Raw genomic sequence first — 144179 nt, 5'->3', positions numbered from 1 at the left:
GTCACTGTGGAGTATCCGTGAGGCTGAGATCTTCGTGGATAGCACGTTTAATGAGGTGGTCACACCGCAAGTAAGAGTGCACAGGCAGATAGGGAATGGGTGACCACCAGACAGAGTAAAAGAACTAGGAAGGTCGTGCAGGAGTCCCCTGGGTCCATCTCCCTCTCCAACAGACTTTCCATTTTGGATACTGCTGGGGGAGATGGTTTCTCAGGGGAATGCAGCAAGAGCCAAGTCCGTGGCACTACAAGTGGCTCAGCTGCACAGGAGGGGAGGTAAAAGAGTGGGAGTGCAATAGTGATAGGGGATTCTATCGTAAGGGGAACAGATAGACATTTCTGTGGCCACAGACGTGACTCCAGGATGGTATGGTGCCAGGGTCAAGGATATCACTGAGTGGCTGCAGGACATTCTGAAGGGGGAGGGTGAACAGCCAGAGGTCGTGGTCCATATTTGTACCAATGACATAGGTAGAAAGAGGGACAAGGTCCTGCAAGCAGAATATAGGGAACTATGAAATAAATTAAAAAGCAGGACCTCAAAGGTAGTAATCTCAGGATTACTCCCAGTGCCACGTGCCAGCGAGAGCAGAAATAGGAGAATAGACCAGATAAATGCGTAGCTGGAGAGATGGTGTAGGAGGGAGGGATTTAAATTCCTGAGGCATTGGGACCGATTCTGGGGAAGGTGGGACCTGTACAAGCTGGACGGATTACACCTCAGCAGAACTGGGACCAATATCCTTGCAGGGGGGTTGCTAGTGCTGTTGGGAAGGATATAAACTAGTTAGTCAGGGGACTGGGAACTTAAGTGTGTGCCCAGAACGAAGAGAAACAAAGCTGGAAGTGCAAGTTAGAAAAGTAGTCAGCAAAACTAGTAGGGAGCAGAAACAAAGGCCAACAGTAAAGAGGGTCAAAGTGCAGGAAAATATTAAACAGGCAAAGTTGAAGGCACTTTATCTAAATGCATGTAGCATTCGCAACAAGGTGGATGAATTAATGGCACTAATAGAGGTAAATGGGTATGATGTAATTGCCATTACAGAGACATGGTTGCAGGTTAACCAAAGCTGGGAACTGAATGTTCCAGGGTACTCAACATTTAGGAAGGACAGACAAAAAGGAAAAGGAGGTGGCGTAGCGCTGCTAATAAGGGATGAGGTCGGTACGGTAGAGATAAAAGATTTTGGCTTGAAAGATCATGATGTAGAACTGGAATCAGCTTGGGTGGAGCTAAGAAAGAGCAAAGGGCAGAAAACATTGGTGGGAGTTGTGTATAGGCCACCAGCAGTAGTGGTAATGTAGGGCACAGTATCAATCAAGAAATTAGAAGTGCATGTAACAAGAGCAATATGGTAATCATGGGGGACTTAAATCTACATACTGACTGGGCAAATCAAATTACCACTAATGGTGTGGAGGACAAATTCTTGGAATGCATGCGAGATGGTTTCCTGGATCAGTATGTGGAGGAACCAACCAGGGAACAGGCTATTCTGGATCTGCTACTGTGTAATGAGAAAGAGCTAATCAATAATCTTGTGGTAAAGGGGCCTTTAGGGACAAGTGACCATAATATGATTGAATTTTACATTAAGTTTGAGAGTGATGTAGTCCAATCTGAAACTAAGGTCTTCAATCTGAACAGAAGAAACTACAAGGGTATGAGAGACAAGTTGGCCATGGTAGATTGGGAGACTACACTAAAAGGTATGAAGGTGGACATACAATGGCTAACATTCAAGGAAATAATGCATAATAAAAACCCAAAAGGAAAAGTGATCCAACCATGGCTAACAAAAGAAATTACAGCTAGTATTAAGTCAAAGGAGGAATCTTCTAAAGTTGCCGAAAAAGCAGTCAGCCTGAGGATTGGGATCTTTTTAGAAATCAGCAAAGGGGGACCAAGAAATTGATAAAGAAAGGGAAAATGGAATATGAGCACAAACTAGCAAAAAATATAAAAATGGATTGTAAAAGCTTCTATAGGTATGTGAAAAGGAAATGACTGGTGAAGGTAAATGTAGGTCCTTTTACAGTCAGACAAGAGAATTTATAACGGGGAATGAGGAAATGGCAGAGAAATTAAATAAATACTTTGTTTCTGTCTTCACGGGGGAAGACACAAAAAATCTCCCAGAAATTTGAGAAAACCAAGGGTGTGGCGAGAATGAAGAACTTAAAGAAATTATTATTAGTAAAGAAACAGTACTAGCAAAATTAATGGGACTAAAAGTCAATAAATCTCAAGGACCTACATCCTAAGGTTTTGAAAGAGGTGGCCATTGGGATAGTGTCATCTTCCAAAATTCTATAGATTCTGGAACGGTTCCTGCAGATTGGAGGATAGCAAATGTAACCCTGCTATTTAAGAAAGGAGGGAGAGAGAAAATAGGGAACTACGGAACTGTTAGCCTCATATCAGTAGTTGGGAAAATGCTGGAATCTATTATAAAGGATGCAATAACTGGGCACTTAGAAGCTAATAGTAAGATTGGGCAGAGTCATCATGGATTTATGAAAGGGAAATCCTGTTTGACAAACCTATTGGAGTTCTTTGAGGATGTAACTAGTGGAGTAGACAAAGGGGAACTGATAGATGTGGTGTATTTGGATTTTCAGAAGCCCTTCGATAAGGTCCCACACAAGAGGTTGGTGAACAAAATTAGGGCACATGGAATTGGGGGTAATATACTAGCATGGATTGAGAATTAGTTAACAGACAAAACAAAGAGCAGGGATAAACGAGTCTTTTTCAGGATGGCAGGCTGTGGCTAGTGGAGTACCGCAAGGATCGGTGCTTGGGCCCCAGCTATTCACAATCTATATCAATGATTTGGATGAGGGGACTAAATGTAACATTTCCAAATTTGCTGACGACACAAAGCTAGGTGGCAGTGTCAGTTGTGAAGAGGCTTCAAGGGGATCTCGACAGGCTCAGTGAGTGGGCGAGAACATGGGAGATGGAATATAATGTGGATAAATGTGAAGTTATCCACTTTGGTAGAAAAAACAGAAAGGCAGAGTATTTCCTAAATGGTGAAAGATTGGGGAATGCAGATGCTCAAAGGGACCTGGGTGTCCTGGTACATGAGTCACTGAAAGTGAATGTGCAGGTGCAGCAAGCCATTAGGAAGGCAAATGGTATGCTGGCCTTCATTACAGGAGGATTTGAGTACAGGAGTAAAGAAGTCTTACTCCAATTATAAAGGGCCTTGGTGAGAGCACACCTGGAGTACTGCGTACAATTTTGGTCTCCTTACCTAAGGAAGGATATACTTGCCATAGAGGGAGTGCAATGAAGGTTCACGAGATTGATTCCTGGGATGGCGAGACTGTCATATGAGAAGAGATTGAGTAAACCAGGCCTGTATTCTCTTGAATTCAGAAGAATGAGAGGGGATCTCATTGAAGCATACAAAATTACTACAGGGCTTGATAGGGTGGATGCTGGGAGAATGTTTCCCTTGGCTGAGGAGTCTAGAACCAGGGGCCACAGGATACAGGGTAGGCCATTCAGGACTGAGATGAGAAGAAATTTCTTCACACAGAGGGTGGTGATTCTTTGGAATTCTCTACCCCAGAGGGTTGTGGAGGCTCAGTCATTGGATATATTCAAAAAGGAAGTCGATAGATTTCTGACTAGTAAGGGCATCAAGGTATATGGCGAAAGGGCCGGTGAATGGAGTTGAGGCAGAAGCTCAGCCATGATCTCAATGAATGGCAGAGCAGGCTCGAAGGGCCGAATGGCCTACAACCTGCTCCTATTTCTGTAATGATCAGTAACCTGTCATTCTAGAATGGTACACTAGGTGGAGCTGTATGTTACTGTATGTTTAGCTGTATATATGAGTGGGTTACCCACGATGCACTAGGCTACCCACAAGGCAGTAGTCAAGATGGATGCTGTACAAGTCCACATGGCATGAATAAAGTGACTAGCTAGAAGCTAGCTGTTCATAATGAAAACGACTAGTTATTAATGAACATAACATGGTACCAGGATTGGTAAAATCTGCTGAATATTGTGAAACACGACATGGAGAATTTGAAGCCACCGGCGGGTTTGAAACTCACGGGAAATGTCGACTGCAATTGGCGGACTTTCAAACAACAATTCAAACTCTACATTGCTGCCATCGGATTCGGTACGATGCCAGACGCAAGGAAAATAGCGTTGCTGCTCATGGTTGCAGGCCGCAGGTGATATAGGTATTTAATACATTTGTATTTGATCAAGAGGAGGACAGAGAAAAAATTGACGATGTGCTAAAGAAGTTTGATACACATTGTTCTCCCAAAACGAACGAAACCTATGAGAGGTACGTGTTCCGTTCACGGACACAGCAGCAAAATGGGACTTTTGATAGCTTTGTGACCGATCTGAAACTGAAAGCACAGACATGTAATTTCTCTGAACTGAAATCATCCATGATTTGTGACCAGATTGTGTTTGGTATTCATGATAAAAAGGTCAGGGAACGTCTGAGAGAAACCGAACTAACATTGGAAAATGCTGTGAAAATATGCCAAGCCAGTGAGCTAGCTCAAAAGCACACGAAGACTTTCAGTGAAAATAATAATAATGCGATTGTAGTAAGTGATAGTGCTGCTGTCAGTGCTGTGTCCTACAAAGGAAAAACGTGGGCAGAACAGAAATGAAAACCAATCGGATAAAGGAATTTTTAATTGTAAACGCTATGGTTACAAACACCAGTCACGACAATGCCCAGTGTTTGGAAAAATATGCACAAAATGTTATGGAAAGAATCACTTTGCCAAACAATGCTTTTCAAAAGTAAAAACTAAAAGGGCAACGAGTCAATGTGATTGAGGACACTGATTTAAGTGAGACACTTTTTGTAGGAATGGTGTCATGTGACAATATCAAAGGATACAGAAAATGTGCAGCCCTCAGGAATGGACAATGCTGAACATAAAGTTAATGCAGTAAAAGAGGACAAATGGATGATGCCACTGCAGGTAAATGGAGCATTAGTTACATTGACACTAGACACTGGGGCAAAAGCAAACTTAATCAGTATGAGTGACATTAAAAATATGAAAGAAAAGCCCAAAATACAAAAAAAGTAAGTACGACTGAAGAACTATAATGGACAGAAAATAGATAGCTTAGGTGTATGCAGACTTAAAGTGACAGTCAAAGACAAAGTGCATCATCTCATGTTTTCTGTTGTGGCTGGAGGACTTGATTCACTACTAGGTGACAAAGCTTGTGAGGACTTAGAACTGGTTAAGAGAGTCTACCGTATAAACTGTGCCATAAGCAGACCAGATGACTTGGTGGATTCTGTAGTGAGTAATTTCCAGGATGTGTTCAAAGGATTTGGAGTTCTACCATTCACTTACAAGATCCAGCTAAAGGAAGATGCTCAGCCAGCGGTACATGCTCCACGAAGAGTTCCAGCACCCCTGCGTGACCGGCTCAAGAAAGAACTGGACAGAATGACCACACTAGGAGTCATCAGGAAAGTCGAAGAGCCAACAGACTGGGTTAACTCCATGGTATATGTAAAGAAAAAGAACAATGATCTAAGAATAGGCATGGATCCAAAGGACTTAAATGCAAACATAAAACGTGAACACTACCAGATTCCCAAGCGAGAAGAAATCACCAGTGAAATGTCAGGTGCCAGATACTTCACAAAGCTCGATGCCTCACAAGGATTTTGGCAACTAAAACTGGATGAAGAGAGCACCAAATACTGTACCTTCAACACACCATTTGGCAGGTCTTGTTTCCTCAGAATGCCTTTAGGGATAATATCTGCTTCTGAAATCTTTCATAGAGCGATGGAACACATAATTGAAGGTCTGGAAGGAGTTCGGGTCTATGTTGATGACATCATCATCTGGGGCTCCACACTGAAAGAACACAATGAGACTGACTAAAGTGCTACAGAGCATACGCCAGAATGGACTGAAGCTCAACGAAGCCAAGTGTCAGTTTGGCGTCCAGGAAGTCACTTTCCTAGGAGATAATCTATCTGGTAAAGGAATAGAGCCAGATATGGAAAAAGTAAACGCCATACTCAACATGCCCCAACCCACTGACAAAAAAAAAGTGCTACGCATCATGGGGATGATAAACTTCATTGGAAATTTCATTCCTAACTTGTCAGCCAAGACAGCCTGTCTGCGAGACCTGCTACGTAAAACAAATGAGTTCGCATGGACAGATAGACATGAACAAGAGTGGATGAACCTCAAAACATTGCTGACAACCACACCTGTACTCACCTTCTTTGACCCAACAAAGAGAATCAAAGTGTCAACGGATGCATCAAAAGATGGCCTAGGCGCGGTCTTGCTACAAGCAGAGGGTGAAGATTGGAAGCCTGTTGCCTATGCCTCCAGGTCTATGACTGATTCTGAGTGTCGATACGCCCAGATTGAAAAGGAATGTCTAGGCTTGGTAGTTGGACTAGAAAAGTTCCATGGCTACATATATGGACTTCCCACCTTCACAGTTGAGACAGACCACAGCCCAGTGGTTGCCATCATAAAAAAAAACCTGAATGAGATGTCTCCAAGGATTCAACGACTCATGATGAAGCTGCAAAGATATGACTTTGAACTGATCTACACACCAGGCAAACACATAGTGTTAGCAGATGCACTATCCCGAGCACCCACAATGAGTCATGTGAGCTCTACTGAAGAAGACGTGGATGTTCACGTGAGTATGGTTACTGCTGCGCTGCCCATGTCAGACACAAAATCAAAGCAAATAGCAGAAGAAACAGTAAAAGATAGTGTTACAAACAGTAATAGAGAACATTCATCATGGTTGGCCAAAAGGTTCCTGTCCAAAATATTATCAGGTCAGAGTTGAGTGTCGCAAGTGGACTATTACTAAAACAGAACAGAATAGCCATTCCACAGGCTCTACGTCAAGACATGCTCAAAAGGATTCATGAGGGACACCTCGGAATTGAAAAGTGCAAAAGGAGAGCAAGAGACACTGTTTATTGGCCTGGCATAAATAAGGACATTGAGAACATGATAGGCATATGTGAGACATGTCAGAAATACCAAAACAAACAAACAAAGGAACCAATGATAGTAGCTGACTTACCAATAGCACCATGGCAAAAGGTTGGTATGGACCTTTTTCATTTGAATGATTAAGAATATCTAATAGTGATTGACTACTATTCTAACTATCCTGAGATGGCGCTGCTCTCAAGACATGGAATTCCCAGGATTGCCGTTAGCGACAATGGTCCGTGCTTCAACTGTAAGGAGTGGCAACAGTTTGCAGCACAGTATGACTTTCAGCACATCACATCCAGTCCTTTGTATGCTCAGTCGAATGGTAAGGCAGAGAAAGGTGTTCAAGTTCTCAAACAGCTACTGAAGAAAACAACAGAAAGCAAGTCTGATCCTTATCTCGCCCTGCTGAGCTACCGAGCCTCACCTTTAGGCTCTGGTTCTTCACCTGCTGAACTCCTAATGGGTCGCAAGTTGCGCACCATGCTACCCTGCTGTGCAAGAGAAAAGCAGAGAAAGGAACCGAGACAGAGACTTCAACTGTTAAAGCTGAAACAGAAATCATACTATGACAAGTCATCCAAAACTCTGAAACCATTGACAAGGGATGATGTTGTCAGGATTGAGGATCCAGATGCATGGAACAGGAAAGCTACAGTTCTTGAGGAAGTAGGACCAAGGTCTTACACTGTTAGAACTGAGGAAGGACAGATTCTCAGGAGGAACCGCCATTCCCTCCTAAAAACACAAGAGACTATCGAAGAGCAAATCGATGACCATGCCGCAACTGAATCTTGTCACTCTCCACCAGAACAATCTAACACAAACACACATACAGGCTCTCATGAAAACACATCAGACTTACCTGTGCTGAGAAGATCCACACGTGAAGTAAAAAAGCCTGATAGACTTAATCTTTGAGTACAAAGAAAACTATATTGAAAATATATTGACTGTTATGAAGATGTTTATGTCGTTCTGAATGATTGTTATTGATTTTGTTTAACCTCAAAGAAAGGGGGATGTAATGATCAGTAACCTGTCATTCTAGAATGGTACACTAGGTGGAGCTGTATGTTGCTGCATGTTTAGCTGTATATATAAGAGTGGGCTACCCACGATGCACTAGGCTACCCACAAGGCAGTAGTCAAGATGGATGCTGTACAAGTCCACATAGCATGAATAAAGTGACTAGCTAGAAGCTAGCTGTTCATAATGAAAACGACTAGATATTAATGAACATAACAATTTCTTATGTAGACCCTACCCCGGCACCGGACCCTACCCCGGCAATGGACATTACCCCAGTAACAGACCCTACCCCAGTAATCCCAAACTGGGAGAGGATATAGCAGAAGGGCTTGCCATAATTTTCTAATCTTCCCTAGATGCGGGGGAGGTGCCTGAGGATTGGAAAGTGGCAAATGTGACACCATTGTTCAAGAAAGGGTATAAGGACAATCCTAGTAACTACAGGCTGGTCAGCTTATCAGTTGTGGGTAAAGTTTTAGAAACAATAATCAAGGAAAAAATTAACAGGCACTTGGAGAGGTTTAAACTAATTAACGAAAGCCAACATGGATTTGTAAAAGGCAGATCATGTTTGACTAATTTAATTGAATTTTTTGATGAAGTAACAGGGAGGATTGATGAAGGGAATGCAATGGATGTTGTCTACATGGATTTTAGGAAAGCATTTGAAAAGTACCACATAGAAGGCTCATTAACAAAATTGAGGCTCATGGAATAGGTGGGTCAGTGGCAGCTTGGATAAGGAATTGGCTTAAGGACAGAAAACAGCGAGTTTTGGTAAATGGCTGTTTTTCAGACTGGAGGATGGTCGACAGTGGTGTTCCCCAAGGGTCAGTGCTGGGGCCACTGCTTTTTGATATATATAAATGACCCGGATATTGGAATAGAGTAGAATTTCAAAATTTGCCGATGACACCAAACTTGGGGGTGTGGCAAACGGTGAGGATGATACCAATCGACTGCAACGGGACATAGAAAGGCTAGCAGAATGGGCAGACAAGTGCCAGATGAAATTTAATACAGAGAAGTGTGAGGTGATGCATTTTGGCAGAAGGAACAGGGAGAGGCAATATACACTTAATGGCACAGTTTTAATGACTGTGCAGGGACAGAGGGAGTTAATGTGCTTAGGTCCCTGAAGGTGGCAGGACATATTGAGAGAGTGGTTAACAAAGTATATGGGATCTTGGGCTTCATAAATAGAGGTATTGAGTACAAAAGTAGAGAAGTTATGCTGAACCTTTATAAAGCACTGGTTAGGCCACAACTGGAGTATTGCATCCAATTCTGGTCACCACACTTTAGGAAAGATGTGAAGACCCTTGAGAGGGTGCAGAGGAGATTTACCAGACTGGTTCTGGGGATGGGGGATCTTAACTACAAGGACAGGTTGAAGAAGCTGGATTTGTTTTCACTAGAGCAAAGAAGGTTGAGGGGTGATTTGATAGAGGTGTACAAGATTATGATGGTTTTGGATAGGCTAGACGAGGAAAGGCTGTTCCCACTAGTTGATGGTACAAGGACCAGGGGACACAGATTTAAGGTTTTGGGCAAGAGATAGAGGGGGGATGTGAGGAAAAACTTTTTTATGCAGCAAGTGGTGAGGACCTGGAATTCGCTGCCAAATGAAGTGGTGGAAGTGGAGACACTCAATGTTTTCAAGGGGAGACTGGATAGGCACTTGAGGGAAATAACATTGCAGAGCTATGGGGATAGAGCGGGGGAAAGGGATTGACTGGATTGCTCTATGGCCTAGTAATTCGGTATAGCCGTGTTTGGGGCGCTAGTCCTGGCGATGCGCAAAGTTTAGCGCCAGGCACAATTTAGCGCCACCTAGCGCGATATTGGGTTGCAGCGCCCCTAAAGGTGATTGCGGCGCTAAATCAGGCGCTGTACGCTACTCTTAAGGCGCTAACCCGGCAGCGTAACCCAATTTCGCGGCGGCGGGGCACAGCGAGGGTGCTGTCAATAATCACTTTCCCTGAGACACACTGGCGCCGGCCAGCTCTTAAAGGGGCAGGTCAATTGGCATCACCAGACACACTCACTGCCTTGTAGGCCTTCAAAGCGGTGGGAGCCTACCTGTGGCGCACCAGCCTAGCAAGACATGGAAAGGGTGAGGCAGAGGGCAGAACGCCCCACTGATGGGGCATTGGATGCTTTGCTTGGCGCAGTGGAATCAAGGCCAAGGAAGATGGTCGGAATGTGATTTATGTTTTGGACAGTCTCCCGGGTGTGAGGCAGTTATGTGTCAGTGTATTAGTTTTGCTTTCTGTTGCCATAGCTTTCTCATGTTTGAAGGAACCACATTTTGTGTAATGAAACACTTTCTTCATTTACAATGGCCATGCCTTCTATTTACATGCAGCTTGCCCTTCACAGGCTTGGGGGTATCAGACCGGTTCCATTCCTGTTCTTGGAATGGCAGCAAGCATTCCGTGAGAGGGGCCTAGAAGCTACTTCTGATCAGCCTCTGACGCGCAGCCTGAGAAGAGCCGCTCGCGTAGAAGTTCATGCCAGCAGGCATCTTCTCAGCCACCGACAGATGTCCTGCACCTTATCTGAGGCTGCAGATCTGGCTGAAGCAGCTGGCACAGCTCAGTCACCACCTCCTTTCTAAATCGCAGCCTTCTTACACACTGCTCCTCGGGCATGTTCATGTAGGAAAACTGCTGTCGGAAAACCCTGCCAGCGTAAGGTCTGCTGTGGCGACGTCTGTTGGCCCTCCTCCGTCTGGCCATGCCCGCCCCCCTCTCCCAGCGTCTCAGTGCCCTTTCCAGATGATTCAGCAGCAGGATGTTCCCCTCCAATGCAGCCCCCATAATAAGTGCCCACAGGAAGGTTCCCCGTTGTCAAGGCTCACCAACAGCAAGGTGATGGTCAGAAGGCTGAAGATCGTCTGCCTGCACTGGCTCAGTGGTCAAATGGCTCTCAGTGTGCAGCTCAGCAACTCTTTGTAGCTCTCGAGGAAGTTGTGCTCCAAAAATGGCTGCCGCATTTAAACCACACCAGTCCCCTTTAAATAACGCTCCTCCAGCCCGAGAGCGACTTGGTAAGGCCCAGGTAAGCTGTCACTATTAGCGCCAGGCGCTACGGAGGGGGGCGCCACTGAATTTCCGGTCCGGGGCACCCAAAAGGCGTTGCACACAAATGACATCATAATTAGCCTGCGCCCATGAGCGGGCGCTAAGATTTAGCGCCGGTGCTAAATGCATGCTAAATATGGGGCTAGGCGCCTTGCGCCCACCCGGAAATTGGCTACCGCCCCACTTCTCGGCCTCTTTAGGCGTTAATCAGTGGCGCTAACAACCGAATTTCTCCCCCTATGACTATTCCCACTGCCCCACTCTCTCCCCATAACCCTGTATCAATCCCAAACTAATCCCACTGCCCTGCTCTCTCCCCATAGCTCTGTATCAATCCCAAACTAATCCCACTGCCCCCTCTATCCCCATAGCCCTGTATCAATCCCAAACTAATCCCACTCTCTCCCCATAGCCCTGTATTAATCCCACTGTTCCACTCTCTCCCCATAGCCCTGTATCAATCCCAAACTAACCCCACTGTCCCACTCTCTCCCCATAGCACTGTATCAATCCCACTGCCCCACTCTCTCCCCATAGCCCTGTATCAATCCCAAACTAATCCCACTGCCCCACTCTCTCCCCATAGCCCTGTATCAATCCCAAACTAATCCCACTGCCCCGCTCTCTCCCCATAGCCCTGTATCAATCCCAAACTAATCCCACTGCCCCACTCTCTCCCCATAGCACTGTATCAATCCCACTTACCCACTCTCTCCCCATAGCCCTGTATCAATCCCAAACTAATCCCACTGTCCCATTCTCTCCCCAAAGCCCTGTATCAATCCCAAACTAATCCCACTGCCCCACTCTCTCCCCATAGCCCTGTATGAATCCCAAACTAATCCCACTGTCCCATTCTCTCCCCAAAGCCCTGTATTTCCCAAACTAATTCCACTGCCCCACTCTCTCTCCCTATAGCCCTGTATCAATCCCACTGCCCCATTCTCTCCCCATAGCCCTGTATCAATCCCAAACTAATCCCACTGCCCCACTCTCTCCCCAAAGCCCTGTATCAATCCCAAACTAATCCCACTGCCCTGCTCCCTTCCCATAGCCCTGTATCAATTCCACTTCTCCAGGCTTTCCCCATAGCCCTGTATCAATCTCAAACTAATCCCACTTTCCCACTCTCTCCTCCTTAGCCCTGTATCAATCCTAAATCTAATTCCACTGCCCCGCTCTCTCCCTATAGCCCTGTATCAATCCTAAATCTAATCCCACTTTCCCACTCTCTCCCCATAGCCCTGTATCAATCCTAAATCTAATCCCACTTTCCCACTCTCTCTCCATAGCCCTGTATCAATCCTAAATCTAATCCCACTTTCCCACTCTCTCCCCATAGCCCTGTATCAATCCCGCTGCTGCACTCTCCCCGTAGCCCTGCATCAATCGCAAACTAATCCCACTGCCCCACCCTCTCCCCATAGCCCTGTATCAATCCCACTGCCCCGCTCTCTCCCCGTAGCCCTGTATCAATCCCAAACTAATCCCACTGCCCTGCTCTCTTCCAATAGCCCTGTATCAATTCCACTTCTCCAGGCTTTCCCCATAGCCCTGTATCAATCTCAAACTAATCCTGCTTTCCCACTCTCTCCTCCTTTAGCCCTGTATCAATCCTAAATCTAATCCCACTGCCCCGCTCTCTCCCCATAGCCCTGTATCAATCCTAAATCTAATTCCACTGCCCCGCTCTCTCCCCATAGCCTTGTATCAATCCTAAATCTAATCCCACTTTCCCACTCTCTCTCTCTCCATAGCCCTGTATCAATCCTAAATCTAATCCCACTGCCCCACTCTCTCCCCATAGCCCTGTATCAATCCCAAACCAAACCTAAACCCTGCTCAACCATTCCCTGTGGCAAAGCTTTTCATGCTCCCGACAACCAACCTCTCCTCACTCTCAGTGATAATTTTAAATTGATGACCTCTTTTCACTGACTCCCCAACCAGAGGGAATAGCCTTTCACTATTCACTATCAAAACTTTTCATATTTCTAAAGACCTCTATGAAATCTTCTCTTGGCTTTCTCTGCTCCAGTGGAAACAGTCCCATTTTCTCGAGTCTCTGCTCATAATTAAAGTCTCCTATCCCCAATATTTGGCAAGTTGCTGATTGGATTTTTTTTGGGGCAGGGGTGGTTTGTTCCAGCATCAGCTGTGAAACTGATTCCACAAATCTGAGGGACTGGGCTGTTCAGTGGGTTAAAATCTGGGACCAATCCAGCTGGGTCTGCTGGCTGTATGAATCCAAAGAGAAATGAGTTTAGATAATCCCAACCCAGGTCCCATTGGGCAACGGACCTCGACATAAACCTGCCCCAATTCTCCAACATCACTCAGACATGGTAGAACTGTGTATTGCGGGAAATGGAACTGACATGGAGGTACTGACCAAAGGCTGTCTCTGGCAGCCAGCGGGACTGACGAAGACTGGGCACAGTATCAAGGAACTTTATTCTGCATCCAACCTGTGCTCTACCTGACTGGGGGCAGCCGAGACTGAATCTGGGACTGAGGAGTGTTCCAATCCTGGTACCATCAGGTCCTACCCGAACCTAAATATACAAACATACACATCAATATGTCAACTTAATCAAAGCCGAGATCTAATCAGGGAGCTCTGGTGACATTTGAGACTCTATTGGAATGCGGAGGCTAGTTTCGACTCGCTCTCTGCTACCCTCTGAATAGGGCACAGTGCAGGGCTCTCCAGTTAATACCCAGAGTGAGCTGAGAGACCCAAGAAAGCACTGATAGTAACATTACTGTTCCCACGACACGTCCCTACATGAACTGTACTTCAAGATAACTCCCGGTCATGTTTCAGGAGGTTTACAGCACCCGGTACTTCTTATCAAACGTTGATTTATTACTGGGTTCAATTCATAACACAAGGTACATGTGCCCTCACGATTGTGTCAGTAATGACCAGGAAATTCCTCGAGTTCCTGCTCCCGCTCCAACGACATTACTTCGCCAGATATGCGGTGGGAATGATGTTTACCTGCGTAATCGAGGTGTCCATCGCATTCTCAGCAAAGTGACGCCAGCAGAATGGGCACCGAGGAAATCCCTGAATGAGTAAAAAGTGGTTGGCCAGAATCCCAGCCATAGAGAGAGGGAGGGACTGTACAACCCGGGTCACTGGGAACAGCAAACGACATCAGGGCAAACACACCTGTACCTTTTTCCATCAACTTCCTTCCAACTCCCTCAACCCCACCGACACACCTCCCTCAACCCCACCGACACACCTCCCTCAACCCCACCCACCCACCTCCCTCAAACCCACCGAACTCAACACCACCGAACCCAACTCCCTCAACCCCACCGACACACCTCCCTCAACCCCACCGACACACCTCCCTCAACCCCACCGAACTCAACACCACCGAACCCAACTCCCTCAACCCCACCGACACACCTCCCTCAACCCAACCCACCCACCTCCCTCAACCCCACCGAACCCAACTCCCTCAACCCCACCGACACACCTCCCTCAACCCCACCCACCCACCTCCCTCAACCCCACCGAACCCAACTCCCTCAACCCCACCGACACATCCCTCCCACCGACCCGCCTCCTTCAACCCCACCGACCCACCTCCCTCAACCCCACCGACCCACCCCCCTCCCTCAACCCCACCGAACCCAACTCCCTCAACCCCACCGACACACATTCCTGCCTCAATCCCACCGACCCAACTCCCTCAACCCCACCGACCCACCCAATTCCCTCAACCCCACCGACCCAACCCCACCCACCCACCCAATTCCCTCAACCCCACCAACCCACCTCCCTCAACTGCACTGACACACCTCTCTCAACCCCACCGACCCAACTCCCTCAACCCCACCAACCCACCTCCCTCAACCGCACCCACCCTACTCCCTCAACCCCACCGACACACCTCCCTCAACCCCACCCACCCACCTCCCTCAACCGCACCAACACACCTCCCTCAACCCCACCGACACACCTCCCTCCCTCAACCCCACCGACCCAACTCCCTCAACCCCACCCACCCAATTCCCTCAACCCCACCCACCCACCTCCTTCAACCCCACTAACCCAACAACTCAACTCCACCATCCCAACTCCCCAAGCTCCCTCAACCCCACTGACGCATTTGCTCCATCGGCCAATCGCATTAGCACATCTCTCAATCCCACCTAACTATCTTCCCCCACCCCCAATGACTCACTGAATCACTGTCTGCCTCAACAGCGGGAGGGTTCTCAGTGCAGTGAAATTACATCATTCACTGATCAGAGACTGGGCTATCAATTCAGACTGTGAGAAACTAACAGCTTTTATGGTTACGATAGCAAAATACTGCAGATGCTGGAAATCCGAAATAACAACAGAAAATGCTGGAAAATCTCAGCACGTCAGGCAACATCCGTGGACAGAAATTAGAGTCGACGTTTCGGGTCAAAACCCTTTATGGCTGAGTCAGTCACTGGTTTGCTGTGATGAGAAAGGCATTGCACTCTTTCAATCTGCCTCTAACTATCAGTGATATGTTAGTGCTGGCTGAAGATCGGCAGCTGGCTGATATCATCACGTGTGAAGTGAGCTACATCCACAGCTTGCAAGAGCACTGATCTCTGAGTATATCAGGGACAGCTTCAGGGACAGCTTGCACTGAGTACCACCCAGTCTAAACCACCGCTCCTGCTCACACTCCATGCCCATTAATGTCCCACCCAGTCTAATCCCTCTCTCCTGCTCACTCCCCATGCCCATTAATGTCCCACCCAGTCTAATCCCACTCTTCTGCTCACTCCCCGTACCCATTAATGTCCCACCCAGTCTAATCCCTCTCTCCTGCTCACTCCCCGTACCCATTAATTTCCCACCCAGTCTAAGCCCTCTCTCCTGCTCACTCCCCGTACCCATTAATTTCACACCCAATCTAATCCCTCTCTCCTGCTCACTCCCCGTAGCCATTAATGTCCCACCCAGTCTAATAGCTCTCTCCTGCTCACTCCCCGTACCCTTTAATATCCCACCCAGTCTAATCCCACTCTCCTGCTCACTCTCCCTACCCTTTAATTGTCACCCAGTCTAACCCCTCTCTCCTGCTCACACTCCATGCCATTTAATATCCCACCCAGTCTAATCCCTCTCTCCTGCTCACTCCCCGTACCCTTTAATATCCCACCCAGTCTAATCCCTCTCTCCTGCTCACTCACCATGCACATTAAGGTCCCACCCAGTCTAATCCCGCTCTCCTGCTCACTCCCCATGCCCATTAAAGTCCTACCCAGTCTAATCCCTCTCTTCTGCTCACTCCCCATGCCAATTAATGTCCCACCCAGTCGAATCCCTCTCTCCTGCTCACACCCCGTACCCATTAATGTCCCACCCAGTCTAATTCCTCTCTCCTGCTCACTCCCCATACCCTTTAATATCCCACCCTGTCTAATCCCACTGTCCTGCTCACTCCCCGCACACTTTATTATCCCACCCTGTCTAATCCCACTCTCCTGCTCACTCCCCGCACCCTTTAATATCCCACTCTGTCTAATCCCACTCTCCTGCTCACTCCCCGCACCCTTTAATATCACACCCAGTCTAATGCCTCTCTCCTGTTCACTCCCCGCAGAATTTAATATCCCACCCAGTCTAATCCCACTCTCCTGCTCACGCCCCGTACCCTTTAATATCTCACCCAGTCTAATCCCACTCTCCCCTCTCTCCCCGTACCCATTAATATCCCACGCAGTCTAATCCCTCTCTCCCGCTCACTCCCCGTACCCTTTACTATCCCACCCAATCTAATCCCTCTCTCCTGCTCACTCCCTGTACCCTTAAATATCCCACCCAGTCTAATCCCACTCTCCTGCTCACTCACCCTACACTTTATTTGTCACCCAGTCTAACCCCTCTCTCCTGCTCACTCCCCATGCCATTTAATATCCCACCCAGTCTAATCCCTCTCTCCTGCTCACTACCTGTACCCTTTAATAATATCCCACCCAGTCTAATCCTTCTCTCCTGCTCACTTCCTGTACCCTTTAATATCCCACCCAGTCTAATCCCTCTCTCCTGCTCACTCACCATTCCCATTAATGTCCCACCCAGTCTAATCCCTCTCTCCTGCTCACTCCCCATACCCATTAATGTCCCACCCAGTCTAACCCACTCTCCTGCTCACTCCCCGTACTCATTAATATCCCACCCTGCTAATCCCTCTCTCCTGCTCACTCCCTGTACCTATTAATGTCCCACCCAGACTAATCCCTCTCTCCTGCTCACTCCCCGTACCCATTAATATCCCACCCAGTCTAATCCCTCTCTCCTGCTCACTCCCCATACCATTTAATATCCAACCCTGTCTAATCCCACTCTTCTGCTCACTCCCCGGACCCTGTAATATCCCACCCTCTCTAATCCCACTCTCCTGCTCACTCCCCGCACCCTTCAATATCCCACTCTGTCTAATCCCACTCTCCTGCTCACTCCCCGCACCCTTCAATATCCCACTCTGTCTAATCCCACTCTCCTGCTCACTCCCCGCACCCTTTAATATCACACCCAGTCTAATGCCGCTCTTCTGCTCACTCCCCGCATAATTTAATATCCCACCCAGTCCAATCCCACTCTCCTGCTCACTCCCCGTACCCTTTAATATCTCACCCAGTCTAATCCCACTCTCCCCCTCACTCCCCGTGCCCATTAATATCCCACCCTGTCTAATCCCACTCTCCTGCGCACTCCCCGCACCCTTCAATATCCCACTCTGTCTAATCCCACTCTCCTGCTCACTCCCCGCACCCTTTAATATCACACCCAGTCTAATGCCTCTCTCCTGCTCACTCCCCGTACTGTTTAATATCTCACCCAGTCTAATCCCACTGTCCCCCTCACTCCCCATGCCCATTAATGTCCCACCCAGTCTAATCCCTCTCTCCTGCTCACTCCCCATGCCCATTAATATCCCACCCAGTCTAATCCCACTCTCCTGCTCACTCCCCATTCCCATTAATGTCCCACCCAGTCTAATCCCACTCTCCTGCTCACTCCCCGCACCCTTTAATATCCCACCCAGTCTGATCCCTCTCTCCTGCTCACTCCCCGCAGCCTTTAATATCCCACCCAGTCTGATCCCTCTCTCCTGCTCACTCCCCGTACCCATTAATGTCCCACCCAGTCTAATCCCTCTCTTCTGCTCACTCCCCATGCCCATTAATGTCCCACCCAGTCTAATCCCTCTCTCCTGCTCACTCCCCGTACCATTAACGTCCCACCCAGTCTAATCCCTCTCTCCTGCTCACACCCAGTACCCATTAATGTCCCACCCAGTCTAATCCTACTGTCCTGCTCACTCCCCATACCCTTTAATATCCCACCCTGTCTAATCCCACTGTCCTGCTCACTCCCTGCACGCTTTAATATCCCACGCTGTCTAATCGCACTCTCCTGCTCACTCCCCACACATTTAATATCCCACTCTGTCTAATCCCACTCTCCTGCTCACTCCCCGCACCCTTTAATATCACACCCAGTCTAATGCCTCTCTCCTGCTCACTCCCCGTATTGTTTAATATCTCACCCAGTCTAATCCCACTGTCCCCCTCACTCCCCAAGCCCATTAATGTCCCACCCAGTCTAATCCCTCTCTCCTGCTCACTCCCCATGCCCATTAATATCCCACCCAGTCTAATCCCACTCTCCTGCTCACTCCCCGTTCCCATTAATGTCCCACCCAGTCTAATCCCACTCTCCTGCTCACTCCCCGCACCCTTCAATATCCCACCCAATCTAATCCGACTCTCCCCCTCACTCCCCGTACCCATTAATTTCCCACCCAGTCTAATCCCTCTCACCTGCTCACTCACGATGCCCATTAATATCCCACCCAGTCCAGTCCCTCTCTGCTGCTCACTCCCCGTACCCATTAATGTCCCACCCAGTCTAATCCCACTCTCCTGCTCACTCCCCGTACCCATTAATGTCCCACCCAGTCCAATCCCACTCTCCTGCTCACTCCCCGTATCCATTAATATCCCACCCAGTCTAACCCCACTCTGCTGCTCACTCCCCGCACCCTTTAATATCCCACTCTGTCTAATCCCACTCTCCTGCTCACTCCCCGCACCCTTTAATATCACACCCAGTCTTATGCCTCTCTCCTGCTCACTCCCCGCATAATTTAATATCCGACCCAGTCTAATCCCACTCTCCTGCTCACGCCTCGTACCCTTTAATATCTCACCCAGTCTAATCCCACTCTCCCACTCACTCCCCGTACCCTTGAATATCCCACCCAGTCTAATCCCTCTCTCCTGCTCACTCCCTGTACCCTTTAATATCCCACCCAGTCTAATCCCACTCTCCTGCTCACGCCTCGTACCCTTTAATATCTCATCCAGTCTAATCCCACTCTCCTGCTCACTCCCCATGCCATTTAATACCCCACCCAGTCTAATCCCTCTCTCCTGCTCACTCCCCGTATCCATTATTGTCCCACCCAATCTAATCCCTCTCTCCTGCTCACTCCCCATGCCCATTGATGTCCTACCCAGTCTAATCCCACTCTCCTGCTCACTCCCCATACCCTTTAATATCCCACCCTGTCTAATCCCACTCTCCTGCTCACTCCCCGCACCCTTTAATATCCTACCCTGTCTAATCCCACTCTCCTGCTCACTCCCCGCACCCTTCAATATCACACTCTGTCTAATCCGACACTCCTGCTCACTCCCCGCACCCATTAATTTCCCACCCAGTCTAATCCCTCTCTCCTGCTCACTCCCCGTACCCATTAATGTCCCACCCAGTCAAATCCCTCTCTCCTGCTCACTCCCCGTACCCATTAATGTCCCACCCAGTCTAATCCCTCTCTCCTGCTCACTCCCCATACCCATTAATGTCCCACCCAGTCTAATCCCTCTCTCCTGCTCACACCCCGTACCCATTAATGTCCCACCCAATCTAATCCCACTGCCCTGCTCACTCCCCATACCCTTTAATATCCCACCCTGTCTAATCCCACTGTCCTGCTCACTCCCCGCACCCTTTAATATCCCACCCTGTCTAATCCCACTCTCCTGTTCACTCCCCGCACCCTTTAATATCCCACCCAGTCTAATCCCTCTCTCCTGCTCACTACCTGTACCCTTTAATAATATCCCACCCAGTCTAATCCCTCTCTCCTGCTCACTCACCATGCCCTTTAATGTCCCACCCAGTCTAATCCCGCTCTCCTGCTCACTCCCCATGCCCATTGATGTCCCACCCAGTCTAATCCCTCTCTCCTGCTCGCTCCCCGTACCCATTAATGTCCCACCAAGTCTAATCCCTCTCTTCTGCTCACTCCCCATGCCAATTAATGTCCCACCCAGTCTAATCCCTCTCTCCTGCACACACCCCGTACCCATTAATGTCCCACCCAGTCTAATCCCTCTCTCCTGCTCACTCTCTATGCCTATTAATGTCCCACCCAGTCTAATCCCTCTCTCCTGCTCACTTCCCATACCCTTTAATATCCCACCCTGTCTAATCCCACTGTCCTGCTCACTCTCCGCACCCTTTAATATCCCACCCTGTCTAATCCCACACTCATGCTCACTCCCCGCAACCTTTAATATCCCACTCTCCTGCTCACTCCCCGCACCCTTTAATATCAGACCCAGTCTTATGCCTCTCTCCTGCTCACTCCCCGCATAATGTAATATCCCACCCAGTCTAATCCCACTCTCCTGCTTACGCCTCGTACCCTTTAATATCTTACCCAGTCTAATCCCACTCTCCCGCTCACTCCCCGTACCCGTTAATATCCCACCCAGTCTAATCCCTCTCTCCCGCTCACCCCCTCTACCCTTTATTTGTCACCCAGTCTAACCCCTCTCTCCTGCTCACTCCCCATGCCATTTAATACCCCACCCAGTCTAATCCCTCTCTCCTGCTCACTCCCCGTACCCATTAATGTACCACCAAGTCTAATCCCTCTCTCCTGCTCACTCCCCGTATCCATTATTGTCCCACCCAGTCAAATCCCTCTCTCCTGCTCACTCCCCGTGCCCATTAATGTCCCACCCAGTCTAATCCCTCTCTCCTGCTCACTCCCCGAATCCATTATTGCCCCACCCAGTCTAATCCGTCTCTCCTGCTCACTCCCCGTACCCATGGATGTCCCACCCAGTCTAATCCCTCTCTCCTGCTCACTCCCCATATCCATTAATATCCCACCCAGTCTTATCCCTCTCTCCTGCTCACTCCCCATACCCTTTAATATCACACTCTGTCTAATCCCACACTCCTGCTCACTCCCCGCACCCTTTAATATCCCACCCATTCTAATCCCACACTCCTGCTCACTCCCCGTACCCTTTAATATCTCACCCAGTCTAATCCCACTCTCCCCCTCACTCCCCGTACCCATTAATTTCCCACCCAGTCTAATCCCTCTCACCTGCTCACTCACGATGCCCATTAATATCCCACCCAGTCTAATCCCTCTCTCCTGCTCACTCCCCGTACCCATTAATGTCCCACCCAGTCTAATCCCACTCTCCTGATCACTCCCCGTACCCATTAAGGACCCACCCAGTCTAATCCCACTCTCCTGCTCACTCCCCATGCCCATTAATGTCCCACCCAGTCTAATCCCACTCTCCTGCTCACTCCCTATGCCCATTGATGTCCCACCCAGTCTAATCCCTCTCTCCTGCTCATTCCCCGTATCCATTAATATCCCACCCATTCTAATCCCACTCTACCGCTCACTCCCTGTACCCATTAATGTCCCACCCAGTCTAATCCCTCTCTCCTGCTCACTCCCCGTACCCATTAATGTCCCACCCAGTCTAATCCCACTGTCCTGCTCACTCCCCATACCCTTTAATATCCCACCCTGTCTAATCCCACTGTCCTGCTCACTCCCCGTACCCTTAAATACCCCACCCTGTCTAATCCCACTCTCCTGCTCACTCCCCGCACCCTTTAATATCCCACTCTCTCTAATCCCACTCTCCTGCTCACTCCCCGCACCATTTAATATCACACCCAGTCTTATGACTCCCTCCTGCTCACTCCCCGCATAATTTAATATCCCACCCAGTCTAATCCATCTCTCCCGCTCACTCCCCGTACCCTTTAATATCCCACCCTGTCTAATCCCTCTCTCCTGCTCACTCCCCATACCCTTTAATATCCCACCCTGTCTAATCCCACTCTCCTGCTCACTCCCCGCACCCTTCAATATCCCACTCTGTCTAATCCCACTCTCCTGCTTACTCCCCGCACCCTTCAATATCCCACCCAGTCTAATCCCTCTCTCCTGCTCACTCACGATGCCCATTAATATCCCACCCAGTCTAATCCCTCTCTCCTGCTCACTACCCATGCCCATTGATGTCCCACCCAGTCTAATCCCTCTCTCCTGCTCACTCCCCATATCCATTAATATCCCACCCATTCTAATCCCACTCTACCGCTCATTCCCCGTACCCATTAATGTCCCACCCAGTCTAATCCCTCTCTTCTGCTCACTCCCCATGCCCATTGATGTCCCACCCAGTCTAATCCCACTCTCCTGCTCACTCCCCATACCCTTTAATATCCCACCCTGTCTAATCCCACTCTCCTGCTCACTCCCCGCACCCTTTAATATCCTACCCTGTCTAATCCCACTCTCCTGCTCACTCCCCGCACCCTTCAATATCACACTCTGTCTAATCCGACACTCCTGCTCACTCCCTGCACCCATTAATTTCCCACCCAGTCTAATCCCTCTCTCCTGCTCACTCCCCGTATGCATTAATGTACCACCCAGTCTAATCCCTCTCTCATGCTCACTCCCCATACCCTTTAATATCCCACCCTGTCTAATCCCACACTCCTGCTCACACCCCGTACCCATTAATGTCCCACCCAATCTAATCCCACTGCCCTGCTCACTCCCAATACCCTTTAATATCCCACCCTGTCTAATCCCACTGTCCAGCTCACTCCCCGCACCCTTTAATATCCCACCCTGTCTAATCCCACTCTCCTGCTCACTCCCTGCACCCTTTAATATCCCACCCAGTCTAATCCCTCTCTCCTGCTCACTACCTGTTCCCTTTAATAATATCCCACCCAGTCTAATCCCTCTCTCCTGCTCCCTCACCATGCCTTTTAATGTCCCACCCAGTCTAATCCCGCTCTCCTGCTCACTCCCCATGCCCATTGATGTCCCACCCAGTCTAATCCCTCTCTCCTGCTCACTCCCCATACCCATTAATGTCCCACCAAGTCTAATCCCTCTCTTCTGCTCACACCCCATGCCAATTAATGTCCCACCCAGTCTAATCACTCTCTCCTGCTCACTTCCCATACCCTTTAATATCCCACCCTGTCTAATCCCACTGTCCTGCTCACTCTCCGCACCCTTTAATATCCCACCCTGTCTAATCCCACACTCATGCTCACTCCCCGCAACCTTTAATATCCCACTCTCCTGCTCACTCCCCGCACCCTTTAATATCACACCCAGTCTTATGCCTCTCTCCTGCTCACTCCCCGCATAATTTAATATCCCACCCAGTCTAATCCCACTCTCCTGCTTACGCCTCGTACCCTTTAATATCTCACCCAGTCTAATCCCACTCTCCCGCTCACTCCCCGTACCCGTTAATATCCCATCCAGTCTAATCCCTCTCTCCCGCTCACTCCCCCTACCCTTTATTTGTCACCCAGTCTAAACCCTCTCTCCTGCTCACTCCCTATGCCATTTAATACCCCACCCAGTCTAATCCCTCTCTCCTGCTCACTCCCCGTACCCATTAATGGACCACCAAGTCTAATCCCTCTCTCCTGCTCACTCCCCGTATCCATTATTGTCCCACCCAGTCTAATCCCTCTCTCCTGCTCACTCCCCGTGCCCATTAATGTCCCACCCAGTCTAATCCCTCTCTCCTGCTCACTCCCCATATCCATTAATATCCCACCCATTCTAATCCCACTCTACCGCTCATTCCCCGTACCCATTAATGTCCCACCCAGTCTAATCCCTCTCTTCTGCTCACTCCCCATGCAAATTAATGTCCCACCCAGTTTAATCCCTCTCTCCTGCTCACTCCCCGCACACTTTAATATCACACCAAGTCTTATGCCTCTCTCCTGCTCACTCCCTGCATAATTTAATATCCCACCCAGTCTAATCCCACTCTCCTGCTCACGCCCCGTACCCTTTAATATCTCACCCAGTCTAATCCCACTCTCCCCCTCACTCCCCGTACCCGTTAATATCCCACCCAGTCTAATCCCCCTCTCCCACTCACTCCCCGTACCCTTTAATATCAAACCCAGTCTAACCCCTCTCTTCTGCTCACTCCCTGTACCCTTTATTATCCCACCCAGTCTAATCCCTCTCTCCTGCTCACTACCTGTACCCTTTGATAATATCCGACCCAGTCTAATCCCTCTCTCCTGCTCACTCGCCATACCCATTAATGTCCCACCCAGTCTAATCCCTCTCTCCTGCTCACTCCCCATACCCATTAATGTCCCACCCAGCCTAATCCCTCTCTCCTGCTCACTCCCCATACCCATTAATGTCCCACCCAGTCTAATCCCACTCTGCTGCTCACTCCCCATGCCCATTAATGTCCCACCAAGTCTATTCCCTCTCTCCTGCTCACTCCCCGTATGCATTAATGTACCACCCAGTCTAATCCCTCTCTCATGCTCACTCCCCATACCCTTTAATATCCCACCCTGTCTAATCCCACACTCCTGCTCACTCCCCGCACCCTTTAATATCCCACCCTGTCTAATCCCACACTCGTGCTCACTCCCCGCACCCTTTAATATCCCACCCTGTCTAATCCCACACTCCTGCTCACTCCCCGCACCCTTCAATATCCCACTCTGTCTAATCCCACACTCCTGCTCACTCCCCGTACCCTTTAATATCTCACCCAGTCTAATCCCACTCTCCCGCTCACTCCCCGTACCCTTTAATGTCCCACCCAGTCTAATCCCTCTCTCCTGCTCACTCCCCGTACCCATTAATGTCCCACCCAGTCTAATCCCACTCTACCGCTCATTCCCCGTACCCATTAATGTCCCACCCAGTCTAATCCCTCTCTTCTGCTCACTCCCCATGCCCATTGATGTCCCACCCAGTCTAATCCCACTCTCCTGCTCACTCCCCATACCCTTTAATATCCCACCCTGTCTAATCCCACTCTCCTGCTCACTCCCCGCACCCTTTAATATCCTACCCTGTCTAATCCCACTCTCCTGCTCACTCCCCGCACCCTTCAATATCACACTCTGTCTAATCCGACACTCCTGCTCACTCCCCGCACCCATTAATTTCCCACCCAGTCTAATCCCTCTCTCCTGCTCACTCCCCGTATGCATTAATGTACCACCCAGTCTAATCCCTCTCTCATGCTCACTCCCCATACCCTTTAATATCCCACCCTGTCTAATCCCACACTCCTGCTCACACCCCGTACCCATTAATGTCCCACCCAATATAATCCCACTGCCCTGCTCACTCCCCATACCCTTTAATATCCCACCCTGTCTAATCCCACTGTCCAGCTCACTCCCCGCACCCTTTAATATCCCACCCTGTCTAAACCCACTCTCCTGCTCACTCCCTGCACCCTTTAATATCCCACCCAGTATAATCCCTCTCTCCTGCTCACTACCTGTTCCCTTTAATAATATCCCACCCAGTCTAATCCCTCTCTCCTGCTCACTCACCATGCCTTTTAATGTCCCACCCAGTCTAATCCCGCTCTCCTGCTCACTCCCCATGCCCATTGATGTCCCACCCAGTCTAATCCCTCTCTCCTGCTCACTCCCCATACCCATTAATGTCCCACCAAGTCTAATCCCTCTCTTCTGCTCACTCCCCATGCCAATTAATGTCCCACCCAGTCTAATCCCTCTCTCCTGCTCACTTCCCATACCCTTTAATATCCCACCCTGTCTAATCCCACTGTCCTGCTCACTCTCCGCACCCTTTAATATCCCACCCTGTCTAATCCCACACTCATGCTCACTCCCCGCAACCTTTAATATCCCACTCTCCTGCTCACTCCCCGCACCCTTTAATATCACACCCAGTCTTATGCCTCTCTCCTGCTCACTCCCCGCATAATTTAATATCCCACCCAGTCTAATCCCACTCTCCTGCTTACGCCTCGTACCCTTTAATATCTCACCCAGTCTAATCCCACTCTCCCGCTCACTCCCCGTACCCGTTAATATCCCATCCAGTCTAATCCCTCTCTCCCGCTCACTCCCCCTACCCTTTATTTGTCACCCAGTCTAATCCCTCTCTCCTGCTCACTCCCCGTACCCATTAATGGACCACCAAGTCTAATCCCTCTCTCCTGCTCACTCCCCGTATCCATTATTGTCCCACCCAGTCTAATCCCTCTCTCCTGCTCACTCCCCGTGCCCATTAATGTCCCACCCAGTCTAATCCCTCTCTCCTGCTCACTCCCCATATCCATTAATATCCCACCCATTCTAATCCCACTCTACCGCTCATTCCCCGTACCCATTAATGTCCCACCCAGTCTAATCCCTCTCTTCTGCTCACTCCCCATGCAAATTAATGTCCCACCCAGTCTAATCCCTCTCTCCTGCTCACTCCCCATGCCGATTAATGTCCCACCCAGTCTAATCCCTCTCTCCTGCTCACTCCCCGCACACTTTAATATCACACCAAGTCTTATGCCTCTCTCCTGCTCACTCCCTGCATAATTTAATATCCCACCCAGTCTAATCCCACTCTCCTGCTCACGCCCCGTACCCTTTAATATCTCACCCAGTCTAATCCCACTCTCCCCCTCACTCCCCGTACCCGTTAATATCCCATCCAGTCTGATCCCCCTCTCCCACTCACTCCCCGTACCCTTTAATATCAAACCCAGTCTAACCCCTCTCTTCTGCTCACTCCCTGTACCCTTTATTATCCCACCCAGTCTAATCCCACTCTCCTGCTCACTCCCCATGCCATTTAATATCCCACCCAGTCTAATCCCTCTCTCCTGCTCACTACCTGTACCCTTTGATAATATCCGACCCAGTCTAATCCCTCTCTCCTGCTCACTCGCCATACCCATTAATGTCCCACCCAGTCTAATCCCTCTCTCCTGCTCACTCCCCATACCCATTAATGTCCCACCCAGTCTAATCCCTCTCTCCTGCTCACTCCCCATACCCATTAATGTCCCACCCAGTCTAATCCCACTCTGCTGCTCACTCCCCATGCCCATTAATGTCCCACCAAGTCTATTCCCTCTCTCCTGCTCACTCCCCGTATGCATTAATGTACCACCCAGTCTAATCCCTCTCTCATGCTCACTCCCCATACCCTTTAATATCCCACCCTGTCTAATCCCACACTCCTGCTCACTCCCCGCACCCTTTAATATCCCACCCTGTCTAATCCCACACTCGTGCTCACTCCCCGCACCCTTTAATATCCCACCCTGTCTAATCCCACACTCGTGCTCACTCCCCGCACCCTTTAATATCCCACCCTGTCTAATCCCACACTCCTGCTCACTCCCCGCACCCTTCAATATCCCACTCTGTCTAATCCCACACTCCTGCTCACTCCCCGCACCCTTCAATATCCCACCCTGTCTAATCCCACACTCCTGCTCACTCCCCGCACCCTTCAATATCCCACTCTGTCTAATCCCACACTCCTGCTCACTCCCCGCACCCTTCAATATCCCACCCTGTCTAATCCCACACTCCTGCTCACTCCCCGCTCCCTTCAATATCCCACCCTGTCTAATCCCACACTCCTGCTCACTCCCCGCACCCTTCAATATCCCACTCTGTCTAATCCCACACTCCTGCTCACTCCCCGCACCCTTTAATATCCCACCCAGTCTAATCCCACTCTCCCGCTCACTCCCCGTAACCTTTAATGTCCCACCCAGTCTAATCGCTCTCTTATGCTCACTCCCCGTGCCCATTAATGTCCTACCCAGTCTAATCCCTCTCTCCTGCTCACTCCCCGTGCTCATTAATGTCCCACCCTGTCTAATCCCACTCTCCTGCTCACTCCCCGCACCCTTCAATATCCCACCCTGTGTAATCCCACTCTCCTGCTCACTCCCCGCACCCTTTAATATCCCACCATGTCTAATCCCACTCTCCTGCTCACTCCCCGTACCCATTAATGTCCCACCCAGTCTGATCCCTCTCTCCTGCTCACTCCCCGTGCCCATTAATGTCCCACCCAGTCTAATCCCTCTCTCCTGCTCACTCCCCATGCCCTTTAATATCCCACCCTGTCTAATCGCACTGTCCTGCTCACTCCCCGCACCCTTTACTTTCCCACTCTGTCTAATCCCACTCTCCTGCTCACTCCCCGCACCCTTCAACATCACACCCAGTCTAATGCCTCTCTCCTGCTCACTCCCCGCATAATTTAATATCCCACCCAGTCTAATCCCACTCTCCTGCTCACGCCCCGTACCCGTTATTATCCTACCCAGTCTAATCCCTCTCTCCCGCTCACTCCCCGTACCCTTTATTATCCCACCCAGTCTAATCCCTCTCTCCTGCTCAATCCCTGTACCCTTTAATATCCCACCCAGTCTAATCCCACTCTCCTGCTCACTCCCCTACCCTTTTTTTGTCACCCAGTGTAACCCCGCTCTCCTGCTCACTCCCCATGCCATTTAATATCCCAGCCAGTCTAATCCCTCTCTCCTGCTCACTACCTGTAACCTTTAATAATATCCCACCCAGTCTAATCCCTCTCTCCTGCTCACTCCCCATACCCATTAATGTCCCACCCAGTCTAATCCCTCTCTTGTGCTCACTCCCCATGCCATTTAATATCCCACCCAGTCTAATCCCTCTCTCCTGCTCACTACCTGTACCTTTAATAATATCCCACCCAGTCTAATCCCTCTCTCCTGCTCACTCCGCGTACCCATTAATGTCCCACCCAGTCTAATCCCACTCTCCTGCTCACTCCCCATGCCCATTAATGTCCCACCCAGTCTAATCCCTCTCTCCTGCTCACTCCACGTGCCCATTACTGTCCCACCCAGTCTAATCCATCTCTCCTGTTCACTCCCCGCACCCTTCAATATCCCACTCTGTCTAATCCCACTCTCCTGCTCACTCCCCATGCCCATTAATGTTCCACCCAGTCTAATCCCTCTCTCCCGCTCACTCCCCGTACCCATTAATGTCCCACCCAGTCTGATCCCTCTCTCCTGCTCACTCCCCATACCCTTTAATATCCCACCCTGTCGAATCCCACTGTCCTGCTCACTCCCCGCACCCTTTAATACCCCACCCTGTCTAATCCCACTCTCCTGCTCAGTCCCCGCAACCTTTAATATCCAACTCTGTCTAATCCCACTCTTCTGCTCACTCCCCGCACCCTTTAATATCACACCCAGTCTAATGCCTCTCTCCTGCTCACTCCCCGCATAATTTAATATCCCATCCAGTCTAATACCACTCTCTTGCTCACGCCCCGTGCCCACTAATGTCCCATCCAGTCTAATCCCACTCTCCTGCTCACTCCCCGTACCCATTAATGTCCCACCCAGTCTAATCCCTCTCCCCTGCTCACTCCCCGCACCCTTTAATATCCCACCCAGTCTAATCCCACTCTCCTGCTCACGCCCCGTACCCTTTAATATCTCACCCAGTCTAATCCCACTCTCCCGCTCACTCCCCGTACCCTTTAATATCCCACCCAGTCTAATCCCTCTCTTCTGCTCACTCCCCGTACGCATTGATGTCCCACCCAGTCTAATCCCACACTCCTGCTCACTCCGCATACCCATTAATGTCCCACCCAGTCCAATCCCTATCTCCTGCTCACTCCGCGTACCCATTAATGTCCCACCCAGTCTAATCCCTCACTCCTGCTCACTCTCCATGCCCATTAATGTCCCACCCAGTCTAATCCCCCTCTCCTGCTCACTCCCCGTACCCATTAATGTCCCACCCAGTCTAATCCCACTCTCCTGCTCACTCCCCATACCCTTTAATATCCCACCCTGTCTAATCCCACTGTCCGGCTCACTCCCCATACCCTTTAATATCCCACCCAGTCTAATCCCTCTCTCCTGCTACTCCCCGTACCCATTAATGTCCCACCCAGTCTAATCCCTCTCTCCTGCTCACTCTCCATGCCCATTAATGTCCCACCCAGTCTCCTCCCTCTCTCCTGCTCACTCCCCGTACCCATTAATACCCACCCTTTCTAATCCCACTCTCCTGCTCACTCTCCGCAACCTTTAATATCCCACTCTGTCTAATCCCACTCTCCTGCTCACTCCCCGCACCCTTCAATATCACACCCAGTCTAATGCCTCTCTCCTGCTCACTCCCCGCATAATTTAATATCCCACCCATTCTAATCCCACTTTCTTGCTCACGCCCCGTACCCTTTAATATCTCACCCAGTCTAATCCCACTCTCCCCCTCACTCCCCGTACCCTTTAATATCCCACCCAGTCTAATCCTTCTCTCCTGCTCATTCCCTGTACCCTTTAATATCCCACCCAGTCTAATCCCACTCTCCTGCAACCTCCCCTACCCTTTATTTGTCAATCAGTGTAACCCCGCTCTCCTGCTCACTCCCCATGCCATTTAATATCCCACCCAGTCTAATCCCTCTCTCCTGCTCACTACCTGTACCCTTTAATAATATCCCACCCAGTCTAATCCCTCTCTCCTGCTCACTCCCCGTACCCTTTAATATCCCACCCAGTCTAATCCCTCTCTCCTGCTCACTCCCCATGCCCCTTAATGTCCCACCCAGTCTAAACCCTCTCTTCTGCTCACTCCCCATGCCATTTAATATCCCACCCAGTCTAATCCCTCTCTCCTGCTCACGACCTGTACTCTTTAATAATATCCCACCCAGTCTAATCCCTCTGTCCTGCTCACTCCCCGTTCCCATTAATGTCCCACCCAGTCTAATCCCTCTCTCCTGCTCAATCCCCGCACCCTTTAATATCCCACCCTGTCTCATCCCACTCTCCTGCTCACTCCCCGCAACCTTTAATATCCCACTCTGTCTAATCCCACTCTCCAGCTCACTCCCCGCAACCTTTAATATCACACCCATTCTAATGCCTCTCTCCTGCTCACTCCCCGCATAATTTAATATCCCACCCAGTCTAATCCCACTCTCCTGCTCACGCCCCCTACCCTTTATTTGTCACCCAGTCTAACCCCTCTCTCCTGCTCACTCCCCGTACCCATTAATATCCCACCCAGTCTAATCCCACACTCCTGCTCACTCCCCATGCCCATTAATATCCCACCAAGTCTAATCCCTCTCTCCTGCTCACTCCCCTACCTATTAACGTCCCACCCAGTCTAATCCCACTCTCCTGCGCACTCCCCGTACCCATTAATGTCCCACCCAGTCTAATCCCTCTCTCCCGCTCACTCCCCGTGCCCCTTAATGTCCCACCCAGTCTAATCCCACTCTCCCGCTCACTCCCCGTGCCACTTAATGTCCCACCCAGTCTAATCCCTCTCTCCCGCTCACTCCCCGTACCCATTAATGCCCACCCAGTCTAATCCCACTCTCCTGCTCACTCCCCGTACCCTTTAATGTCCCACCCTGTCTAATCCCACTCTCCTGCTCACTCCCCGCACCCTATAATATCCCACCCTGTCTAATCCCACATTCCTGCTCACTCCCTGCACCCTTCAATATCCCACTCTGTCTAATCCCACTCTCCTGCTCAGTCCCCGCAACATTTAATATCCCACTCTGTCTAATCCCTCTCTCCTGCTCACTCCCCGCACCCTTTAATATCACACTCAGTCTAATGCCTCTCTCCTGCTCACTCCCCGCATAATTTAATATCCCACCCAGTCTAATCCCACTCTCCTGCTCACTCCCCGTACCCGTTAATATCCCACCCAGTCTAATCCCTCTCTCCCGCTCACTCCCCGTACCCATTAATGTCACATCCAGTCTAATCCCTCTCTTCTGCTCACTCCCCGTACCCATTAATGTCCCACCCAGTCTAATCCCACTCTCCTGCTCACTCCGCGTACCCATTAATGTTCCACCCAGTCTAATCCCACTCTCCTGCTCACTCCCCTACCCTTTATTTGTCACCCAGTCTAACCCCGCTCTCATGCTCACTCCCCATGCCATTGAATATCCCACCTAGTCAAATCCCTCTCCCCTGCTCACTCTCCGTACCCATTAATATCCCACCCAGTCTAATCACACTCTCCTGCTCACTCCCCATGCCCATTAATACCCCACCCAGTCTAATCCCACTCTCCTGCTCACTCCCCGTACCCATTAATGTCCCACCCAGTCCAATCCCTCACTCCTGCTCACTCCCCATACCCATTAATGTCCCACGCAGTCTATTCCCTCTCTCCTGCTCACTCCCCGTATCCATTAATGTCCCACCCAGTCTAATCCCACTCTCCTGCTCACGCCCCATGCCATTAAATATCCCACCCAGTCTAATCCCTCTCTCCTGCTCACTCCCCGTACACTTTAACATCCCACCCAGTCTAATCCCACACTCCTGCTCACTCCCCATGCCCATTAATATCCCACCCAGTCTAATCCCTCTCTCCTGCTCACTCCCCTACCTATTAATATCCCACCCAGTCTAATCCCTCTCTCCTGCTGACTCGCCGTACCCATTAATGTCCCACCCAGTCTAATCCCACTCTCCTGCTCACTCCCCCTGCCCATTAATGTCCCACCCATTCTAATCCCACTCTCCCGCTCACTCCCCGTGCCCCTTAATGTACCACCCAGTCTAATCCCTCTCTCCCGCTCACTCCCCGTACGCATTAATGCCCACCCAGTCTAATCCCACTCTCCTGCTCACTCCCCGTACCCATTAATATCCCACCCAGACTAATCCCTCTCTCCTGCTCACACCCCGTATCCATTATTGTCCCACCCAGTCTAATCCCTCTCTCCTGCTCACTCCCCATGCCCATTAATATCCCACCCAGTCTAATCCCTCTCTCCCGCTCACTCCCCGTACCTATAAATGTCCCACCCAGTCTAATCCCTCTCTCCTGCTCACTCCCCATACCCTTTAATATCCCACCCTGTCTAATCCCACTGTCCTGCTCACTCCCCGCAACCTTTAATATCCCACTCTGTCTTATCCCACTCTCCTGCTCACTCCCCGCACCCTTTAATATCACACCCAGTCTAATGCCTCTCTCCTGCTCACTCCCCGCATAATGTAATATCACACCCAGTCTAATCCCACTCTCCTGCTCACGCCCCGTACCCTTTAATATCTCACCCAGTCTAATCCCACTCTCCCCCTCACTCCCCGTACCCGTTAATATCCCACCCAGTCTAATCCCTCTCTCCCGCTCACTCCCCGTACCCTTTAATATCCCACCCAGTCTAATCCCTCTCTCCTGCTCACTCCCCGTACCCATTAATGTCCCACCCAGTCTAATCCCTCTCTCCTGCTCACTCTCCATGCCCATTAATGTCCCACCCAGTCTCTTCCCTCTCTCCTGCTCACTCCCCGTACCCATTAATACCCACCCTTTCTAATCCCACTCTCCTGCTCACTCTCCGCAACCTTTAATATCCCACTCTGTCTAATCCCACTCTCCTGCTCACTCCCCGCACCCTTCAATATCACACCCAGTCTAATGCCTCTCTCCTGCTCACTCCCCGCATAATTTAATATCCCACCCATTCTAATCCCACTTTCTTGCTCACGCCCCGTACCCTTTAATATCTCACCCAGTCTAATCCCACTCTCCCCCTCACTCCCCGTACACTTTAATATCCCACCCAGTCTAATCCTTCTCTCCTGCTCATTCCCTGTACCCTTTAATATCCCACCCAGTCTAATCCCACTCTCCTGCAACCTCCCCTACCCTTTATTTGTCAATCAGTGTAACCCCGCTCTCCTGCTCACTCCCCATGCCATTTAATATCCCACCCAGTCTAATCCCTCTCTCCTGCTCACTACCTGTACCCTTTAATAATATCCCATCCAGTCTAATCCCTCTCTCCTGCTCACTCCCCGTACCCTTTAATATCCCACCCAGTCTAATCCCTCTCTCCTGCTCACTCCCCATGCCCCTTAATGTCCCACCCAGTCTAAACCCTCTCTTCTGCTCACTCCCCATGCCATTTAATATCCCACCCAGTCTAATCCCTCTCTCCTGCTCACGACCTGTACTCTTTAATAATATCCCACCCAGTCTAATCCCTCTGTCCTGCTCACTCCCCGTTCCCATTAATGTCCCACCCAGTCTAATCCCTCTCTCCTGCTCAATCCCCGCACCCTTTAATATCCCACCCTGTCTCATCCCACTCTCCTGCTCACTCCCCGGAACCTTTAATATCCCACTCTGTCTAATCCCACTCTCCAGCTCACTCCCCGCAACCTTTAATATCACACCCATTCTAATGCCTCTCTCCTGCTCACTCCCCGCATAATTTAATATCCCACCCAGTCTAATCCCACTCTCCTGCTCACGCCCCCTACCCTTTATTTGTCACCCAGTCTAACCCCTCTCTCCTGCTCACTCCCCGTACCCATTAATGTCCCACCCAGTCTAATCCCACACTCCTGCTCACTCCCCATGCCCATTAATATCCCACCAAGTCTAATCCCTCTCTCCTGCTCACTCCCCTACCTATTAACGTCCCACCCAGTCTAATCCCACTCTCCTGCGCACTCCCCGTACCCATTAATGTCCCACCCAGTCTAATCCCTCTCTCCCGCTCACTCCCCGTGCCCCTTAATGTCCCACCCAGTCTAATCCCACTCTCCCGCTCACTCCCCGTGCCACTTAATGTCCCACCCAGTCTAATCCCTCTCTCCCGCTCACTCCCCGTACCCATTAATGCCCACCCAGTCTAATCCCACTCTCCTGCTCACTCCCCGTACCCTTTAATATCCCACCCTGTCTAATCCCACTCTCCTGCTCACTCCCCGCACCCTATAATATCCCACCCTGTCTAATCCCACATTCCTGCTCACTCCCTGCACCCTTCAATATCCCACTCTGTCTAATCCCACTCTCCTGCTCAGTCCCCGCAACATTTAATATCCCACTCTGTCTAATCCCTCTCTCCTGCTCACTCCCCGCACCCGTTAATATCCCACCCAGTCTAATCCCTCTCTCCCGCTCACTCCCCGTACCCATTAATGTCACATCCAGTCTAATCCCTCTCTTCTGCTCACTCCCCGTACCCATTAATGTCCCACCCAGTCTAATCCCACTCTCCTGCTCACTCCCCTACCCTTTATTTGTCACCCAGTCTAACCCCGCTCTCATGCTCACTCTCCATGCCATTGAATATCCCACCTAGTCAAATCCCTCTCTCCTGCTCACTCCCCGTACCCATTAATATCCCACCCAGTCTAATCACACTCTCCTGCTCACTCCCCATGCCCATTAATACCCCACCCAGTCTAATCCCACTCTCCTGCTCACTCCCCGTACCCATTAATGTCCCACCCAGTCCAATCCCTCACTCCTGCTCACTCCCCATACCCATTAATGTCCCACCCAGTCTATTCCCTCTCCTGCTCACTCCCCGTACCCATTAATGTCCCACGCAGTCTAATCCCTCTCTCCTGCTCACTCCCCGTATCCATTAATGTCCCACCCAGTCTAATCCCTCTCTCCTGCTCACTCCCTGTACCCATTAATGTCCCACCCAGTCTAATCCCACTCTCCTGCTCACGCCCCATGCCATTAAATATCCCACCCAGTCTAATCCCTCTCTCCTGCTCACTCCCCGTACACTTTAACATCCCACCCAGTCTAATCCCACACTCCTGCTCACTCCCCATGCCCATTAATATCCCACCCAGTCTAATCCCTCTCTCCTGCTCACTCCCCTACCTATTAATATCCCACCCAGTCTAATCCCTCTCTCCTGCTGACTCGCCGTACCCATTAATGTCCCACCCAGTCTAATCCCACTCTCCTGCTCACTCCCCCTGCCCATTAATGTCCCACCCATTCTAATCCCACTCTCCCGCTCACTCCCCGTGCCCCTTAATGTACCACCCAGTCTAATCCCTCTCTCCCGCTCACTCCCCGTACGCATTAATGCCCACCCAGTCTAATCCCACTCTCCTGCTCACTCCCCGTACCCATTAATATCCCACCCAGACTAATCCCTCTCTCCTGCTCACACCCCGTATCCATTATTGTCCCACCCAGTCTAATCCCACTCTCCTGCTCACTCCCCATGCCCATTAATGTCCCACCCAGTCTAATCCCTCTCTCCCGCTCACTCCCCGTACCTATAAATGTCCCACCCAGTCTAATCCCTCTCTCCTGCTCACTCCCCATACCCTTTAATATCCCACCCTGTCTAATCCCACTGTCCTGCTCACTCCCCGCAACCTTTAATATCCCACTCTGTCTTATCCCACTCTCCTGCTCACTCCCCGCACCCTTTAATATCACACCCAGTCTAATGCCTCTCTCCTGCTCACTCCCCGCATAATGTAATATCACACCCAGTCTAATCCCACTCTCCTGCTCACGCCCCGTACCCTTTAATATCTCACCCAGTCTAATCCCACTCTCCCCCTCACTCCCCGTACCCGTTAATATCCCACCCAGTCTAATCCCTCTCTCCCGCTCACTCCCCGTACCCTTTAATATCCCACCCAGTCTAATCCCACTCTCCTGCTCACTCCCCGCACCCTTTAATATCACACCCTGTCCAATCCCACTCTCCTGCTCACTCCCCGCAACCTTTAATATCCCACTCTGTCTAATCCCACTCTCCTGCTCACTCCCCGCACCCTTCAATATCACACCCAGTCTAATGCCTCTCTCCTGCTCACTCCCCGCATAATTTAATAACGCACCCAGTCTAATCCCACTCTCCTGCTCATGCCCCGTACCCTTTAACATCTCAACCAGTCTAATCCCACTCTCCCCCTCACTCCCCGTACCCGTTAATATCCCACCCAGTCTAATCCCTCTCTTCTGCTCACTTCCTGTACCCTTTAATATCCCACCCAGTCTAATCCCACTCTCCTGCTCACTCCCCTACCCTTTATTTGTCACCCAGTCTAACCCCGTTCTCCTGCTCACTCCCCATGCCATTTAATATCCCAGCCAGTCTAATCCCTCTCTCCTTCTCACTACCTGTACCCTTTAATAATATCCCACCCAGTCTAATCAGTCTCTCCTGCTCACTCCCCGTACCCTTTAATATCCCACCCAGTCTAATCCCTCTCACCTGCTCACTCACCGTGCCCATTAATGTCCCAGCCAGTCTAATCCCACTCTCCTGTGCGCTCCCCGTGCCCATTAATGTCCCACCCAGTCTAATCCCTCTCACCTGCTCACTCCCCGTACCCATTAATGCCCACCCAGTCTAATCCCACTCTCCTGCTCACTCCCCTACCTATTAATATCCCACCCAGTCTAATCCCTCTCTCCTGCTCACTCGCCGTACCCATTAATGTCCCACCCAGTCTAATCCCACTCTCCTGCTCACTCCCCTACCTATTAATATCCCACCCAGTCTAATCCCTCTCTCCTGCTCACTCCCCCTGCCCATTAATGTCCCACCCATTCTAATCCCACTCTCCCGCTCACTCCCCGTACCCTTTAATATCCCACCCAGTCTAATCCCTCTCACCTGCTCACTCACCGTGCCCATTAATGTCCCAGCCAGTCTAATCCCACTCTCCTGTGCGCTCCCCGTGCCCATTAATGTCCCACCCAGTCTAATCCCTCTCTCCTGCTCACTCCCCGTACCCATTAATGCCCACCCAGTCTAATCCCACTCTCCTGCTCACTCCCCGTACCCTTTTATATCCAACCCTGTCTAATCCCACTCTCCTGCTCACTCCCCATACCCGTTAATATCCCACCCAGTCTAATCCCTCTCTCCTTCTCACTACCTGTACCCTTTAATAATATCCCACCCAGTCTAATCCCTCTCTCCTGCTCACTCCCCGCACCCTTTAATATCCCACCCAGTCTAATCCCTCTCTCCTGCTCTCTCCCCGTACCCATTAATGTCCCAGCCAGTCTAATCCCACTCTCCTGCTCACTCCCCATGCCAATTAATGTCCCACCCAGTCTATTCCCTATCTCATGCTCACACCCCGTACCCTTTAATATCCCACCCTGTCTAATCCCACTGTCCTGCTCACTACCTGCACCCTTTAATATCCCACCCTGTCTAATCCCACTCTCCTGCTCACTCCCCGCACCCTTTAATATCACACCCAGTCTAATGCCTCTCTCCTGCTCACTCCCCGCATAATTTAATATCCCACCCAGTCTAATCCCACTCTCCTGCTCACGCTCCGTACCCTTTAATATCTCACCCAGTCTAATCCCACTCTCCCCCTCACTCCCCGTACCCTTTAATATCCCACCCAGTCTAATCCCTCTCTCCTGCTCACTCCCTGTACCCTTTAACATCCCACCCAATCTAATCCCTCTCTCCTGCTCACTCCCCGCACCCATTAATGTCCCACCCAGTGTAATCCCTCTCTCCTGTTCACTCCCTGTACCCTTTAATATCCCACCCAGTCTAATCCCTCTCTCCTGCTCACTCCCTGTACCCTTTAATATCCCACCCAGACTAATCCCACTCTCCTGCTCACTCCCCCTACCCTTTATTTGTCACCCAGTCTAACCCCACTCTCCTGCTCACTCCCCATGCCATTTAATATCCCACCCAGTCTAATCCCACTACCCTGCTCACACCCCGTACCCATTAATTTCCCACCCAGTCTAATCCCTCTCTCCTGCTCACTCCCCTTACCCTTTAATATCCCACCCTGCCTAATCCCACTCTCCTGCTCACTCCCCGCACCCTTTAATATCACACCCAGTCTAATACCTCTCTCCTGCTCACTCCCCGCATAATTTAATATCCCACCCAGTCTAATCCCTCTCTCCAGTTCGCTCCCCGTACCCATTAATGTCCCACCCAGTCTAATCCCTCTCTCCTGCTCACTCCCCGCGCCCATTAATGTCCCACCCAGTCTAATCCCTCTCACCTGCTCACTCCCCGTACCCATTAATGTCCCACCCAGTCTAATCCCTCTCTCCTGCTCACTCCCCGTACCCTTTAATATCCCACCCTGTCTAATACCACTGTCGTGCTCACTCCCTGCACCCTTTAATATCCCACCCTGTCTAATCCCACTCTCCTGCTCAGTCCCCGCATCATTTAATATCCCACTCTGTCCAATCCCACTCTCCTGCTCCCTCCCCGCACCCTTTAATATCACACCCAGTCTAATGCCTCTCTCATGCTCTCTCCCTGCATAATGTAAAACCCACCCAGTCTCATCCCACTCTCCTGCTCACGCCCCGTACCCTTTAATATCCCACCCAGTCTAATACCACTCTCCTGCTCACTCCCCCTGCCATTTAATATCCCACCCAGACTAATCCATCTCTCCTGCTCACTCACCATGCCCATTAATGTCGCACCCAGTCTAATCCCACCGACCTGCTCACTCCCCGTACCCATTAATGTCCCACCCAGTCTAATCCCACTCTCCTGCTCACTCCCCATACCCTTTAATATCCCACCCTGTCTAATCCCACTCTCCTGCTCACTCCCCACATCCTTTAATATCCCACTCTGTCTTATCCCACTCTCCTGCTCACTCCCCGCACCCTTTAATATCACACCCAGTCTAATGCCTCGCTCATGCTCACTCCCCGCCTAATTTAATATCCCACCCAGTCTAATCCCACTCTCCTGCTCACGCCCCGTACCCTTTAATATCTCACCCAGTCTAATCCCACTCTCCCCGTCACTCCCCGTACCCGTTAATATCCCACCCAGTCTAATCCCTCTCTCCCGCTCACTCCCCGTACCCTTTAATATCCCACCCAGTCTAATCCCTCTCTCCTGCTCACTCCCTGTACCCTTTAATATCCCACCCAGTCTAATCCCACTCTCCTGCTCACTCCCCCTACCCTTTATTTGTCACCCAGTCCAATCACTCTCTCCTGCTCACTCCCCATGCCCATTAATGTCCCACCAAGTCTAATCCCACTCTCCCCCTCACTCCCCGTACCCTTTAATATCCCACCCAGTCTAATCCCTCTCTCCCGCTCATGCCCCGTACCCTTTAATATCCCACCCAGTCTAATCCCTCTCTCCCGCTCACGCCCCGTACCCTTTAATATCCCACTCTCCTGCTCGCTCCCCATGACCATTAATGTCCCACCCAGTCTAATCCCTCTCTCCCACTCACTCCCCGTATCCATTAATGTCCCACCCAGTCTAATCCCACTCTCCTGCTCACTCCCCGTATCCATTAATGTCCCACCCAGTCTAATCCCACTCTCCTGCTCTCTCCCCATGCCCATTAATATCCCACCCAGTCTAATCCCACTCTCCTGCTCACTCCCCGCACCCTTTAATATCCCACCCTGTCTAATCCCACTCTCCTGCTCACTCCCCGCACCCTTTATTATCCCACCCTCTCTAATCCCACTCTCCTGCTCACTCCCCGCACCCTTTACTATCCAACTCTGTCTAATCCCACTCTCCTGCTCACTCCCCGCACCCTTTAATATCAGACCCAGTCTAATGCCTCTCTCCTGCTCACTCCCCGCATAATTTAATATCCCACCCAGTCTAATCCCACTCTCCCCCCCTCACTCCCCGTACCATTTAATATCCCACTCACCCTCTCACTCCCTGCACCCTTTAATATCCCACCCTGTCTAATCTCATTCTCCCCCTCACTCCCCGTAACCTTTAATATCTCACCCATTCTAATCCCACTCTCCCCCTCACTCCCCGTACCCTTTAATATCCCACCCAGTCTAATCCCTCTCTCCTGCTGACTCCCTGTACCCTTTAATATCCCACCCAGTCTAATCCCACTCTCCTGCTCACTGCCCCTACCCTTTATTTGTCACCCAGTCTAACCCCTCTCTCCTGCTCACTCCCCATGCCATTTAATATCCCACCCAGTCTAATCCCTCTCTCCTGCTCACTCCCTGTACCCTTTAATATCCCACCCAGTCTAATCCCACTCTTCTGCTCACTCCCCGTACCCTTTAATATCCCACCCAGTCTAATCCCTCTCTCCTGCTCACTCCCCGTACCCTTTAATATCCCACCCAGTCTAAACCGTCACTCTTGCTCCTCCCCGTACCCTTTAATATGTCACCCAGTTTAATCCTTCTCTCTTGCTCACTCCCCATGCCATTTCGTATCCCACCCAGTCCATTCCCTCTCTCCTGCTCATTACCCGTACCCTTTAATTTCCCACCCAGTCCAATCTCATTCAACCTGTTTGCCTTCCCTGTTTATTCCCCATTCAGTTAATATTCCCCCTGTTTATTCCCCATTTGGGAAGCAGGTTTCGCTCATTATAAACAAACGGTGATCAGCCAGACAACCTTCCACTGTGTTGAGAAACCAAAGTGAAGCGACAAGGGGGGTGAATTCCCCTTCACAACCACAAGGTCGAACATCAGCTGAAGTCATGGAGACCAGGAGAAGCCCCAAGGTCCAGGTTCCAACACAGCACTGAGACTTAGAGGAGAGGAATGGAAGGGAAGGAAAAGAAAGAGAGACTTGCATTCATATTGCACCTTTTGTGACTTCAGGACATCCCAAAGTGCTTTACAGCCAATAAATTACTGTTGAAGGGCAGTCACTGTTGTAATGTAAAAAATGCAGCAGCCAATTTGTGCACAGCAAGGTCCCATAAACAGCAATGAGACAATAACCAGAAAATCTCTTTTAGTGGTGTTGGTTGAGGGATAAATATTGGCCAGGATGCCGAGGAGAATTCACCAGCTCTGTTTCGAAATAGTGCCAAGGGATCTTTTACGTCCACCTGAGAGGGCAGATGGGGCCTCAGTTTAACATCTCAGCTGAAAGATGGCACCTCCGACAGATCAGCACTCCCTCAGTACCAATGTTCCCTTTAGGTGTGGCCGCGCAGTGTTCTGGAGGTCCCGCGCAGCTGGCTCACCAGCTTTTGAAGGGAAAAACCGCGCATGCGTGGAATTTTGAATGGGCCGTGCAGCCTGCTAATGGCTGGCCAAAAAAACATTAGAGGGAACATTGCTCAGTACTTTTTTAAAATGCATTCCTGGGATGTGGGTGTCGCTGGCAAGGCCAGCATTTATTGCCCATCTGTAGGAGTCTCTGCACTCCTAACTTCCAGTAAGTTATAGATTCTTCGGCAATAAGTTCAGTTTGTTAACAAAGAACTTTACAAAACAAGAAACTACAGGAGAAGCTCAAAACAGGTCTTTTCTCTTTCAATCCACATGAGGACTGGCTGGCCCCACCCTCTACCTCTGACATCATGACATCATCACGTTTCCTGCCAAAGGGGACGTCACGTGACCCACGTGATGACGTCATCGCGTCAGATCGCGATGTTGCCGATCTAGCTCTGTTTAACCAGAGCCAACTTGAAAGGTAATAACATTGGTTACAGACAATTATGTAAGTCACTGTAAGAGTCTCTTAGTGGTTTTGCCAAATACGCCCCCCCAGAATTGTCTTTAACGAAAAGAGTCAATCGCTGAGGAGGTCGGACAAGTCTGTTGGACCGACTCCTAAATTCCCTGAGGGGAAAACGCTGAGCAGGCGGTGAACTGGTAGGCAGCACGGCATTGTCAGGTGTGGTAGCGGCCGGCGGCCGGCCGCGGCACGGAGGCAGCGCCAGCTCGATCGGTCGTTCGAGGTCCAGGTGCGCAGGCTTGAGGCGATCGACAGAGATGTGATCCGGTTTGCCCCCGACGTCAATCACGAAACTCTTGTCCCCTGCCTGCAAAACCTTGAAGGGTCTGGCATACGGTGGTGCGAGCGGGGTATGATGGCCGTCCTGGCGCACAAACATGAACTTGGCTTTCGACAACTCCCCCGGGACATTGGACGAAAGCAAACCGTGCCGTGAGGTCGGAACTGGGCGGAAACAGCGGGCCGCATCCCGGAGGGTCTCTTTTTGTGTGGCCGCGGACCATGGTCACGTAGGTAACGGCAGGAATTCACCTGGGACTCGAAGTGGTTGCCCGTAAACCATCTCCGCCGCCGCCGACTGGAGATCTTCCTTTGGCGCCATGCGGAGTCCTAACATCACCCACGGTAGTTTGTCGACCCAGGATGCATCCAGCAGGCTGGCCCTGAGCGACACCTTCAAGGAGCGGTGGAACCGCTCGCACAAGCCGTTCGCTTGTGGGTGATAGGCTGTAGTGTGGTGGAGTTTAACGCCCAACACGGAAATCACCTCGTTCCACAGTTCGGATGAAAATTGCGGCCCCCGAGCCGACGAAATATCCGCAGGGACACCAAAACGGGCTACCCAGGATGAAACGAAAGCTCGAGCAACGTCCGCAGATGTGGTGGACGTCAGGGGAACTGCCTCCGGCCACCTCGTGGTGCGATCCACCATCATCAAAAGGTACGTAAAGCCCCAGGAAGGTGGGAGTGGTCCCACTAAGTCGATGTGAATATGATCAAATCGCTGTTCCGGGACCACAAAGGTGGCGAGCGGGGCTCTGACATGGCGCTGCACCTTGGACCGTTGGCAAACAACACCAGTGTTTGCCCAGTCCTTGACGTCTTTGCGTATTCCCCTCCATACGAATTTGAAGACTAGCAGTTTTTGCGATGCCCGCACTCCAGGGTGCGATAGGCCGTGTAAGGCATCGAAAATTGTACGACGCCATTTAGACGGGACGATTGGACGGGGTGCACCCAGCGAAACATCGCAGAGCAGAGTGGTACCTGTGGAATGGAAAGACACACCCCTCGGCTGGAGGCTGTTTGGAACCAAACGAAAACCCTGGGTCTCCGGGTCGTCCGCTTGGTCAACCGCCATCTGTGCATAGTCAATGCCCAATTGGACGGCGGCACGGGATAGGCAATCGGCGATGACGTTGTCCTTACCGGCCACATGTCAGATGTCGGTGGTGAACTCCGATATGTACGTCAGCTGCCGTTGCTGCCGAGCCAACCATGGTTCCGCAGACTTGGCCATTGCGAACAGCAATGGCTTGTTGTCGACAAATGCGATGAAACGTCGTCCTTCGAGGAGGAAACGGAAATGGCGGATGGCCAAAAACAAAGCCAACAGCTCTCGATCGAAAGTACTGTACCGGCGTTCATGCCGTTGTAGCTGGCGGCTACAAAAGGCAAGGGGTTGCCACGCGCCGTCGACCCACTGCTCCTGGACGGCCCCCACCGCGTAGTCTGACGCGTCCATCGTGAGAGCGATGGTGGCTCCCGGCAGGGGGTGTGCTAACATGGTCGCATTGGCGAGTGCGGCTTTCGTCTCCTCAAAAGCACGATCCATGTCCTGTGACCATACCACAGGGTCCTTTCCCGTCAAGCCTCTGAGGGCCTCATATAGAGGACGCATGAGCTGTGCAGCCCTGGGGATGAAACGATGATAGAAGTTAACCATCCCCAGGAACTCCTGTAAAGCTTTCACGGATTTCGGTTTCGGGAACGCCGCAATTGCTTCCACCTTGACCCGAAGTGGCGTTGCCCTCGTGGGGGTTATGCGGTGGCCCAGGAAATCCAGTTGCGATAGGCCGAAATGGCATTTGTCCGAGTCAACGATGAGGCCGTGCTGCTGAAGCCGTCTGAAAAGGACCCGAAGGTGCTCGAGGTGTTCCTCCTTGGAGGTGCTGGCAACCAGAATATCGTCCAAATAAACAAACAAAGTCAAGGTCCCGCAGGACTGAATCCATGAGGCACTGAAATGCCTGTGCCGTGTTCTTAAGCCCAAAGGGCATTCGCAGGAATTCAGAGTCCAAAGGGGGTAATTACCGCTGTCTTTTCGACATCCTGAGGGTGCACCGGCACTTGATGGTAACCACGGACGAGGTCGATTTTGGAGAAGATGGACGTCCCGCCAAATGTGCTGAGAAGTCCTGTATATGGGGAATGGGGTAGCGGTCGGGCATCGTTATCTCATTGAGGCGGCGATAATCCCCACAGGGCCGCCATCCCCCGCCGGGCTTGGGGACGATGTGGAGAGGGGAGGACAAGGGGCTACTGGACCGACGGATGATCCCCATTTTTTCCATCACGGTGAACTCCGCCTTTGCTGCCGCTAGCTTGCTGGGCTCTAAACCTCGCGCCCTGGCGTAAACGGGCGAGCCGGTAGTCGAAATATGGTGCTCCACCCTATGCTTGATGGTCGGAGCTGAAAAGTTGGGCTTCGTCAGCTCGGGGAAATCCTCGAGGAGACGGGCGAAATCGTCGGGCTGCGGCCGCGCACATGAAATCGTGTGTGACGCAGCCGTGCTGCGCGCCCCCGAAATATCGTTGAGCGTGGCAGCGCGAACGAGGCGTCGATTTTTCACGTCCACCAACAGGCCGTTGGCGCCTAAAAAGTCAGCACCCAACAGGGCCTGTGAGATTTGAGCGGTGATGAAATTCCAGCTGAAAAACTGTCCACCGAAACGTACTTGGACGAGGCGCTTCCCGCAAGTGCGGATCGAACCCCCGTTGGCCGCTTGCATAGGGGGACCACGGCTGCCGGAGCGAAGGTCTATGACTGAGGCAGGCAGTATGCTGCATTGCGCCCCCGTGTCGCATAGAAAACGACGGCCGGAGATGGAGTCGGTTACGTAGGTGAGATTCCCGGAAGCACCGATCACCATCGCGGCCGCGGGGGAAGTACCGGGACCGGCGTGCTTGACTCGCGGCGGTCTGTTCGACGGTCTGGTGACGAAACTGCATGGCGAGTGGCAGCAGCGGGCCTTCGGGCCGAAACGGGCGTGGTAGTAGCAGAAACCGGTCGTCGGAGGTGCCTTTGTCGGAGCCGGGGCTGGGCTCTTCGTGGCGGGGCGTTGCGTGAGGGTGCAGTATTGTTGCCGGACTGCATAAATCTTATCCGCCTCTTCAGCGAGCGCGACGCAGTCCGCGGTTTCTGCTCGGGCGAGGGATGCCTGTACTTGCTCAGGAAGTTGAGTAAGGAACAGTTCGCGAAACAGAAAGCACTGGGGCTCGGACCCCAGGAGAGTCAGCATATGACTCATCATTTCCGAGGGTTTGGAGTCTCCTAACCCTGGTAGAGCCAGTAAACGGCGAGCGCACTCCGCTTTGGTGAGACCAAATACCTGCAGCAATCGTGTCTTGATGGCGACATACTTGTCAGCAGTCGGAGGACTCTCCAGCAGGCTGATGATTCTCGACACCGTCGAGCTCTCGAGGGCGGAGACCACGTGGAGTTTTCTGGTCTGATCCTGAACGATGTTGCGGAGCTCAAATTGCGCCTCGGCTTGCACAAACCAAGAGGCTGCCTGTTGTTCCCAGAATTGGGGGAGCTTCAAGGCCACTGCATTGGCCTCCATCACTGGCCTGTGTTCGGCGTTCACCGCGAAAAACGATCGCGAGGAATCGGGGTCACCAATGTAGGAGTCACTGCACTATAGAATCTATAGCTTACTGGAAGTTAACAAACTGAATTTATTGTCTAAGAACTTTACAAAACAAGAAACTACAGGAGAAGCTCAAAACAGGTCTTTCCTCTTTCAATCCACACGAGGACTGGCTGGCCCCGCCCTCTACCTCTGACGTCATGACGTCATAACATTTCCCACTGAAGGGGACGTCACGTGACCCACATGATGATGTCATCGCGTCAGATCACGATGTTGTCGATCTAGCTCTGTTTAACCAGAGCCAACTTGAAAGGTAATAACATTGGTTACAGACAATTAATGCTAGAGGTAATAACATTGGTTACAGACAATTATGTAAGTCACTGTAAGAGTCTCTTAGTGGTTTTGCCACACATCCCTAGTTGCTCTTGAGAAGGTGGTGGTGAGCCGCCTTCTTGAACCGCTGCAGTCCGTGTGGTGAAGGTACTCCCACAGTGCTGTTAGGGAGGGAGTTCGGCAATGAAATGTCATTACGTCTCTGGACTGGGGGGGGAGTGTGCTACCTACTGAGCCATGGCTGACATTGCAGGTAAAGGAGCTAACTGCAGGGCCGAGAGGTGATTGCCTGACAGCAACTGAGGCGTTCCACTGAGACTATGAGCTACACTGGGTAGAATAGGCCTCAGCAGGGAAGGAGAGCTCAGAGAACCTCGGCCTGAGTGGGACATAATGAGCATCGTGCGGTGCGTGATTGAAGGGAAACTAGTTCAGAGAGCTCCCCGGACATGTGTGAACAGTCCACACAATGCTGAATGTTTTTATACAATACACACTGCTGAACCTTAGCTCACATCTCAGAAACAGATCAGTATTTATATACAGCACAGTAAATAACATCTACCCCAAGATATCATCGGGACCAATGACTGAGTGTGGGGGAAGGACAAGCCACAGAAGATCAGGGAGATGGCAAGGGCACCGTTTACCAGCGCTAACTTACCTTAAGTAGAATCATAGAATGCTTTAGCACAGAAGGAGGCCATTTGGCCCATCTTGCCAAACCAATTAGTCCCACTCTCTTGCTCTTTCCCCATTGCCCAGTAAAGGATTTCCCTTCAAGTATTTAAGTATTCAAGGATCTACTCCTCCCCTCAGACCTGCCCTCCCCTCAGATCTATTTAAATATAAAGCTCCCTCCCTCCTCTCCCCTCCCTCAGATCTACCCCTCCCTCAGATCTACCCCTCCCCTCGGATATATCCCTCCCCTCAGACCTGCCCTCCCCTCAGATCTATTTAAATATAAAGCTCCCTCCCTCCTCACCCCTCCCTCAGATCTACCCCTCCCCTCGGATATATCCCTCCCCTCAGACGTGCCCTCCCTTCAGATCTTTTTAAATATAAAGCTTGCTCCCTCCTCTCCCCTCCCTCCTCTCCCCTCCCTCAGATCTCCCGCTCACTCAGATCTCCCCCTCCCCCGTAACTACCCCTCCTCTCAGATCTACTCCTCCCTCAGACCTACCCCTCCCTGAGACTGCAATATTCTCATAGAGAGACACCAAAGTCATGATCACATCATCAGCCACAGACCAGTTCAGTCACTGCATGTTGGCAATCCTCCCCAGCTCACATTCCAGGCCCGGGACATCCTCCCCAGCTCACAGTCCAGGCCCGGGACATCCCCCCAGCTCACAGTCCTGGCCCGGGACATCCTCCCCAGCTCACAGTCCTGGCACGGGACATCCTCCCCAGCTCACAGTCCTGGCCCAGGTCATCCTCCCCAGCTCACAGTCCTGGCCCGGGACATCCTCCCCAGCTCACAGTCCAGGCCCGGGACATCCTCCCCAGCTCACAGTCCAGGCCCGGGACATCCTCCCCAGCTCACAGTCCAGGCCCGGGACATCCTCCCTGTTATGTATTGTGTGTTCTCCTCCCACCTGTGGTGGCGCTATCACAGGAGATAAATGGTTGGGTGTTCTCGGTTAAGTTTAGCTCTCTTTGTTCGGAACTTTCCAGAACTTCCTTTTCCTTCTGCAGGGTCACGGGAGAGCCAGCCAGAGCCTGCTCCTGAGACTAGGCGTTACCCCCAAAGAGAAAGGCAGCCTCCAGAGCACCTTAGTTACAGTTAGTGCTAACCTGTGTGCATGGGGCAGAATAATCCCCAGGGTTAGCAGAATGTAGAGGCAGTCTACCCTCTCTTCCAAAGTTATAGTCATTTTCAGTTATTCTGTTTTGTGGACATTCTATTTTAAGGGGGAGGAAATATGTTGTGTATTTTGAATGTGTATTAGAATTGTCCCACATGGGATACCATAGTGGTGATTTGCAATGCACGATGGGAAATGTAGTGCATTGAGGGAAGAAGCGCATTGTAAATAAAATGGCCATTAACTAAACTCTCCACCCGGAGTCCTTCTTAATTGTTATACTTGGAGGCCTTAGTCGAGAATGGAGTCCTGGAGCCTGTGAGCGTGAGCAAATGGGCCACACCCATTGTTCCTGTCCTGAAAAAGGATGGATCTGTTCGAATCTGCGGGGATTTTAAAGTGACTATTAATCCGGTGCTGTCTGCGGAACAGTACCCTCTTCCCCTCATTGATGATCTTTTTACGGGCCTGGCCGGAGGGCAAAAGTTCAGCAAAATAGACTTATGCCAGGCTTAGCTACAAATGCATGTCGATTACAAATCAAAGGAGCTGCTGACAATTGTGACACACAAGGGGCTATACAGGTACTGCCGCCTTCCGTTTGGAATTACGTCGGCCCCTGCTCTATTACAAAGGGCAATGGATCAGATTTTGAGTGGACTGCCAGGAGTCCAGTGCTACCTGGACGACATCCTTGTCACTGGGACAAATGAGGAGGATCATCTTCTGAACTTGGATGTGACACTACAACGACTGTGAGAGTACAGACTCAGAGTTCGTAAAGACAAATGTGAATTCTTTCAGTCTTCAGTTGAGTACCTGGGGCATGTGATTGACGCTACTGGCCTGCATAAGGCACCGTCAAAGGTCAAGGCGATCGTGGAGGCCCCAGCACCCCAGAATGTGAGCCAGTTATGTTCATTTCTGGGGCTACTTAACTGCTATGGGAAGTTTATTCCGAACTTAGCAACATTGCTGAAGCCGTTACATCAGTTGCTATGTCAAGGCAAAACATGGAAATGGACTGAACTGTGCAACGAAGCTTTTCGCCCAAGCAAAGAAAGCATTGCTGAAATCAGAGGTCCTGACACACTTCGACCCAAAGCTACCCATGCAGCTAGCATGTGATGCATCACCATATGGTGTGGGAGCAGTCATATCCCACATCGTGCCTTCGGGTGAAGAGAAATCTATCGCCTTCGCATCACGCACCTTGAACAAGGCCGAGAGTAACTATGCGCAGATCGAGCGCGAGGCCTTGGGATTCATTTTTGGAATTCAAAAATTTCATCAGTACCTGTTTGGGAGAAGGTTCACACTCCTGATGGACCACCGTCCATTGACTTCAATCTTTGGGCCCCACTCTTGCTGCAAGCAGGATGCAAAGGTGGGCTTTACTGTTGTCAGGACACACATACGACATCAAATATCGCAAATCAGACTTGCATGGCAACGCAGACGGTCTCTCGAGGCTACCCTTGCCTGTTACTCCCCCAGAGCCTCGTCAGATAGACATCTTCTACTTTAGACAAGTGGAGGGAGCACCTGTCAGTTCAGGTGCGAAGGTACACCCGCAACGATCCAGTCCTGGCTGAGGTAATGGACGATGTCATTCGAGGGAGAGCTATAGGAGATTCTCCTAGTTTGAAACCTTACGTTTCAAAAAGAAATGAGCTCTCCATCCAGACAGGTTGTCTTCTTTGGGGACGCCATGTCATCATTCCGCCACTTCTGAGGGAACCTATACTGCAACAACTTCATACAGGCCACAGTGGGATGGTTCGGATGAAGGAAATGGCAAGAAGCTACTTCTGGTGGCCAGGTCTCAATGGGAATATTGAGGAGAAAGCCAAAACATGTTCCCTATGTCAAAGGGTCCGGAATGTTCCACAGCTGGCAACCCTACACCCCTGGGATTGGCCTGCAGAAGTGTGGCAGCGAGTACATGTGGACTTCGCCGGTCCTTTCGAAGAGAAGATGTTTATGGTGGTTGTGGATGCTCGTAGCAAGTGGCCGGAGGTCGCTGTGATGAGGTCTACCACGGCAGAGAAAACAATTGAGAAACTTGGTGAGATGTTCAGCCGTTATGGCTCACCGGAACAACTCGGAAGTGACAACGGTCCACAATTTGTATCACAGGAGTTTGCAACCTTCCTGCATGTGAATGGTGTCCAACACATCAGGTCTGCGCCCTATCATTCCTCTACTAACGGCCAGGCAGAAAGGTTCGTGCAAACTTTGAAGCATGCCTTGAAGGCATCGCAAGGTCAGGGCTCAATCCACCAACGTCTGAACAGCTTCCTGTTGTCCTACAGGAACGAGCCGCATGCCACAACTAAAACTTCCCCCGCTTCGCTCATGATGAAGAGGCAGTTGCGGACAAGTTTTGACTTCCTCATACCTCCAAGGGCAGAGCAGGTTGTCCATCGTCAACAACAAGCTCAAGTTGAAAAGAGAGAGAAAAGAGCCAAGGAGAGACGGTTTCATCCAGGAGAGCACGTCCTAGCTCGAAACTACAACACTGGACCGAAATGGGTTCCTGCTACGGTGATTGCGCAGACGGGCCCTGTGTCTTACATGGTTGAGACTGCTGAGGACGTCGTCTGGAGAAGACACACAGATCAACTGTTGCTAGGAGCAGAGACAGCCACAGAGGCTCCAACGGCTGGTTGGCCTGAACTGTTTCCGGATGATACCGCAAACCAGCATCCTTTGCCACAGTGCTCTTCTCCAACACAGGAAGTCAAAGAGACTGTTCCACCTGTGCAAACTCCTGACTTTCAACTGACACAGGCACCTTCTCCATCCAGGCCTGTGTCAATGCCTACTGCTGTGGAAGCCAGCGATGAACGCCGGTATCCTGTCAGAGAGCGGCAGCCTCCAAGACGCTTGGATCTGTAGGCTTAGTGACTTACCCACAAGACTGGGGCAGAGTAAACCCCAGGGTAAAGTCAGGGTTTGAGGCAGTCTACCTCTACCCTAGGTTCGTTGAGTGCATTGAAAGTAACTTACCCGTTGAGGAATAATGTGGACCTTCCATTTAAGAGGGGAGGAAATGTTATGTATTGTGTGTTCTCCTCTCACCTGTGGTGGCGCTGTCACAGGAGATAAATGGTTGGGTGTTCTCGGTTAAGTTTAGCTCTCTTTGTTCGGAACTTTGCAGAACTTCCTTTTCCTTCCAATAAAGCACTTCATGTTTGACTCTGAGTTCTGAGTCCTAAATTGTGTCTAGGTAGCAAGGTACCGACACAACACTCCCCAGCTCACAGTCCAGGCCCGGGACATCCTCCCCAGCTCACAGTCCAGGCCCGGGACATCCTCCCCAGCTCACAGTCCAGGCCCGGGACATCCTCCCCAGCTCACAGTCCAGGCCCGGGACATCCTCCCCAGCTCGCAGTCCAGGCCCGGGACATCCTCCCCAGCTCGCAGTCCAGGCCCGGGACATCCTCCCCAGCTCGCAGTCCAGGCCCAGGACATCCTCCCCAGCTCATAGTCCAGGCCCGCGACAAGCCAGCTCACATTCCAGGCCCAGGACATCCTCCCCAGCTCAGTCCTGGCCCGCAACACTCTCCCCAGCTCACAGTCCTGGCCCGGGACATCCTCCTTAGCTCACAGTCCTGGCCCGGGACATTCTCCCAGCTCACAGTCACAGAATCACAGAATCACACAGAAACCCCACAGTGCAGATAGAGGCCATTTCGGCCCATCGAGCCTGCCACATATCCCACCCGATCCCCGTAACCCCTACACCAACACATATCCCACCCTATCCCTGTAACCCCACATATTTAATCCCCCCAACACTAAGGGTCAATTTATCATAGCCAATCAACCTAACCCGCACATCTTTGGACTGTGGGAGGAAACCGGAGCACCCGGAGAAAACCCACGCAAACACGGGGAGAATGTCTGTGTGGAGTTTGCACAGTCGCCCGAGGCCGGATTCGAACCCGGGTCTCTGGCGCTGTGAGGCAACAGTGCTAACCACTATGCCCTGGCCTGGGACATTCTCCCTAGCTCACAGTCCATTTCCTCTGGTTCTGACCCTGCGCCATATCTTGCTGTCAGACTGTCAGGAGCGGAGTGGCATTGGGGACTCAGTGTTTAGAGCCATGGAGACCTATGACCCACCTTCGTGCACTCCCCACCCACCCTCGTGTACCAGCCCACCCGCCCTCGTGTACCTGCCTACCCACCCTCGTGTACCAGCCCACCCACTGGATTACCGGAGATGCCGTCCAGCCGCGAGGTAAGTCCGGGGGTGATTTGCGATCACCAGAAAGGGAGGGAACCCGGGGCACCGGCGAACCTGGTTAGTTTTGTCACTGATTAAGGTGTGATCTCAACCTCCTATTAAACCCACAGCGAGAGAACGGCTGCCACATAGAAAACCAATGGTAAGTTTACCACTTCGATTCGAACTCCCAGTTTCCGCAGGGCAGAGGGAGATAAAATCGCCCCTAAAGCGGAAGACTGAAAGCAATGTTAGGGGGTCCCGGTGACCCAGACGATTTGGTGTCTCATCAGGGCTCAGAGTGCAGTAAGTGTCCATCTCTCATGGTGCTGAGGTCCATTGGGAGCATTCACTCCTGAGTCAAGCTCCAGAATGATACAGTCCACACATCCCTCCCCCCGCCCTCACTGTGTACCCTAGGCATTCAGCCTTGTGTACCGTACACACTGAATGTAATGCCTAATATTGTGTTGTAACCAAAGGACAATTGCTACAAACAAATCAAATGCCAGTGCAAGCCAGCACTCCTGGCCAAAGAATTGGCAGCTCGCTCAGCCCTTTGCTCAGGCTTTTTATATCCTGCACAGAAATGTTCCTTTTAATTCTCTTTCTGCCAAAGGGTGGCAGGGCCTCAGTCACATCCAGACAGCTGCAAAAAGCGGCAAACTCAGCAACAAACACAGGACTCTGCCTGCAGAAGGGAAGTGAGATTGTTTACAGTTTCGTGGAGATTGGAGCCCTTTGTTGTGAGTAAATCGGGATCTCAAGACATAAGAGGAGCAAAGGGCAATGGACAAAACCAGCAGGAAAAGTGCCAGTGGCTGGAATTCACTGTCATAACATACACCTTATCGAGCTCACTTCACTTTTACTGAGAGGTAATTGGAGCTGTCAAGGCCTCACTCACCCTTCCTGCTTTCTAATCAATAGCTTAGCTTTCTGGAGCATACTGTCCAACCAAGAGTGAACAACCCAATTTGGTGGAGATTCTGTTTTCAAAGAGTTCACCCCCCCCTCCCCCTGCACCCCCCAAAGGTGCTGACCCAGTCCCAACAGCGCTTTGAGACATACCCTGTGGATTGACACAGACTGGCCAAGCACCGAGTGTAATGATATCAGCAAATAGAGATGGTATTTGCCTATTCGATTTTGATGCCTTACCAGCAAGTTTGCATGTATTGATTGCTTGTGCCTGACCAGTAGAGGGCATGTGACCGAGACAAGCAAGGCAGTTTATTTTAGTTTCAGTTTCGTTCTCGATGCATCACTAGCATCGTGTCTCCTGTAAAGCTGTATAAAGAGTTGAACAGACGTTAGATTAAAACTCATTCTCTTTCATGAATGTGTCGTCATTGAACCCACAAAAAAATCAATACATGGTGTCAGAAGTGACTGAAAGAGATGAAGAGAAAAAATCTGAAGTTAAATCAGCTCTCCACAAATTAGCAAGCCAAAAGAGAACATCGTTACTTACCATTAGAGAATAGCTAACGAAGTGAAAAATGGAAGGTTTACTCCCACCGGCGACGCTTCAGTTGACAGGTAATGTGGCTGAAAATTGGAGAAGGTTCAAACAACGTGTGGGGTTGTATTTATCAGCAATCGGAGCTGACGAGAAAAGTAATGAAAGGAAATCGTCACTGTTCTTACATGTCGTGGGTGATGAAGCGCTGGAGGTGTATAATAACTTCACATTCGCTGCTAATGGAGACAAAATGAAGCTAGATAAAATAATGGAACAGTTTGAGGCCTACTGCATACCTTAATGTGACGTTTGAGAGGCACAGATTTTTCACATGTGTACAGAAAACGGGTGAGACTATTGATCAGTATGTGACTGAACTGAGAAACAGAAGCAAATCGTGTGAATTTGGGGGACTGACAGACTCGCTGATAAAAGACAGACTGGTGTGTGGTATTCTGAATAATGGTCTAAGGGAAAGACTGCTAAGAGAGCAAGATCTAGACCTGGGAAAAGCCATAGCACTGTGTAGGGCTACAGATACTGTGAAGTTGCAGGCAAAGGAGCTGTTCAGTGACAGTAGCTGCAACGTGGACGCAGTGAGTAAGAACGGACACAAACCGTTTAACAAAAAGAGCGCCAATGTGGAAAAAAGAGGCGTGGCCAGCGAACGAAAATGAAAGGGACAATCGAAAGTCATGTAGTCGATGCGGTACACAGCATACACCAAGAAAGTGTCCAGCATATGGTAAAACATGCAATAGATGCAACAAAAACAACCATTATGCCCGTTGCTGCAAGAACCAAGCGCAACAAAGCAAGGTCCATACAGTAGATGAAAGCGAGATAGAGGAGTTCTATGTAGATGTTGTGTCTGAAAACAAAAAAGAAGAAAGAGACTGGATGTTGATACTAAAAGTGAATGACATACACGTTCCATTTAAATTGGATATTGGAGCACAAGTTAATGTGATATCAGAGACTGATTTTAAGAAAATTAGACCCAGACCAAAGATACATGGAATAAAAGTGAAAGTGACAGGATTCTCAGGTACTGATATACCAGTGAAAGGAAGATGCATTGTCAAAGTAACACACAAGGACAGAGAGCACACGCTAGCATTAATCGTGGTGCCAAAGGATGTGCAAGCCATACTAGGTTTAAAAGCCTGTGAGAGACTGAACCTGGTAAAGAGAGTCCTAGTTGTGGAAAGCGAAGGAGACACAGTCTATGATGAACTGAATGTTGCGTACACACCGGGTAAGCTGATGTATACAGCAGACACGTTGTCCAGAGCTGTTGACCCAGGAGAGCCCGCAAACACAGTGAAAAGACTGATGTACAAGGCAAAAGACAGTGGAACTGACTTCTACCAGAGCATGCTTGTATACCGCACAACGCCGCTCGAGTGTGGTATGTCACCAGCCCAACTCCTGATGGGACGTCGGCTAAGGTCAAACCTACCCATCCCGGAGAACCTCCTGAAAACAAAAGAGGGGGAGAAAGTGAGGAAGTTCAAAGAACAACAGAAAGAAAAGCAAAAGTACTACTTTGACAGAGGAACACAAAACCTACCTGAACTCCACACTGGTGACCAAGTAAGGTTCAAAGACAAAACAAACACATGGACTCCGAAGGGAACTGTCCTGAGTGAAGTTCAACCAAGATCATACACCATTCAGACAGATGAGGGTGCTGTTCTGAGAAGAAATCGTCGAGACCTTCTCATGGGACCAGCCACAGCATGTCAAGAGACTGATACAGTTGAACAACCTGATCACACAGCTGAGAAACCATCATCTGAGGCAACAACTCAGATTCAAGGACAATCAATCAGAAAATCCTCAAGACACGTGAAGCCTCCTGAGAGACTCATTGAGCAAATTTAAGGACTATTGTTATAGAAGGAAGTAATGTTATCTTATTCTTTCTTCAAGTTCTAGTGTATTGACATATTTCATGTGAACACACAAAGCGAGGTTAAAAAACCTTGATCATGATAATGATAATGTAAGTTCATTAAGTGTTACAGTTAAAATGCAGATTAATACAAAGAAAACATGTTGTTAGTTAAAAGTAAAATACTTTTGTTTTAAGAAAAGGAGATGTAATGATATCAGCAAATAGAGATGGTATTTGCCTGTTCGATTATGATGCCTTACCAGCAAGTTTGCATGTATTGATTGCTTGTGCCTGACCAGCAGAGGGCATGTGACCGAGACAAGTAAGGCAGTTTATTTTAGTTTCAGTTTCGTTCTAGATGCATCACTAGCATCGTGTCTCCTGTGAAGCTGTATAAAGAGTTGAACAGACGTTAGATTAAAACTCATTCTCTTTCATGAATGTGTCGTCATTGAACCCACAAAGAAATCAATACACTGAGTGTCATTAATGCCAGGCTCAGGCTGTGTATAGGAATTCCTGCTCTCCCAGGGCTATCGGGATCTTCTCAGCTCACAGTAGGAGCTGGACTGGTACGGAACAGGGAACTGATATCGGAAATTGGAGCAAATGTCAGCACGTGTGCACTGTCCTGAAAAGCCTGGAGTCCGCAGGTGACACACAGTTGCCATGTGCTCCCTGTGAGGGTCCTAGTGTAAGAGGATAGAGGTCAGGCAGCGCCACTGACACCATACCCTAGTATGAGTGACGGAGACAGCAAAGAAATATTCAAAACTATTTAACAGTGTACGGGGAGGATATTCAGTATCATACACTGCACCCCACCTAAATAGAGCAGGTCAGTGTATGGGGAGAGTGTTCATTATAGGGAGAGGAGATTGGGCAGGGATATAATGGGGGAGGAGATGGCTCGGTAATATAATGGGAGGAGACGGGGTCCGGATATAATGGCTGAGAACTCGGTGGAGAGGGTGAGCTGGGTGGAGACGGTGAGCTCGGTGAAGATAGTGAGCTCGGTGAAGACAGTGAGCTGGGCGAAGACACTGATGAGGGCTCGGTGGAGACTGGGGAAATGGGGGTTGGGGAAGGAAGGTTGGGGAGAGACTGGGGAATGAGTGTCGGGAGAATGGGAAATGGGGTTGGGGGAAGAGGGAATGGGAGCAATGTTCCCGTTGAGCTGCACGGCCATGCAGCAGTCTGGAGGTCCCGCACAAGCCGGCTCACTCTCTGGGGAATGGGGATCAGGGAGACTGGGGAATGGAGGTTGGGGGTAAGGGGAATGTGGAATGGTTATCGGGCAGGGGGAATGGGGGTCGGTTGGAGAAGGGGCAATGGGGGTTATGGGGAAGGGGAAGTGGGAGTCGGGGGAATGGGAGTTGGAGAGAATGGGGGCCGTGAGACTGGAGAATGGGGTGGGGGAATGGGGAATGGGGTGGGTCGGGGGAAGGGGGTCGGGGATGGGTGGAGAGAGTGAGATGGGGTGTGGGTGTGGGTGGGGTCTAGCATTTCCTGTTGAGTCCGGAGCAACTACAATAACATGGTGAGTGGGAGCAACACCGAGAGGAGTGGCCAGTTAAAGGGCAAGTGAAACCTGGGGACTGTATTGTGGGTAGATACTGAAAGATTGTTTCCATAGGTGGGCGAAAGGGGAATGGAGGCTGAGGATTCTCACTGGGTCACCCAGTCAGAAAGAAGGTTCTTGAACTGAGGGCTATTAGACTGTGGTTTGCTTCACCATAAGTGACTATTGAGGTAGAGATCAGAACATCATTTAAAAGGGAATGGAATAAATATTTGAAAAGGAGAAATATAAAAAAATCTATGGGGGTGGATGGGGCTACAGGAGAGAGTGCCAGGGGCCGAATGGCCTCCTGTGCTGTAAATAGCAGAGATGCATTTAAGGGGCAGCTAGATGAACACAGGGAGAAAGGAATAGAAGGATATGCTGATATCCTTGATGAAGAGGGGTGGGAGGAGGCTCGTGTGGAGCAGAGCCCCGGCATAGACCAGTTGTGCCGAATGACCTGTTTCTGTGCTGTAGACTCGATGTAAATTGTAATTTCTATGATTCTATGAAAATTCTCCATTATTGAGCCCGAGCCCAGGAGGTGGATTAGAAATAAAAACAGAAAATGCTGGAAATACTCAGCAGGTCAGGCAGCATCTGTAGAGAGAGAAACAGAGTTAACATTTCAGGTCTCTCCCCCTCCCTCAGTCTCTCCCTCCCATCCCTCGGTACCTCCCCCTCTCACCCCTTGGTCTTTCCCCCCTCCCTCAGTCCCACCCTCCCACGGTCTCCCCGCTCCCTCGGTCTCTCTCACCACCCCCCCACAGTCTTTCCCCCCTCTCTCGGTCTCTCTCAACCTCCCTCGGTCCCACCCTCCCCCCCCACCCTTGGTCTCTTCCCCCTCCCTCGGTCCCACCCTCCCTCGGCATCCGCAGTATTTTGCTTTTGTACCTGAAACGTTAACTCTGTTTCTCTCTCCACAGATGCTGCCTGACCTGAGTATTTCCAGCATTTTCTGTTTTTATTTCAGATTTCCAGCATCTGCAGTATTTTGCTTTTGTATTGGTGGTTTAGAAATGTTGGTGCTGGACTGAGTTTAAGACAATGTGCCCTGTGAGCAGTGCCCCAGTCACCGAGCCCACTGCCCTTGGTGCGCTCTCTCGGTGTGGTTCAGGTTGGTCAATGCCGGCCAGGTTTGACATGTAAAGTTCAAGGACAGATCAGCTCTGACTGAGGTTCAGAGTTGTCTCCTTCACATAGAGCCTGAGTCCAAACCAGAGTCCAAGGAGATAGGGAGAGAGGTGAGGCCTATTATAAGTGGCATCGACTGGGGAGCCTGACCGCACCTTGAGCAGTGCAGGAGATTCTGGCCGTAGTTACAGGGTGACTATCAGCAGGTTATAGGATTACTGCTAGTTACAGGGTGACTATCAGCAGGTTATAGGATTACTGCTAGTTACAGGCAGGATATCAGGGTACAAAAAGAAAATACAGCAGATACTGGAAATCTGAAATTAAAACAGAAAATGCTGGAGATACTCAGCAGGTCAGGCAGCATCTGTGGCGAGAGAAACAGAGTTAACGTATCAGGTCGATGACCTTTCATCAGAACTGGAAAAAAGCAGGAAATGGAACAGATTTTTAAGCAAGTGTAAGAGCTGGGAAAGGTGGGAGTGGATGAAAGAACAAAAGGGAAGGTCTGTGATAGGATAGAAGGCAGGAGAGGCGAAGAGACATTAAGAGATATTAAGAGATACTCAAGGCAAAAGGAGATGGTAATAGGACATGCTGTGTTTGTACCGCTATACACAACTACATAAAATAATAAAGTAGCAGAGACTGAGAGTAACTTCAAGTGATCTTTACTGGGTAACTGGAACTTCGGCACTGACTGTACAAATCGATATGTGTCTGTTATATACGCTCGCAACTAAGGATGTACATCCGCAAAACAAAGTAGCCCCTTCAATGTTGTATACATTACACTTCCTCCCCCTTTAGTTTAATAGTATATTAACGCAAAATTTCTATAATTAACATACAGAGCCTGTCTTTACAGTAGCCTTTTGGTTTTCTTAAAAGTAACAAAATTCAAATTCCAACATAACATTTTATTTTGTCAACAGCCCTTTTACAAGTCAAGTCTCTGGGGAGGCCTCCTCTGCCTCTCTGGGTAACGTCTCTCCAGACTCTTTTGCTTTGGGGAATGAGACTGTACAGGTACAGGTGCATTAGGTGAGCTATCAACACAGGTAGAGCTCTCAGCTGTGGATGAGGCTGGTGCTGATGCTGATGAATCAGGAGTGTCTGTTTCCATGTCAGGTGAGTCTGGGTGAGGTATAGGGGTGTTTTCCACCTGAACACCCAGAATTTGGTCCACATGACATCTCAAAACATTCTCTCCCACATCCACTGTATACATCAGTGGTCCCTCTCTTGTGGATATTGTCCCTGGTTGCCACTTTTCCATCCGGAAATCACGAGCAAGAACTGACTGTCCCACACTGAAGCTTCTTGTTGGCTTAGCATTCAAATGTTTGAACTGTTTGTTCTCTACATCATGACGTACATTCGGTTTAAGAAGGTCCATGCGAGATCTCAGGTTCCTGTTCAGAAACATCATTGCTGGAGTCTGATTAGTGGCTGCGTGTATTGTGTTCCGATAAGCAAAGAGAAATTTGTCTATCTTGTGTTGCAGTGGTAGACTCTCGCTGCACATTGCTTTTATGGCCTTCTTGAAAGTCTGTACGAATCTTTCTGCCAAGCCATTTGTAGCTGGATGGTACGGGGCAGATGTGTAGTGCTTGATTCCATTTTTCCTCATGAAACCTTGGAATTCATCAGAGACAAATTGTCATCCATTGTCTGTGCAGATTTGTTCTGGTAGGCCATTTCTAGCGAACATGGTCCTCAGAACTGAAATGGTCTTTTCAGATGTGGATAATTTCATTTTAATGACCTCGGGCCATTTGGAATGTGCATCGACTGCAATCAAAAACATGGAGTCCATGAATGGTCCAGCAAAGTCGATGTGCACATGTTGCCATGGTGATGAGGGCCATTCCCATGAATGGAGAGGGGCTTGTGGTGGTGTGTTCTGGACCTTTTGACATCCTGAGCAGCTCTTTGTCAGGCCTCGATCTGTTTGTCAATTCCCGGCCACCACACGTAACCACGGGCAAGGCTTTTCATCTTTACCGTACCTAAAGTGGCCTTCATGCAGTTCATCTAGCACTCGGTTACGAAGCTTGGGAGGAATCACAACTCGTGAGCCGCACATCAGTGTTCTCCGACACACTGATAACTGCTCCCTCCTAGCTGAGAATTCTGGAAACAATGAGTCACCATGCGCTGGCCATCCCTTCACAGTGATGTCATAAACTTTTGACAATGTAGGGTCATTGCGTGTTTCTCTTTCAATGAGGGAGTTTGTCACTGGTAGCTGCTCAACTATTGTTGTGTGAAATACCTCTGCTGAGTCAACTGTTGTAGTTCTCTCTGAGGTCGGCAGTGGTAAACGTGACAAACCGTCGGCGTTGCCATGTTGCTTGGTCCCCTTGTATTCAATATCATACAGGTGAGCCCCTAGGAAGAGTGACCATCGTTGCAGCCGTTGTGCCGTCATCACTGGAACGCCCTTCCTTGGGTTGAAGATTGAAATGAGAGGCTGGTGGTCAGTTAACAGTGTAAACTGTTGACCATACAAGTAGTGGTTGAATTTCTTGACTCCCCACACAAGGCTGAGGGCCTCTCGGTCAATCTGTGCATAATTGCGTTCAGCTGTAGTCAATGATTTTGAAGCAAAGGCTATTGGTCTTTCTGAGCCGTCTGGGAACTTATGTGACAACACAGCACCAATGCCATGGGGTGAAGCATCACATGCCAGTGGAATAGGTAAGGATGGGTCAAAGTGAGCTAGCACCTCTTCTGAAGTAATGAGTCTTTTACTCTCTTGAAAAGCTTGTTCACAGCTGTCACTCCACTTCCATTGTGACCCTGTCTGTAGCAGTGCATTTAGTGGATGTAACACTGTGGATAGGTTGGGCAAGAACTTGTGATAGTAGTTCACCAGCCCAAGATATGATCTCAACTGAGACACATTTTCAGTGTTGGTGCATTAATCACAGCTTCAATCTTTACTGGAGACTTGTGTAAATCGTCCTTGTCAATCACATGTCCACAGTATGAGATTTCCTTTTTGAAAAACTCACACTTGTCTCGGTTCGCTCGAAGCCCATACTCCTGTAACCTGATGAGCACCTGTTCGAGGTTGGAAAGGTGGTCGTTGTCATTCTTGCCAGTAATGATGATGTCATCAAGATAACACTGAGTACCTGGAATCCCCTGCAGGACTTGGTCCATTGCCCTTTGCCAGATTGCAGGAGCTGATGCTATTCCGAATACCAGCCGATTGTACTGGTAAAGGCCTTTGTGCATATTTATTGTCAGGTACTTCTTTGATGCATCATCAATTTCCATTTGGAGATAGGCCTGGGCCAAGTCAATCTTTGTGAAGCATTCCCCTCTTGACAGGGAAGCAAAGATGTCCTCAATGCAAGGCAATGGGTACTGTACTGTATGGAGGACTGGGTTAACAGTCACTTTAAAGTCTCCGCAGATGCGCACTTTTCTTGGCTTTCCTGGTTTTGTGCTGGAGGTTTTCTTCATCACTGGAACTATAGGTGTGGCCCATTCACTCCAATCCACCTTGGACAGGACCCCTAACTGCTCCAAGTTCTCCAGCTCTGCTTCTACTGAAGGGCGAATTGCATAAGGCACTTGTCTGGCCTTGTGGAACTTTGGATTTGCGTTCTCCTCAATCTTATTTTTTGCTTTCATGCCCTTAAGTGTTCCTATTCCCTTCTTGAACACTTCCTGAGAGTCAGAGAGTATTTGTGACAGTCTCGCAGGAGTGGCGTTGCTGTCCTCCTTTGCTGACACAAACAGTGCTTGGATGGTGTGCCAATCCAACTATTTTCCTGAGCCATTCGCGTCCCAGCAATGGTGGTCCTCCATTTTCCACTACATAGGGGTTCAATTGCGATATTTTTTTTTCTTTGTATGTCACTGTCACTTTTACCTTTGGGGCACACTCTTTGTCCTGTGTATGTCTTTAACAGTATTTTAGTTGGCCTTAGCGGTATGTGTGAAAACAGTCATTTGTAGTCATGTACAGAGATCACTGTTAAAGCTGAGCCTGTGTCCAACTCCATTTTCAACCTAACTCCTGCCACTTCTGGAGTAACCCATATTATTCTGTGATAGCAGAGACTGAGAGTAACTTCAAGTGATCTTTACTGGGTAACTGGAACTTTGGCACTGACTGTACAAATTGATACGCGTCTGTTATATACGCTCGCAACTAAGGATGTACATCCGCAAAACAAAGTAGTCCCTTCAATGTTGTATACATTACAGGACAGGTTAAGAAACAAAAGATGGCTCTAGATGAAGTGTAAATTGCGCTGGCAGAATGAAAGACAGCTGCCATGTGGGAGAGAAGAAAAGAAGGTATGATAGGGGCCAGGTTAGATCTGAAATTGTTGAACTCAATGTTGAGTACAGAAGGCGGTAAAGTGCCTAATCGAAAGATGAGGTGCTGTTCCTCGAGCTTACGTTGAGCTTCAGTGGAGCAATGCAGGAGGCCGAGGACAGTGAGGTCTGAGTGGGAGAGGAGCGGAGAATTAAAGTGACAGGCGACTGGAAGCTCGGGGTCCCCCTTACAGACTGAAAGGAGGTGTTCTGCAAAGCGGTCACCCAATCTGCGTTTGGTTTCCCCAATATTGGAGACCGCATCGTGAGCAGCGAATACAGTACACTTAATTGTAAGAAGTACAGGACTGCCCTTGTAGACCCATCGTTTCAGCCTGTTCTTGCCCCACGGAACTTATCTCTTCCTATCTCGACTCTATTTTTTCTCCCCTTGTCCAGTCTCTTCCCACCTATATCCGCGACTCTTCCAACACCCTCCACCACTTTCACAGTTTCCAGTTTCCCGGCCCCAACCGCCTCCTTTTCACTATGGACGTACAATCCCTCTACACCTCCATCCCCCACCAGGATGGCCTGAGAGCGCTCTGCTTCATCCTTGAACAGAGGCCCAACCAGTCCCCATCCACCACCACCCTCCTCCGCCTGGCTGAACTTGTTCTCACATTGAACAACTTCTCCTTTGACTCCACTCACTTCCTCCAAATCAAAGGTGTTGCTATGGGAACCTACATGGGTCCTAGCTATGCCTGCCTTTTCGTGGGATATGTGAAACATTCTTTGTTCCAGTCCTACTCGGGTCCCCTCCCTCACCTCTTTTTCTGGTACATTGATGACTGTATTGGTGCCGTTACCTGCTCTCACCCTGAACTAGATAATTTCATTCACTTTGCTTCCAATTTCTGCCCTCCCCTCACCTTCACTTGGTCCATCTCCGACTCTTCCCTTCCTCGACTTCTCCGTCTCCATCTCTGGGGATAGATTATTGACCAACTTTCACTACAAGCCCACTGACTCCCACAGCTACCTGGACTACACTTCCTCCCACTCCGCCTCCTGTAAGGACTCTACTCCATTCTTCCAGTTTCTCCGTCTCCGCCGCATCTGCTCTGATGATGCCACCTTCCATACCAATGCTTCTGACGTGTCTTCCTTTTTCCTCAACCAAGGATTCCCCTCTACTGTAGTTGACACGGCCCTTGACCGTGTCCATTCTATCTCCCACACTTCTGCCCTCACCCCTGCCTCTCCCTCCCGGAACCACGATAGGGTTTCCCTTGTCCTCACCTTTCACCTCACCAGCCTCCATATTCAATGGATCATCCTCCGCCATTTCTGCCACCACCAAACACATCTTCCCCTCACCTCCCCTTTCAGCATTCCGAAGGGACCACTCCCTCCGCGACACCCTGGTCCACTCCTCTATCACCCCCAACACCCCTTCCCCTTCACCCGGCATCTTCCCGTGCAAGCGCAGGAGATGCAACACATGCCCTTATACCTCCCCCCTTCCCACTGTCCAGGACCCCAAACACCCCTTCCAGGTGAAACAGCGATTTACTTGTACTTCTTCCAATTTAGTATACTGTATTCGCTGCTCACAATGTGGTCATAGATACATAGATACATAGAAGATAGGAGCAGGAGTAGGCCATTCAGCCCTTAGAGCCTGCTCCACCATTCAATGAGATCAAGGCTGATCATCCAAATTCAGTACCCGGTCCCTGCCTTCTCCCCATATCCCTTGATCCCTTTAGCCTTAAGAAATATATCCAACTCTTTCTTGAATATACTTAATGAACTGGCCTCCACCGCCCTCTGTGGCAGAGAATTCCACAGGTTCACCACTCTCTGGGTGAAGAAATTCCTCCTCATTTCAGTCCTAAATGGCTTACCCCTTATCCTTAGACTATGACCCCTGGTTCTGGACTCCCCGGCCATCAGAAACATCCTTCCTGTACCGAGTCTGTCCAGGCCTGACAGAATTTTATAGGTTTCGATGAGATCCCCTCTCAATCTTCTAAACTCCAGTGAGTATAAGCCCAATCGACACAATCTCTCCTCATACGTCATTCCTGCCATCCCAGGTATCAGCCTGGTGAATTTTCGCTGCACTCCTTCCATGGCAAGAACGTCCTTCCTCAGGTAAGGCGACCAAAACTGCACACAATACTCAAGGTGTGGTCTCACCAAGGCCATGTACAACTGCAGCAAGACATCCTTGTTCTTGTACTCGAACCCTCTTGCTACGAAGGCCAACATACCATTTGCCTTCTTAACCGCCTGCTGCACCTGCATGCTTACCTTCAGTGACTGGTGTACAAGAACACCCAGGTCTCTTTGCACTTCCCCTTCTCCCAATCTATTACCATTCAAATAATAATCTGCCTTCCTGTTTTTGCCACCAAAGTGGATAACCTCACATTATCCACATTATAGTGCATTTGCCATGTTCTGCCCAATCACCCAACCTGTCCAAATCGTGCTGGAGTTTTACGACATCCTCCTCACAGCATACCCTCCCCCCCAGCTTTGTGTCGTCTGCAAATTTGGAGATATTACATCCAATTCCCTCGTCCAGATCATTAATATATATTGTGAACAGCTGGGGTCCTAGGACCGATCCTTGTGGTACCCCACTAGTCACTGCCTGCCACTCGGAAAACGACCCGTTTATTCCAACTCTTTGCTTTCTGTCCGCCAACCAGTTCTCTATCCAAGTCAATACCTTGCCCCCAATCCCATGTGCCTTAATTTTGCACGCTAATCTCTTATGCGGGACCTTATCGAAAGCCTTCTGAAAGTCCAAATACACCACATCCACTGGTTCTCCCTTATCTATTTTACCAGTTACATCCTCAAAAAATTCCAGTAGATTAGTCAAGCATGATTTACCTTTTGTAAATCCATGTTGACTTTGTCCGATCCAGTCACTGCTTTCCAAGTGCTCTGCTATTACATCTTTTATAATGGACTCTAGCATTTTCCCCACTACCGATGTCAAGCTTACCGGTCTATAATTCCCCGCCTTTTCTCTACCACCTTTTTTGAATAGTGGGGTAACATTAGCTACCCGCCAATCCATAGGTACCGTTCCAGAGTCTATCGAGTTCTGGAAGATGACCAGCAATGCATCTACTATTTCTAGGGCCACTTCCTTAAGTACCCTGGGATGTAGATTATCAGGCCCTGGGGATTTATCGGCCTTCAGTCCCATCAATTTTCCTAACACCATTTCCCTACAAATACTGATTTCTTTCAGTTCCACCCTTTCATCAGACCCTATGTTCCCCGGCATCTCTGGGAGGTTATTTGTGTCCTCCTTTGTGAAGACAGAACCAAAATATGTATTTAGTTGGTCTGCCATTTCTTTGTTCCCCATTATAAATTCCCCCGATTCTGACTGCAAGGGACCTACGCTTGACTTCACCAATCTTTTTCTCTTCACATATCTATAAAAGCTTTTACAGTCAGTTTTTATGTTCTCTGCAAGCTTACTCTCATATTCTATTTTCCCTTTCTTAATTAATCCATTTGTCCTCCTTTGTTGAATCCTAAACTGCTCCCAATCCTCAGGATTATTGCTTTTTCTGGCCAATTTATATGCCCTCTCCTTGGACCTTATGCTATCCCTAATTTCCCTTGTTAGCCACGGTTGGGTCACCTTTTTTGTTTTATTTTTTATGCCAAACTGGGATGAACAAATTCTGTAGTTCATCCATTCGGTCTTTGAATGTTTGCCATTGCCTATCCACCGTCAACCCTTTGAGTGCGATTCCCCAATCAATCCTACCCAACTCGCTCCTCAGACCATCATAGTTTCCTTTATTTAAATTGAGGACCCTAGTCTCCGAGTCAACTACTTCATTCTCCATCTTAATGAAGAATTCGATCATATTATGATCGCTCCGACCCAAGGGGCCTCTTACAACAAGATTGCTAATTAATCCTTTCTCATTACATAATACCCAGTCTAAGATGGCCTGATCTCTGGTTGGTTCCTCGACATATTGGTCCAGGAAACCATCCCGTAAACACTCCAGGAATTCCTCCTCCACAGTATTGTTACTCATTTGGTTGGCCCAATCTATATGTAGATTAAAGTCACCCATGATGACTGCTGTGCCCTTATTGCACGCTTCTTTAATTTCTCTTTTAATGCCATCCCCAACCTCCGCCTCACTGTTTGGAGGTCTATAAACCACTCCCACTAACGTTTTTTTCCCCTTAGTATTTCTCAATTCTACCCATACAGATTCCACCGCATCAGAGCTAATATCCTTCATTACAATTGTGTTAATCCCTTCTTTAACCAGTAATGCTACCCCACCTCCCTTTCCTTTTTGCCTATCTTTCCTGAATATCGAATACCCCTGGATGTTGAGTTCCCAGTCCTGGCCTTCCTTGAGCCACGTTTCCGTAATCCCAACCAAATCGTATTTGTTTACTTCTATTTGCGCAGCCAATTCATCCACCTTATTACAAATGCTCCTCGCATTAAGACACAAAGCCTTCAGGCTTGTTTTTTTAATGCTCTTAGACCTAATTCCTAATTATTCTAATTTGGTCTCCTCTATATTGGGGAGACCAAATGCAGATTGGGTGACCGCTTTGCGGAACACCTCCGTTCAGTCCGCAAGGGGGACCCCGAGCTTCCGGTCGCCTGTCACTGTAATTGTCCGCTCCATTCCCACTCAAACCTCACCGTCCTCGGCCTCTTGCATTGTTCCACGGAAGCTCAGCATAAGCTCGAGGAACAGCACCTCATCTTCCGATTAGACACTTTACAGTCTTCCGGACTCAATATCGAGTTCAACAATTTCAGATCATATCCTCGGCCCCTATCGTATATATATTTTCCACACTTTTTCTTTTGTTTGTGTTTTCTGTTCTTCTCTCCCACATGGCAGCTGTCTTTCATTCTGCCAGCACAATTTACACTTCATCTAGAGCCATCCTTTGTTTCTTAACCTGCCCCATTACCATCTCCTTTTGCCTTGAATATCTCGTAATGTCTCTTAACCTCTCCCGCCTTCTATCCTATCACAGACCTTCCCTTTTGTTCTTTCATCCCCTCCCCCCTTTCCCAGTCCCGACACTTGCTTAAAAATCTGTTCCATTTCCTGCTTTTTTCCAGTTCTGACGAAAGGTCATCGACCTGAAACATTAACTCTGTTTCTCTCTTCACAGATACTGCACGACCTGCTGAGTATCTCCAGCATTTTCTGTTTTTATTTCAGGATATCAGGCTGTTTCACCTATTACTAGAGGTTTTATATATATATATATATATATATCTCAGTGAGTTATTGTATTACTGTTGATTATGACGGAAATCTGTGTTACCAGTGTTACCATTAGTTATCAGTGCAATTTCAGCGAGTTACTATTAGATACTGGTGGAATCAAAGCTCCTCCTACCTCGGATTTCCCCTCTGCGAATCCCACCCGTGTCCTCTGTTTCCCCTACCCCTCCCTCAGCCCCTCCCCCTCCCTTAGCCCCTCGCGCTCTCATGGTCACTGCCCCTCCCTCGGTCTCCTCCCACCCCTCGGTCTCCTCCCACCCCACCTCCCTCAGTCTCCCCCCCCTCAGTCTCCTCCCTCCCTCGGTCTCTATTCTATTTCCAAGTTTGCAGACGACACAAAGCTGTGTGGGTGTGTGTGCTGTGAGGAGCATGCAGAGAAACTCCAGTATGATTTGGACAGGTTGGGTGATTGGGCAGATGCATGGCAGATGCAGTATAATGTGGATAAATGCGAGGTTATCCACTTTGGTGGCAAAAACAGGAAGACAGATTATTATCTGAACGGCAATAGATTGGGAAAAGGGGCAGTGCAATGAGACCTGGGTGTCCTTGTGCACCAGTTGCTGAAGGTAAGCATGGAGGTGCAGCAGGTGGTTAAGAAGGCAAATGGTATGTTGGCCTTCGTAGCGAGAGGATCCGAGTACAGGAACAAGGATGTCTTGCTGCAGTTGTACAGGGCCTTGGTGAGACCACACCTTGAGTATTGTGAGCAGTTTTGGTCACCTTATCTGAGGAAGGATGTTCTTGCCATGGAGGGAGTGCAGCGAAGATTCACCAGACTGATACCTGGGATGGCAGGAATGACGTATGCGGAGAGATTAGGTCGATTGGGCTTATATTCGCTCGAGTTTACAAGAATGAGGGATCTCATTGAAACTTATAAAATTCTAACAGGACTAGACAGATTAGATGCAGGAAGGATGTTCCCGATGGCGGGGGTATCCAGAACCAGGGGTCACTGTCTAAGGATAAGGGGTAAGCCATTTAGGACTGAGATGAGGAGGAATTTCTTCACCCAGAGAGTGGGGAACCTGTGGAATTCTCTACCACAGAAGGCAGTTGAGGCCAATTTATTAAATGTATTCAAGAAGGAGTTAGATATATTTCTTAAGGCTAAAGGGAAATGGGGAGAATGCAGGGACAGGGTACTGAATTTGGATGATCAGCCATGATCTCATTAAATGGTGGAGCAGGCTTGAGGGGCCAAATGGCCTACTCCTGCTCCTATTTTCTATGTTTCTGTGTTTCTATGTCTCCCCCTCCCTCAATTTCCCCCCTCCCTTGATTCCCCCCCTCCCTCGGTCTCTCCAATGCCCTCCCTTGGTCTCCCCCCTCCCTCGGTCTCTCCACTCCCCCCCACCTCAGTCTCCACCCTCCCTCGGTCTCCACCTATTTCAGTCTCTCCACCCCCCTCCCTCGGTGCCTCCACCTCTCTCGGTCTCTCCACCCCCCTCCCTGGGTCTCCCCCCTCCCTCGGTCTCCCCCTTCCCCCTCCCTTGGTCTCCCCCCTCCCTCGGTCTCTCCACCCCACACACCCCTCAGTTTCCCCCCTCCCTCAGTCCCATGCTCCCTCAGTCTCTCCACCCGCCTCAGTCTCTCCACCCACCACACCCCTCGGTCCCCCCACTCCCTCGGTCGTCTCCCCCCCTCCCTCGGTCTCCCCCCCCCCCTCCCCTCGGCCTCCCCCTCCCATCCTCGGTTTCTCCCTCCTCCCCTCAATGTCGCCCCTCACCACCGACTTCCAGTCTCGACCCTCACCCCCAACCCCATCCTCAGTGTTCCAGATTTCCACTATCCTTTAAGTGAAGAAGTGCTTCCTAATTTCACCTCTGAATGGCCTGGCTCTAATTTTACAATGAGCCCCTTGTTCTGGACTGCCCCACCAGAGGAAATAGTATCTGCCCCATCAAATCCTTTTAATATGTTGAACACCTCGTCCGATCACCCCTCAACCTTCTAAACTCAAGGGAATACAAGCCTAGTCTATGCAACCTGTCCTCATAATTTAACTCTTTTACCCCGGTATTATTCTGGTAAATATGCGCTGCTCCCGCTACAAGGCCAGTATATCCTTCCTGAGGTGTGGGGCCCAGAACTGAACACAGTGCTCCAGACAGGGTCTAACCGAAGCTCTGTAAAATTGAAGCATCGCTGTACTGCACAGTGCTAGAATATCAACAGGGGACAAATGAATGAGCAATCATGCAATTTCTGCGAAGGGAGCCTTTTCCCGGTGGGCACTCGGTTGATGTCTGCTCCGATGCCCGCTGCCAGCTTCATTCTGCCCTTGTACATCTGACAACAGTCGGAGATGCTGCAGTTCGGAGGAGCGGAGGGTCAGTTATTGTGAGCTGCCGCCATCCGCCTCACACCAGAATGTTAGCTCCCAAACAAAACACCTCACTGCAACTCAATCCTGCTCCCCGGCTCGTCGCCACGGCAGCCTTGTCAACAAGCCGCCTCTCTGTGGTCTGTGTTTGTGTATGGTTTCAGAGTTAAACAAGGCCAGTGCCAGCGAGGTGGCAGGTTCAGCTGGTGAGCGGAGTGAGCCAGGACTGTTGGAGTCTGTCCGCAGAATATGTGGAGCTGAGAGCGAACCAGGCAAAGAACTGGCCAAAACAAGGCTCCGTCACCTTTCAATTCTGCTGATTCATTAGCGGATGTTATTTCCCATTGATAATTGATCGATTTACTTACCTGCAATGAGCATCCCTGTGTCAGTATCGCCTATTCCACTCCTCTATCTCCGTGTGTCAGTCTCACCTGTTCCACTCCTCTATCTCCCTGTGTCACACTCACCTATTCCACTCCTCTATCTCCATGTGTCACTCTCACCTGTTCCACTCATCTATCTCTCTGTGTCACTCTCACCTGTTCCACTCCTCTATCTCTCTGTCACTCTCACCTGTTCCACTCCTCTATCTCTCTGTGTCACTCTCACCTGTTCCACTTCTCTATCTCTCTGTGTCACTCTCACCTGTTCCACTCCTCTATCTCTCTGTCACTCTCACCTGTTCCACTCCTCTATCTCCCTGTGTCACTCTCACCTGTTCCACTCCTCTATCTCTCTGTGTCACTCTCACCTGTTCCACTTCTCTATCTCTCTGTGTCACTCTCACCTGTTCCACTCCTCTATCTCTCTGTCACTCTCACCTGTTCCACTCCTCTATCTCTCTGTGTCAATCTCATCTGTTCCACTCCTCTATCTCTCTGTGTCACTCTCACCTGTTCCACTCCTCTATCTCTCTGTGTCACTCTCACCTGCTCCACTCCTCTATCTCTGTGTGTCACTCTCACCTGCTCCACTCCTCTATCTCTGTGTGTCACTCTCACCTGTTCCACTCCTCTATCTCTCTGTGTCACTCTCACCTGCTCCACTCCTCTATCTCTGTGTGTCACTCTCACCTGCTCCACTCCTCTATCTCTGTGTGTCACTCTCACCTGTTCCACTCCTCTATCTCTCTGTCACTCTCACCTGTTCCATTCCTCTATCTCCGTGTGTCACTCTCACCTGTTCCACTCCTCTATCTCTCTGTCACTCTCACCTGTTCCATTCCTCTATCTCCGTGTGTCACTCTCACCTATTCCACTCCTCTATCTCTCTGTCACTCTCACCTGTTCCACTCCTCTATCTCTCTGTGTCACTCTCACCTGTTCCACTCCTCTATCTCCCTGTGTCACTCTCACCTGTTCCACTCCTCTATCTCCGTGTGTCACTCTCACCTGTTCCACTCCTCTATCTCCCTGTGTCACTCTCACCTGTTCCACTCCTCTATCTCCCTGTGTCACTCTCACCTGTTCCACGCCTCTATCTCACTGTGTCACTCTCACCTGTTCCACTCCTCTATTTCCGTGTGTCACTCTCACCTGTTCCACTCCTCTATCTCTCTGTCACTCTCACCTGTTCCACTCCTCTATCTCTCTGTCACTCTCACCTGTTCCATTCCTCTATCTCTCTGTGTAACTCTCACCTCTCCACTCCTCCATCTCTCTGTGTCACTCTCACCTGTTCCACTTCTCTATCTCTCTGTCACTCTCACCTGTTCCACTCCTCTATCTCTCTGTCACTCTCACCTGTTCCACTCCTCTATCTCTCTGTGTCAATCTCACCTGTTCCACTCCTCTATCTCTCTGTGTCACTCTCACCTGTTCCAGTCCTCTATCTCTCTGTGTCACTCTCACCTGCTCCACTCCTCTATCTCTGTGTGTCACTCTCACCTGTTCCACACCTCTATCTCTCTGTGTCACTCTCACCTGTTCCATTCCTCTATCTCCGGGTGTCACTCTCAGCTGTTCCACACCTCCATCTCTCTGTCACTCTCACCTGTTCCACTCCTCTATCTCTCTGTGTCACTCTCACCTGTTCCACTCCTCTATCTCCCTGTGTCACTCTCACCTGTTCCACTCCTCTATCTCCGTGTGTCACTCTCACCTGTTCCACTCCTCTATCTCCCTGTGTCACTCTCACCTGTTCCACTCCTCTATCTCCCTGTGTCACTCTCACCTGTTCCACCCCTCTATCTCACTGTGTCACTCTCACCTGTTCCACTCCTCTATCTCCGTGTGTCACTCTCACCTGTTCCACTCCTCTATCTCTCTGTCACTCTCACCTGTTCCACTCCTCTATCTCTCTGTGTCACTCTCACCTGTTCCACTCCTCTTTCTCTCTGTCACTCTCACCTGTTCCACTCCTCTATCTCTCTCTGTCACTCTCACCTGTTCCACTCCTCTATCTCCCTGTGTCACTCTCACCTGTTCCACTCCTCTATCTCGGTGTCACTCTCACCTGTTCCACTCCTCTATCTCTCTGTGTCACTCTGACCTGTTCCACTCCTCTATCTCCCTGTGTCACTCTCACCTGTTCCACTCCTCTATCTCCCTGTGTCACTCTCACCTGTTCCACTCCTCTATCTCCCTGTGTCACTCTCACCTGTTCCACTCCTCTATCTCCCTGTGTCACTCTCACCTGTTCCACTCCTCTATCTCTCTGTGTCACTCTCACCTGTTCCACTGCTCCATCTCTCTGTCACTCTCACCTGTTCCACTCCTCTATCTCTCTGTCACTCTCACCTGTTCCACTCCGCTATCTCTCTGTCACTCTCAGCTGTTCCACTCCTCTATCTCCCTGTGTCATTCTCACCTGTTTAACTCCTCTATCTCTCTGTGTCACTCTCACCTGCTCCACTCCTCTATCTCCCTGTGTCACTCTCACCTGCTCCACTCCTCTATCTCTCTGTTTCACCCTCATCTGTTCCACTCCTCTATCTCTGTGCCACTCTCACCTGTTCCAATCCTCCAGCTCCCTGTGTCACTCTCACGTGCTCCACTCCTCTATCTCTCTGTGTCGCTCTCACCTGTTCCACTCCTCTATCTCTCTGTGCCACTCTCACCTGTTCCACTCCTCTATCTCTCTGTCGCTCTCACCTGTTCCACTCCTCTATCTGTCTGTCACTCTCACCTGTTCCACTCCTCTAGCTCCGTGTGTCACTCTCACCTGTTCCACTCCTCTATCTCCCTGTGTCACTCTCACCTGCTCCACTCCTCTATCTCTCTGTGTCACTCTCACCTGTTCCACTCCTCTATCTCCCTGTGTCACGCTCACCTGTTCCACTCCTCCATCTCCCTGTGTCACTCTCACCTGTTCCTCTCCTCTATCTCCGTGTGTCACTCTCACCTGTTCCACTCCTCTATCTCTCTGTCACTCTCACCTGTTCCATTCCTCTATCTCTCTGTGGCACTCTCACCTGTTCCACTCCTCCATCTCTCTGTGTCTCTCTCACCTGTTCCACTTCTCTATCTCTCTGTGTCACTCTCACCTGTTCCACTCCTCTATCTCTCTGTCACTCTCACCTGTTCCACTCCTCTATCTCTCTGTGTCACTCTCACCTGTTCCAGTCCTCTATGTCTCTGTGTCACTCTCACCTGCTCCACTCCTCTATCTCCGTGTGTCACTCTCACCTGTTCCACTCCTCTATCTCCCTGTGTCACTCTCACCTGTTCCACTCCTCTATCTCCCTGTGTCACTCTCACCTGTTCCACTCCTCTATCTCTCTGTCACTCTCACCTGTTCCACTCCTCTATCTCTCTGTGTCACTCTCACCTGTTCCACTCCTCTTTCTCTCTGTCACTCTCACCTGTTCCATTCCTCTATCTCTCTGTGTCACTCTCACCTGTTCCACTCCTCCATCTCTCTGTGTCACTCGCACCTGTTCCACTCCTCTATCTCCCTGTGTCACTCTCACCTGTTCCACTCCTCTATCTCCCTGTGTCACTCTCACCTGTTCCACTCCTCTATCTCTCTGTGTCACTCTCACCTGTTCCACTCCTCTATCTCCCTGTGTCACTCTCACCTGTTCCACTCCTCTATCTCTCTCTGTCACTCTCACCTGTTCCACTCCTCTATCTCCCTGTGTCACTCTCACCTGTTCCACTCCTCTATCTCGGTGTCACTCTCACCTGATCCACTCCTCTATCTCTCTGTGTCACTCTGACCTGTTCCACTCCTCTATCTCCCTGTGTCACTCTCACCTGTTCCACTCCTCTATCTCCCTGTGTCACTCTCACCTGTTCCACTCCTCTATCTCCCTGTGTCACTCTCACCTGTTCCACTCCTCTATCTCCCTGTGTCACTCTCACCTGTTCCACTCCTCTATCTCTCTGTGTCACTCTCACCTGTTCCACTGCTCCATCTCTCTGTCACTCTCACCTGTTCCACTCCTCTATCTCTCTGTCACTCTCACCTGTTCCACTCCGCTATCTCTCTGTCACTCTCAGCTGTTCCACTCCTCTATCTCCCTGTGTCATTCTCACCTGTTTAACTCCTCTATCTCTCTGTGTCACTCTCACCTGCTCCACTCCTCTATCTCCCTGTGTCACTCTCACCTGCTCCACTCCTCTATCTCTCTGTTTCACCCTCATCTGTTCCACTCCTCTATCTCTGTGCCACTCTCACCTGTTCCAATCCTCCAGCTCCCTGTGTCACTCTCACGTGCTCCACTCCTCTATCTCTCTGTGTCGCTCTCACCTGTTCCACTCCTCTATCTCTCTGTGCCACTCTCACCTGTTCCACTCCTCTATCTCTCTGTCGCTCTCACCTGTTCCACTCCTCTATCTGTCTGTCACTCTCACCTGTTCCACTCCTCTAGCTCCGTGTGTCACTCTCACCTGTTCCACTCCTCTATCTCCCTGTGTCACTCTCACCTGCTCCACTCCTCTATCTCTCTGTGTCACTCTCACCTGTTCCACTCCTCTATCTCCCTGTGTCACGCTCACCTGTTCCACTCCTCCATCTCCCTGTGTCACTCTCACCTGTTCCTCTCCTCTATCTCCGTGTGTCACTCTCACCTGTTCCACTCCTCTATATCTCTCTGTCACTCTCACCTGTTCCATTCCTCTATCTCTCTGTGTCATTCTCACCTGTTCCACTCCTCTATCTCCCTGTGTCACTCTCAACTTTTCCACTCCTCTATCTCTCTGTGTCACTCTCACCTGTTCCACTCCTCCATCTCCCTGTGTCACTCTCACCTGTTCCACTCCTCTATCTCTCTGTGTCACTCTCACCTGTTCCACTCCTCTATCTCTCTGTGCCACTCTCACCTGTTCCACTCCTCTATCTCTGTGTCACCCTCACCTGTTCCACTCCTCTATCTCTCTGTGTCAATCTCACCTGTTCCACTCCTCTATCTCCCTGTGTCACTCTCACCTGTTCCACTCCTCTATCTCTCTGTGTCACTCTCACCTGCTGCACTCCTCTATCTCCCTATGTCACTCTCAACTGTCCCACTCCTCTATCTCTCTGTGTCACCCTCACCTGTTCCACTACTCTATTTCCCTGTGTCACTCTCACCTGTTCCACTCCTCTACCTCCCTGTTTCACCCTCACCTGTTCCACTCCTCTATCTCTCTGTGTCACTCTCACTTGTTCCACTCCTCTATCTCTCTGTGTCACTCTCACCTGTTCCACTCCTCTATTTCTCAGTGCCACTCTCACCTGTTCCACTCCTCTATCTCTCGGTGTCACTCTCACCTGTTCCACTCCTCCTTCTCTCTGTGCCACTCTCACCTGTTCCACTCCTCTATCTCCCTCTTTCACTCTCAAATATTCCACTCCTCTATCTCTCTGTCACTCTCACCTGTTCCACTCCTCCATCTCCCTGTGTCACTCTCACCTGTTCCACTCCTCTATCTCGATGTGTCACTCTCACCTGTTCCACTCCTCTATCTCTCTGTGTCACTCTCACCTGTTCCACTCCTCTATCTCTCTGTGTCACTCTCACCTGTTCCACTCCTCTATTTCTCAGTGCCACTCTCACCTGTTCCACTCCTCTATCTCTCGGTGTCACTCTCACCTGTTCCACTCCTATATCTCTCTGTGCCACTCTCACCTGTTCCACTCCTCTACCTCCCTCTGTCACTCTCAACTGTTCCACTCCTCTATCTCTTTGTGTCAATCTCACCTTTTCCACTCCTCTATCTCTCTGTGACACTCTCACCTGCTCCACTCCTCTATCTCTCTGCGTCACCCTCACCTGTTCCACTCCTCTATCTCTCTGTGTCACTCTCACCTGTTCCACTCCTCTATCTCCCTGTGACACTCTCACCTGCTCCACTCCTCCATCTCCCTTTTTCACTCTCACCTGTTCCACTCCTCTATCTCTCTGTCACTCTCACCTGTTCCACTCCTCTATCTCTCTGTCACTGTCACCTGTTCCACTCCTCTGCCTCCCTGTGTCACTCTCACCTGTACCACTCCTCTATCTCCCTGTGTCACTCTCACCTGTTCAACTCCTCTATCTCTCTGTGTCGCTCTCACCTTTTCCACTCCTCTATCTCCCTGTGTCACTCTCACCTGTTCCACTCCTCTATCTCCCTGTGTCACTCTCACCTGTTCCACTCCTCTATTTCCCTGTGTCACTCTCACCTGTTCCACGCCTCTATCTCTTTCTGTGTCACACTCGCCTGCTCCACTCCTCTATCTCCCTGTGTCACTCTCACCTGCTCCACTGCTCTATCTCCCTGTGTCACTTTCACCTGTTCCACTCCTCTATCTCCCTGTGTCACGCTCACATGTTCCACTCCTCTATCTCTCTGTGTCACTCTCACCTGTTCCACTCCTCTATCTCCCTGTGTCACTTTCACCTATTCCACTCCTCTATCTCCCTGTCTCACTCTCACCTGTTGCACTCCTCTATCTCTCTGTGTCACTCTCACCTGTTCCATTCCTCTATCTCTCTGTGTCACTCTCACCTGGTCCACTCCTCTATCTCTCTGTGTCACTCTCACCTGTTCCAATCCTCCATCTCTCTGTGTCACTCTCACCTGTCCCACTCCTCTATCTCCCTGTGTCACTCTCACCTGCTCCACTCCTCTATCTCTCTGTGTCACTCTCACCTGTTCCATTCCTCTATCTCTCTGTGTCACTCTCACCAGTTCCACTCCTCTATCTCCCTGTGTCACTCTCACCTGTTCCACTCCTCCATCTCCCTTTTTCACTCTCACCTGTTCCACTCCTCTATCTCTCTGTGTCACTCTCACCTGTTCCACACCTCTATCTCTCTGTCACTCTCACCTGTTCCACTCCTCAATCTCTCTGTGTCACTCTCACCTCTTCCACTCCTCTATCTCCCTGTGTCAATCTCACCTGTTCCACTCCTCTATCTCTCTGTGTCACTCTCACCTGTTCCACTCCTCTATCTCCCTGTGTCACTCTCACCTGTTCCACTCCTCCATCTCCCTGTGTCACTCTCACCTGTTCCACTCCTCTATCTCCGTGTCGCTCTCACCTGTTCCACTCCTCTATCTCTCTGTGTCACTCTCACCTGTTCCACTCCTCTATCTCTCTGTTTCACTCTCACCTGTTCCACTCCTCTATCTCCCTGTGTCACTCTCACCTGTTCCACTCCTCTATCTCCCTGTGTCACTCTCACCTGTTCCACTCCTCTATTTCTCTGTGTCACTCTCACCTGTTCTATTCCTCTATCTCTCGGTGTCACTCTCACCTGTTCCACTCCTCCTTCTCTCTGTGCCACTCTCACCTGTTCCACTCCTCTATCTCCCTCTGTCACTCTCGCCTGTTCCACTCCTCTATCTCTCTGTCACTCTCACCTGTTCCACTCCGCTATCTCTCTGTCACTCTCACCTGTTCCACTCCTCTATCTCCCTGTGTCACTCTCACCTGTTTAACTCCTCTATCTCTCTGTGTCACTCTCACCTGCTACACTCCTCTATCTCTCTGTGTCACTCTCACCTGTTCCACTCCTCTATCTCTCTGTGTCACTCTCACCTGTTCCACTCCTCTATCTCTCTGTGTCACCCTCACCTGTTCCACTACTCTATCTCCCTGTGTCACTCTCACGTGTTCCACTCCTCTATCTCTCTGTGTCGCTCTCACCTATTCCACTCCTCTATCTCTCTGTGCCACTCTCACCTGTTCCACTCCTCTATCTCTCTGTGCCACTCTCACCTGCTCCACTCCTCCAACTCCCTGTGTCACTCTCACCTGTTCCACTCCTCTATCTCTCTGTGTCACACTCACCTGTTCCACTCCTCTAGCTCCGTGTGTCACTCTCACCTGTTCCACTCCTCTATCTCCCTGTGTCACTCTCACCTGCTCCACTCCTCTATCTCTGTGTCACTCTCACCTGTTCCACTCCTCTATCTCCATGTGTCACGCTCATCTGTTCCACTCCTCTATCTCCCTGTGTCACTCTCACCTGTTCCACTCCTCTATCTCCCTGTGTCACTCTCAACTGTTCCACTCCTCTATCTCTCTGTGTCACTCTCACCTGTTCCACTCCTCCATCTCCCTGTGTCACTCTCACCTGTTCCACTCCTCTATCTCGATGTGTCACTCTCACCTGTTCCACTCCTCTATCTCCATGTGTCACGCTCATCTGTTCCACTCCTCTATCTCCCTGTGTCACTCTCACCTGTTCCACTCATCTATCTCTGTGTCACCCTCACCTGTTCCACTCCTCTATCCCTCTGTGTCACTCTCACCTGTTCCACTCCTCTATCTCCCTGTGTCACTCTCACCTGTTCCACTCCTCTATCTCTCTGTGTCACTCTCACCTGCTGCACTCCTCTATCTCCCTAGGTCACTCTCACCTGTTCCACTCCTCTATCTCTCTGTGTCACCCTCACCTGTTCCACTACTCTATCTCTCTGTGTCACTCTCACCTGTTCCACTCCTCTATCTCCCTGTGTCACTCTCACCTGTTCCACTCCTCTATCTCTCTGTGTCACTCTCACCTGCTGCACTCCTCTATCTCCCTAGGTCACTCTCACCTGTTCCACTCCTCTACCTCCCTGTGTCACCCTCACCTGTTCCACTCCTCTATCTCTCTGTGTCACTCTCACCTGTTCCACTCCTCTATCTCTCTGTGTCACTCTCACCTGTTCCACTCCTCTATTTCTCAGTGCCACTCTCACCTGTTCCACTCCTCTATCTCTCGGTGTCACTCTCACCTGTTCCACTCCTCCTTCTCTCTGTGCCACTCTCACCTGTTCCACTCCTCTATCTCCCTCTGTCACTCTCACCTGTTCCACTCCTCTATCTCTTTGTGTCACTCTCAGCTGTTCCACTCCTCTATCTCTCTGTGCCACTCTCACCTGTTCCACGCCTCTATCTCCCTGTGTCACCCTCACCTGTTCCACTCCTCTATCTCTCTGTGCCACTCTGACCTGTTCCACTCCTCTATCTCTCTGTGTCACTCTCACCTGTTCCACTCCTCTATCTCTCTGTGTCACTCTCACCTGTTCCACTCCTCTCTCTCCCTGTGTCACTCTCACCCGTTCCAATCCTCTATCTCTCTGTGTCACTCTCACCAGTTCCACTCCTCTATCTCTCTGTGTCACTCACACCTGTTCCAGTCCTCTATCTCCCTGTGTCACTCTCACCTGTTCCACTCCTCTCTCTCCCTGTGTCACTCTCACCTGTTCCATTCCTCTATCTCTCTGTGTCACTCTCACCTGTTCCACTGCTCTATCTCTCTGTCACTCTCACCTGTTCCACTCCTCTATCTCTCTGTCACTCTCACCTCTTCCACTCCGCTATCTCTCTGTCACTCTCACCTGTTCCACTCCTCTATCTCCCTGTGTCACTCTCACCTGCTTAACTCCTCTATCTCTCTGTGTCACTCTCACCTGCTCCACTCCTCTATCTCTCTGTGTCACCCTCACCTGTTCCACCACTCTATCTCCCTGTGTCACTCTCACCTGTTCCAATCCTCTATCTCTCTGTGTCACTCTCACCTGCTGCACTCCTCTATCTCCCTGTGTCACTCTCACCTGTTCCACTCCTCAATCTCTCTGTGTCACCCTCACCTGTTCCACCACTCTATCTCCCTGTGTCTCTCTCACCTGTTCCACTCCTCTATCTCCCTGTGTCACCCTCACCTGTTCCACTTCTCTATCTCTCTGTGTCACTCTCACCTGTTCCACTCCTCTATTTCTCAGTGCCACTCTCACCTGTTCCACTCCTCTATCTCTCGGTGTCACTCTCACCTGTTCCACTCCTATATCTCTCTGTGCCACTCTCACCTGTTCCACTCCTCTACCTCCCTCTGTCACTCTCAACTGTTCCACTCCTCTATCTCTCTGTCACTCTCACCTGTTCCACTCCTCTATCTCTTTGTGTCAATCTCACCTGTTCCACTCCTCTATCTCTCTGTGACACTCTCACCTGCTCCACTCCTCTATCTCTCTGTGTCATCGTCACCTGTTCCACTCCTCTATCTCTCTGTGTCACTCTCAACTGTTCCACTCCTCTATCTCCCTGTGTCACTCTCACCTGCTCCACTCCTCCATCTCCCTTTTTCACTCTCACCTGTTCCACTCCTCTATCTCTCTGTCACTCTCACCTGTTCCACTCCTCTATCTCTCTGTCACTGTCACCTGTTCCACTCCTCTGCCTCCCTGTGTCACTCTCACCTGTACCACTCCTCTATCTCCCTGTGTCACTCTCACCTGTTCCACTCCTCTATCTCTCTGTGTCGCTCTCACCTGTTCCACTCCTCTATCTCCCTGTGTCACTCTCACCTGTTCCACTCCTCTATCTTCCTGTGTCACTCTCACCTGTTCCACGCCTCTATCTCTTTCTGTGTCACTCTCACCTGCTCCACTCCTCTATCTCCCTGTGTCACTCTCACCTGCTCCACTGCTCTATCTCTCTGTGTCACTCTCACCTGTTCCACGCCTCTATCTCTCTGTGTCACTCTCACCTGCTCCAATCATCTATCTCCCTGTGTCACTCTCACCTGCTCCACTGCTCTATGTCTGTGTGTCACTCTCACCTGTTCCACTCCTCTATCTCCCTGTGTCACTCTCACCTGTTCCACTCCTGTATCTCCTTGTGTCACTCTCACCTGTTCCACTCCTGTATCTCTCTGTCACTCTCACCTGTTCCACTCCTCTATCTCCCTGTGTCACTCTCACCTGTTCCACTCCTCTATCTCCCTGTGTCCCGCTCACCTGTTCCACTCCTCTATCTCCCTGTGTCACTCTCACCTGTTCCACTCCTCTCTCTCCCTGTGTCACTCTCACCTGCTCCACTGCTCTATCTCTATGTCACTCTCACCTGTTCCATTCCTCTATCTCTCTGTGTCACTCTCACCTGTTCCACTGCTCTATCTCTCTGTCACTCTCACCTGTTCCACTCCTCTATCTCTCTGTCACTCTCACCTCTTCCACTCCGCTATCTCTCTGTCACTCTCACCTGTTCCACTCCTCTATCTCCCTGTGTCACTCTCACCTGCTTAACTCCTCTATCTCTCTGTGTCACTCTCACCTGCTCCACTCCTCTATCTCTCTGTGTCACCCTCACCTGTTCCACTCCTCTATCTCCCTGTGTCACTCTCACCTGTTCCACTCCTCTATCTCTCTGTGTCACTCTCACCTGCTGCATTCCTCTATCTCCCTGTGTCACTCTCACCTGTTCCACTCCTCAATCTCTCTGTGTCACCCTCACCTGTTCCACCACTCTATCTCCCTGTGTCTCTCTCACCTGTTCCACTCCTCTATCTCCCTGTGTCACCCTCACCTGTTCCACTTCTCTACCTCTCTGTGTCACTCTCACCTGTTCCACTCCTCTATCTCTCTGTGTCACTCTCACCTGTTCCACTCCTCTATCTCTTTGTGTCAATCTCACCTGTTCCACTCCTCTATCTCTCTGTGACACTCTCACCTGCTCCACTCCTCTATCTCTCTGTGTCACCGTCACCTGTTCCACTCCTCTATCTCTCTGTGTCACTCTCAACTGTTCCACTCCTCTATCTCCCTGTGTCACTCTCACCTGCTCCACTCCTCCATCTCCCTTTTTCACTCTCACCTGTTCCACTCCTCTATCTCTCTGTCACTCTCACCTGTTCCACTCCTCTATCTCTCTGTCACTGTCACCTGTTCCACTCCTCTGCCTCCCTGTGTCACTCTCACCTGTACCACTCCTCTATCTCCCTGTGTCACTCTCACCTGTTCCACTCCTCTATCTCTCTGTGTCGCTCTCACCTGTTCCACTCCTCTATCTCCCTGTGTCACTCTCACCTGTTCCACTCCTCTATCTTCCTGTGTCACTCTCACCTGCTCCACTCCTCTATCTCCCTGTATCACTCTCACCTGCTCCACTGCTCTATCTCTCTGTGTCACTCTCACCTGTTCCACGCCTCTATCTCTCTGTGTCACTCTCACCTGCTCCCATCATCTATCTCCCTGTGTCACTCTCACCTGCTCCACTGCTCTATGTCTGTGTGTCACTCTCACCTGTTCCACTCCTCTATCTCCCTGTGTCACTCTCACCTGTTCCACTCCTGTATCTCCTTGTGTCACTCTCACCTGTTCCACTCCTGTATCTCTCTGTCACTCTCACCTGTTCCACTCCTCTATCTCCCTGTGTCACTCTCACCTGTTCCACTCCTCTATCTCCCTGTGTCCCGCTCACCTGTTCCACTTCTCTATCTCCCTGTGTCACTTTCACCTGTTCCACTCCTCTATCTCCCTGTCTCACTCTCACCTGTTCCACTCCTCTATCTCTCTGTGTCACTCTCACCTGGTCCACTCCTCTATCTCTCTGTCACTCTCACCTGTTCCAATCCTCCATCTCTCTGTGTCACACTCACCTGTCCCACTCCTCTATCTCCCTGTGTCACTCTCACCTGCTCCACTCCTCTATCTCTCTGTGTCACTCTCACCTGTTCCATTCCTCTATTTCTCTGTGTCACTCTCACCTGTTCCACTCCTCTATCTCCCTGTCTCACTCTCACCTGTTCCACTCCTCCATCTCCCTTTTTCACTCTCACCTGTTCCACTCCTCTATCTCTCTGTGTCACTCTCACCTGTTCCACTCCTCTATCTCTCTGTCACTCTCACCTGTTCCACTCCTCAATCTCTCTGTGTCACTCTCACCTCTTCCACTCCTCTATCTCCCTGTGTCAATCTCACCTGTTCCACTCCTCTATCTCTCTGTGTCACTCTCACCTGTTCCACTCCTCTATCTCCCTGTGTCACTCTCACCTGTTCCAATCCTCTATCTCCCTGTGTCACTCTCACCTGTTCCACTCCTCTATCTCTCTGTCACTCTCACCTGTTCCACTCCTCAATCTCTCTGTGTCACTCTCACCTCTTCCACTCCTCTATCTCCCTGTGTCAATCTCACCTGTTCCACTCCTCTATCTCTCTGTGTCTCTCTCACCTGTTCCACTCCTCTATCTCCCTGTGTCACTCTCACCTGTTTAACTCCTCTATCTCTCTGTGTCGCTCTCACCTGCTACACTCCTCTATCTCTCTGTGTCACTCTCACCTGTTCCACTCCTCTATCTCCCTGTGTTACTCTCACCTGTTCCACTCCTATATCTCTCTGTGTCACTCTCACCTGCTGCACTCCTCTATCTCCCTGTGTCCCTCTCACCTGTTTAACTCCTCTATCTCTCTGTGTCGCTCTCACCTGTTCCACTCCTCTATCTCTCTGTGTCACTCTCACCTGTTCCACTCCTCTATCTCCCTGTGTCACTCTCACCTGTTCCAATCCTCTATCTCCCTGTGTCACTCTCACCTGTTCCACTCCTCTATCTCCCTGTGTCGCTCTCACCTGTTCCACTCCTCTATCTCTCTGTGTCACTCTCACCTGTTCCACTCCTCTATCTCTCTGTGTCACTCTCACCTGTTCCACTCCTCTATTTCTCTGTGTCACTCTCACCTGTTCTATTCCTCTATCTCTCGGTGTCACTCTCACCTGTTCCACTCCTCCTTCTCTCTGTGCCACTCTCACCTGTTCCACTCCTCTATCTCCCTCTGTCACTCTCGCCTGTTCCACTCCTCTATCTCTCTGTCACTCTCACCTGTTCCACTCCGCTATCTCTCTGTCACTCTCACCTGTTCCACTCCTCTATCTCCCTGTGTCACTCTCACCTGTTTAACTCCTCTATCTCTCTGTGTCACTCTCACCTGCTACACTCCTCTATCTCTCTGTGTCACTCTCACCTGTTCCACTCCTCTATCTCTCTGTGTCACTCTCACCTGTTCCACTCCTCTATCTCTCTGTGTCACCCTCACCTGTTCCACTACTCTATCTCCCTGTGTCACTCTCACGTGTTCCACTCCTCTATCTCTCTGTGTCGCTCTCACCTATTCCACTCCTCTATCTCTCTGTGCCACTCTCACCTGTTCCACTCCTCTATCTCTCTGTGCCACTCTCACCTGCTCCACTCCTCCAACTCCCTGTGTCACTCTCACCTGTTCCACTCCTCTATCTCTCTGTGTCACACTCACCTGTTCCACTCCTCTAGCTCCGTGTGTCACTCTCACCTGTTCCACTCCTCTATCTCCCTGTGTCACTCTCACCTGCTCCACTCCTCTATCTCTGTGTCACTCTCACCTGTTCCACTCCTCTATCTCCATGTGTCACGCTCATCTGTTCCACTCCTCTATCTCCCTGTGTCACTCTCACCTGTTCCACTCCTCTATCTCCCTGTGTCACTCTCAACTGTTCCACTCCTCTATCTCTCTGTGTCACTCTCACCTGTTCCACTCCTCCATCTCCCTGTGTCACTCTCACCTGTTCCACTCCTCTATCTCGATGTGTCACTCTCACCTGTTCCACTCCTCTATCTCCATGTGTCACGCTCATCTGTTCCACTCCTCTATCTCCCTGTGTCACTCTCACCTGTTCCACTCATCTATCTCTGTGTCACCCTCACCTGTTCCACTCCTCTATCCCTCTGTGTCACTCTCACCTGTTCCACTCCTCTATCTCCCTGTGTCACTCTCACCTGTTCCACTCCTCTATCTCTCTGTGTCACTCTCACCTGCTGCACTCCTCTATCTCCCTAGGTCACTCTCACCTGTTCCACTCCTCTATCTCTCTGTGTCACCCTCACCTGTTCCACTACTCTATCTCTCTGTGTCACTCTCACCTGTTCCACTCCTCTATCTCCCTGTGTCACTCTCACCTGTTCCACTCCTCTATCTCTCTGTGTCACTCTCACCTGCTGCACTCCTCTATCTCCCTAGGTCACTCTCACCTGTTCCACTCCTCTACCTCCCTGTGTCACCCTCACCTGTTCCACTCCTCTATCTCTCTGTGTCACTCTCACCTGTTCCACTCCTCTATCTCTCTGTGTCACTCTCACCTGTTCCACTCCTCTATTTCTCAGTGCCACTCTCACCTGTTCCACTCCTCTATCTCTCGGTGTCACTCTCACCTGTTCCACTCCTCCTTCTCTCTGTGCCACTCTCACCTGTTCCACTCCTCTATCTCCCTCTGTCACTCTCACCTGTTCCACTCCTCTATCTCTTTGTGTCACTCTCAGCTGTTCCACTCCTCTATCTCTCTGTGCCACTCTCACCTGTTCCACGCCTCTATCTCCCTGTGTCACCCTCACCTGTTCCACTCCTCTATCTCTCTGTGCCACTCTGACCTGTTCCACTCCTCTATCTCTCTGTGTCACTCTCACCTGTTCCACTCCTCTATCTCTCTGTGTCACTCTCACCTGTTCCACTCCTCTCTCTCCCTGTGTCACTCTCACCCGTTCCAATCCTCTATCTCTCTGTGTCACTCTCACCAGTTCCACTCCTCTATCTCTCTGTGTCACTCACACCTGTTCCAGTCCTCTATCTCCCTGTGTCACTCTCACCTGTTCCACTCCTCTCTCTCCCTGTGTCACTCTCACCTGTTCCATTCCTCTATCTCTCTGTGTCACTCTCACCTGTTCCACTGCTCTATCTCTCTGTCACTCTCACCTGTTCCACTCCTCTATCTCTCTGTCACTCTCACCTCTTCCACTCCGCTATCTCTCTGTCACTCTCACCTGTTCCACTCCTCTATCTCCCTGTGTCACTCTCACCTGCTTAACTCCTCTATCTCTCTGTGTCACTCTCACCTGCTCCACTCCTCTATCTCTCTGTGTCACCCTCACCTGTTCCACTCCTCTATCTCCCTGTGTCACTCTCACCTGTTCCAATCCTCTATCTCTCTGTGTCACTCTCACCTGCTGCACTCCTCTATCTCCCTGTGTCACTCTCACCTGTTCCACTCCTCAATCTCTCTGTGTCACCCTCACCTGTTCCACCACTCTATCTCCCTGTGTCTCTCTCACCTGTTCCACTCCTCTATCTCCCTGTGTCACCCTCACCTGTTCCACTTCTCTATCTCTCTGTGTCACTCTCACCTGTTCCACTCCTCTATTTCTCAGTGCCACTCTCACCTGTTCCACTCCTCTATCTCTCGGTGTCACTCTCACCTGTTCCACTCCTATATCTCTCTGTGCCACTCTCACCTGTTCCACTCCTCTACCTCCCTCTGTCACTCTCAACTGTTCCACTCCTCTATCTCTCTGTCACTCTCACCTGTTCCACTCCTCTATCTCTTTGTGTCAATCTCACCTGTTCCACTCCTCTATCTCTCTGTGACACTCTCACCTGCTCCACTCCTCTATCTCTCTGTGTCATCGTCACCTGTTCCACTCCTCTATCTCTCTGTGTCACTCTCAACTGTTCCACTCCTCTATCTCCCTGTGTCACTCTCACCTGCTCCACTCCTCCATCTCCCTTTTTCACTCTCACCTGTTCCACTCCTCTATCTCTCTGTCACTCTCACCTGTTCCACTCCTCTATCTCTCTGTCACTGTCACCTGTTCCACTCCTCTGCCTCCCTGTGTCACTCTCACCTGTACCACTCCTCTATCTCCCTGTGTCACTCTCACCTGTTCCACTCCTCTATCTCTCTGTGTCGCTCTCACCTGTTCCACTCCTCTATCTCCCTGTGTCACTCTCACCTGTTCCACTCCTCTATCTTCCTGTGTCACTCTCACCTGTTCCACGCCTCTATCTCTTTCTGTGTCACTCTCACCTGCTCCACTCCTCTATCTCCCTGTGTCACTCTCACCTGCTCCACTGCTCTATCTCTCTGTGTCACTCTCACCTGTTCCACGCCTCTATCTCTCTGTGTCACTCTCACCTGCTCCAATCATCTCTCTCCCTGTGTCACTCTCACCTGCTCCACTGCTCTATGTCTGTGTGTCACTCTCACCTGTTCCACTCCTCTATCTCCCTGTGTCACTCTCACCTGTTCCACTCCTGTATCTCCTTGTGTCACTCTCACCTGTTCCATCCTGTATCTCTCTGTCACTCTCACCTGTTCCACTCCTCTATCTCCCTGTGTCACTCTCACCTGTTCCACTCCTCTATCTCCCTGTGTCCCGCTCACCTGTTCCACTCCTCTATCTCCCTGTGTCACTCTCACCTGTTCCACTCCTCTCTCTCCCTGTGTCACTCTCACCTGCTCCACTGCTCTATCTCTATGTCACTCTCACCTGTTCCATTCCTCTATCTCTCTGTGTCACTCTCACCTGTTCCACTGCTCTATCTCTCTGTCACTCTCACCTGTTCCACTCCTCTATCTCTCTGTCACTCTCACCTCTTCCACTCCGCTATCTCTCTGTCACTCTCACCTGTTCCACACCTCTATCTCCCTGTGTCACTCTCACCTGCTTAACTCCTCTATCTCTCTGTGTCACTCTCACCTGCTCCACTCCTCTATCTCTCTGTGTCACCCTCACCTGTTCCACTCCTCTATCTCCCTGTGTCACTCTCACCTGTTCCACTCCTCTATCTCTCTGTGTCACTCTCACCTGCTGCACTCCTCTATCTCCCTGTGTCACTCTCACCTGTTCCACTCCTCAATCTCTCTGTGTCACCCTCACCTGTTCCACCACTCTATCTCCCCTGTGTCTCTCTCACCTGTTCCACTCCTCTATCTCCCTGTGTCACCCTCACCTGTTCCACTTCTCTACCTCTCTGTGTCACTCTCACCTGTTCCACTCCTCTATCTCTCTGTGTCACTCTCACCTGTTCCACTCCTCTATCTCTTTGTGTCAATCTCACCTGTTCCACTCCTCTATCTCTCTGTGACACTCTCACCTGCTCCACTCCTCTATCTCTCTGTGTCACCGTCACCTGTTCCACTCCTCTATCTCTCTGTGTCACTCTCAACTGTTCCACTCCTCTATCTCCCTGTGTCACTCTCACCTGCTCCACTCCTCCATCTCCCTTTTTCACTCTCACCTGTTCCACACCTCTATCTCTCTGTCACTCTCACCTGTTCCACTCCTCTATCTCTCTGTCACTGTCACCTGTTCCACTCCTCTGCCTCCCTGTGTCACTCTCACCTGTACCACTCCTCTATCTCCCTGTGTCACTCTCACCTGTTCCACTCCTCTATCTCTCTGTGTCGGCTCTCACCTGTTCCACTCCTCTATCTCCCTGTGTCACTCTCACCTGTTCCACTCCTCTATCTTCCTGTGTCACCTCTCACCTGCTCCACTCCTCTATCTCCCTGTATCACTCTCACCTGCCTCCACTGCTCTATCTCTCTGTGTCACTCTCACCTGTTCCACGCCTCTATCTCTCTGTGTCACTCTCACCTGCTCCCATCATCTATCTCCCTGTGTCACTCTCACCTGCTCCACTGCTCTATGTCTGTGTGTCACTCTCACCTGTTCCACTCCTCTATCTCCCTGTGTCACTCTCACCTGTTCCACTCCTGTATCTCCTTGTGTCACTCTCACCTGTTCCACTCCTGTATCTCTCTGTCACTCTCACCTGTTCCACTCCTCTATCTCCCTGTGTCACTCTCACCTGTTCCACTCCTCTATCTCCCTGTGTCCCGCTCACCTGTTCCACTTCTCTATCTCCCTGTGTCACTTTCACCTGTTCCACTCCTCTATCTCCCTGTCTCACTCTCACCTGTTCCACTCCTCTATCTCTCTGTGTCACTCTCACCTGGTCCACTCCTCTATCTCTCTGTCACTCTCACCTGTTCCAATCCTCCATCTCTCTGTGTCACACCCACCTGTCCCACTCCTCTATCTCCCTGTGTCACTCTCACCTGCTCCACTCCTCTATCTCTCTGTGTCACTCTTACCTGTTCCATTCCTCTATTTCTCTGTGTCACTCTCACCTGTTCCACTCCTCTATCTCCCTGTCTCACTCTCACCTGTTCCACTCCTCCATCTCCCTTTTTCACTCTCACCTGTTCCACTCCTCTATCTCTCTGTGTCACTCTCACCTGTTCCACTCCTCTATCTCTCTGTCACTCTCACCTGTTCCACTCCTCAATCTCTCTGTGTCACTCTCACCTCTTCCACTCCTCTATCTCCCTGTGTCAATCTCACCTGTTCCACTCCTCTATCTCTCTGTGTCACTCTCACCTGTTCCACTCCTCTATCTCCCTGTGTCACTCTCACCTGTTCCAATCCTCTATCTCCCTGTGTCACTCTCACCTGTTCCACTCCTCTATCTCTCTGTCACTCTCACCTGTTCCACTCCTCAATCTCTCTGTGTCACTCTCACCTCTTCCACTCCTCTATCTCCCTGTGTCAATCTCACCTGTTCCACTCCTCTATCTCTCTGTGTCTCTCTCACCTGTTCCACTCCTCTATCTCCCTGTGTCACTCTCACCTGTTTAACTCCTCTATCTCTCTGTGTCGCTCTCACCTGCTACACTCCTCTATCTCTCTGTGTCACTCTCACCTGTTCCACTCCTCTATCTCCCTGTGTTACTCTCACCTGTTCCACTCCTATATCTCTCTGTGTCACTCTCACCTGCTGCACTCCTCTATCTCCCTGTGTCCCTCTCACCTGTTTAACTCCTCTATCTCTCTGTGTCGCTCTCACCTGTTCCACTCCTCTATCTCTCTGTGTCACTCTCACCTGTTCCACTCCTCTATCTCCCTGTGTCACTCTCACCTGTTCCAATCCTCTATCTCCCTGTGTCACTCTCACCTGTTCCACTCCTCTATCTCCCTGTGTCGCTCTCACCTGTTCCACTCCTCTATCTCTCTGTGTCACTCTCACCTGTTCCACTCCTCTATCTCTCTGTGTCACTCTCACCTGTTCCAATCCTCTATCTCCCTCTGTCACTCTCACCTGTTCCACTCCTCTATCTCTCTGTCACTCTCACCTGTTCCACTCCGCTATCTCTCTGTCACTCTCACCTGTTCCACTCCTCTATCTCCCTGTGTCACTCTCACCTGTTTAACTCCTCTATCTCTCTGTGTCGCTCTCACCTGCTACACTCCTCTATCTCTCTGTGTCACTCTCACCTGTTCCACTCCTCTATCTCCCTGTGTTACTCTCACCTGTTCCACTCCTATATCTCTCTGTGTCACTCTCACCTGCTGCACTCCTCTATCTCCCTGTGTCCCTCTCACCTGTTTAACTCCTCTATCTCTCTGTGTCACTCTCACCTGCTCCACTCCTCTATCTCTCTGTGTCACTCTCACCTGTTCCACTCCTCTCTCTCTCTGTGTCACCCTCACCTGTTCCACTACTCTATCTCCCTGTGTCACTCTCACCTGTTCCACTCCTCTATCTCTCTGTGTCGCTCTCACCTATTCCACTCCTCTATCTCTCTGTGCCACTCTCACCTGTTCCACTCCTCTATCTCTCTTTGCCACTCTCACCTGCTCCACTCCTCCAACTCCCTGTGTCACTCTCACCTGTTCCACTCCTCTATCTCTCTGTGTCACTCTCACCTGTTCCACTCCTCTAGCTCCGTGTGTCACTCTCACCTGTTCCACTCCTCTATCTCCCTGTATCACTCTCACCTGCTCCACTGCTCTATCTCTCTATCACTCTCACCTGTTCCATTCCTCTATCTCTCTGTCACTCTCACCTGTTCCACTCCGCTATCTCTCTGTCACTCTCACCTGTTCCACTCCTCGATCTCCCTGTGTCACTCTCACCTGTTTAACTCCTCTATCCCTCTGTGTCACTCTCACCTGCTCCACTCCTCTATCTCTCTTTGCCACTCTCACCTGTTCCACTCCTCTAGCTCCCTGTGTCACTCTCACCTGCTCCACTCCTCTATCTCTCTGTGTCACTCTCACCTGTTCCACTCCTCTATCTCTCTGTGCCACTCTCACCTGTTCCACTCCTCTATCTCTCTGTGCCACTCCCACCTGCTCCACTCCTCTAACTCCCTGTGTCACTCTCACCTTTTCCACTCCTCTATCACTCTGTCACTCTCACCTGTTCCACTCCTCTATCTCTCTGTCACTCTCAACTGTTCCACTCCTCTATCTCTCTTTCACTCTCACCTGTTCCAATCCTCTATCTCTCTGTGTCACTCTCACCTGTTCCACTGCTCTATCTCACTGTGTCACTCTCACCTGTTCCACTCCTCTATCTCCGTGTGTCACTCTCACCTGTTCCACTCCTCTTTCTCTCTGTCACTCTCACCTGTTCCACTCCTCTATCTCTCTGTGTCACTCTCACCTGTTCCACTCCTCTATCTCTCTGTCACTCTCACCTGTTCCATTCCTCTATCTCTCTGTGTCACTCTCACCTGTTCCACTCCTCCATCTCCCTGTGTCACTCTCAACTGTTCCACTCCTCTATCTCCCTGTGTCACTCTCACCTGTTCCACTCCTCTATCTCCCTGTGTCACTCTCACCTGTTCCACTCCTCCAACTCTCTGTGTCACTCTCACCTGTTCCACTCCTCTATCTCCCTGTGTCACTCTCACCTGTTCCACTCCTCTATCTCTCTGTGTCACTCTCACCTGTTCCACTCCTCTATCTCTCTGTGTCACTCTCACCTGTTCCACTCCTCTATCTCCCTGTGTCACTCTCACCTGTTCCACTACTCTATCTCTCTGTGTCACTCTCACCTGTTCCACTCCTCTATCTCTCTGTGTCACTCTCACCTGTTCCACTCCTCTATCTCTCTGTGTCACTCTCAGCTGTTCCACTCCTCTATCTCTCTGTGTCACTCTCACCTGTTCCACTCCTCTATCTCTCTGTGTCACTCTCACCTGTTCCACTCCTCTATCTCTCTGTGTCACTCTCACCTGTTCCACTCCTTTATCTCCCTGTGTCACTCTCACCTGTTCCACTCCTCTATCTCTGTGTCACTCTCACCTGTTCCACTCCTCTATCTCCCTCTGTCACTCTCACCTGTTCCACTCCTCTATCTCTGTGTCACTCTCACCTGTTCCACTCCTCTATCTCTCTGTGTCACTCTGACCTGTTCCACTCCTCTATCTCCCTGTGTCACTCTCACCTGTTCCACTCCTCTATCTCCCTGTGTCACTCTCACCTGTTCCATTCCTCTATCTCCCTGTGTCACTCTCACCTGTTCCACTCCTCTATCTCCGTGTGTCACTCTCACCTGTTCCACTCCTCTATCTCTCTGTGTCACTCTCACCTGTTCCACTGCTCTATCTCTCTGTCACTCTCACCTGTTCCACTCCTCTATCTCTCTGTCACTCTCACCTGTTCCACTCCGCTATCTCTCTGTGTCACTCTTACCTGCTCCACTCCTCTATCTCTCTGTTTCACCCTCACCTGTTCCACTCCTCTATCTCTGTGCCACTCTCACCTGTTCCAATCCTCTAGCTCCCTGTGTCACTCTCACGTGCTCCACTCCTCTATCTCTCTGTGTCGCTCTCACCTGTTCTACTCCTCTATCTCTCTGTGCCACTCTCACCTGTTCCACTCCTCTATCTCTCTGTGCCACTCTCACCTGCCCCACTCCACTAACTCCCTGTGTCACTCTCACCTGTTCCACTCCTCTATCTCTCTGTCACTCTCACCTGTTCCACTCCTTTATCTCTCTGTCACTCTCACCTGTTCCACTCCTCTATCTCTCTGTGTCACTCTCACCTGTTCCACTCCTCTAGCTCCGTGTGTCACTCTCACCTGCTCCACTCCTCTATCTCTCTGTGTCACTCTCACCTGTTCCACTCCACTATCTCCCTGTGTCACTCTCACCTGCTCCACTCCTCTATCTCTCTGTGTCACTCTCACCTGTTCCACTCCTCTATCTCACTGTGTCACGCTCACCTGTTCCACTCCTCTATCTCCCTGTGTCACTCTCACCTGTTCCACTCCTCTATCTCCCTGTGTCACTCTCAACTGTTCCACTCCTCTATCTCTCTGTGTCACTCTCACCTGTTCCACTCCTCCATCTCCCTGTGTCACTCTCACCTGTTCCACTCCTCTATCTCTCTGTGTCACTCTCTCCTGTTCCACTCCTCTATCTCCCTGTGTCACTCTCACCTGTTCCACTCCTCTATCTCTCTGTGTCACTCTCACCTGCTGCACACCTCTATCTCCCTATGTCACTCTCACCTGTTCCACTCCTCTATCTCTCTGTGTCACTCTCACCTGTTCCACTCCTCTATCTCCCTGTGTCACCCTCAACTGTTCCACACCTCTCTCTCCCTGTGTCACTCTCACCTGTTCCAATCCTCTATCTCTCTGTGTCACTCTCACCAGTTCCACTCCTCTATCTCTCTGTGTCACTCACACCTGTTCCACTCCTCTATCTCTCTGTGTCACTCTCACCTGTTCCACTCCTTTATCTCCCTGTGTCACTCGCACCTGTTCCACTCCTCTATCTCTGTGTCACTCTCACCTGTTCCACTCCTCTATCTCCCTGTGTCACTCTCACCTGTTCCACTCCTCTATCTCTGTGTCACTCTCACCTGTTCCACTCCTCTATCTCTCTGTGTCACTCTGACCTGTTCCACTCCTCTATCTCCCTGTGTCACTCTCACCTGTTCCACTCCTCTATCTCCCTGTGTCACTCTCACCTGTTCCATTCCTCTATCTCCCTGTGTCACTCTCACCTGTTCCACTCCTCTATCTCCGTGTGTCACTCTCACCTGTTCCACTCCTCTATCTCTCTGTGTCACTCTCACCTGTTCCACTTCTCTACCTCTCTGTCACTCTCACCTGTTCCACTCCGCTATCTCTCTGTGTCACTCTTACCTGCTCCACTCCTCTATCTCTCTGTTTCACCCTCACCTGTTCCACTCCTCTATTTCTGTGCCACTCTCACCTGTTCCAATCCTCTAGCTCCCTGTGTCACTCTCACGTGCTCCACTCCTCTATCTCTCTGTGTCTCTCTCAACTGTTCTACTCCTCTATCTCTCTGTGCCACTCTCACCTGTTCCACTCCTCTATCTCTCAGTGCCACTCTCACCTGCCCCACTCCACTAACTCCCTGTGTCACTCTCACCTGTTCCACTCCTCTATCTCTCTGTCACTCTCACCTGTTCCACTCCTTTATCTCTCTGTCACTCTCACCTGTTCCACTCCTCTATCTCTCTGTGTCACTCTCACCTGTTCCACTCCTCTAGCTCCGTGTGTCACTCTCACCTGTTCCACTCCTCTATCTCCCTGTGTCACTCTCACCTGCTCCACTCCTCTATCTCTCTGTGTCACTCTCACCTGTTCCACTCCTCTATCTCACTGTGTCACGCTCACCTGTTCCACTCCTCTATCTCCCTGTGTCACTCTCACCTGTTCCACTCCTCTATCTCCCTGTGTCACTCTCAACTGTTCCACTCCTCTATCTCTCTGTGTCACTCTCACCTGTTCCACTCCTCCATCTCCCTGTGTCACTCTCACCTGTTCCACTCCTCTATCTCTCTGTGTCACTCTCACCTGTTCCACTCCTCTATCTCCCTGTGTCACTCTCACCTGTTCCACTCCTCTATCTCTCTGTGTCACTCTCACCTGCTGCACTCCTCTATCTCCCTATGTCACTCTCACCTGTTCCACTCCTCTATCTCTCTGAGTCACCCTCACCTGTTCCACTACTCTATCTCCCTGTGTCACTCTCACCTGTTCCACTCCTCTATCTCCCTGTGTCACCCTCACCTGTTCCACTCCTCTCTCTCCCTGTGTCACTCTCCCCTGTTCCAATCCTCTATCTCTCTGTGTCACTCTCACCAGTTCCACTCCTCTATCTCTCTTTGTCACTCACACCTGTTCCACTCCTCTATCTCCCTGTGTCACTCTCACCTGTTCCACTCCTCTCTCTCCCTGTGTCACTCTCACCTGCTCCACTCCTCTATCTCACTGTCACTCTCACCTGTTCCACTCCGCTATCTCTCTGTCACTCTCACCTGTTCCACTCCTCTATCTCCCTGTGTCACTCTCACCTGTTTAACTCCTCTATCTCTCTGTGTCACTCTCACCTGCTACACTCCTCTATCTCTCTGTGTCACTCTCACCTGTTCCAATCCTCTATCTCCCTGTGTTACTCTCACCTATTCCACTCCTATATCTCTCTGTGTCACTCACACCTGCTGCACTCCTCTATCTCCCTGTGTCACTCTCACCTGTTTAACTCCTCTATCTCTCTGTGTCACTCTCATCTGCTCCACTCCTCTATCTCTCTGTGTCACTCTCACCTGTTCCACTCCTCTATCTCTCTGTCACCCTCACCTGTTCCACTACTCTATCTCCCTGTGTCACTCTCACCTGTTCCACTCCTCTATCTCTCTGTGTCGCTCTCACCTATTCCACTCCTCTATATCTCTGTGCCACTCTCACCTGTTCCACTCCTCTATCTCTCTGTGCCACTCTCACCTGCTCCACTCCTCCAACTCCCTGTGTCACTCTCACCTGTTCCACTCCTCTATCTCTCGTGTCACTCTCACCTGTTCCACTCCTCTAGCTCCGTGTGTCACTCTCACCTGTTCCACTCCTCTACCTCCCTGTGTCACTCTCACCTGCTCCACTCCTCTATCTCTCTGTGTCACTCTCACCTGTTCCACTCCTCTATCTCCCTGTGTCACTCTCACCTGTTCCACTCCTCTATCTTCCTGTGTCACTCTCAACTTTTCCACTCCTCTATCTCTCTGTGTCACTCTCACCTGTTCCACTCCTCCATCTCCCTGTGTCACTCTCACCTGTTCCACTCCTCTATCTCTCTGTGTCACTCTCACCTGTTCCACTCCTCTATCTCTCTGTGCCACTCTCACCTGTTCCACTCCTCTATCTCTGTGTCACCCTCACCTGTTCCACTCCTCTATCTCTCTGTGTCACTCTCACCTGTTCCACTCCTCTATCTCCCTGTGTCACTCTCACCTGTTCCACTCCTCTATCTCTCTGTGTCACTCTCACCTGCTGCACTCCTCTATCTCCCTATGTCACTCTCACCTGTTCCACTCCTCTATCTCTCTGTGTCACCCTCACCTGTTCCACTACTCTATTTCCCTGTGTCACTCTCACCTGTTCCACTCCTCTACCTCCCTGTGTCACCCTCACCTGTTCCACTCCTCTATCTCTCTGTGTCACTCTCACCTGTTCCACTCCTCTATCTCTCTGTGTCACTCTCACCTGTTCCACTCCTCTATTTCTCAGTGCCACTCTCACCTGTTCCACTCCTCTATCTCTCGATGTCACTCTCACCTGTTCCACTCCTCTATCTCCCTCTGTCACTCTCAAATATTCCACTCCTCTATCTCTCTGTCACTCTCACCTGTTCCACTCCTCCATCTCCCTGTGTCACTCTCACCTGTTCCACTCCTCTATCTCGATGTGTCACTCTCACCTGTTCCACTCCTCTATCTCTCTGTGTCACTCTCACCTGTTCCACTCCTCTATCTCTCTGTGCCACTCTCACCTGTTCCACTCCTCTATCTCTGTGTCACTCTCACCTGTTCCACTCCTCTATCTCTCTGTGTCACTCTCACCTGTTCCAGCCCTCTATCTCCCTGTGTCACTCTCACCTGTTCCACTCCTCTATCTCTCTGTGTCACTCTCACCTGTTCCACTCCTCTATCTCTCTGTGTCACTCTCACCTGTTCCACTCCTCTATTTCTCAGTGCCACTCTCACCTGTTCCACTCCTCTATCTCTCGGTGTCACTCTCACCTGTTCCACTCCTATATCTCTCTGTGCCACTCTCACCTGTTCCACTCCTCTACCTCCCTCTGTCACTCTCAACTGTTCCACTCCTCTATCTCTCTGTCACTCTCACCTGTTCCACTCCTCTATCTCTTTGTGTCAATCTCACCTTTTCCACTCCTCTATCTCTCTGTGACACTCTCACCTGCTCCACTCCTCTATCTCTCTGCGTCACCCTCACCTGTTCCACTCCTCTATCTCTCTGTGTCACTCTCACCTGTTCCACTCCTCTATCTCCCTGTGTCACTCTCACCTGCTCCACTCCTCCATCTCCCTTTTTCACTCTCACCTGTTCCACTCCTCTATCTCTCTGTCACTCTCACCTGTTCCACTCCTCTATCTCTCTGTCACTCTCACCTGTTCCACTCCACTATCTCCCTGTGTCACTCTCAACTGTTCCACTCCTCTATCTCTCTGTGTCACTCTCACCTGTTCCACTCCTCCATCTCCCTGTGTCACTCTCACCTGTTCCACTCCTCTATCTCTCTGTGTCACTCTCTCCTGTTCCACTCCTCTATCTCCCTGTGTCACTCTCACCTGTTCCACTCCTCTATCTCTCTGTGTCACTCTCACCTGCTGCACTCCTCTATCTCCGTATGTCACTCTCACCTGTTCCACTCCTCTATCTCCCTGTGTCACTCTCACCTGTTCCACTCCTCTATCTCCCTGTGTCACCCTCAACTGTTCCACACCTCTCTCTCCCTGTGTCACTCTCACCTGTTCCAATCCTCTATCTCTCTGTGTCACTCTCACCAGTTCCACTCCTCTATCTCTCTGTGTCACTCACACCTGTTCCACTCCTCTATCTCTCTGTGTCACTCTCACCTGTTCCACTCCTTTATCTCCCTGTGTCACTCGCACCTGTTCCACTCCTCTATCTCTGTGTCACTCTCACCTGTTCCACTCCTCTATCTCCCTGTTTCACTCTCACCTGTTCCACTCCTCTATCTCTGTGTCACTCTCACCTGTTCCACTCCTCTATCTCTCTGTGTCACTCTGACCTGTTCCACTCCTCTATCTCCCTGTGTCACTCTCACCTGTTCCAATCCTCTATCTCCCTGTGTCACTCTCACCTGTTCCATTCCTCTATCTCCCTGTGTCACTCTCACCTGTTCCACTCCTCTATCTCCGTGTGTCACTCTCACCTGTTCCACTCCTCTATCTCTCTGTGTCACTCTCACCTGTTCCACTGCTCTACCTCTCTGTCACTCTCACCTGTTCCACTCCGCTATCTCTCTGTGTCACTCTTACCTGCTCCACTCCTCTATCTCTCTGTTTCACCCTCACCTGTTCCACTCCTCTATTTCTGTGCCACTCTCACCTGTTCCAATCCTCTAGCTCCCTGTGTCACTCTCACGTGCTCCACTCCTCTATCTCTCTGTGTCTCTCTCAACTGTTCTACTCCTCTATCTCTCTGTGCCACTCTCACCTGTTCCACTCCTCTATCTCTCAGTGCCACTCTCACCTGCCCCACTCCACTAACTCCCTGTGTCACTCTCACCTGTTCCACTCCTCTATCTCTCTGTCACTCTCACCTGTTCCACTCCTTTATCTCTCTGTCACTCTCACCTGTTCCACTCCTCTATCTCTCTGTGTCACTCTCACCTGTTCCACTCCTCTAGCTCCGTGTGTCACTCTCACCTGTTCCACTCCTCTATCTCCCTGTGTCACTCTCACCTGCTCCACTCCTCTATCTCTCTGTGTCACTCTCACCTGTTCCACTCCTCTATCTCACTGTGTCACGCTCACCTGTTCCACTCCTCTATCTCCCTGTGTCACTCTCACCTGTTCCACTCCTCTATCTCCCTGTGTCACTCTCAACTGTTCCACTCCTCTATCTCTCTGTGTCACTCTCACCTGTTCCACTCCTCCATCTCCCTGTGTCACTCTCACCTGTTCCACTCCTCTATCTCTCTGTGTCACTCTCACCTGTTCCACTCCTCTATCTCCCTGTGTCACTCTCACCTGTTCCACTCCTCTATCTCTCTGTGTCACTCTCACCTGCTGCACTCCTCTATCTCCCTATGTCACTCTCACCTGTTCCACTCCTCTATCTCTCTGAGTCACCCTCACCTGTTCCACTACTCTATCTCCCTGTGTCACTCTCACCTGTTCCACTCCTCTATCTCCCTGTGTCACCCTCACCTGTTCCACTCCTCTCTCTCCCTGTGTCACTCTCCCCTGTTCCAATCCTCTATCTCTCTGTGTCACTCTCACCAGTTCCACTCCTCTATCTCTCTTTGTCACTCACACCTGTTCCACTCCTCTATCTCCCTGTGTCACTCTCACCTGTTCCACTCCTCTCTCTCCCTGTGTCACTCTCACCTGCTCCACTCCTCTATCTCACTGTCACTCTCACCTGTTCCACTCCGCTATCTCTCTGTCACTCTCACCTGTTCCACTCCTCTATCTCCCTGTGTCACTCTCACCTGTTTAACTCCTCTATCTCTCTGTGTCACTCTCACCTGCTACACTCCTCTATCTCTCTGTGTCACTCTCACCTGTTCCACTCCTCTATCTCCCTGTGTTACTCTCACCTATTCCACTCCTATATCTCTCTGTGTCACTCTCACCTGCTGCACTCCTCTATCTCCCTGTGTCACTCTCACCTGTTTAACTCCTCTATCTCTCTGTGTCACTCTCATCTGCTCCACTCCTCTATCTCTCTGTGTCACTCTCACCTGTTCCACTCCTCTATCTCTCTGTCACCCTCACCTGTTCCACTACTCTATCTCCCTGTGTCACTCTCACCTGTTCCACTCCTCTATCTCTCTGTGTCGCTCTCACCTATTCCACTCCTCTATATCTCTGTGCCACTCTCACCTGTTCCACTCCTCTATCTCTCTGTGCCACTCTCACCTGCTCCACTCCTCCAAATCCCTGTGTCACTCTCACCTGTTCCACTCCTCTATCTCTCTGTGTCACTCTCACCTGTTCCACTCCTCTAGCTCCGTGTGTCATTCTCACCTGTTCCACTCCTCTACCTCCCTGTGTCACTCTCACCTGCTCCACTCCTCTATCTCTCTGTGTCACTCTCACCTGTTCCACTCCTCTATCTCCCTGTGTCACTCTCACCTGTTCCACTCCTCTATCTCCCTGTGTCACTCTCAACTTTTCCACTCCTCTATCTCTCTGTGTCACTCTCACCTGTTCCACTCCTCCATCTCCCTGTATCACTCTCACCTGTTCCACTCCTCTATCTCTCTGTGTCACTCTCACCTGTTCCACTCCTCTATCTCTCTGTGCCACTCTCACCTGTTCCACTCCTCTATCTCTGTGTCACCCTCACCTGTTCCACTCCTCTATCTCTCTGTGTCACTCTCACCTGTTCCACTCCTCTATCTCCCTGTGTCACTCTCACCTGTTCCACTCCTCTATCTCTCTGTGTCACTCTCACCTGCTGCACTCCTCTATCTCCCTATGTCACCCTCACCTGTTCCACTCCTCTATCTCTCTGTGTCACCCTCACCTGTTCCACTACTCTATTTCCCTGTGTCACTCTCACCTGTTCCACTCCTCTACCTCCCTGTGTCACCCTCACCTGTTCCACTCCTCTATCTCTCTGTGTCACTCTCACCTGTTCCACTCCTCTATCTCTCTGTGTCACTCTCACCTGTTCCACTCCTCTATTTCTCAGTGCCACTCTCACCTGTTCCACTCCTCTATCTCTCGATGTCACTCTCACCTGTTCCACTCCTCCTTCTCTCTGTGCCACTCTCACCTGTTCCACTCCTCTATCTCCCTCTGTCACTCTCAAATATTCCACTCCTCTATCTCTCTGTCACTCTCACCTGTTCCACTCCTCCATCTCCCTGTGTCACTCTCACCTGTTCCACTCCTCTATCTCGATGTGTCACTCTCACCTGTTCCACTCCTCTATCTCTCTGTGTCTCTCTCACCTGTTCCACTCCTCTATCTCTCTGTGCCACTCTCACCTGTTCCACTCCTCTATCTCTGTGTCACTCTCACCTGTTCCACTCCTCTATCTCTCTGTGTCACTCTCACCTGTTCCAGCCCTCTATCTCCCTGTGTCACTCTGACCTGTTCCACTCCTCTATCTCTCTGTGTCACTCTCACCTGTTCCACTCCTCTATCTCTCTGTGTCACTCTCACCTGTTCCACTCCTCTATTTCTCAGTGCCACTCTCACCTGTTCCACTCCTCTATCTCTCGGTGTCACTCTCACCTGTTCCACTCCTATATCTCTCTGTGCCACTCTCACCTGTTCCACTCCTCTACCTCCCTCTGTCACTCTCAACTGTTCCACTCCTCTATCTCTCTGTCACTGTCACCTGTTCCACTCCTCTGCCTCCCTGTGTCACTCTCACCTGTACCACTCCTCTATCTCCCTGTGTCACTCTCACCTGTTCCACTCCTCTATCTCCCTGTGTCACTCTCACCTGCTCCACTCCTCTATCTCTCTGTGTCACTCTCACCTGTTCCAGATCTCTATCTCCCTGTGTCACTCTCACCTGTTCCACGCCTCTATCTCTTTCTGTGTCTCTCTCGCCTGCTCCACTCCTCTATCTCCCTGTGTCACTCTCACCTGCTCCACTGCTCTATCTCTCTGTGTCACTCTCACCTGTTCCACGCCTCTATCTCTCTGTCACTCTCACCTGTTCCACTCCTCTATCTCCCTGTCTCACTCTCACCTGTTGCACTCCTCTATCTCTCTGTGTCACTCTCACCTGTTCCATTCCTCTATCTCTCTGTGTCACTCTCACCTGGTCCACTCCTCTATCTCTCTGTGTCACTCTCACCTGTTCCAATCCTCCATCTCTCTGTGTCACTCTCACCTGTCCCACTCCTCTATCTCCCTGTGTCACTCTCACCTGCTCCACTCCTCTATCTCTCTGTGTCACTCTCACCTGTTCCATTCCTCTATCTCTCTGTGTCACTCTCACCTGTTCCACTCCTCTATCTCCCTCTGTCACTCTCACCTGTTCCACTCCTCCATCTCCCTTTTTCACTCTCACCTGTTCCACTCCTCTATCTCTCTTTTTCACTCCCACCTGTTCCACTCCTCTATCTCTCTGTCACTCTCACCTGTTCCACTCCTCAATCTCTCTGTGTCACTCTCACCTCTTCCACTCCTCTATCTCCCTGTGTCAATCTCACCTGTTCCACTCCTCTATCTCTCTGTGTCACTCTCACCTGTTCCACTCCTCTATCTCCCTGTGTCACTCTCACCTGTTCCACTCCTCCATCTCCCTGTGTCACTCTCACCTGTTCCACTCCTCTATCTCCGTGTCGCTCTCACCTGTTCCACTCCTCTATCTCTCTGTGTCACTCTCACCTGTTCCACTCCTCTATCTCTCTGTTTCACTCTCACCTGTTCCACTCCTCTATCTCCTTGTGTCACTCTCACCTGTTCCACTCCTCTATCTCCCTGTGTCACTCTCACCTGTTCCACTCCTCTATCTCTCTGTGTCACTCTCACCTGTTCTATTCCTCTATCTCTCTGTGTCACTCTCACCTGTTCCACTCCTCAATCTCCCTGTGTCACTCTCACCTGCTCCACTGCTCTATCTCTCTGTCACTCTCACCTGTTCCACTCCTCTATCTTACTGTCACTCTCACCTGTTCCACTCCACTATCTATCTGTCACTCTCACCTGTTCCACTCCTCTATCTCCCTGTGTCACTCTCACCTGTTTAACTCCTCTATCTCTCTGTGTCACTCTCACCTGCTACACTCCTCTATCTCTCTGTGTCACTCTCACCTGTTCCACTCCTCTATCTCCCAGTGTTACTCTCACCTGTTCCACTCCAATATATCTGTGTGTCACTCTCACCTGCTGCACTCCTCTATCTCCCTGTGTCACTCACACCTGTTTAACTCCTCTATCTCTCTGTGTCACTCTCACCTGCTCCACTCCTCTATCTCTCTGTGCACTCTCACCTGTTCCACTCCTCTATCTCTCTGTGTCACCCTCACCTGTTCCACTACTCTATCTCCCTGTGTCACTCTCACGTGTTCCACTCCTCTATCTCTCTGTGTCGCTCTCACCTATTCCACTCCTCTATCTCTCTGTGCCACTCTCACCTGTTCCACTCCTCTATCTCTCTGTGCCACTCTCACCTGCTCCACTCCTCCAACTCCCTGTGTCACTCTCACCTGTTCCACTCCTCTATCTCTCTGTGTCACTCTCACCTGTTCCACTCCTCTAGCTCCGTGTGTCACTCTCACCTGTTCCACTCCTCTATCTCCCTGTGTCACTCTCACCTGCTCCACTCCTCTATCTCTGTGTCACTCTCACCTGTTCCACTCCTCTATCTCCCTGTGTCACGCTCATCTGTTCCACTCCTCTATCTCCCTGTGTCACTCTCACCTGTTCCACTCCTCTATCTCCCTGTGTCACTCTCACCTGTTCCACTCCTCTATCTCTCTGTGTCACTCTCACCTGTTCCACTCCTCTAGCTCCGTGTGTCACTCTCACCTGTTCCACTCCTCTACCTCCCTGTGTCACTCTCACCTGCTCCACTCCTCTATCTCTCTGTGTCACTCTCACCTGTTCCACTCCTCTATCTCCCTGTGTCACTCTCACCTGTTCCACTCCTCTATCTCCCTGTGTCACTCTCAACTTTTCCACTCCTCTATCACTCTGTGTCACTCTCACCTGTTCCACTCCTCCATCTCCCTGTGTCACTCTCACCTGTTCCACTCCTCTATCTCTCTGTGTCACTCTCACCTGTTCCACTCCTCTATCTCTCTGTGCCACTCTCACCTGTTCCACTCCTCTATCTCTGTGTCACCCTCACCTGCTCCACTCCTCTATCTCTCTGTGTCACTCTCACCTGTTCCAGTCCTCTATCTCCCTGTGTCACACTCACCTGTTCCACTCCTCTATCTCTCTGTGTCACTCTCACCTGCTGCACTCCTCTATCTCCCTATGTCACTCTCACCTGTTCCTCTCCTCTATCTCTCTGTGTCACCCTCACCTGTTCCACTACTCTATTTCCCTGTGTCACTCTCACCTGTTCCACTCCTCTACCTCCCTGTGTCACCCTCACCTGTTCCACTCCTCTATCTCTCTGTGTCACTCTCACCTGTTCCACTCCTCTATCTCTCTGTGTCACTCTCACCTGTTCCACTCCTCTATTTCTCAGTGCCACTCTCACCTGTTCCACTCCTCTATCTCTCGGTGTCACTCTCACCTGTTCCACTCCTCCTTCTCTCTGTGCCACTCTCACCTGTTCCACTCCTCTATCTCCCTCTGTCACTCTCAAATATTCCACTCCTCTATCTCTCTGTCACTCTCACCTGTTCCACTCCTCCATCTCCCTGTGTCACTCTCACCTGTTCCACTCCTCTATCTCGATGTGTCACTCTCACCTGTTCCACTCCTCTATCTCTCTGTGTCACTCTCACCTGTTCCACTCCTCTATTTCTCAGTGCCACTCTCACCTGTTCCACTCCTCTATCTCTCGGTGTCACTCTCACCTGTTCCACTCCTATATCTCTCTGTGCCACTCTCACCTGTTCCCCTCCTCTACCTCCCTCTGTCACTCTCAACTGTTCCACTCCTCTATCACTCTGTCACTCTCACCTGTTCCACTCCTCTATCTCTTTGTGTCAATCACACCTTTTCCACTCCTCTATCTCTCTGTGACACTCTCACCTGCTCCACTCCTCTATCTCTCTGCGTCACCCTCACCTGTTCCACTCCTCTATCTCTCTGTGTCACTCTCACCTGTTCCACTCCTCTATCTCCCTGTGTCACTCTCACCTGCTCCACTCCTCCATCTCCCTTTTTCACTCTCACCTGTTCCACTCCTCTATCTCTCTGTCACTCTCACCTGTTCCACTCCTCTATCTCTCTGTCACTGTCACCTGTTCCACTCCTCTGCCTCCCTGTGTCACTCTCTCCTGTACCACTCCTCTATCTCCCTGTGTCACTCTCACCTGTTCCACTCCTCTATCTCTCTGTGTCGCTCTCACCTGTTCCACTCCTCTATCTCCCTGTGTCACTCTCACCTGTTCCACTCCTCTATCTCCCTGTGTCACTCTCACCTGCTCCACTCCTCTATCTCTCTGTGTCACTCTCACTTGTTCCACTCCTCTATCTCCCTGTGTCACTCTCACCTGTTCCCCGCCTCTATCTCTTTCTGTGTCACTCTCGCCTGCTCCACTCCTCTATCTCCCTGTGTCACTCTCACCTGCTCCACTGCTCTATCTCTCTGTGTCACTCTCACCTGTTCCACGCCTCTATCTCTCTGTCACTCTCACCTGTTCCACTCCTCTATCTCCCTGTCTCACTCTCACCTGTTGCACTCCTCTATCTCTCTGTGTCACTCTCACCTGTTCCATTCCTCTATCTCTCTGTGTCACTCTCACCTGTTCCAATCCTCCATCTCTCTGTGTCACTCTCACCTGTCCCACTCCTCTATCTCCCTGTGTCACTCTCACCTGCTCCACTCCTCTATCTCTCTGTGTCACTCTCACCTGTTCCATTCCTCTATCTCTCTGTGTCACTCTCACCTGTTCCACTCCTCTATCTCCCTGTGTCACTCTCACCTGTTCCACTCCTCCATCTCCCTTTTTCACTCTCACCTGTTCCACTCCTCTATCTCTCTGTGTCACTCTCACCTGTTCCACTCCTCTATCTCTCTGTCACTCTCACCTGTTCCACTCCTCAATCTCTCTGTGTCACTCTCACCTCTTCCACTCCTCTATCTCCCTGTGTCAATCTCACCTGTTCCACTCCTCTATCTCTCTGTGTCTCTCTCACCTGTTCCACTCCTCTATCTCCCTGTGTCACTCTCACCTGTTCCACTCCTCCATCTCCCTGTGTCACTCTCACCTGTTCCACTCCTCTATCTCCGTGTCGCTCTCACCTGTTCCACTCCTCTATCTCTCTGTGTCACTCTCACCTGTTCCACTCCTCTATCTCTCTGTTTCACTCTCACCTGTTCCACTCCTCTATCTCCCTGTGTCACTCTCACCTGTTCCACTCCTCTATCTCCCTTTGTCACTCTCACCTGTTCCACTCCTCTATCTCTCTGTGTCACTCTCACCTGTTCTATTCCTCTATCTCTCTGTGTCACTCTCACCTGTTCCACTCCTCAATCTCCCTGTGTCACTCTCACCTGCTCCACTGCTCTATCTCTCTGTCACTCTCACCTGTTCCACTCCTCTATCTCACTGTCACTCTCACCTGTTCCACTCCGCTATCTCTCTGTCACTCTCACCTGTTCCACTCCTCTATCTCTCTGTGTCACTCTCACCTGCTACACTCCTCTATCTCTCTGTGTCACTCTCACCTGTTCCACTCCTCTATCTCCCAGTGTTACTCTCACCTGTTCCACTCCAATATCTCTGTGTGTCACTCTCACCTGCTGCACTCCTCTATCTCCCTGTGTCACTCTCACCTATTTAACTCCTCTATCTCTCTGTGTCACTCTCACCTGCTCCACTCCTCTATCTCTCTGTGCACTCTCACCTGTTCCACTCCTCTATCTCTCTGTGTCACCCTCACCTGTTCCACTACTCTATCTCCCTGTGTCACTCTCACGTGTTCCACTCCTCTATCTCTCTGTGTCGCTCTCACCTATTCCACTCCTCTATCTCTCTGTGCCACTCTCACCTGTTCCACTCCTCTATCTCTCTGTGCCACTCTCACCTGCTCCACTCCTCCAACTCCCTGTGTCACTCTCACCTGTTCCACTCCTCTATCTCTCTGTGTCACTCTCACCTGTTCCACTCCTCTAGCTCCGTGTGTCACTCTCACCTGTTCCACTCCTCTATCTCCCTGTGTCACTCTCACCTGCTCCACTCCTCTATCTCTGTGTCACTCTCACATGTTCCACTCCTCTATCTCCCTGTGTCACGCTCATCTGTTCCATTCCTCTATCTCCCTGTGTCACTCTCACCTGTTCCACTCCTCTATCTCCCTGTGTCACTCTCAACTGTTCCACTCCTCTATCTCTCTGTGTCACTCTCACCTGTTCCACTCCTCCATCTCCCTGTGTTACTCTCACCTGTTCCACTCCTCTATCTCGATGTGTCACTCTCACCTGTTCCACTCCTCTATCTCTCTGTGTCACTCTCACCTGTTCCACTCCTCTATCTCTCTGTGCCACTCTCACCTGTTCCACTCCTCTATCTCTGTGTCACTCTCACCTGTTCCACTCCTCTATCTCCCTGTGTCACTCTCACCTGTTCCACTCCTCTATCTCTCTGTTTCACTCTCACCTGCTGCACTCCTCTATCTCCCTAGGTCACTCTCACCTGTTCCACTCCTCTATCTCTCTGTGTCACCCTCACCTGTTCCACTACTCTATCTCCCTGTGTCACTCTCACCTGTTCCACTCCTCTACCTCCCTGTGTCACCCTCACCTGTTCCACTCCTCTATCTCTCTGTGTCACTCTCACCTGTTCCACTCCTCTATCTCTCTGTGTCACTCTCACCTGTTCCACTCCTCTATTTCTCAGTGCCACTCTCACCTGTTCCACTCCTGTATCTCTCGGTGTCACTCTCACCTGTTCCACTCCTCCTTCTCTCTGTGCCACTCTCACCTGTTCCACTCCTCTATCTCCCTCTGTCACTCTCACCTGTTCCACTCCTCTATCTCTTTGTGTCACTCTCAGCTGTTCCACTCCTCTATCTCTCTGTGCCACTCTCACCTGTTCCACGCCTCTATCTCCCTGTGTCACCCTCACCTGTTCCACTCCTCTATCTCTCTGTGCCACTCTGACCTGTTCCACTCCTCTATCTCTCTGTGTCACTCTCATCTGTTCCACTCCTCTATCTCTCTGTGTCACTCTCACCTGTTCCACTCCTCTCTCTCCCTGTGTCACTCTCACCTGTTCCAATCCTCTATCTCTCTGTGTCACTCTCACCAGTTCCACTCCTCTATCTCTCTGTGTCACTCACACCTGTTCCAGTCCTCTATCTCCCTGTGTCACTCTCACCTGTTCCACTCCTCTCTCTCCCTGTGTCACTCTCACCTGCTCCACTGCTCTATCTCTATGTCACTCTCACCTGTTCCATTCCTCTATCTCTCTGTGTCACTCTCACCTGTTCCACTGCTCTATCTCTCTGTCACCCTCACCTGTTCCACTCCTCTATCTCTCTGTCACTCTCACCTCTTCCACTCCGCTATCTCTCTGTCACTCTCACCTGTTCCACTCCTCTATCTCCCTGTGTCACTCTCACCTGCTTAACTCCTCTATCTCTCTGTGTCACTCTCACCTGCTCCACTCCTCTATCTCTGTGTGTCACCCTCACCTGTTCCACTCCTCTATCTCTCTGTGTCACTCTCACCTTTTCCACTCCTCTATCTCCCTGTGTCACTCTCACCTGTTCCACTCCTCTATCTCTCTGTGTCACTCTCACCTGTTCTATTCCTCTATCTCTCTGTGTCACTCTCACCTGTTCCACTCCTCTATCTCACTGTCACTCTCACCTGTTCCACTCCGCTATCTCTCTGTCACTCTCACCTGTTCCACTCCTCTATCTCTCTGTGTCACTCTCACCTGCTGCACTCCTCTATCTCCCTGTGTCACTCTCACCTGTTTAACTCCTCTATCTCTCTGTGTCACTCTCACCTGCTCCACTCCTCTATCTCTCTGTGCACTCTCACCTGTTCCACTCCTCTATCTCTCTGTGTCACCCTCACCTGTTCCACTACTCTATCTCCCTGTGTCACTCTCACGTGTTCCACTCCTCTATCTCTCTGTGTCGCTCTCACCTATTCCACTCCTCTATCTCTCTGTGCCACTCTCACCTGTTCCACTCCTCTATCTCTCTGTGCCACTCTCACCTGCTCCACTCCTCCAACTCCCTGTGTCACTCTCACCTGTTCCACTCCTCTATCTCTCTGTGTCACTCTCACCTGTTCCACTCCTCTAGCTCCGTGTGTCACTCTCACCTGTTCCACTCCTCTATCTCCCTGTGTCACTCTCACCTGCTCCACTCCTCTATCTCTGTGTCACTCTCACCTGTTCCACTCCTCTATCTCCCTGTGTCACGCTCATCTGTTCCATTCCTCTATCTCCCTGTGTCACTCTCACCTGTTCCACTCCACTATCTCTCTGTGTCACTCTCAACTGTTCCACTCCTCTATCTCTCTGTGTCACTCTCACCTGTTCCACTCCTCCATCTCCCTGTGTCACTCTCACCTGTTCCACTCCTCTATCTCTCTGTGTCACTCTCACCTGTTCCACTCCTCTATCTCTCTGTGCCACTCTCACCTGTTCCACTCCTCTATCTCTGTGCCACTCTCACCTGTTCCACTCCTCTATCTCTCTGTGTCACTCTCACCTGTTCTATTCCTCTATCTCTCTGTGTCACTCTCACCTGTTCCACTCCTCAATCTCCCTGTGTCACTCTCACCTGCTCCACTGCTCTATCTCTCTGTCACTCTCACCTGTTCCACTCCTCTATCTCACTGTCACTCTCACCTGTTCCACTCCGCTATCTCTCTGTCACTCTCACCTGTTCCACTCCTCTATCTCCCTGTGTCACTCTCACCTGTTTAACTCCTCTATCTCTCTGTGTCACTCTCACCTGCTACACTCCTCTATCTCTCTGTGTCACTCTCACCTGTTCCACTCCTCTATCTCCCAGTGTTACTCTCACCTGTTCCACTCCAATATCTCTGTGTGTCACTCTCACCTGCTGCACTCCTCTATCTCCCTGTGTCACTCTCACCTGTTTAACTCCTCTATCTCTCTGTGTCACTCTCACCTGCTCCACTCCTCTATCTCTCTGTGCACTCTCACCTGTTCCACTCCTCTATCTCTCTGTGTCACTCTCACCTGTTCCACTCCTCTAGCTCCGTGTGTCACTCTCACCTGTTCCACTCCTCTATCTCCCTGTGTCACTCTCACCTGCTCCACTCCTCTATCTCTGTGTCACTCTCACCTGTTCCACTCCTCTATCTCCCTGTGTCACGCTCATCTGTTCCACTCCTCTATCTCCCTGTGTCACTCTCACCTGTTCCACTCCTCTATCTCCCTGTGTCACTCTCAACTGTTCCACTCCTCTATCTCTCTGTGTCACTCTCACCTGTTCCACTCCTCCATCTCCCTGTGTCACTCTCACCTGCTGCACTCCTCTATCTCCCTGTGTCACTCTCACCTGTTTAACTCCTCTATCTCTCTGTGTCACTCTCACCTGCTCCACTCCTCTATCTCTCTGTGCACTCTCACCTGTTCCACTCCAATATCTCTGTGTGTCACTCTCACCTGCTGCACTCCTCTATCTCCCTGTGTCACTCTCACCTGTTTAACTCCTCTATCTCTCTGTGTCACTCTCACCTGCTCCACTCCTCTATCTCTCTGTGCACTCTCACCTGTTCCACTCCTCTATCTCGATGTGTCACTCTCACCTGTTCCACTCCTCTATCTCTCTGTGTCACTCTCACCTGTTCCACTCCTCTATCTCTCTGTGCCACTCTCACCTGTTCCACTCCTCTATCTCTGTGTCACCCTCACCTGTTCCACTCCTCTATCCCTCTGTGTCACTCTCACCTGTTCCACTCCTCTATCTCCCTGTGTCACTCTCACCTGTTCCACTCCTCTATCTCTCTGTGTCACTCTCACCTGCTGCACTCCTCTATCTCCCTAGGTCACTCTCACCTGTTCCACTCCTCTATCTCTCTGTGTCACCCTCACCTGTTCCACTACTCTATCTCCCTGTGTCACTCTCACCTGTTCCACTCCTCTGCCTCCCTGTGTCACCCTCACCTGTTCCACTCCTCTATCTCTCTGTGTCACTCTCACCTGTTCCACTCCTCTATCTCTCTGTGTCACTCTCACCTGTTCCACTCCTCTATTTCTCAGTGCCACTCTCACCTGTTCCACTCCTCTATCTCTCGGTGTCACTCTCACCTGTTCCACTCCTCCTTCTCTCTGTGCCACTCTCACCTGTTCCACTCCTCTATCTCCCTCTGTCACTCTCACCTGTTCCACTCCTCTATCTCTTTGTGTCACTCTCAGCTGTTCCACTCCTCTATCTCTCTGTGCCACTCTCACCTGTTCCACGCCTCTATCTCCCTGTGTCACCCTCACCTGTTCCACTCCTCTATCTCTCTGTGCCACTCTGACCTGTTCCACTCCTCTATCTCTCTGTGTCACTCTCACCTGTTCCACTCCTCTATCTCTCTGTGTCACTCTCACCTGTTCCACTCCTCTCTCTCCCTGTGTCACTCTCACCTGTTCCAATCCTTTATCTCTCTGTGTCACTCTCACCAGTTCCACTCCTCTATCTCTCTGTGTCACTCACACCTGTTCCAGTCCTCTATCTCCCTGTGTCACTCTCACCTGTTCCATTCCTCTATCTCTCTGTGTCACTCTCACCTGTTCCACTGCTCTATCTCTCTGTCACCCTCACCTGTTCCACTCCTCTATCTCTCTGTCACTCTCACCTCTTCCACTCCGCTATCTCTCTGTCACTCTCAGCTGTTCCACTCCTCTATCTCCCTGTGTCACTCTCACCTGCTTAACTCCTCTATCTCTCTGTGTCACTCTCACCTGCTCCACTCCTCTATCTCTGTGTGTCACCCTCACCTGTTCCACTCCTCTATCTCTCTGTGTCACTCTCACCTGTTCCACTCCTCTATCTCCCTGTGTCACTCTCACCTGTTCCACTCCTCTATCTCTCTGTGTCACTCTCACCTGCTGCACTCCTCTATCTCCCTGTGTCACTCTCACCTGTTCCACTCGTCAATCTCTCTGTGTCACCCTCACCTGTTCCACCACTCTATCTCCCTGTGTCACTCTCACCTGTTCCACTCCTCTATCTCCCTGTGTCACCCTCACCTGTTCCACTTCTCTATCTCTCTGTGTCACTCTCACCTGTTCCACTCCTCTATTTCTCAGTGCCACTCTCACCTGTTCCACTCCTCTATCTCTCGGTGTCACTCTCACCTGTTCCAATCCTATATCTCTCTGTGCCACTCTCACCTGTTCCACTCCTCTACCTCCCTCTGTCACTCTCAACTGTTCCACTCCTCTATCTCTTTGTGTCAATCTCACCTGTTCCACTCCTCTATCTCTCTGTGACACTCTCACCTGCTCCACTCCTCTATCTCTCTGTGTCACCGTCACCTGTTCCACTCCTCTATCTCTCTGTGTCACTCTCAACTGTTCCACTCCTCTATCTCCCTGTGTCACTCTCACCTGCTCCACTCCTCCATCTCCCTTTTTCACTCTCACCTGTTCCACTCCTCTATCTCTCTGTCACTCTCACCTGTTCCACTCCTCCATCTCTCTGTCACTGTCACCTGTTCCACTCCTCTGCCTCCCTGTGTCACTCTCACCTGTACCACTCGTCTATCTCCCTGTGTCACTCTCACCTGTTCCACTCCTCTATCTCTCTGTGTCGCTCTCACCTGTTCCACTCCTCTATCTCCCTGTGTCACTCTCACCTGTTCCACTCCTCTATCTACCTGTGTCACTCTCACCTGTTCCACGCCTCTATCTCTTTCTGTGTCACTCTCGCCTGCTCCACTCCTCTATCTCCCTGTGTCATTCTCACCTGCTCCACTGCTCTATCTCTCTGTGTCACTCTCACCTGTTCCACGCCTCTATCTCTCTGTGTCACTCTCACCTGCTCCAATCCTCTATCTCCCTGTTTCACTCTCACCTGCTCCACTGCTCTATGTCTGTGTGTCACTCTCACCTGTTCCACTCCTCTATCTCCCTGTGTCACTCTCACCTGTTCCACTCCTGTATCTCCTTGTGTCACTCTCACCTGTTCCACTCCTGTATCTCTCTGTCACTCTCACCTGTTCCACTCCTCTATCTCCCTGTGTCACTCTCACCTGTTCCACTCCTCTATCTCCCTGTGTCCCGCTCACCTGTTCCACTCCTCTATCTCCCTGTGTCACTTTCACCTGTTCCACTCCTCTATCTCCCTGTCTCACTCTCACCTGTTCCACTCCTCTATCTCTCCGTGTCACTCTCACCTGGTCCACTCCTCTATCTCTCTGTCACTCTCACCTGTTCCAATCCTCCATCTCTCTGTGTCACTCTCACCTGTTCCATTCCTCTATCTCTCTGTGTCACGCTCACCTGTTCCACTCCTCTATCTCCCTGTGTCACTATCACCTGTTCCACTCCTCCATCTCCCTTTTTCACTCTCACCTGTTCCACTCCTCTATCTCTCTGTGTCACTCTCACCTGTTCCACTCCTCTATCTCTCTGTCACTCTCACCTGTTCCACTCCTCAATCTCTCTGTGTCACTCTCACCTCTTCCACTCCTCTATCTCCCTGTGTCAATCTCACCTGTTCCACTCCTCTATCTCTCTGTGTCACTCTCACCTGTTCCACTCCTCTATCTCCCTGTGTCACTCTCACCTGTTCCAATCCTCTATCTCCCTGTGTCACTCTCACCTGTTCCACTCCTCTATCTCTCTGTGTCACTCTCACCTGTTCCACTCCTCTATCTCTCTGTCACTCTCACCTGTTCCACTCCTCAATCTCTGTGTGTCACTCTCACCTCTTCCACTCCTCTATCTCCCTGTGTCAATCTCACCTGTTCCACTCCTCTATCTCTCTGTGTCACTCTCACCTGTTCCACTCCTCTATCTCCCTGTGTCACTCTCACCTGTTCCAATCCTCTATCTCCCTGTGTCACTCTCACCTGTTCCACTCCTCTATCTCTCTGTGTCACTCTCACCTGTTCCACTCCTCTATCTCCCTGTGTCACTCTCACCTGTTCCAATCCTCTATCTCCCTGTGTCATTCTCACCTGTTCCACTCCTCTATCTCTCTGTGTCACTCTCACCTGTTCCATTCCTCTGTCTCTCTGTGTCACGCTCACCTGTTCCACTCCTCTATCTCCCTGTGTCACTCTCACCTGTTCCACTCCTCCATCTCCCTTTTTCACTCTCACCTGTTCCACTCCTCCATCTCCCTTTTTCACTCTCACCTGTTCCACTCCTCTATCTCTCTGTGTCACTCTCACCTGTTCCACTCCTCTATCTCTCTGTCACTCTCACCTGTTCCACTCCTCAATCTCTCTGTGTCACTCTCACCTGTTCCACTCCTCTATCTCTCTGTGTCACTCTCACCTGTTCCACTCCTCTATCTCCCTCTGTCACTCTCACCTGTTCCACTCCTCTATCTCTCTGTCACTCTCACCTGTTCCACTCCGCTATCTCTCTGTCTCTCTCACCTGTTCCACTCCTCTATCTCCCTGTGTCACTCTCACCTGTTTAACTCCTCTATCTCTCTGTGTCGCTCTCACCTGCTACACTCCTCTATCTCTCTGTGTCACTCTCACCTGTTCCACTCCTCTATCTCCCTGTGTTACTCTCACCTGTTCCACTCCTATATCTCTCTGTGTCACTCTCACCTGCTGCACTCCTCTATCTCCCTGTGTCACTCTCACCTGTTTAACTCCTCTATCTCTCTGTGTCACTCTCACCTGCTCCACTCCTCTATCTCTCTGTGTCACTCTCACCTGTTCCACTCCTCTATCTCTCTGTGTCACCCTCACCTGTTCCACTACTCTATCTCCCTGTGTCACTCTCACCTGTTCCACTCCTCTATCTCTCTGTGTCGCTCTCACCTATTCCACTCCTCTATCTCTCTGTGCCACTCTCACCTGTTCCACTCCTCTATCTCTCTGTGTCACTCTCACCTGTTCCATCCTCTACCTCCCTATGTCACTCTCACCTGCTCCACTCCTCTATCTCTCTGTGTCACTCTCACCTGTTCCACTCCTCTATCTCCCTGTGTCACTCTCAACTGTTCCACTCCTCTATCTCTCTGTGTCACTCTCACCTGTTCCACTCCTCTATCTCTCTGTGTCACTCTCACCTGTTCCACTCCTCTATCTCCCTGTGTCACTCTCAACTGTTCCACTCCTCTATCTCTCTGTGTCACTCTCACCTGTTCCACTCCTCTATCTCTCTGTGTCACTCTCACCTGTTCCACTCCTCTATTTCTCAGTGCCACTCTCACCTGTTCCACTCCTCTATCTCTCGGTGTCACTCTCACCTGTTCCACTCCTCCTTCTCTCTGTGCCGCTCTCACCTGTTCCACTCCTCTATCTCCCTCTGTCACTCTCAACTGTTCCACTCCTCTCTCTCTCTGTCACTCTCACCTGTTCCACTCCTCCATCTCCCTGTGTCACTCTCACCTGTTCCACTCCTCTATCTCGATGTGTCACTCTCACCTGTTCCACTCCTCTATCTCTCTGTGTCACTCTCACCTGTTCCACTCCTCTATCTCTCTGTGCCACTCTCACCTGTTCCACTCCTCTATCTCTGTGTCACCCTCACCTGTTCCACTCCTCTATCTCTCTGTGTCACTCTCACCTGTTCCACTCCTCTATCTCCCTGTGTCCCTCTCACCTGTTCCACTCCTCTATCTCTCTGTGTCACTCTCACCAGCTGCACTCCTCTATCTCCCTGTGTCACTCTCACCGGTTCCACTCCTCTATCTCCCTGTGTCACCCTCACCTGTTCCACTCCTCTATCTCTCTGTGTCACTCTCACCTGTTCCACTCCTCTATCTCTCTGTGTCACTCTCAACTGTTCCACTCCTCTATTTCTCAGTGCCACTCTCACCTGTTCCACTCCTCTATCTCTCGCTGTCACTCTCACCTGTTCCACTCCTCTATCTCTCTGTGCCACTCTCACCTGTTCCACTCCTCTATCTCCCTCTGTCACTCTCAACTGTTCCACTCCTCTATCTCTCTGTCACTCTCACCTGTTCCACTCCTCTATCTCTTTGTGTCACTCTCAACTGTTCCACTCCTCTATCTCTCTGTCACTCTCACCTGTTCCACTCCTCTATCTCTTTGTGTCACTCTCAGCTGTTCCACTCCTCTATCTCTCTGTGTCACCCTCACCTGTTCCACTCCTCTATCTCTCTGTGCCACTCTGACCTGTTCCACTCCTCTATCTCTCTGTGTCACTCTCACCTGTTCCACTCCTCTATCTCTCTGTGTCACTCTCACCTGTTCCACTCCTCTCTCTCCCTGTGTCACTCTCACCTGTTCCAATCCTCTATCTCTCTGTGTCACTCTCACCAGTTCCACTCCTCTATTTCTCTGTGTCACTCACACCTCTTCCAGTCCTCTATCTCCCTGTGTCACTCTCACCTGTTCCACTCCTCTCTCTCCCTGTGTCACTCTCACCTGCTCCACTGCTCTATCTCTATGTCACTCTCACCTGTTCCATTCCTCTATCTCTCTGTGTCACTCTCACCTGTTCCACTGCTCTATCTCTCTGTCACTCTCACCTCTTCCACTCCGCTATCTCTCTGTCACTCTCACCTGTTCCACTCCTCTATCTCCCTGTGTCACTCTCACCTGTTTAACTCCTCTATCTCTCTGTGTCACTCTCACCTGCTCCACTCCTCTATCTCTCTGTGTTACCCTCAACTGTTCCACTCCTCTATCTCGATGTGTCACTCTCACCTGTTCCACTCCTCTATCTCTGTGTCACTCTCACCTGTTCCACTCCTCTATCTCTCTGTGCCACTCTCACCTGTTCCACTCCTCTATCTCTGTGTCACCCTCACCTGTTCCACTCCTCTATCCCTCTGTGTCACTCTCACCTGTTCCACTCCTCTATCTCCCTGTGTCACTCTCACCTGTTCCACTCCTCTATCTCTCTGTGTCACTCTCACCTGCTGCACTCCTCTATCTCCCTAGGTCACTCTCACCTGTTCCACTCCTCTATCTCTCTGTGTCACCCTCACCTGTTCCACTACTCTATCTCCCTGTGTCACTCTCACCTGTTCCACTCCTCTGCCTCCCTGTGTCACCCTCACCTGTTCCACTCCTCTATCTCTCTGTGTCACTCTCACCTGTTCCACTCCTCTATCTCTCTGTGTCACTCTCACCTGTTCCACTCCTCTATTTCTCAGTGCCACTCTCACCTGTTCCACTCCTCTATCTCTCGGTGTCACTCTCACCTGTTCCACTCCTCCTTCTCTCTGTGCCACTCTCACCTGTTCCACTCCTCTATCTCCCTCTGTCACTCTCACCTGTTCCACTCCTCTATCTCTTTGTGTCACTCTCAGCTGTTCCACTCCTCTATCTCTCTGTGCCACTCTCACCTGTTCCACGCCTCTATCTCCCTGTGTCACCCTCACCTGTTCCACTCCTCTATCTCTCTGTGCCACTCTGACCTGTTCCACTCCTCTATCTCTCTGTGTCACTCTCACCTGTTCCACTCCTCTATCTCTCTGTGTCACTCTCACCTGTTCCACTCCTCTCTCTCCCTGTGTCACTCTCACCTGTTCCAATCCTCTATCTCTCTGTGTCACTCTCACCAGTTCCACTCCTCTATCTCTATGTCTCTCTCACCTGTTCCATTCCTCTATCTCTCTGTGTCACTCTCACCTGTTCCACTGCTCTATCTCTCTGTCACTCTCACCTGTTCCACTCCACTATCTCTCTGTCACTCTCACCTCTTCCACTCCGCTATCTCTCTGTCACTCTCACCTGTTCCACTCCTCTATCTCCCTGTGTCACTCTCACCTGTTTAACTCCTCTATCTCTCTGTGTCACTCTCACCTGCTCCACTCCTCTATCTCTCTGTGTTACCCTCACCTGTTCCACTCCTCTATCTCTCTGTGTCACTCTCACCTGTTCCACTCCTCTATCTCTCTGTGTCACTCTCACCTGCTGCACTCCTCTATCTCCCTGTGTCACTCTCACCTGTTCCACTCCTCTATCTCTCTGTGTCACCCTCACCTGTTCCACCACTCTATCTCCCTGTGTCACTCTCACATGTTCCACTCCTCTATCTCCCTGTGTCACCCTCACCTGTTCCACTCCTCTATCTCTCTGTGTCACTCTCACCTGTTCCACTCCTCTATCTCTCTGTGTCACTCTCAACTGTTCCACTCCTCTATTTCTCAGTGCCACTCTCACCTGTTCCACTCCTCTATCTCTCGGTGTCACTCTCACCTGTTCCACTCCTCTATCTCTCTGTGCCACTCTCACCTGTTCCACTCCTCTATCTCCCTCTGTCACTCTCAACTGTTCCACTCCTCTATCTCTCTGTCACTCTCACCTGTTCCACTCCTCTATCTCTTTGTGTCACTCTCAACTGTTCCACTCCTCTATCTCTCTGTCACTCTCACCTGTTCCACTCCTCTATCTCTTTGTGTCACTCTCAGCTGTTCCACTCCTCTATCTCTCTGTGTCACCCTCACCTGTTCCACTCCTCTATCTCTCTGTGCCACTCTGACCTGTTCCACTCCTCTATCTCTCTGTGTCACTCTCACCTGTTCCACTCCTCTATCTCTCTGTGTCACTCTCACCTGTTCCACTCCTCTCTCTCCCTGTGTCACTCTCACCTGTTCCAATCCTCTATCTCTCTGTGTCACTCTCACCAGTTCCACTCCTCTATTTCTCTGTGTCACTCACACCTCTTCCAGTCCTCTATCTCCCTGTGTCACTCTCACCTGTTCCACTCCTCTCTCTCCCTGTGTCACTCTCACCTGCTCCACTGCTCTATCTCTATGTCACTCTCACCTGTTCCATTCCTCTATCTCTCTGTGTCACTCTCACCTGTTCCACTGCTCTATCTCTCTGTCACTCTCACCTCTTCCACTCCGCTATCTCTCTGTCACTCTCACCTGTTCCACTCCTCTATCTCCCTGTGTCACTCTCACCTGTTTAACTCCTCTATCTCTCTGTGTCACTCTCACCTGCTCCACTCCTCTATCTCTCTGTGTTACCCTCAACTGTACCACTCCTCTATCTCGATGTGTCACTCTCACCTGTTCCACTCCTCTATCTCTCTGTGTCACTCTCACCTGTTCCACTCCTCTATCTCTCTGTGCCACTCTCACCTGTTCCACTCCTCTATCTCTGTGTCACTCTCACCTGTTCCACTCCTCTATCCCTCTGTGTCACTCTCACCTGTTCCACTCCTCTATCTCCCTGTGTCACTCTCACCTGTTCCACTCCTCTATCTCTCTGTGTCACTCTCACCTGCTGCACTCCTCTATCTCCCTAGGTCACTCTCACCTGTTCCACTCCTCTATCTCTCTGTGTCACCCTCACCTGTTCCACTACTCTATCTCCCTGTGTCACTCTCACCTGTTCCACTCCTCTGCCTCCCTGTGTCACCCTCACCTGTTCCACTCCTCTATCTCTCTGTGTCACTCTCACCTGTTCCACTCCTCTATTTCTCAGTGCCACTCTCACCTGTTCCACTCCTCTATCTCTCGGTGTCACTCTCACCTGTTCCACTCCTCCTTCTCTCTGTGCCACTCTCACCTGTTCCACTCCTCTATCTCCCTCTGTCACTCTCACCTGTTCCACTCCTCTATCTCTTTGTGTCACTCTCAGCTGTTCCACTCCTCTATCTCTCTGTGCCACTCTCACCTGTTCCACGCCTCTATCTCCCTGTGTCACCCTCACCTGTTCCACTCCTCTATCTCTCTGTGCCACTCTGACCTGTTCCACTCCTCTATCTCTCTGTGTCACTCTCACCTGTTCCACTCCTCTATCTCTCTGTGTCACTCTCACCTGTTCCACTCCTCTCTCTCCCTGTGTCACTCTCACCTGTTCCAATCCTCTATCTCTCTGTGTCACTCTCACCAGTTCCACTCCTCTATCTCTCTGTGTCACTCACACCTGTTCCAGTCCTCTATCTCCCTGTGTCACTCTCACCTGTTCCACTCCTCTCTCTCCCTGTGTCACTCTCACCTGCTCCACTGCTCTATCTCTATGTCACTCTCACCTGTTCCATTCCTCTATCTCTCTGTGTCACTCTCACCTGTTCCACTGCTCTATCTCTCTGTCACTCTCACCTCTTCCACTCCGCTATCTCTCTGTCACTCTCAGCTGTTCCACTCCTCTATCTCCCTGTGTCACTCTCACCTGCTTAACTCCTCTATCTCTCTGTGTCACTCTCACCTGCTCCACTCCTCTATCTCTGTGTGTCACCCTCACCTGTTCCACTCCTCTATCTCTCTGTGTCACTCTCACCTGTTCCACTCCTCTATCTCCCTGTGTCACTCTCACCTGTTCCACTCCTCTATCTCTCTGTGTCACTCTCACCTGCTGCACTCCTCTATCTCCCTGTGTCACTCTCACCTGTTCCACTTGTCAATCTCTCTGTGTCACCCTCACCTGTTCCACCACTCTATCTCCCTGTGTCACTCTCACCTGTTCCACTCCTCTATCTCCCTGTTTCACCCTCACCTGTTCCACTTCTCTATCTCTCTGTGTCACTCTCACCTGTTCCACTCCTCTATCTCTCTGTGTCACTCTCACCTGTTCCACTCCTCTATTTCTCAGTGCCACTCTCACCTGTTCCACTCCTCTATCTCTCGGTGTCACTCTCACCTGTTCCACTCCTATATCTCTCTGTGCCACTCTCACCTGTTCCACTCCTCTACCTCCCTCTGTCACTCTCAACTGTTCCACTCCTCTATCTCTTTGTGTCAATCTCACCTGTTCCACTCCTCTATCTCTCTGTGACACTCTCACCTGCTCCACTCCTCTATCTCTCTGTGTCACCGTCACCTGTTCCACTCCTCTATCTCTCTGTGTCACTCTCAACTGTTCCACTCCTCTATCTCCCTGTGTCACTCTCACCTGCTCCACTCCTCCATCTCCCTTTTTCACTCTCACCTGTTCCACTCCTCTATCTCTCTGTCACTCTCACCTGTTCCACTCCTCTATCTCTCTGTCACTGTCACCTTTTCCACTCCTCTGCCTCCCTGTGTCACTCTCACCTGTACCACTCCTCTATCTCCCTGTGTCACTCTCACCTGTTCCACTCCTCTATCTCTCTGTGTCGCTCTCACCTGTTCCACTCCTCTATCTCCCTGTGTCACTCTCACCTGTTCCACTCCTCTATCTACCTGTGTCACTCTCACCTGTTCCACGCCTCTATCTCTTTCTGTGTCACTCTCGCCTGCTCCACTCCTCTATCTCCCTGTGTCATTCTCACCTGCTCCACTGCTCTATCTCTCTGTGTCACTCTCACCTGTTCCACGCCTCTATCTCTCTGTGTCACTCTCACCTGCTCCAATCCTCTATCTCCCTGTTTCACTCTCACCTGCTCCACTGCTCTATGTCTGTGTGTCACTCTCACCTGTTCCACTCCTCTATCTCCCTGTGTCACTCTCACCTGTTCCACTCCTGTATCTCCTTGTGTCACTCTCACCTGTTCCACTCCTGTATCTCTCTGTCACTCTCACCTGTTCCACTCCTCTATCTCCCTGTGTCACTCTCACCTGTTCCACTCCTCTATCTCCCTGTGTCCCGCTCACCTGTTCCACTCCTCTATCTCCCTGTGTCACTTTCACCTGTTCCACTCCTCTATCTCCCTGTCTCACTCTCACCTGTTCCACTCCTCTATCTCTCTGTGTCACTCTCACCTGGTCCACTCCTCTATCTCTCTGTCACTCTCACCTGTTCCAATCCTCCATCTCTCTGTGTCACTCTCACCTGTCCCACTCCTCTATCTCCCTGTGTCACTCTCACCTGCTCCACTCCTCTATCTCTCTGTGTCACTCTCACCTGTTCCATTCCTCTATCTCTCTGTGTCACTCTCACCTGTTCCACTCCTCTATCTCCCTGTGTCACTCTCACCTGTTCCACTCCTCCATCTCCCTTTTTCACTCTCACCTGTTCCACTCCTCTATCTCTCTGTGTCACTCTCACCTGTTCCACTCCTCTATCTCTCTGTCACTCTCACCTGTTCCACTCCTCAATCTCTCTGTGTCACTCTCACCTCTTCCACTCCTCTATCTCCCTGTGTCAATCTCACCTGTTCCACTCCTCTATCTCTCTGTGTCACTCTCACCTGTTCCACTCCTCTATCTCCCTGTGTCACTCTCACCTGTTCCAATCCTCTATCTCCCTGTGTCACTCTCACCTGTTCCACTCCTCTATCTCCCTGTGTCGCTCTCACCTGTTCCACTCCTCTATCTCTCTGTGTCACTCTCACCTGTTCCACTCCTCTATCTCTCTGTGTCACTCTCACCTGTTCCACTCCTCTATCTCCCTCTGTCACTCTCACCTGTTCCACTCCTCTATCTCTCTGTCACTCTCACCTGTTCCACTCCGCTATCTCTCTGTCTCTCTCACCTGTTCCACTCCTCTATCTCGCTGTGTCACTCTCACCTGTTTAACTCCTCTATCTCTCTGTGTCGCTCTCACCTGCTACACTCCTCTATCTCTCTGTGTCACTCTCACCTGTTCCACTCCTCTATCTCCCTGTGTTACTCTCACCTGTTCCACTCCTATATCTCTCTGTGTCACTCTCACCTGCTGCACTCCTCTATCTCCCTGTGTCACTCTCACCTGTTTAACTCCTCTATCTCTCTGTGTCACTCTCACCTGCTCCACTCCTCTATCTCTCTGTGTCACTCTCACCTGTTCCACTCCTCTATCTCTCTGTGTCACCCTCACCTGTTCCACTACTCTATCTCCCTGTGTCACTCTCACCTGTTCCACTCCTCTATCTCTCTGTGTCGCTCTCACCTATTCCACTCCTCTATCTCTCTGTGCCACTCTCACCTGTTCCACTCCTCTATCTCTCTTTGCCACTCTCACCTGCTCCACTCCTCCAACTCCCTGTGTCACTCTCACCTGTTCCACTCCTCTATCTCTCTGTGTCACTCTCACCTGTTCCACTCCTCTAGCTCCGTGTGTCACTCTCACCTGTTCCGCTCCTCTATCTCCCTATGTCACTCTCACCTGCTCCACTCCTCTATCTCTCTGTGTCACTCTCACCTGTTCCACTCCTCTATCTCCCTGTGTCACTCTCAACTGTTCCACTCCTCTATCTCTCTGTGTCACTCTCACCTGTTCCACTCCTCTATCTCTCTGTGTCACTCTCACCTGTTCCACTCCTCTATCTCCCTGTGTCACTCTCAACTGTTCCACTCCTCTATCTCTCTGTGTCACTCTCACCTGTTCCACTCCTCTATCTCTCTGTGTCACTCTCACCTGTTCCACTCCTCTATTTCTCAGTGCCACTCTCACCTGTTCCACTCCTCTATCTCTCGGTGTCACTCTCACCTGTTCCACTCCTCCTTCTCTCTGTGCCGCTCTCACCTGTTCCACTCCTCTATCTCCCTCTGTCACTCTCAACTGTTCCACTCCTCTCTCTCTCTGTCACTCTCACCTGTTCCACTCCTCCATCTCCCTGTGTCACTCTCACCTGTTCCACTCCTCTATCTCGATGTGTCACTCTCACCTGTTCCACTCCTCTATCTCTCTGTGTCACTCTCACTTGTTCCACTCCTCTATCTCTCTGTGCCACTCTCACCTGTTCCACTCCTCTATCTCTGTGTCACCCTCACCTGTTCCACTCCTCTATCTCTCTGTGTCACTCTCACCTGTTCCACTCCTCTATCTCCCTGTGTCCCTCTCACCTGTTCCACTCCTCTATCTCTCTGTATCACTCTCAACTGTTCCACTCCTCTATTTCTCAGTGCCACTCTCACCTGTTCCACTCCTCTATCTCTCGCTGTCACTCTCACCTGTTCCACTCCTCTATCTCTCTGTGCCACTCTCACCTGTTCCACTCCTCTATCTCCCTCTGTCACTCTCAACTGTTCCACTCCTCTATCTCTCTGTCACTCTCACCTGTTCCACTCCTCTATCTCTTTGTGTCACTCTCAACTGTTCCACTCCTCTATCTCTCTGTCACTCTCACCTGTTCCACTCCTCTATCTCTTTGTGTCACTCTCAGCTGTTCCACTCCTCTATCTCTCTGTGTCACCCTCACCTGTTCCACTCCTCTATCTCTCTGTGTCACTCTCACCTGTTCCACTCCTCTATCTCTCTGTGTCACTCTCACCTGTTCCACTCCTCTCTCTCCCTGTGTCACTCTCACCTGTTCCAATCCTCTATCTCTCTGTGTCACTCTCACCAGTTCCACTCCTCTATCTCTATGTCACTCTCACCTGTTCCATTCCTCTATCTCTCTGTGTCACTCTCACCTGTTCCACTGCTCTATCTCTCTGTCACTCTCACCTGTTCCACTCCTCTATCTCTCTGTCACTCTCACCTCTTCCACTCCGCTATCTCTCTGTCACTCTCACCTGTTCCACTCCTCTATCTCCCTGTGTCACTCTCACCTGTTTAACTCCTCTATCTCTCTTTGTCACTCTCACCTGCTCCACTCCTCTATCTCTCTGTGTTACCCTCACCTGTTCCACTCCTCTATCTCTCTGTGTCACTCTCACCTGTTCCACTCCTCTATCTCCCTGTGTCACTCTCACCTGTTCCACTCCTCTATCTCTCTGTGTCACTCTCACCTGCTGCACTCCTCTATCTCCCTGTGTCACTCTCACCTGTTCCACTCCTCTATCTCTCTGTGTCACCCTCACCTGTTCCACCACTCTATCTCCCTGTGTCACTCTCACATGTTCCACTCCTCTATCTCCCTGTGTCACCCTCACCTGTTCCACTCCTCTATCTCTCTGTGTCACTCTCACCTGTTCCACTCCTCTATCTCTCTGTGTCACTCTCAACTGTTCCACTCCTCTATTTCTCAGTGCCACTCTCACCTGTTCCACTCCTCTATCTCTCGGTGTCACTCTCACCTGTTCCACTCCTCTATCTCTCTGTGCCACTCACACCTGCTCCACTCCTCTATCTCCCTCTGTCACTCTCAACTGTTCCACTCCTCTATCTCTCTGTCACTCTCACCTGTTCCACTCCTCTATCTCTTTGTGTCACTCTCAACTGTTCCACTCCTCTATCTCTCTGTCACTCTCACCTGTTCCACTCCTCTATCTCTTTGTGTCACTCTCAGCTGTTCCACTCCTCTATCTCTCTGTGTCACCCTCACCTGTTCCACTCCTCTATCTCTCTGTGTCACTCTCACCTGTTCCACTCCTCTCTCTCCCTGTGTCACTCTCACCTGTTCCAATCCTCTATCTCTCTGTGTCACTCTCACCAGTTCCACTCCTCTATTTCTCTGTGTCACTCACACCTCTTCCAGTCCTCTATCTCCCTGTGTCACTCTCACCTGTTCCACTCCTCTCTCTCCCTGTGTCACTCTCACCTGCTCCACTGCTCTATCTCTATGTCACTCTCACCTGTTCCATTCCTCTATCTCTCTGTGTCACTCTCACCTGTTCCACTGCTCTATCTCTCTGTCACTCTCACCTCTTCCACTCCGCTATTTCTCTGTCACTCTCACCTGTTCCACTCCTCTATCTCCCTGTGTCACTCTCACCTGTTTAACTCCTCTATCTCTCTGTGTCACTCTCACCTGCTCCACTCCTCTATCTCTCTGTGTTACCCTCAACTGTTCCACTCCTCTATCTCTCTGTGTCACTCTCACCTGTTCCACTCCTCTATCTCTCTGTGTCACCCTCACCTGTTCCACCACTCTATCTCCCTGTGTCACTCTCACCTGTTCCACTCCTCTATCTCCCTGTGTCACCCTCACCTGTTCCACTTCTCTATCTCTCTGTGTCACTCTCACCTATTCCACTCCTCTCTCTCTCTGTGCCACTCTCACCTGTTCCACTCCTCTATCTCTCTGTGCCACTCTCACCTGTTCCACTCCTCTAGCTCTGTGTGTCACTCTCACCTGTTCCACTCCTCTATCTCCCTGTGTCACTCTCACCTGCTCCACTCCTCTATCTCTCTGTGTCACTCTCACCTGTTCCACTCCTCTATCTCCCTGTGTCACGCTCATCTGTTCCACCCCTCTCTCTCCCTGTGTCACTCTCACCTGTTCCACTCCTCTATCTCCCTGTGTCACTCTCAACTGTTCCACTCCTCTATCTCTCTGTGTCACTCTCACCTGTTCCACTCCTCCATCTCCCTGTGTCACTCTCACCTGTTCCACTCCTCTATCTCGATGTGTCACTCTCACCTGTTCCACTCCTCTATCTCTCTGTGTCACTCTCACCTGTTCCACTCCTCTATCTCTCTGTGTCACTCTCACCTGTTCCACTCCTCTATCTCCCTGTGTCACTCTCACCTGCTCCACTCCTCCATCTCCCTTTTTCACTCTCACCTGTTCCACTGCTCTATCTCTCTGTCACTCTCACCTGTTCCACTCCTCTGCCTCCCTGTGTCACTCTCACCTGTACCACTCCTCTATCTCCCTGTGTCACTCTCACCTGTTCCACTCCTCTATCTCTCTGTGTCGCTCTCACCTGTTCCACTCCTCTATCTCCCTGTGTCACTCTCACCTGTTCCACTCCTCTATCTCCCTGTGTCACTCTCACCTGCTCCACTCCTCTATCTCTCTGTGACACTCTCACCTGTTCCACTCCTCTATCTCCCTGTGTCACTCTCACCTGTTCCACGCCTCTATCTCTCTCTGTGTCACTCTCGCCTGCTCCACTCCTCTATCTCCCTGTGTCACTCTCACCTGCTCCACTGCTCTATCTCTCTGTGTCTCTCTCACCTGTTCCACGCCTCTATCTCTCTGTGTCACTCTCACCTGCTCCAATCCTCTATCTCCCTGTGTCACTCTCACCTGCTCCACTGCTCTATCTCTGTGTGTCACTCTCACCTGTTCCACTCCTCTATCTCCCTGTGTCACTCTCACCTGTTCCACGCCTCTATTTCTCTGTGTCACTCTCACCTGTTCCACTCCTGTATCTCCCTGTGTCACTCTCACCTGTTCCACTCCTCTATCTTTCTGTCACTCTCACCTGTTCCACTCCTCTATCTCCCTGTGTCACTCTCACCTGTTCCACTCCTCTATCTCCCTGTGTCACGCTCACCTGTTCCACTCCTCCATCTCTCTGTGTCACTCTCACCTGTTCCACTCCTCTATCTCCCTGTGTCACTTTCAACTGTTCCACTCCTCTATCTCCCTGTGTCACTCTCACCTGTTCCACTCCTCTATCTCTCTGTGTCACTCTCACCTGTTCCATTCCTCTATCTCTCTGTGTCACTCTCACCTTGTCCACTCCTCTATCTCTCTGTGTCACTCTCACCTGTTCCAATCCTCCATCTCTCTGTGTCACTCTCACCTGTCCCACTCCTCTATCTCCCTGTGTCACTCTCACCTGCTCCACTCCTCTATCTCTCTGTGTCACTCTCACCTGTTCCATTCCTCTATCTCTCTGTGTCACTCTCACCTGTTCCACTCCTCTATCTCCCTGTGTCACTCTCACCTGTTCCACTCCTCTATCTCTCTGTGTCACTCTCACCTGTTCCACTCCTCTATCTCTCTGTATCACTCTCACCTGCTCCACTCCTCTATCTCCCTGTGTCACTCTCACCTGTTCCACTCCTCTATCTCTCTGTGTCACTCTCACCTGTTCCACTCCTCTATCTCTGTGTCACTCTCACCTGCTCCTCTCCTCTATCTCTCTGTGTCACTCTCACCTGTTCCACTCCTGTATCTCCCTGTGTCACTCTCACCTGTTCCACGCCTCTATCTCTCTGTGTCACTCTCACCTGTTCCACTCCTCTATCTCTCTGTGTCACTCTCACCTGTTCCACTCCTCTATCTCTCTGTGTCACTCTCAGCTGTTCCACTCCTCTATCTCTGTGTCACTCTCACCTGTTCCACTCCTCTATCTCTCTGTGTCACTCTCACCTGCTGCACTCCTCTATCTCCCTGTGTCACTCTCACCTGTTCCACTCCTCTATCTCTCTGTGTCACACTCACCTGTTCCACTACACTATCTCCCTGTGTCACTCTCACCTGTTCCACTCCTCTATCTCCCTGTGTCACCCTCACCTGTTCCACTCCTCTATCTCTCTGTGTCACTCTCACCTGTTCCACTCCTCTATCTCTCTGTGTCACTCTCACCTGTTCCACTCCTCTATTTCTCAGTGCCACTCTCACCTGTTCCACTCCTCTATCTCTCGGTGTCACTCTCACCTGTTCCACTCCTCTATCTCCCTCTGTCACTCTCAACTGTTCCACTCCTCTATCTCTCTGTCACTCTCACCTGTTCCACTCCTCTATCTCTTTGTGTCACTCTCAGCTGTTCCACTCCTCTATCTCTCTGTGCCACTCTCACCTGTTCCACTCCTCTATCTCTCTGTGTCACTCTCACCTGTTCCACTCCTCTCTCTCCCTGTGTCACTCTCACCTGTTCCAATCCTCTATCTCTCTGTGTCACTCTCACCAGTTCCACTCCTCTATCTCTCTGTGTCACTCACACCTGTTCCAGTCCTCTATTTCCCTGTGTCACTCTCACCTGTTCCACTCCTCTCTCTCCCTGTGTCACTCTCACCTGCTCCACTGCTCTATCTCTTTGTCACTCTCACCTGTTCCATTCCTCTATCTCTCTGTCACTCTCACCTATTCCACTCCTCTATCTCTCTGTCACTCTCACCTATTCCACTCCTCTATCTCTCGGTGTCACTCTCACCTGTTCCACTCCTCTATCTCCCTGTGTCACTCTCACCTGTTCCACTCCTCTATCTCCCTTTGTCACTCTCACCTTTTCCACTCCTCTTTCTCTCTGTCACTCTCACCTGTTCCACTCCTCTATCTCTCTGTGACACTCTCACCTGCTCCACTCCTCTATCTCTCTGTGTCACCCTCACCTGTTCCACTCCTCTATCTCTCTGTGTCACTCTCACCTGTTCCACTCCTCTATCTCCCTGTGTCACTCTCTCCTGCTCCACTCCTCCATCTCCCTTTTTCACTCTCACCTGTTCCACTCATCTATCTCTCTGTCAATGTCACCTGTTCCACTCCTCTGCCTCCCTGTGTCACTCTCACCTGTACCACTCCTCTATCTCCCTGTGTCACTCTCACCTGTTCCACTCCTCTATCTCTCTGTGTCGCTCTCACCTGTTCCACTCCTCTATCTCCCTGTGTCACTCTCACCTGCTCCACTCCTCTATCTCCCTGTGTCACTCTCACCTGCTCCACTCCTCTATCTCTCTGTGTCACTCTCACCTGTTCCACTCCTCTATCTCCCTGTGTCACTCTCACCTGTTCCACGCCTCTATCTCTCTCTGTGTCACTCTCACCTGCTCCAATCCTCTATCTCCCTGTGTCACTCTCACCTGCTCCACTGCTCTATCTCAGTGTGTCACTCTCACCTGTTCCACTCCTCTATTTCCCTGTGTCACTCTCAGCTGTTCCACGCCTCTATTTCTCTGTGTCACTCTCACCTGTTCCACTCCTGTATCTCCCTGTGTCACTCTCACCTGTTCCACTCCTCTATCTCCCTGTGTCACTCTCACCTGTTCCACGCCTCTATCTCTCTCTGTGTCACTCTCACCTGCTCCAATCCTCTATCTCCCTGTGTCACTCTCACCTGCTCCACTGCTCTATCTCAGTGTGTCACTCTCACCTGTTCCACTCCTCTATCTCCCTGTGTCACTCTCACCTGTTCCACTCCTCTACCTCCCTGTGTCACGCTCACCTGTTCCACTCCTCTATCTCTCTGTGTCACTCTCACCTGTTCCACTCCTCTATCTCCCTGTGTCACTCTCACCTGTTCCACTCCTCTATCTCCCAGTGTCACTCTCACCTGTTCCACTCCTCTATCTCTCTGTGTCACTCTCACCTGTTCCATTCCTCTATCTCTCTGTGTCACTCTCACCTGGTCCACTCCTCTATCTCTCTGTGTCACTCTCACCTGTTCCAATCCTCTATCTCTCTGTGTCACTCTCACCTGTCCCAGTCTTCTAACTCCCTGTGTCACTCTCACCTGCTCCACTCCTATATCTCTCTGTGTCACTCTCACCTGTTCCATTCCTCTATCTCTGTGTCACTCTCACCTGTTCCACTCCTCTAGCTCCCTGTGTCACTCTCGCCTGTTCCACTCCTCCATCTCCCTTTTTCACTCTCACCTGTTCCACTCCTCTATCTCCCTGTGTCACTCTCACCTTTTCTATTCCTCTATCTCTCAGTGTCACTCTCCCCTGTTCCACTCCTCTATCTCCCTGTGTCACTCTCACCTGCTCCACTCCTCTATCTCTCTGTGTCACTCTCACCTGTTCCACTCCTCTAACTCCCTGTGTCACTCTCACCTGTTCCACTCCTCTATCTCCCTGTGCCACTTTCAGCTGTTCCACTCCTCTATCTCCCTGTGTCACTCTCACCTGTTCCACTCCTCTATCTCCCTGTGTCACTCTCACCTGTACCACTCCTCTATCTCCCTGTGTCACTCTCACCTGTTCCACTCCTCTATCTCTTTGTGTCACTCTCACCTGCTCCACTCCTCTATCTCTCTGTATCACTCACACCTGCTCCACTCCTCTATCTCCCTGTGTCACTCTCACCTGTTCCACTCCTCTATCTCTCTGTGTCACTCTCACCTGTTCCACTCCTCTATCTCTGTGTCACTCTCACCTGCTCCTCTCCTCTATCTCTCTGTGTCACTCTCACCTGTTCCACTCCTCTATCTCCCTGTGTCACTCTCACCTGTTCCACGCCTCTATCTCTCTGTGTCACTCTCACCTGTTCCACTCCTCTATCTCTCTGTGTCACTCTCACCTGCTCCACTCCTCTATCTCTCTGTGTCACTCTCACCTGTTCCACTCCTCTATCTCGCTGTATCACTCTCACCTGCTCCACTCCTCTATCTCTCTGTGTCGCTCTCCCCTGTTCCACTCCTCTATCTCCCTGTGTCACTCTCACCTGTTCCACTCCTCTATCTCCCTGTGTCACTCTCACCTGTTCCACTCCTCTATATCCCTGTGTCACACTCACCTGTTCCACTCCTCTATCTCCGTGTCACTCTCACCTGCTCCTCTCCTCTATCTCTCTGTGTCACTCTCACCTGTTCCACTCCTCTATCTCATTGTGTCACTCTCACCTGTTCCACTCCTCTATCTCACTGTGTCACTTTCACCTGTTCCACTCCTCTATCTCTCTGTCACTCTCACCTGTTCCACTCCTCTATCTCCCTGTGTCACTCTCACCTGTTCCGCTCCTCTATCTCTCTGTCACTCTCACCTGTTCCACTCCTCTATCTCACTGTGTCACTCTCACCTGTTCCACTCCTCTATCTCTCTGTGTCACTCTCACCTGTTCCACTCATCTATCTCTCTGTTTCACTCTCACCTGTTCCACTCCTCTATCTCTCCGTGTCACCTTCACCTGCTCCACTCCTCTATCTCTCTGTTACTCTCACCTGTTCCACTCCTCTATCTCCCTGTGTCACTCTCACCTGTTCCACTCCTCTATCTCCCTGTGTCACTCTCACCTGTTCCACTCCTCTATCTCCCTCTGTCACTCTCACCTGCTCCACTCCTCTATCTCTCCGTGTCACTCTCACCTGTTCCACTCCTCTATCTCCCTGTGTCACTCTCACCTGTTCCACTCCTCTATCTCCCTGTGCCACTCTCACCTGTTCCACTCCTCTATCTCCCTGTGTCACTCTCACCAGTTCCACTCCTCTATCTCCCTGTGTCACTCTCACCTGTTCCACTCCTCTATCTCCTTTGTGTCACTCTCACCTGTTCCACTCCTCTATTTCTTTGTGTCACTCTCACCTGTTCCACTCCTCTATCTCTCTGTGTCACTCTCACCTGCTCCACTCCTTGATCTCTCTGTGTCACTCTCACCTGTTCCACTCCTCTATCTCTCTGTGTCACTCTCACCAGTTCCACTCCTCTATCTCTCTGTATCACTCTCACCTGCTCCACTCCTCTATCTCCCTGTGTCACTCTCACCTGTTCCACTCCTCTATCTCTCTGTGTCACTCTCACCTGTTCCACTCCTCTATCTCTGTGTCACTCTCACCTGCTCCTCTCCTCTATCTCTCTGTGTCACTCTCACCTGTTCCACTCCTCTATCTCCCTGTGTCACTCTCACCTGTTCCACGCCTCTATCTCTCTGTGTCACTCTCACCTGTTCCACTCCTCTATCTCTCTGTGTCACTCTCACCTGTTCCACTCCTCTATCTCTCTGTGTCACTCTCACCTGTTCCACTCCTCTATCTCTGTGTCACTCTCACCTGTTCCACTCCTCTATCTCTCTGTGTCACTCTCACCTGCTGCACCACTCTATCTCCCTGTGTCACTCTCACCTGTTCCACTCCTCTATCTCTCTGTGTCACCCTCACCTGTTCCACTACTCTATCTCCCTGTGTCACTCTCACCTGTTCCACTCCTCTATCTCCCTGTGTCACCCTCACCTGTTCCACTCCTCTATCTCTCTGTGTCACTCTCACCTGTTCCACTCCTCTATCTCTCTGTGTCACTCTCACCTGTTCCACTCCTCTATTTCTCAGTGCCACTCTCACTTGTTCCACTCCTCTATCTCTCGGTGTCACTCTCACCTGTTCCACTTCTCTATCTCCCTCTGTCACTCTCAACTGTTCCACTCCTCTATCTCTCTGTCACTCTCACCTGTTCCACTCCTCTATCTCTTTGTGTCACTCTCAGCTGTTCCACTCCTCTATCTCTCTGTGCCACTCTCACCTGTTCCACTCCTCTATCTCTCTGTGTCACTCTCACCTGTTCCACTCCTCTCTCTCCCTGTGTCACTCTCACCTGTTCCAATCCTCTATCTCTCTGTGTCACTCTCACCAGTTCCACTCCTCTATCTCTCTGTGTCACTCACACCTGTTCCAGTCCTCTATCTCCCTGTGTCACTCTCACCTGTTCCACTCCTCTCTCTCCCTGTGTCACTCTCACCTGCTCCACTGCTCTATCTCTTTGTCACTCTCACCTGTTCCATTCCTCTATCTCTCTGTGTCACTCTCACCTGTGCCACTGCTCTATCTCTCTGTCACTCTCACCTGTTCCACTCCTCTATCTCTCTGTCACTCTCACCTATTCCACTCGGCTTTCTCTCTGTCACTCTCACCTGTTCCACTCCTCTATCTCCCTGTGTCACTCTCACCTGCTCCACTCCTCTATCTCTCTGTGTCACCCTCACCTGTTCCACTCCTCTATCTCTCTGTGTCACTCTCATCTGTTCCACTCCTCTATCTCCCTGTGTCACTCTCACCTGTTCCACTCCTCTATCTCTCTGTGTCACTCTCACCTGCTGCACTCCTCTATCTCCCTGTGCCACTCTCACCTGTTCCACTCCTCTATCTCTCTGTGTAACCCTCACCTGTTCCACCACTCTATCTCCCTGTGTCACTCTCACCTGTTCCACTCCTCTATCTCCCTATGTCACCCTCACCTGTTCCACTCCTCTATCTCTCTGTGTCACTCTCACCTGTTCCACTCCTCTATTTCTCTGTGTCACTCTCACCTGTTCCACTCCTCTATTTCTCAGTTCCACTCTCACCTGTTCCACTCCTCTATCTCTCGGTGTCACTCTCACCTGTTCCACTCCTCAATCTCTCTGTCACTCTCACCTGTTCCACTCCTCTATCAATCTGTCACTCTCACCTGTTCCACTCCTCTATCTCTTTGTGTCAATCTCACCTGCTCCACTCCTCTATCTCCCTGTGTCACTCTCACCTGCTCCACTCCTCTATCTCTCTGTGTCACTCTCATCTGTTCCACTCCACTATCTCCCTGTGTCACTCTCACCTGTTCCATGCCTCTATCTCTCTCTGTGTCACTCTCACCTGCTCCACTCCTCTATCTCCCTGTGTCACTCTCACCTGCTCCACTGCTCTATCTCTCTGTGTCACTCTCACCTATTCCACGCCTCTATCTCTCTGTGTCACTCTCACCTGCTCCAATCCTCTATCTCCCTGTGTCACTCTCACCTGCTCCACTGCTCTATCTCAGTGTGTCACTCTCACCTGTTCCACTCCTGTATCTCCGTGTCACTCTCACCTGTTCCACTCCTCTATCTCTCTGTCACTCTCACCTGTTCCACTCCTCTATCTCCCTGTGTCACTCTCACCTGTTCCACTCCTCTACCTCCCTGTGTCACGCTCACCTGTTCCACTCCTCTATCTCTCTGTGTCACTCTCACCTGTTCCACTCCTCTATCTCCCTGTGTCACTCTCACCTGTTCCACTCCTCTATCTCCCTGTGTCACTCTCACCTGTTCCACTCCTCTATCTCTCTGTGTCACTCTCACCTGTTCCATTCCTCTATCTCTCTGTGTCACTCTCACCTGGTCCACTCCTCTATCTCTCTGTGTCACTCTCACCTGTTCCAATCCTCTATCTCTCTGTGTCACTCTCACCTGTCCCACTCCTCTAACTCCCTGTGTCATTCTCACCTGCTCCACTCCTATATCTCTCTGTGTCACTCTCACCTGTTCCATTCCTCTATCTCTGTGTCACTCTCACCTGTTCCACTCCTCTATCTCCCTGTGTCACTCTCACCTGTTCCACTCCTCTATCTCCCTGTGTCACTCTCACCTGTTCCACTCCTCTATCTCTCTGTGTCACTCTCACCTGTTCCATTCCTCTATCTCTCTGTGTCACTCTCACCTGGTCCACTCCTCTATCTCTCTGTGTCACTCTCACCTGTTCCAATCCTCTATCTCTCTGTGTCACTCTCACCTGTCCCACTCCTCTAACTCCCTGTGTCATTCTCACCTGCTCCACTCCTATATCTCTCTGTGTCACTCTCACCTGTTCCATTCCTCTATCTCTGTGTCACTCTCACCTGTTCCACTCCTCTAGCTCCCTGTGTCACTCTCGCCTGTTCCACTCCTCCATCTCCCTTTTTCACTCTCACCTGTTCCACTCCTCTATCTCTCTGTGTCACTCTCACCTGTTCCACTCCTCTATCTCTCTGTCACTCTCACCTGTTCCACTCCTCAATCTCTCTGTATCACTCTCACCTCTTCCACTCCTCTATCTCCCTGTGTCAATCTCACCTGTTCCACTCCTCTATCTCTCTGTGTCACTCTCACCTGTTCCACTCCTCTATCTCCCTGTGTCACTCTCACCTGTTCCACTCCTCTATCTCCCTGTGTCACTCTCACCTGTTCCACTCCTCTATGTCCCTGTGTCGCTCTCACCTGTTCCACTCCTCTATCTCTCTGTGTCACTCTCACCTGTTCCACTCCTCTATCTCTCTGTGTCACTCTCACCTGTTCCACTCCTCTATCTCCCTGTGTCACTCTCACCTGTTCCACTCCTCTATCTCCCTGTGTCACTCTCACCTGTTGCACTCCTCTATCTCTCTGTGTCACTCTCACCTTTTCTATTCCTCTATCTCTCAGTGTCACTCTCCCCTGTTCCACTCCTCTATCTCCCTGTGTCACTCTCACCTGCTCCACTCCTCTATCTCTCTGTGTCACTCTCACCTGTTCCACTCCTCTATCTCCCTGTGTCACTCTCACCTGTTCCACTCCTCTCTCTCCCTGTGCCACTTTCAGCTGTTCCACTCCTCTATCTCCCTGTGTCACTCTCACCAGTTCCACTCCTCTATCTCCCTGTGTCACTCTCACCTGTTCCACTCCTCTATCTCCCTGTGTCACTCTCACCTGTTCCACTCCTCTATCTCTTTGTGTCACTCTCACCTGCTCCACTCCTTGATCTCTCTGTGTCACTCTCACCTGTTCCACACCTCTATCTCTCTGTGTCACTCTCACCAGTTCCACTCCTCTATTTCTCTGTGTCACTCTCACCTGTTCCACTCCTCTATCTCTCTGTATCACTCTCACCTGCTCCACTCCTCTGTCTCCCTGAGTCACTCTCACCTGTTCCACTCCTCTATCTCTCTGTGTCACTCTCACCTGTTCCACTCCTCTATCTCTGTGTCACTCTCACCTGCTCCTCTCCTCTATCTCTCTGTGTCACTCTCACCTGCTCCACTCCTCTATCTCCCTGTGTCACTCTCACCTGTTCCACGCCTCTATTTCTCTGTGTCACTCTCACCTGTTCCACTCCTCTATCTCTCTGTATCACTCTCACCTGCTCCACTCCTCTGTCTCCCTGTGTCACTCTCACCTGTTCCACTCCTCTATCTCTCTGTGTCACTCTCACCTGTTCCACTCCTCTATCTCTGTGTCACTCTCACCTGCTCCTCTCCTCTATCTCTCTGTGTCACTCTCACCTGTTCCACTCCTCTATCTCCCTGTGTCACTCTCACCTGTTCCACGCCTCTATCTCTCTGTGTCACTCTCACCTGTTCCACTCCTCTATCTCTCTGTGTCACTCTCACCTGTTCCACTCCTCTATCTCTGTGTCGCTCTCCCCTGTTCCACTCCTCTATCTCCCTGTGTCACTCTCACCTGTTCCACTCCTCTATCTCCCTGTGTCACTCTCACCTGTTCCACTCCTCTATATCCCTGTGTCACACTCACCTGTTCCACTCCTCTATCTCCATGTCACTCTCACCTGCTCCTCTCCTCTATCTCTCTGTGTCACTCTCACCTGTTCCACTCCTCTATCTCACTGTGTCACTTTCACCTGTTCCACTCCTCTATCTCTCTCTGTCACTCTCACCTGTTCCACTCCTCAATCTCCCTGTGTCACTCTCACCTGTTCCGCTCCTCTATCTCTCTCTCACTCTCACCTGTTCCACTCCTCTATCTCACTGTGTCACTCCCTCCTGTTACACTCCTCTATCTCTCTGTGTCACTCTCACCTGTTCCACTCATCTATCTCTCTGTTTCACTATCACCTGTTCCACTCCTCTATCTCTCCGTGTCACCCTCACCTGCTCCACTCCTCTATCACTCTGTCACTCTCACCTGTTCCACTCCTCTATCTCTCTGTGTCACTCTCACCTGTTCCACTCCCCTATCTCCCTGTGTCACTCTCACCTGTTGAACTCCTCTATCTCCCTGTGTCACTCTCACCTGTTCCACTCCTCTATCTCTCTGTGTCACTCTCACCTGTTCCATTCCTCTTTCTCTCTGTGTCACTCTCAGTGTTCCACTCCTCTATCTCTCTGTGTCACTCTCACCTGTTCCACTCCTCTATCTCTCCGTGTCACCCTCACCTGCTCCACTCCTCTATCTCTCTGTCACTCTCACCTGTTCCACTCCTCTATCTCCCTGTGTCACTCTCACCTGTTCCACTCCTCTATCTCCCTGTGTCACTCTCACCTGCTCCACTCCTCTATCTCCCTCTGTCACTCTCACCTGTTCCACTCCTCTATCTCTCTGTGTCACTCTCACCTGTTCCACTCCTCTATCTCCATGTGTCAGTTTCACCTGTTCCACTCCTCTATCTCACTATGTCACTCTCACCTGTTCCACTGCTCTATCTCCCTGTGTCACTCTCACCTGTTCCACTCCTCTATCTCTCTGTGTCACTCTCACCTGTTCCATTCCTCTATCTCTCTGTGTCACTCTCAGTGTTCCACTCCTCTATCTCTCTGTGTCACTCTCACCTGTTCCATTCCTCTATCTCTCTGTGTCACTATCACCTGTTCCACTCCTCTATCTCTCTGTGTCACTCTCACCTGTTCCATTCCTCTATCTCTCTGTGTCACTCTCACCTGTTCCACTCCTCTATCTCTCTGTGCCACTCTCACCTGTTCCACTCCTCTATCTCTCAGAGTCACTCACACCTGTTCCACTCCTCTATCTCTCTGTGTCACTCTCACCTGCTCCACTCCACTATCTCTCTGTGTCACTCTGACCTGTTCCACTCCTCTCTCTCCCTGTGTCACTCTCACCTGTTCCACTCCTCTATCTCTCTGTGTCACTCTCACCTGTCCCACTCCTCTATCTCTCTGTGTCACTCTCACCTGCTCCACTGCTCTATCTCTCTGTCACTCTCTCCTGCTCCACTCCTCTATCTCCCTGTGTCACTCTGACCTGTTCCACTCCGCTATCTCCCTGTGTCACTCTCACCTGTCCCACTCCTCTATCTCTCTGTGTCACGCTCACCTGTTCCACTCCTCTATCTCTCTGTGTCACTCTCACCTGTTCCACTCCTCTACCTCTCTGTGACTCTCTCACCTGTTCCACTCCTCTATCTCTCTGTGTCACTCTCACCTGTTCCACTCTTCTATCTCCCTGTGTCACTCTCACCTGTAGCACTCCTCTATCTCCCTGTGTCACTCTCACCTGCTCCACTCATCTTTCTCACTGTATCACTCTCACCTGTTCCACTCCTCTATCTCCGTCTGTCAGTCTCACCTGTTCCACTCCTCTATCTCTCTGTGTCACGCTCACCTGTTCCACTCCTCTATCTCTCTGTGTCACCCTCACCTGTTCTACTCCTCTATCTCTCTGTGTCACCCTCACCTGTTCCACTCCTCTATCTCTCTGTGTCAATCTCACCTGTTCCACTCCTCTATCTCCCTGTGTCACTCTCACCTGCTCCACTCCTCTTTCTCACTGTAACACTCTCACCTGTTCCACTCCTCTATCTCCGTCTGTCAGTCTCACCTGTTCCACTCCTCTATCTCTCTGTCACTCTCACCTGTTCCACTCCCCTATCTCCCTGTGTCACTCTCACCTTTTCCACTCCTCTATCTCCGTGTGTCACTCTCACCTGTTCCACTCCTCTATCTCTCTGTGTCACCCTCACCTGTTCCACTCCTCTCTCTCTGTGCCACTCTCAGCTGTTCCACTCCTCTATCTCTCTGTGTCACTCTCACCTGTTCCACTCCTCTATCTCTCTGTGCCACTCTCACCTGTTCCAATCCTCTATCTCCCTGTGTCATTCTCACCTGTTCCACTCCTCTATCTCCCTGTGTCACTCTCACCTGTTCCATTTCTCTATCTCCCTGTGTCACTCTCACCTGCTCCACTCCTCTATCTCCGTGTGTCAGTCTCACCTGTACAATCCTCTATCTCTCTGTGCCACTCTCACCTGTTCCACTCCTCTATCTCCCTGTGTCACTCTCACCTGTTCCACTCCTCTTTCTCTCTGTGTCACTCTCACCTGTTCCACTCCTCTTTCTCTCTGTGTCACTCTCACCTGTTCCACTCCTCTATCTCTCTGTGTCACTCTCACCTGTTCCACTGCTCTATCTCTCTGTGTCACTCTCACCTGCTCCACTCCTCTATCTCCCTGTGTCACTCTGACCTGTTCCACTCCGCTATCTCCCTGTGTCTCTCTCACCTGTCCCACTCCTCTATCTCTCTGTGTCACGCTCACCTGTTCCACTCCTCTATCTTTCTGTGTCACTCTCACCTGTTCCACTCCTCTATCTCTCTGTGACACTCTCACCTGTTCCACTCCTCTATCTCTCTGTGTCACTCTCACCTGTTCCACTCCTCTATCTCCCTGTGTTACTCTCACCTGTTCCACTCCTCTATCTCTCTGTGTCACCCTCACCTGTTCCACTCCTCTATCTCTGTGTCACTCTCACCTGATCCACACCTCTATCTCTCTGTGTCACTCTCACCTGTTCCACTCCTCTATCTCTCTGTGTCACCCTCACCTGTTCCACTCCTCTATCTCTCAGTGTCACTCTCACCTTTTCCACTCCTCTATCTCCCTGTGTCACTCTCACCTACTCCACTCCTCTATCTCCGTGTGTCATTCTCACCTGTTCCACTGCTCTATCTCTCTGTGTCACTCACACCTGCTCCACTCCTCTATTTCCCTGTGTCACTCTGAGCTGTTCCACTCCGCTATCTCCCTGTGTCTCTCTCACCTGTCCCACTCCTCTATCTCTCTGTGTCACGCTCACCTGTTCCACTCCTCTATCTCTCTTTGTCACTCTCACCTGTTCCACTCCGCTATCTCTCTGTGACACTCTCACCTGTTGCACTCCTCTATCTCTCTGTGTCACTCTCACCTGTTCCACTCCTCTATCTCCCTGTGTCACTCTCACCTGTTGCACTCCTCTATCTCTCTGTGTCACTCTGACCTGTTCCACTCCTCTCTCTCCCTGTGTCCCTCTCACCTGTTCCACTCCTCTATCTCTCTGTGTCACTCTCACCTGTTCCACTCCTCTATCTCTCTGTGTCACTCTCACCTGCTCCACTGCTCTATCTCTCTGTCATTCTCACCTGCTCCACTCCTCTATCTCCCTGTGTCACTCTGACCTGTTCCACTCCGCTATCTCCCTGTGTCACTCTCACCTGTCCCACTCCTCTATCTCTCTGTGTCACGCTCACCTGTTCCACTCCTCTATCTCTCTGTGTCACTCTCACCTGTTCCAATCCTCTACCTCTCTGTGGCTCTCTCACCTGCTCCGGTCCTCTATCTCTCTGTGTCACTCTCATCTGTTCCACTCTTCTATCTCCCTGTGTCACTCTCACCTGTAGCACTCCTCTATCTCTCTGTGTCACCCTCACCTGTTCCACTCCTCCATCTCTCTGTGTCACCCTCACCTGTTCCACTCCTCTATCTCTCTGTGTCACTCTCACCTGTGCCACTCCTCTATCTCTCTGTGTCACCCTCACCTGTTCCACTCCTCTATCTCTCTGTGTCACTCTCACCTGTTCCAATCCTCTACCTCTCTGTGACTCTCTCACCTGCTCCGGTCCTCTATCTCTCTGTGTCACTCTCATCTGTTCCACTCTTCTATCTCCCTGTGTCACTCTCACCTGTAGCACTCCTCTATCTCTCTGTGTCACCCTCACCTGTTCCACTCCTCCATCTCTCTGTGTCACCCTCACCTGTTCCACTCCTCTATCTCTCTGTGTCACTCTCACCTGTACAACTCCTCTATCTCTCTGTGTCACTCTCACCTGTTTCACTCCTCAATCTCCCTGTGTCACTCTCACCTGCTCCACTCCTCTATCTCCCTCTGTCACTCTCACCTGTTCCACTCCTCTATCTCCCTGTGTAACTCTCACCTTTTCCACTCCTCTATCGATCTGTGTCACTCTCACCTGTTGCACTCCTCTATCTCCCCATGTCACTCTCACCTGTTCCACTCCTCTATCTCTCTGTGTCTCTCTCACCTGTTCCACTCCTCTATCGCTCTGTGTCACTCTCACCTGTTCCACTCCTCTATCTCCATGTCTCACTCTCACCTGTTCCACTCCTCTATCGCTCTGTGTCACTCTCACCTGTTCCACTCCTCTATCTCCCTCTGTCACTCTCACCTGTTCCACTCCTCTATCTCCCTATGTCACTCTCACCTGCTCCACTGCTCTATTTCTCTGTGTCACTCTCACCTGTTCCACTCCTCTATCTCTCTGTGCCACTCTCACCTGTTCCACTCCTCTATCTCTCAGTGTCACTCTCACCTGTTCCACTCCTCTATCTCTCTGTGTCACTCTCACCTGCTCCACTCCACTATCTCTCTGTGTCACCCTCACCTGTTCCACTCCTCTTTCTCTCTGTGCCACTCTCAGCTGTTCTACTCCTCTATCTCCCTGTGTCACTCTCACCTGCTCCACTACTCTATCTCACTGTATCACTCTCACCTGTTCCAATCCTGTATCTCCGTGTGTCAGTCTCACCTGTTCCACTCCTCTATCTCCCTGTGTCACTCTCACCTGTTCCACTCCTCTATCTCCCTGTGTCACTCTGACCTGTTCCACTCCGCTGTCTCCCTGTGTCTCTCTCACCTGTCCCACTCCTCTATCTCTCTGTGTCACGCTCACCTGTTCCACTCCTCTATCTCTCTGTGTCACTCTCACCTGTTCCACTCCTCTATCTCTCTGTGACACTCTCACCTGTTCCACTCCTCTATCTCTCTCTGTCACTCTCACCTGTTCCACTCCTCTATCTCCCTGTGTCACTCTCACCTGTTCCACTCCTCTATCTCTCTGTGTCACCCTCACCTGTTCCACTCCTCTATCTCTGTGTCACTCTCACCTGATCCACACCTCTATCTCTCTGTGTCACTCTCACCTGTTCCACTTCTCTATCTCTCTGTGTCATGCTCACCTGTTCCACTCCTCTATCTCTCTGTGTCACTCTCACCTGTTCCACTCCTCTGTCTCCCTGTGTCACTCTCACCTACTTCACTCCTCTATCTCACTCTATCACTCTCACCTGTTCCACTCCTCTATCTCCGTGTGTCAGTCTCACCTGTTCCACTCCTCTATCTCTGTGTCACTCTCACCTGTTCCACTCCTCTATCTCCCTGTGATACTGTCACCTGTTCCACTCCTTTATCTCCCTGTGTCACTCTCACCTGTTCCACTCCTCTATCTCTCTGTCACTCTCACCTGATCCACTCCGCTATCTCCCTGTGTCACTCTCACCTGCTCCACTGCTCTATCTCTCTGTCATTCTCACCTGCTCCACTCCTCTATCTCCCTGTGTCACTCTGACCTGTTCCACTCCGCTATCTCCCTGTGTCACTCTCACCTGTCCCACTCCTCTATCTCTCTGTGTCACGCTCACCTGTTCCACTCCTCTATCTCTCTTTGTCACTCTCACCTGTTCCAATCCTCTACGTCTCTGTGACTCTCTCACCTGCTCCGGTCCTCTATCTCTCTGTGTCACTCTCATCTGTTCCACTCTTCTATCTCCCTGTGTCACTCTCACCTGTAGCACTCCTCTATCTCTCTGTGTCACCCTCACCTGTTCCACTCCTCCATCTCTCTGTGTCACCCTCACCTGTTCCACTCCTCTATCTCTCTGTGTCACTCTCACCTGTGCCACTCCTCTATCTCTCTGTGTCACCCTCACCTGTTCCACTCCTCTATCTCTCTGTGTCACTCTCACCTGTTCCACTCCTCTATCCCCCTTTGTCACTCTCACCTGCTCCACTCCTCTATCTCACTGTATCACTCTCACCTGTTCCACTCCTCTATCTCCGTGTGTCAGTCTCACCTGTTCCACTCCTCTATCTCTCTGTCACTCTCACCTGTTCCACTCCCCTATCTCCCTGTGTCACTCTCACCTGTTCCACTCCTCTATCTCCATGTGTCACTCTCACCTGTTCCACTCCTCTATCTCTCTGTCACTCTCACCTGTTCCACTCCTCTATCTCCATGTGTCACTCTCACCTGCTCCACTCCTCTATCTCCCTGTATCACTCTCACCTGTTCCACTCCTCTATCTCCCTGTGTCACTCTCACCTGCTCCACTCCTCTTTCTCCCTGTGTCACTCCCACCTGCTCCACTCCTCTATCACCCTGTGTCACTCTCACCTGTTCCACTCCTCCATCTCTCTGTCACTCTCACCTGTTCCACTCCTCTATCTCCCTGTGTCACTCTCACCTGCTCCACTCCTCTATCTCCCTGTGTCACTCTCACCTGTTCCACTCCTCTATCTCTCTGTCACTCTCACCTGTTCCACTCCTCTATCTCTCTGTGTCACTCTCACCTGTACAACTCCTCTATCTCTCTGTGTCACTCTCACCTGTTTCACTCCTCAATCTCCCTGTGTCACTCTCACCTGCTCCACTCCTCTATCTCCCTCTGTCACTCTCACCTGTTCCACTCCTCTATCTCCCTGTGTAACTCTCACCTTTTCCACTCCTCTATCGATCTGTGTCACTCTCACCTGTTGCACTCCTCTATCTCCCCATGTCACTCTCACCTGTTCCACTCCTCTATCTCTCTGTGTCTCTCTCACCTGTTCCACTCCTCTATCGCTCTGTGTCACTCTCACCTGTTCCACTCCTCTATCTCCATGTCTCACTCTCACCTGTTCCACTCCTCTATCGCTCTGTGTCACTCTCACCTGTTCCACTCCTCTATCTCCCTCTGTCACTCTCACCTGTTCCACTCCTCTATCTCCCTATGTCACTCTCACCTGCTCCACTGCTCTATTTCTCTGTGTCACTCTCACCTGTTCCACTCCTCTATCTCTCTGTGCCACTCTCACCTGTTCCACTCCTCTATCTCTCAGTGTCACTCTCACCTGTTCCACTCCTCTATCTCTCTGTGTCTCTCTCACCTGCTCCACTCCACTATCTCTCTGTGTCACCCTCACCTGTTCCACTCCTCTTTCTCTC

The sequence above is a fragment of the Somniosus microcephalus genome, chromosome 12 (assembly GCF_052327205.1).
Source record: "Somniosus microcephalus isolate GS21.2 chromosome 12, FLI_Smic_1.0, whole genome shotgun sequence".
In the NCBI taxonomy this organism is placed as follows: domain Eukaryota; kingdom Metazoa; phylum Chordata; class Chondrichthyes; order Squaliformes; family Somniosidae; genus Somniosus; species Somniosus microcephalus.
Note: the sequence above shows the minus strand (reverse complement) of the source record.